This window comes from Patagioenas fasciata, chromosome 16 (genome assembly GCF_037038585.1).
Source record: "Patagioenas fasciata isolate bPatFas1 chromosome 16, bPatFas1.hap1, whole genome shotgun sequence".
Lineage (NCBI taxonomy): Eukaryota > Metazoa > Chordata > Aves > Columbiformes > Columbidae > Patagioenas > Patagioenas fasciata.
Genome location: NC_092535.1, coordinates 11,222,052 through 11,366,230, shown reverse-complemented (window position 1 = coordinate 11,366,230; position 144,179 = coordinate 11,222,052). Strand labels below are relative to the sequence as shown.

The 144,179-nt window shown below is 42.4% G+C and overlaps 2 protein-coding genes and 1 long non-coding RNA gene across 6 annotated transcripts; all 3 read left to right on the top strand.

Moving 5' to 3' along the window:
• Positions 1-31,637: 31,637 nt before the first annotated feature.
• LOC139829182 (uncharacterized) lies at positions 31,638-35,960 on the top strand. Its single transcript, XR_011741540.1, has 4 exons — positions 31,638-31,733; positions 32,595-32,696; positions 33,935-34,024; positions 35,805-35,960. It is a non-coding gene; the product is annotated as an uncharacterized lncRNA (long non-coding RNA).
• Positions 35,961-54,573: 18,613 nt separating this feature from the next.
• Positions 54,574-69,590, top strand: SALL4 (spalt like transcription factor 4). Of its 4 annotated transcripts, none has more exons than XM_065850215.2 (4): positions 54,574-54,891; positions 62,856-65,390; positions 66,024-66,331; positions 67,440-69,590. In XM_065850215.2, the coding sequence occupies exons 1-4, from the start codon at positions 54,822-54,824 to the stop codon at positions 67,860-67,862; spliced, it is 3,336 nt and encodes a 1,111-aa protein (XP_065706287.1). In that variant the 5' UTR covers positions 54,574-54,821; the 3' UTR covers positions 67,863-69,590. The 4 variants fall into 4 exon arrangements, with proteins under 4 accessions (XP_065706287.1, XP_065706289.1, XP_071671701.1 ...); XM_065850217.2 differs by lacking the exon at positions 54,574-54,891 and adding an exon at positions 55,452-55,627; XM_071815600.1 differs by lacking the exon at positions 54,574-54,891 and adding an exon at positions 57,892-57,985.
• An 11,533-nt stretch (positions 69,591-81,123) lies between these two features.
• ATP9A (ATPase phospholipid transporting 9A (putative)) lies at positions 81,124-140,803 on the top strand. The gene is made up of 28 exons (XM_065849620.2): positions 81,124-81,309; positions 90,222-90,366; positions 90,610-90,723; positions 93,191-93,299; positions 99,860-99,918; positions 100,814-100,865; positions 101,431-101,525; positions 102,727-102,807; positions 103,667-103,742; positions 106,588-106,664; positions 107,250-107,410; positions 108,172-108,314; positions 109,034-109,146; positions 111,816-112,028; positions 117,421-117,582; positions 122,599-122,691; positions 123,531-123,614; positions 124,790-124,960; positions 126,855-126,953; positions 127,237-127,326; positions 127,453-127,597; positions 128,090-128,154; positions 128,932-129,087; positions 130,490-130,554; positions 131,360-131,468; positions 132,736-132,793; positions 134,839-135,042; positions 136,198-140,803. Exons 1-28 carry the CDS (start codon positions 81,242-81,244, stop codon positions 136,332-136,334), a joined length of 3,144 nt encoding a protein of 1,047 aa, XP_065705692.1. The 5' UTR covers positions 81,124-81,241; the 3' UTR covers positions 136,335-140,803.
• Positions 140,804-144,179: the final 3,376 nt, after the last annotated feature.

Sequence of the window (144,179 nt, the reverse complement as noted above, 5' to 3'; positions counted from 1 at the left end):
TTGTACGTGGCAAATTGGGAGCAAAACATGGTCTTATTTGAGCTATATAAGACTTTTCAAATACATCATAGATCATCACGCTTGTAATACCTTCCATTCCTATATTTCAGCCTTTCAGCTGCTTTCTTTATTCTGTTTTTTTTGGTTTGGTTTGTTTGTTTAGATACAACAACAGGCCAAAGAATTGAGGAGAGAGTTTTCCCTTTTTCTCCTCACTGTTAATTTTTTTTAAAGAAATTTGAAGGTATTTGGGGCTTTTTTTTGGTTATTTGCAGTTGTTCTTTTATCATTATCTTCAGGAAGCAGCATTACCATGTTGCAGATAAGAGGCACATCCAGATGTGCATATCAAAGGATGAACAACTACTTATTAAGAAAAACTTCTTTTACGCCAAGCAAGGTTCAAAGGAATAGTAAAGTCTATGGCATAAGCGACAAAACTGTCTGGCAATTCTGTGCATTGTCAGCCTAATGTGCAGAACTGGGGAAGAAAACACTTTAATCAAAAAGAAATGGTGACAAAATGCATGTAGAAAAATGAAAAGGTGAAGAGGCATTCGGCTTAAATGGCAAACACCCTTCTAAGCAGTGACAATGGCAACCATTCTTTAATTCTTGTCCAATAATTTATTTTTTTTTAAGTTGTTGAAATATGCTGCTTTTTTTTTTTTTTTTTGTAACCTATTTTTAAGAAAAAGTTCCCAAAGTATTTGAATTTTGTTGTGGATATATCAAAAGATTTGTGTTGCACCCACATTGGCTCTTTAGAATACATATTTATTTGGGCAGACTCATGTGTTCAGATTTGTGTAACGCCAGGAAATATATGAGCTTGCAATTAATGTATAACAATATCTTTATGTATCACTTGTCATCTTCATAACAAATCCTGCTTTCCCTTTAACATTGGAGGAAAAGTTCAGTTGGCTGTATAACTGTGCCGTTCTGTAATCGTGGCATTATTCAGAGTTTGGATCTGGACTTGAGAGTGATCTTAAGCAGGGTGATTCCTTCTTTAGCTGTGGGTGTGAGCAATGTCTCAGACATCCCCAGCTCTGTCTTGCTAAGCAAGCCTAACAAAAAGACAAGCTCATGTTAAACAGTTTTACTGGTAAAATGGCTGCAAATACATTTTGTCCCTTTTCTGCCTTCTTGTATAAAGCCACAAACAGCGCACCCTCCTCTCTTTGTGGATGTCTGTCATAGAACGTCGGGGGGGCAGGAGAAAATTTAATGCAGTAAGTTCTGTTCCTTCCTTTTCAGTTCCAGGATTTGACCGGTGACATGGTACTTTCTTTAGAACACTCCAAGCTAACCTGGAGCAAAAGTACCAAATTCCTCCCCATTGCATGTTTGGTGGTAAAGCTGTGGGTTTAGATCTGCTGAAGTGGGTGAAAATCAGCTTTTTTCCCTCTCTTTCACTGTACGCTGCCACCAGAGGTTGGGAAGATGTCTGCAAGGAGGGGTTGTATTCTTTTTGGTGGAATCACTGCTTTCTGATAGTCCTATGTCGGTGGAATAGCTGGACTCTGACTGTCTGAAATTATATATAATATCTAGGATTTGATGCATATAAAAATGCTGCTGAGGTTCAGAATTCCAAGGTTCACTTTTGTGGAAATGTCAGTTGGGGTGCACAGGGTGTATTTGGGACTCCTCTTGCAAAATGTTGGGTGAAATTCAGTTGCAAGCAGCAACTTTTTTCATAGTTATTTGAAAGGCCTTTTGATAGCTGGATTGTTCGCAACCAGCCTTTCGCTGTGAGCAAACTGAAATAAAATCATATTCAGGTTCACATCCTGGCAACAACACAAACTATGATAGTTTAGAAGCTGGATCATGCCGAGTGACCAAGCTTTTTTCATTTTTAGCTCTGTTGTAAATACGAGATTGCATAATGCTCTACAGTTTATATAACAGCCTCACATGGCTTCACGTTATAATTTCACATCAGTTTTACCTCAGAGTTTCTAACAGGTCAAGTAACCTTCTGATTTCATTTAAAGTTTCCATTATTCTCTCCTGAAAGGGAAAATCTAGCTCTTGTTTGGACAGCTTTGGTAACTCCAAAGGAAAAATTGGGCATTATAGTGAATACAAAAGATTCACTTTCCATGCATTAGGCTTTTCAATTGCTTTCTTAATGCAAAGTTGGACAGGAGAGTATAGGCAAGAAAAAAAGATCATTTTGTGTCCATGGTCAGATGTCAATATTGACAAAAATAAATGGAATGTAACAATAGATCCTTGCAAAGATGAAGGTCATATGACTAAAATGTCTAACTAGACCTTGCTCTATAGCTGTAGTTTATTGCTGTTTGTGATAAATTGTGGAGTTTTTTTTCTCCTGATTTAAAATGTGCAAAAAGAGAGCAAATCTGGAATTTTAAAGCTAGCCCATTTTAGGCAATAATCTTGAAGGGGAATCAGAAGTGAAGCATTTAGAGAATTAAAACCCAAAAAAAAAAGGGGAGGGAAGAAGAAAAAAAAGGGAGGGGGGGCAAGAAAAAAGCCTAAGGAGGTCAGGAGTGTCGGTCTCACTGAGGTCTGTGTGCATCGCTCCCTACTGTATTTTTCAAGATATCTTTCTTCAAAACCTAGATGATGCAAACTGCTCCCTCTGCCCAGGGCACTGGGCTGAATTCCTGTTGGTAAATTGGGTTAATTAGTGATAGTCTGTAAACTCATTGTGTCTTAAACTGAGAGTTTTCTTCACTTTGGATTTTCTTGCCCAAGTCAATCCTTTTATGAAAATAGCCTTTGAGACTCTTTTGTTGTTTCGTCGTTCACATCACTGTTTTAAATGTAAAAAGGAAAGAAATAATTTTGATGCTGTTCGGCATTTAAGCTTTTTCCCCTAGAGATATTTCCCAATTTGTGGCAGCAAAACACAGCCCTGCACAGCACCATCGGGCCACCTCACATGCGTGTCTGTGCAGATAACTCCTGACCACATCACTTGTATCACTGAGTGACCAAACACTAAATGTCAAGCAAAACCTGCTTGGCTTCACAGAAGAAATACAAAACTTCATTTGTATTGGAGACCTTTGGCTCACAAACTTGAGAATTTTGAAGTGCCATCATTTAAATAGTCTCCAGGCACGGTTTCTTTGCTTCTTGCAGCATCTCAGATTGCTGATATTTCTACCTCTTTCTGTCTTATTATATGAAGGTTTATAATACAGGCATTACTGATTATCTCAATGCCTGGATATCTTCTGTGAGATTAAAAATAACCTCTTAGATAAACTCATTGTTCCCTGTTCAGAGATACGGACAGATGCCCACTGTAAGACAATCAGGAAAAAACCAAACCTCAATTTGCAGCTGATTTATCAATATGATGAAAGCTATGTTCTGGACATAAAATATTTTTTAAGCAAATGAGTCTTTTTTTTTATTATCACTACAGTCTGAAAAGTTCCTTGTGTCTTGTCTTGTATGTGGAAAAATTGACCGTTAACTCCAGAAAACAGAGCAGTAGACAAAGGTTTCCTAACCACGGCATTGTCTTTCCACCGTGCTGAACAGCCTCTCCAAGTTTGTTTCAATTACGCTGCCGTTTCCTAACTGAATCCAAAATATTTCTTCAAAAGGCTCATCTGGTTTAGGGTCATGATCATAGGTGGAAGGTCAGTTAGTCATTTGCTGAGACATTCACTTCTCACTCAAATAATCTTTCATAAATCTTAAAGGAATGCAATGGTTTATGCCAGAAGAACCAGGAGAAGTAGATGGCAGGAGAGGGTAAAAAATATTTGTACAGAATGCATTTCTTCAAATACAATGTACGTATTCATTATTCCTCTTTGTACTTGTGAAAAGCGAGATTGTTTTCCCTACTCCAAATTAAAGGAGCTACATTGCCCCCAAGCACAAGAGGCTTCTAGCCAACCTCGGTGCAGGGTCTGCCAGGAGACTTAAGTCAACGTGCCCACATTTGTGGGCTGGTGCCACATGATAACGCTGGTTTTAGCCACTCTTGCTTCTCTATATGGCCACACTGCTGTTGTGGGGACATGCAGAAAAAAGACTTGAAATTTCAACAAAATGCCCTACAACAGGGTGCCCCAAACTGCCATCTCCTCTTCCACCAGCAACTGGACCCCAGATGCTACTTTTGCAGTGCTGCAAATAACTCAAATAACCCAATACTGGCTAGAACAGGCTGCCTTGTCTCATCCCTGATGGGAAACTTCCAAGTACAGCCAGATTTAGTGCAATACCAACAGGTTTCTGTAGAGATTAGACAGATTCATTTCTCTGATCCTGAATATGAATAGCAACACTATGGGAAATTCCTATTCTAAATGCGATCAGTCTGGCTCCTGGACTGCATTAAGTGAGCCTGGGGCTTATCTGATCCTGGTGTAAATACAATGTGCCTGTCCCAGAAAGCCATCAGTGCTGCCACTGAATGGCAAAAGAAAAGTACATTAGGTAGATAGTAAAATAAACTATTTATCAGATGCAAAGAGTAGAATTCCCAGTGTACTGTAAGTTGTGCTCAAAAATGTACAGAAATTTTCTCAGTGCTTCAGTTTTCTCATACAATTACGTTTAATTATACTCGTTCCACAAAAGTGTTTCTCCTCACAGTGGTTTGTTGTGTTAGATGAAAACTGTTAGAACAGATGTCAAATATTAGTAGTTATATATTAGTATTGGTGCTGTTTCTTTAAAAGTTACAGACTTCCTAAGTCTGTACTATAGATTTACCCAGTGAACTCAGAATTTTTAGTGCCTCTAATAAAAAATATATGGGCTGATTCTCCCCTCGTGATTATTGGTAGAGCATAACAAAAGAGTTCTCCCCAGTGTTTCTGAACATGGGTTTGATGATGAGGTGTGAAATGTTTCAGTGATTTGTTTTGTGTTTGTTCCTTTCATTTCTGGATCACTCATGACAAACTGCAATGTATCAGCAGGATGAGACAATTTACCACTGCATGAGCTAAAAGGTGAAAAAAGTTCCATACATTTTATACCCCTTTTGTAGTCACTATACTGCACTAAAGATGACCGTGGGTCACGGTGCTTGTACTCAGCATAGTTCATGTGTTAATAACTTCTTTGGATGATCTCACCCTATTTATTTTAGGGTCCTTAGATAAAGATGACTGTTGCCTGGGCTTTCTTCCATAACAACCCCTTTCCTCACACAAATCAAATAATTACTTTCTTATTAAAAAAAACAAAAACAAAAACCAAACCCCTCAGCTGAAGCTTATCCCCCTTCTCAACTGAATGGATTTTTCCTTTGTTTGTACATGACAATTTGGAGGGGGAGAATTTTGTGCTTAAACTACTCATGTGACTGAGTCACATGCATGTCAGCTACAAAAGGAGCTTTGGCATATTATGTATAAATTCCATTAAGAGAGAAAATAGGAAAGTTTTACGTGACTGGTATCTCATTCACAATAATTAACTCATTAGCCATCTCAAACTAGTTGTACAATCAAGGTCAAAACAACCAGGCAAGAGAAACATTTCGGTCACGTTGTGGTACCTAAAGGAATAGTCAGTATTAGCATTCTCAGTCTCTGGTTCGCATGCTATAAAGTAAGCCTTTATAAATTTAAAGCCTTTTGTCCTGATTTATGCAGGAAAGGCGACCCATGTGATAATGCGATGTCTGTCTCTTTCTGTAGACATTTCTCCTCAAGCTTGTCTCAGATTTCTCGCCTCGTCTGACCTAAACTTGATAGGGAGGCAGAAGTCTCAAAGATTATGGTGCATGAAAACAACTGGATATCAGAGAACAACATCTATATTTCCAGACTGCAGAAAGGGCTGTAGCATTTTCAGTCTTTATTGGGTTGTGGAGTATCCAACTGCGTGATATGCAGGAAACCTGCATTGATTTAATTGCTTATGCAACAGAAAAGACTGGAAAGAGAAAAAGTTGAATGGAATGTCCTGTTCCAGTTTTGGGGTTACTAATGAGGCTCATGGAGCTCCCTGCTAATCCTACTTTGTCCAGTGCTCACCTAGCTGCGAGTACTGACACAACATCACGCTGCTTATTCCTAAGAGTGAGGAGGATTCTTCATACATAGAGAACTTGTGCAAATCACCCCAGCCATGAGTGTGACCGAGGACAGCATGGGTGCTTGGTGCCTGCAGAGCAGCACGGACACATGGACATGGCCCCGCAGCAGCACCCCGGCCTTTTTAATTCTGGAATATGCAGGGCCAGTTGGATTTTAACCTATTAGTTGACGACCCCAGCCCTTAGCATACCTTTAGTTAGGTGTTCACTCACGGGTTCTAATCCCTGGGCAGAAAGGCCCTGGTGCTTCATCTTTCTTGACATCATTGTATTTTCCTTGGGTAATGGGCAGCAGGAACTGCGCTGCGGTGGAACCCCGGAGGAGACAGCACTGCTTTAGCACCTCCTCGCCGCAAATACCAAAGCGCCTTCCCTCCACTTAGATATCTCACTGTGAAATCCCCACCGTGTGCTCATGGGCCGGTTGTAAAAACACCTTTGTGTCGGTGAAGACAAAGCCTCAAAGGTTCTGGTTCAGAAAAGCTTTGAAACATGCACAGGTCCAGAGATGTGTAAATCTCCTGATGTCAGAGATTAATGTTCTTATCAAATTAGATTATAATCATGTTTCCAATGTAAATTATAAAAGTTGCTTTCCCTAAACATTCTCTTTTGTATCAACAGCTGCTCTTTCTGTAAGATTTCCACCAGCAAGCAAATCTCTTACAGGGGGCAAAAACATGAGGACAAAAGGACAAGCAAGTGAAATTACTATGATATTTGTTCTTGTTCTTAGTTTGAACCAAATATTGAGATTTGTTCCCAGCCCTCCATCTGCCAAAGATACACAAGCCCTCTCATGTCCTGCCACATAAAACCAAAAAGCAGCAAGTTACTGCAACAACCTGGCAATGCTTGTTTCATCCATTGGCATTTTACATTAGTTTTGAGTGAAAACGCTGCTCCACGCTCTGAGAGAGCACACCCACCTTCCTGACAGCATACAGGTAACCCCTTTTTGGTAACCCAGTAACTCCGCTGGACGACATTGATTACTAGGGTAAGATTCCTGCTTAAATATAGGAACTCTCTGAAATTGTCTGTGCTCAGTCAGGGCTGAAGTAGTGCTCTGGCATTTTAGATTTATCAGGTTCATTCTCTCTGCTTCAGCCAAGCATTTGCACCTGCCTATGCTTGTGTTTGGAGGAGGTGGAGAGAGGTCTGAGAGATGCTACTTTTGCGGATGAAGAGAGAAGAAGGATGGTCTCAGCCAGGTACCCCAATTTGTTTTCCTTTCCCTTTGCAGCAGAGATGCTGGAGCGAAGCGGTTGTTGTCATTAAGCTGTAAAAGCAGGAGTCTGCGTGAGAAGGAAATGGGCACATAAAGCCATCCCCTACAAAAGGCAACATCCCTGAGATTATTCTGGTTTTAAGAGGCTTTTTAATTTGTCAATTGCTGAAAGGAAACGTGGCTTTTGTGCGAAGGTTCTGATAAATCTTTTTATGACAAGCGGCACTGAGCATGTGGTGGGGGTAGGTTCTCTGCAGGTGTGAAAAGGGTCTGCGGCCAACGGAGCCGTGCTGAGCTGTCAGCTGAGGATGCGATCTCCACCGGAGAGATGAGCAAAGCGCAGCTTGGCCTCCAAATAACTTGGACAAAACAAGGGTTGTTTTGGGGTTTTTTCCAATATCATGGACTATCTGAGAGATAAGCTTATTTTTTCATTACCTGTTTATAATGTTGGAGCAAGGTGGAATCAGGAGGTGAAAGTGAAAAATAGCAAGTAGGTGTTATCCCAAGAAGCCTGTGTCAGTGTCTGCACAATTTCCACTTGCGATGAGTTTGGTCCAACGCTTACAGCTGTAATTCATTGCCAGCGATATGACACAGGCTGGTCATGCATCATCCTCGGTGGGAACTGTAGGATACAGCACACCCTTTGGGAACTGTAATGCTTCCTAAAAACCTGGGGTACCGTGTTCACCCTTCTAGTCTTTGAAAGTGGAGCTAAAGCATGCTGGTTTTGGGAGGAACAGAATCTAACAGGAGAGTACAGGCTGTGCATAACCCCCCCTTTCTGCATTCCTACACATTGCCAAGCACCAGCGAGCCTTGAATTTACAAGGTCAGTCTGAGTTGCAAATTGATCTAGACCTGCTTATACATCTTTTGAATCTTAAGTCATCACAATTTTGGTCCTTAGGCTTCATTACATGGAATCCTTTTTTTTGGGGACAGTAGGAAACTCTGGTTGACATTTAGTGCATCAGCAAGAAGCAGCTTGACTTTGTGTTCTGTGCAGTTCATAAAGGAAGTCTCAGTGAAATTGTTGTTTATAGCCATAATTGAAAGGCACTTCCTTTCATGCCTCATTTTAAATGCAGCTCTGATGCTTGCTAATCATAATATACAAACTGGTCTCCGCAGTTGAAAAAGCTAGTAATGCACATAAGCAATTCTCGGATTTTCTTGTTTCCATTAAAAATGCCCGATGTCCTGTATTTGCATGGTTGCTAACATGATTTAGGTCTGGCCTGCTAAGCTCTTTTCAGCCTACTGTAGATCTAATTATACGATTTTTCCAAAAAAGAACATGGGTTTTTTCCCTTTCTATGGCACAGAAATGCTCCTGCTGTGGACGTGCAGCGGGGCTCAGTATCTCAGCAGGGCACGGGGGGCACTTCCAGCCCCATTTCCTTCCCCAGGCAGGGCGCGGGGGTCCTGGGGTTCCCCACTCACCCCGGGCGCTGCCTCTCCGGTGTTCACCAGCTTGCAGCCACACCTGCTCAAGGCCACTAAACTCTTTTATGAGAAAAACCTCTTAACACCTTCCAGTAAAAATCATGGCCGAGACTCCCACCCCCTGCGCCTCCCTTTCCGTTCCCCTCTGCGTCGCCGCTCCAAACCCAGTTCTCCACTAGCGTGAGCAATCCCATCTCTGCCTTCTATACATTTGGTATAAACATTTCCTGAAGCCCATAAACACCTTCGTCATTTATCAGTGCAGTGAAAGATGTTTATTGCCTAAATACAAAAACTATGATGGGATTAGTGCTTCGGGAGGAGCGCTGCCTGATCCCGTGTAGTGATGTTGCCCAAAGGAGGGCCAAATCTGGGGCCAGGTTTTCATTTTGAATACAGCGGCCCCCGCTTTTTAATTACTCATAGTGATGATTGCAACTTCCAGCATTAAACGGGGAGCACTGTCTGACCAAAGCTCGTTTTACAGCAGCTCTGGTATGTACCAAATTGAAGGAGGTAAAAGAAAAAGGGTCGGGGCGGTGGGGGAGGAAGAGGAGATCTATAACTGGCATGTTAATAAAACTCCAGTTTGTCACTTCAGCAGCACACCCTGAGTGTAATAACTAAGCTTCCTTTCTATACCCCCTATGAGTTCCTTTGTATTGACAGATGCCATTTGTTCATTTACGACGTGATAATAAAAACCTTCAGTTTTACTGAATGTTGTTCTTTTCCTCCCCTGACACTGGGGCACCAAATGGTTTGTACTGCACTCAGCAGGCACTTTTCATTAAAGATCATGGAATGAAAATGAACTGTATTTGAAAACCGTTTAGTAGCAAAAGTTCTAGTGTTGAATAGGCTGCATATAAACCTTCCCTAGGTAGGAACTGGCTTCCCGGGTGCCTCCACACACCCCAGCACACATTTACACATTTACACGTGCCTGTGGGAATAAGGGCTGTCTTTACGTTCATTTGAAAGTCCAAGCGCTCAGGTTTCCGTAGCAATGATTGTATGTTGGTATCAGTTTTCTGTGGTTTTTTGGTTTTAATCTCTACTCAGCTTTAAATAGCTCAAAAACCGTTCTTTTGGCTTATCTGTACTACTTTAAACTGGCGATTTAAAATGTTTCCAGAAGTTTTCACACACACGCAAATTAAGCCAGGACTGTAAATTTGGATATCTGAAAACTAGTATTTGAATTGATAATTAAGCCGTTATTCAGGAATGCTTGTAAACATCAGCGCAAACTGTATTTTTAAGTACTAATCAAAATTCAGGCTTACAGCACTTAAAAGTGTTGCAAAGACACCGAATGCTTAGAATTCCCATTGACCTGATAAAAATATAAATGCATAGCTTTGGGTTAGGCTCACCTTTGAAAATTATGCCCCTGAGTTTGCAATGCTTTTCCCAAAGCTTAACACTATAAAATGAGTAAAAAAATACAACAGATAAGCAAAGGAATGAACGTCATTTGTTCAACACATTTTATTTAGTTAGTTTTACCCTGGGGGATAAATAGTATTTATTTTGCTCACTCTGTAGAGGAGGCAGTGATAAATTTATAAGCTACCTGTATGTTTTGCTGTATTAAAATTAAGTTTATGACAACTAGTAATACATAGCAATAATATGTATTATTTATGAATAATTAAGCCCAAAAAAGTTAGTATTAAAGCAAAAATAATTTAGCCAAACTGGAAACAGCCACATACCAACAATCTGCAATCTTCCTAACGCAAAACTCTAGAAGTGCATTGCAAGCTTCTGCAATGCTCTAATATGACAATGTTTGTCTCTTTTTAATTATTATTTATTTTAATCCCTCATATTTAATTGTATTTGGCAAAATATCTGTAGAAGAAGTGTTTACTCTCCCCCCAAAAAAAGGTAATAATAATTGTTATCGTCCAGGAGAGACTTTTATCACTGACATTATCACTTGTTGCCAAACAAGTAGAGAGATGTTAGCCTGGAGGATGAAATAGTTTAATCATAGGGAAACAATTTGCAGTGCACAGATCTCAGCTGGTTCCCCTTTCATCTCCTCGCAGTTACTAAGTGACTTCTGAAAATCTGGTTTGTAGCTGTAATAAAATTCATTCTATGGTCTCGCATGCACGCACCAAATGGTTTGCCTAATTCAGAAGTGTTACAGTCATCTGGAAAAAAGAGAGAATCCATGAGTTTTGAGGGGGGGTATTTTGGTTTTTTTTAAATCACAGAAACATAATATTTGTCCTCTAAAAATTAAGAAAAAAAGGCGGTGCTTCTTGCTTCTGATTCCTTCTGGGAAAATAAAACAAAGCAACAACAAAACCCCACCACACCATGGTCAAGTTGGACAAATTGGTGCAGAGAGAAACCGACTTCAAATTTAAAGTGGCATTAAAATCTCAATATTCAAAACTCATGAACTGTCATAGTAAACCAACATTTTTTAAGTATGTGTCTGCACATGCCTCCTGGAGTGTATTCTCCATATTAAATAAATACAATTTTTAATCTACAGAAGTTTTGAATAGTCACGTTCCTAGAGCTCCAGGAAGAGAGGGAATTTCTAGTATCACCACAGGTAAAAGCCTCTGAAATCTCTTCCCACACATTTCTTCACAATTATTTTGAGTCTGTATTTTTGTCCTTGTGTTCTTGGAGCAAATCCAGTGCCAAGATGTCTTCTGTTTCAAAGGGACAATATATCCTATTATAACTTTGGACTTTGTTCTTTCTTTGAAGCGTGTAAGTAACTTCTTTGCTTAAGGACCCTTCTGAATTACTAATAACCCGAGAACATTACACTGATTTCCAATGACCAGAAACTGCTTCTGTTGCGTTGGAAATGAAGCTTCCCTTGGACTTCACGTGTTTGCTATCCTGAAGTAAACACAATTATATCCATTTAACATGCAGCATTGAAATGTATTTCCCTGACTTAGGTGATATTGAGAGAAAAATACCACAAAATTATCTTTTTATTAATTTTTTCTTCTATGTTATGTTAATTTTTCTTCTATGTTATGCATCATTCAGATCTCAGCTTGAAACCTGACAGCCTGTAGATGAACTTCAGGCCTGGTATATAGCTTGCAATCCATGGAGCTTTGTTAAATGCACTGTGAGTGTAAGCAAAAGTATAGATAAAATGAGGGAATTGAGGACGTGCTCATGTTAGCAAGGAGGATTCTGTTACTAACACTCATGGACTGAGTATCAGCAGGTACATTTGGATTTAGTTTCATTTTTCAAAATGGTCTTACTGAAAGTCATGAGCCCTCATTAGCTGCACTGAAGCAGCCGCATGGTGGGTTCCGATACCCTTACATCAAACACAACTCAATGTCAGAAGCAACCCTGTTGAACTAAAAGCCATTTTTGTTTGTTTATTTACAGAGAGAGTAAATTGGGGTGACTTTTCTTTTTTTAGGAAAGTGTATGAAACCTGTGTTTGGGTGGTTACCATCAGCTTCCAGACTTGAGCAGGAGATTACAGATGCAGGGTCCAGACTTATTTCAAGATTTACAAAGCCATGTGATCATATAATCCATTTACATTTGTTCTTCTCTGTGCAGTTATGGTTTTGACTATTAGAAGATGACAGATATGTTTATTCAAAAGTTCTTTTTTTTGTAGTATGTCCACAAAACCCACTTATCAGCATGTTTTTGCTAGAATATAAATAATTTGAACTTAGATGAAATCGTCTACAACTTCTAATTTGTTGCATGAGCATGCCTGTTTCTTAGACATTGATTAGACCAGCAATATATAAAAATGTCTTTCGTAACACATCTCAAGAAAGTGCTCTATAATGCTCTTGAAACCCCAGTACATCCAAATATAAGAAAAGGAAATAAATGTCTAATGTTTTTCATATAATCTTATCTCTTCCTTTGCACAAAAATGACTTTTGCTGAGTGACAGATAACATCTCTGTCGAAGCACAAAGCGCTGGGCTTAATTCAAAGAGCTCCTCGCTCTTCTCAGGCTCAACTGCTCCTCGGTGTAACGTGGGCCGTTATTGTGGTCATGCAATAACCAAAAAGAGAAAGTGCTTGGTTCACCCTGTAAAAGGAACTAGTAGAAGCCTATCTACAACAAATCACAGATACAGCAATGCAGGTAGGGTTGATGTACAAGAGCAAGCAAAGGGAACCTTCTGATTCTTGCGAGCAAAATCAAGGAAGTTCAGTTAGGTTTGGATGTCTCTCCATCATCAGCATCTCAGCTTGTGTCAGTGAGTTACATCAGTCCCTGAGAGATTTGTTGTTTCCTTCTCAACAAAGGAGACACATAAGATTCAAATGCTCAACTTCCATCCTGTGAGCATATAGAAGTTGGTCCCGATGCATGGGGCGAGCTAAGCCAGGACAGAAGGTTGGACTGGTGACCATCAATGGCTGGTTGCTTTTTCACAGAATCACAGAATGTCAGGGATTGGAAGGAACCTTGAAAGATCATCCAGTCCAATCCCCCCTGCTGGAGCAGGAACACCCAGATGAGGTCCAGGTGGGTTTTGAATGTCTCCAGAGTAGGAGACTCCACAACCCCCCCCCGGGCAGCCTGGTCCAGTGTCTGTCACCTTTACTGAGAAGAAGTTTCTTCTCAAATTTAGGTGTAACCTTTTGTCTTCCAGTTTGAACCCGTTACCCCTTGTTCTATCAGCTAAAGCAGTACGTCTGCCTTTACCCTCCGCCCCATGGCTCTAGTCTCTTTACTCGCTCTGCTTACACTCCTGTGGGAATGTTCCTGCCACTGTGAACCTCCTGGTGTGGTGACTTGGACAGTTTACAGTATGACACAGGGCATCTCCAGTCCATTATTGCAGCTGGATTAAACACGAACAGCTGAGCACTGACAGCTGAGCAGGAAGGGAGAGTCCAGCTACCAGCCTACATGAGCTGCCATTAAAATCCACGATTCCCCGTGGCATGGGAGCAGCCGGCACAGGTTCTGCATGGGGCACACATGGGGTGCGAAAGGCACAATGGGAGCCCCTTAAGAACTTCTGCCAGCAAGCAGTCTGCACACCAGATATAGCATTTCCATGTAGTTTACACAGCTCACTAGACACCATTGTTAATTAAAATCTCGCAAAAACTGATTTAGGCAGGCAGAGCTGCACAGGGGCTGCGTTGCTGAGGACTCTGCAGCCCGTGTTCAGGTCCCCCCTCATCTGCAAACTTCCTGGGCAACCTTGAGCAACCCAGCTGCTCTTGCTTGCATCCGTTTCACCCTTTATACAGGGAAATGTGCAGATTAAAATGTTTCCCAATGTCAGCATGATGTTGTGACATATCATATTCGGATACTTTGTAATAGGGACCATATAAATTCCATAGCTACTTTATCTGATCCAGCAGTCATGAGTCTGCCTGTCTGAAAGTTGCTGCTCTTGATAAGAAAACATTCCTGCTCTTGAAATTCCTTTTTGAGAAAAGAGTGAGGAAGGTCTCCGACATGTTCTGGTGAGCAGGTGCCTGGGCTGTAGCAGATTAATGGTCGCACCCCATGTCCTGGCCTGGTGCTGGCACCTGTTTGGGTGAGAGTGTCTGTAACTGTGCATCACGGACCCTTGTGAGGGGGCAGTGGTTGGGCAGGCACCTTCTGCCCCCTCCCTGCAATGCTGAGCTGGCCCTGCAGCCCAGACCCTCCTGGCTTCTGTTTTCAACAAACTATGCAGGAATTTTAAGTTACTGTTCTTGCGGGTTTTGTTTGTTGTATTTTTTTTAATGGCAGATTAATGGAAATTTAACTATTATCATCCCATTTGAAAATTAAATTTTTAATGCATTTAAACATGCATAGAAGTTCTTGATTTTACCTGTTTATGAATGAAGCCAGTTTGATTACATTTTATCTGTCTGTAGCAGTTTTGTACCAAGTTTTACCCTACCACAATACCCTCTGAATATCTTTCTTTGTTATGAAGTGACAGCTGACTCTTAATTCTCATATGGGGCTCTATTATTTATCTTCTGGTGTCAAACCAGCCAAAAGAACTCCAGAACACACACATATATTACTCCACGTGCAAACAAAAAGAGGTTTCCAGGTTACAGATACCAATGGCAACACGGGAAGCGTCTCAACCAGGCAGACATCATGACAGTGTCCATGCAAATCCCTGGAGAAATGCCATTAGTGCTACTTCTGTGAGCTCAAAGACTCAGCAGCTCTAATGCTGTCTGTACATGTGAGCTTCTGATCCCATGGCAGCAAAGACAGGGACTTGTAATTTGGGTGTGTTTGTTACCAAAATCTCACTTTTCCTTGCTACCTTTTCATTTAATTTGATCCTCATACAGTCAGTCCTATGGGGTTAATTTAAATAGTGCATTTATTACTTCAGCAGTTCACAAGAAACATGACTTGTCTAGTTCTGTTTATAGAGCATGTAATCATTAGAATAAAATAACAACAAAGATCAAAACAGTTAAATCACCATCTGTATTTAAAACTGACCTCAAGTCTTTCCTGTAACAGAAATACTACTGTGAACACTTTTGAAGCTTTTGGGACCTAAACGACAGTATTTTCCACTTTTAACAATATACATCATTATCTTTTATGGTGGTTTTTGCTGTGTACATTTATTTATATTTTGTTGCTATGGTAGTTGCTTCTGGTTTTGAAAGGTAGGGATGTATTATCAGTCAACTGAAATCAGATTAATTGAGCTCCTCCTGATATAAAAATCTCAAATCAATAGTGTTCACCTTGTAAAATGCACATTTTTTTGTTTTTCTTCATGCCTCCTGAGATCAGATGCATTAAAATCCACATGGAACTAACTTTTCTTTCTTTTCTCACCCCCACACTTCCCCATATGTGATTCTGATTTTCCCCTCAGGGTACCTATGGGAGGTCTGGAAAACCCTTGGGAGCTTTCAAAGAATGTTAATATGTATAACGCTGCATTTTTAGTTTTAAATAAAACATGTAAAGATTTTTTTTCTTTTTGAGGATAAACAAGTAAAGCTACCAGTTAAAAACTATTTATAAGAAAAAGTTCCTTCTTTCCATAAAAAAGCTTAATAACATTTAATTGTGTTTCATACTGTTTGGCACCCATAGCATTAAGCATTTACAGTCCCTTGTAAAACGTCTGGGCAACAGTGACTTTTAATTCTCCTGAGTTGTTTTGCTGGGGTTTTCTTCCCTCTTGATAAGAAATTTCTACCTAATTGTCCAGTATAGCATTTGCTATTCAATCCTTAAGCATTTTGTTTGCCTAAGAGCCGAATCTGGTCCCCGGTATCTCTGCTGATCTTTACAAACCTCGTCTCTCTGCTGTGATCCTTACTGTGAGTGCTGGGATTGCAAACACAACTGGGAGCAGAGCTTTCTGCTATAAGTAATTCTACAGATAACAAGAATAAGCATTTATAAGATCAAACTCTCCAGCTCAAGCTCACGTACCAGCACAAACACAAGCGCCTTTGGATAGATGGCAATTTTGTGGCAGCGCTCAACACGCATTAAGTTATTGGTTATTGTTGCACTCCTTCATTTTACCCTCACTTGAAAACTTAGCTAGTCAGTGCTTCAGATAAAGACTGTGAAATTTGATCACTGGAACTAAAATGGATGGCTTAGCTGCCTAATCTCCTCCATCCCGTTATCATCAGCTCCCAATCCCCTCCCCGTACCATCTTCAAAATTGGGAAATAGCTCCAGATTTATGGGAATATTCTGCTGAGTTAAAGTAAACAGTTCCCTGAGATTGTGGGCTCAACCAGCAGCCACAGGTGGACCTGGGGATGAGACCCAAACAGGGAAAATTAACTTTTGGAGAGATTATAGCACATTTGTCGGTCTGATCAGCTTGTTAAAGTTGATAACTGGTTGTGTTACTAGTAATAGTATCTGAAAATATCTGATAATATATTACTAACTTGTATAAGCTCTCTTTATTCCAGCAAACTACCTCTGAACACTAAATCCTCACAGACAAGGTATGCCATTTAGAGTACTGAGCTTAGCACGTGCCAGGGGATCAGATCTCTCTCATAGACACAGGGTAAGAAGATGGGTTTAAAGCAGCATTTTGAATGAACTCCTGCAAAGGAGACCAGTTTTGTTTAGTTTTGTTTTTCCCCAAAAGAGACTATTTTTCCATAAGTGCAAATTATGTTCATTTTCCTGCACCGTGTCGCAGGGTTGTTTACTGCTCCTTTCCCTGCGGATACACAGAGAAGTCAGAATTGAGGTGAGGAAATAATCCCAGCCATGTTTCCTTTGTGCTGGTTTTCTGAACTTCCCTGGGAGGGATCATGTGCTGGCTCCCATTACCCGGTACACTTGTGTTTTTTTCCAAAGCAAACTCTTCACAGCTTTGCTAAGTGCACATGGGCCTGTTGTCTTGTCAGGGCACATGTTTCATTAATGGAAGTTCCTTTACCAGAATCACTTAACGAGAAGAAAAAATAATAAGATTACTACTAGCATCACACATCCCTTTTACATCCACAGACCTTACTGAGTTTTACAAAGGGGAAAAAGAGTTACCTACATTGTCTTGATAGCAATAGTAAAGTACAACTAAGATCCTAGTTTAGTATGAGGTGTTTATTCCATACTGTAGAAGCACATAGACACATAACATCACAGATTTCAACTGTATTAGGTGCTGGAAATAATTCTAGCAAAAAAAGATGCTTCCTTTTCCAAATTGCCACAATCTCTATGTGAGAAAAGATAACAAAGTGAGACAGAAAGCAAATGGATTGGGTTAATAGTCTGAAAGTTTCAGCAATATATGTTTATTATTAGGTTTTAACTGAACACCTTCTTGGGTATGTTGATAAAGTATCTACAGTCTATACTAATGCATTTCCAAAAGATAGGAGCTGCTGCTAATTAGGCCAGTTGTGATTATCTGAAGTGTTTTACAGGAATGTCAGTTTTGCCACTTTGCCACCGGTCTGTCGGATGTGGGATCCCATTTCTGGCTGGGATCAATGTCTGTGCTCTGGGCAACAGTGAAAATCTCCCAGGTAAATGTGTAATGTTGTACATGGGACTGTGGACTTGGCTTTAGTCTTCGCCATAGGACATAAGGATTGCTGTGAGAGTAAGTAGTTGATGGTCTATTTTAATCTATTCTTATTTTACATTATGTATTTGTTCTATTTAATTTAAAATCAAGTATCTTCTATCCAAAAAGAGAGGCATTTCTGACCTTGCACTCCCCATCCCCCTTACACAACCAAGGACATATTTAAAACTTAAGGGCAAATGTTCCATAAAACACTGCCCAACCCTTTGCAAATTCCCTGCATAACTCTCACATGCATCCTCTAACTTTAGTCCATCCCTACTCCAAAGTTGTAATTTGCCCTCCAGTCCTTTTTTCTCTTCTCTCTTTTTTTACAATCTTTGAGATGGCAATTAGCTCAAGAGATGCACTCAGAGCTTTGCTTCAATTACAGATCCCTCCATCTCAAGGTATATGCTCTGCTGTTTTATGCTAATCTGAATGTCCTTTTGCATGAAACATCACTCTGAATTCTCTAATTGTTCCTTCCTTATCTGAGGTTTGTCTCATGCTTCCCACCCCTGGGTGTGGTGATCTACATCCCACATAGTCCCAAAGGCTAAATCTTTCGCCTGGGACCAGGTTTTGTTAAAGAAAATCCCTTAAGGCAGAATCACTAAAGATAAAGAAAAAATAGCAGTATTGGTGCTGACCATTAATACAGTGTTTTTCTTTCTGTAGATCTCACAAAGCTTCACGAAGAGGAGTAAATGTTGTCATTTGCATTTTACAGGTACATAAACTGAGGCAAACAGCAGAAAGTTACATCTGAGAGACCTGGACAAAGACAGATCTGAAATGGAGTCATAGAGGTTTGAAGTGTTTGATAGTTTTGAGGATATCATGCCCCATTTTTCCTTAAATTATGATATGAAAGGGTGATATAACTGAACTAAACGGGTTATCACGATTTTCCTTTCTCCTGCATGTCCTTCAGTTTTGTGGATTTTGTCTTAAATCTATGCAGGTGATAATTTACAGTAAATGTTCTCCTGCTGTGAACCTGAACGCTTCTGTCTTCAGTTTAACTCTATCAGTGCTTCCCTGCCATGCCTCCAAAGCTATTCCTTCCTTCTTTCGATGAAAACACATTGGTGCAGAACACATTTAAGTGTATTGGGAGCAAAATATTAGCTTGAGGTACCAGATACCGGGGTACGAAATGCCTTGAAGCAGTCACTGGAAGAAGTGACACAAGATGCCCTTGAGAATTTCAAGGAAGCGAAGTCTGCCTTCATGCCAGCAGTCCTGGCTGAAAAAAGGACTCTGGACTTAATCGCTGCAAAGACACAAAATTGTATATGATACTTTCATTCTTGGTCCTACTCCTCACCCCCCAAATTTCTGCTGCTGTATATTAAGCGTCCCCCTTGTGAAGTTAAAGCAGCTCATAAAAGCATTAAGTAAAAAGTCAAAACTTACATGGGAACTGTTACATTTTCTCTGTGTGGCCATAATGAGGTTATTTATGGTACATGTAGGAAAGATTAAAGGTTTTCATAATAAAGGAAAGCAAGAGCTCAAGAATTGGGTGCCTCCTAACAGCACTGACTCTCAAGATGGGATAAATCACCCAAGCAACCATTAAAACTTCAAGAAGATTGCTTGTAAACCTCCGAGCAATGCCAATAAAGCATATTCCTTGCCATATAGCAGTCCATATGGTGGAGCTCAGCAGTTTTTCAAAACCAAGGGCTACTCACAATTTAACCCTACTGTCTTTTTCCTTAGAGGGCAGAGCGCCAATGCACCACTATCAAATCAATGCAATCTTTAGATGTGGGAGGGCAGGGAACATGGAGAGCAGACTCAGGAGAAGTTAACTTGCCAGACAGCGAGGTTCTCAAGAGCACAGAGATGGGCCGGATTCCTGCACCATTTTTCATTACGCTGCTTCTTGGGGGTCTCCCGTCATAACACAATGTTAAAGACACATTTTTATGGGCTCTCAGGAAGTTAGGAAAATATTCCAAGGCCCCTCAAGGTTCTGGTTCATTTGCATTTTAAAAAGTCAAGTCTTCCACTCTAAAAGGCCAAGGTAGTGAAAACTGCAATAAATCACAATGTAAGCTCGCGTGTGGCATAACATCAGCAAATGTATGGGACAAAACCAGAAATCCCTCCTTGAGCTTTACACCAGAGAAAAGCCCGAAATCAATGATATTGTTTCTTTGTTTGTTTGTTTGGGGGTTTTGTGTGTGTTTATTTGTTTGGGGTGGCATGGGTTGGTTGGTTGATTCTTGGTTTGGTGGATTTTTTTACCCCCCAGTTGTTTTTCAGGAAAATCAAACCTAGACATAGAGATGTGACTCTCCTGGCTCAGGTAAGCACTGAGGAAAGGGACGTGGGAGTAAATATGGTCCAGCGCTGGCCCAAGGGTAATTTCCAGAGATCGGTCCTCTCTGGGCCAAGTTCTGCAGCCTTACCCAGTGGATTTCTCTTTTGTTTCATTTATTTTTCAAGCCTTATGCAAGATAAGTCACCAACTCTGATCCTCATGTTAATTCTTAAGCTTGATTTAAGAGAGTCAAACAAATTAATGAAGAGTCCTAATTCCGCAGATTGCGGGCTCCCCATGGCAGCATTCAGTGAGCTGCTGGGGAATTCTGGTAATGGAATCACTTCCCACAATGACAGCTTGAGTCTCACTGGGGGATTACTAGTGTTATTACATAATAAATAACAATGATTATCATAAAGATGAGGAAAACCTACCAGTATTCAAATAATGCAGATTTAACCAAATGCTCACCTTTCAGAAAGCTTTTTTTTTTTCAACCAATACTAAAAGAAAATATTTCTGTGAGGGAAAGGAAGTAAATCTAAATCTCCTATAAATACATTAACATTGGTCACTTGTGCAAATCAATTGTACTGGTACATCAACTGAGATAAATCGTCATACTATTAGTTCCATAGAGTTATTTTAAAGCTGTACTGGAGTAAAAGTCTTACTCGGTTGAAATCAGTGGCCATCTTTGTCCAATGACTTCAGTGAATATGTGGACTGGGATTTAACAACAGAGGTAAATAGATCCAAAATTTCTGTCTGTATAAACTAAACTATCACAGTCTTCAATGCAATCTTCAGGTATTTTAGTGATTGTTACCACAGACTACCTGCAGACCTATCTTTAAAAAGTGATGAGAGTTCAGGTCTCCTGGTAAAACCAAGGAAACCTTTAGATGTTTAACACCTCTGAAAATTAGGTGATGGCATCATAGGTTGATCAAGCTGGAATCCTGCATCTTCCTGGGGAGCAAAAAAAGAAATATCAGTGCTAAAACTCTTAGCCCTCAGCACGTGTTTCTCTCCCAGGCAACCTGGGTAGCAGTACCGACAGGCAGACACGAGTGCTGGGGTGTGTGCAGGCTGGTGATGCCGAGGACTTTGGTAGGTTACCTGGAATAGGCCTCCCATGCAATGGCAGTCAAGCAGGAGCACAGAGCTGATGAGGCGGGAGGGAGCAAAGGCCGTGAAACTCCAGGAAATGCTCAGACATGGTGCTCCTGCCATTGCTTGCACTCATCTAGGAAATTCTAGTCCAACACTTAGCATACAAATGGGGAGAGAGTTTCCTGTCTGGGAACACCAAATTGTGTTTTATGCAGAGCCAAAGTGTATTTTCTTTGTCTGTGGGAAGGTCAAAAGCACTAAAGAGTCAGATCTAGTCAGACCAAAGCAGGGAAAGGTGAAGTGGGAACCAATATTAAAAATTGTGGTGAATGTGATGCAAGTCCACTAAAATCTCATTCCTACTTATTTCTGCTCCCTTACTCCTCAAAAACCTGTCTGATGCCAGCACAGTGTCTATATCTGATTTTTCTTAAGTTCCTTTCAGAATAAACTGTCATATTTACAGAGCAGAATCACTCAGCAATCCACCCAGAAATGCCCATGAGATTTGAAGTTAGCCTGGATATCTTTCAAAGGACACCGAAGATAACTGCACTGGGTCTTCTATTGCATTTCCATTTTATGGCATCTTTTTATATTCTGTAGTAGGCTTTTCTGAATAAAAATGAGACAGCCTCTTAAGAGGCCTTTTTATTATTTGCATTTGGCAAAAACAGCCTTAATGAGCTGTTAAGAGTCATTCCCCAGTCCTATTGTTGGCAATGCATGGGAGCCTGTAAAGTGTTGAAAAGCCAAAAGACAATTTATGATCCCTGATGCTATCCCTTCCTGAGACAATTCTTCCGAAAGGAAGATATCTGGGGAGTAGGAAGTCCCATTATTTAAATGCCTGAGTAACTTTTACTGAAGTCATAACTGTGGAATTTGCTATTTTCATTTCAGAACTGTTGACACTCTCTGTGTTCCCCTTAAAAGCAGCAATGTCACGTCTGTGCTGCACGCTCATTCCTATCTGCAGCACTAGAGAATAGGAAGATGACTCAAGGAAAATTCCCCATTCATTCCCGAGCTTGAATAAATAGCACCAAATTCCAAGCAGGCACTAATCAACTTACAAAACTCTTTATGTTTTTCTTTCCAAGCAGCACTCATGCTTAATATCTAGGGGCAGTGGTCTCTTTGTCAGCACCAGTCGCATCAGCCTGGCCCACACCGATCTGGAAAGTGCAAAGGAACTCAGATTTACTGGCACAGGGAACAAGAGGGTTATTCAGCACAGTGGGGAAAAATGAAACAAAGAGTTTCACAAGTTTCTGCAGCGGAGCCATGTGTGGTTGGTTCTTGGCATTGTTTTCACTTGGAAAATGGGAGGCAGCCAGTAAATGTCGGAGGTGTTTGTTAGTGACTGAGGGTGCTGAAGAGACAATCAAATATTTGTGACAAAGGCCAAGACCTTGGATGTTATCGTTGACATCCAGACATCTCGAGAAAAGAGCAAATATTGCATTAATTGTGTTGTCTCTTACTGTAAATGATGAAATGACATCTTTTACCCACCTCATGTATATTAATCGGCTTCAGCCCTTACAAAGTTAAATACTGTAAATGGATGAGGGATAGCTTTGTCTGTTTGACAGTAATTAAGTGATACTCTCAGTCTGAACAAAGGGATGACCCAATGAGGCCTCACACTAGTGTGATTTTTCCTCTTTGGAGAGAGTTATAATCACTTCTATTAATGAAAACAAGGAAGGCATTAAAATAGTGAAAGACTAAAAATTCTCTTTAAGAAGTCAGGTTTTATTTGGGAGCTATTCTCTTTTAATAAAACCAAACCATATTCTTCGTTGTGGTGTTTCCATTGCATTACTTGCTGTATAATCTTAGCACAAATCAGGTGTACAGCGAACATCCCATCCAGTCACCCAACACCTGGAATTGAAGCATGATATTGAAGGGGAGGGAAAATTCATTTAAATGGGTAATTAAAGCACCTTGGGAAGCTTGATATAGTGACTGGCCAAAAAAAAAAAACAACAACACTACAACCCAATGAACAAATTACTCCAAATGTTGTTGTGCCTCTGATAAGAAAATCTCTGCTACAATCCATCATTCCAAGATACTTGCCTGTCACCCCAAAGATGCTGAGTGGGCACCAGTTAAAAAGAGAGCAGAATAAACCCAAAGCTGCAACAAAAGAGGATTTGTAGCCAACTCCAACCCCCCCCAATCCAAACAGGCAGTAGGGGGCAAATTCTGATTTGGGGTACCACCAAATTAAGGCACAAATAGACCCGGGCAGTGAGGATTCAGGCCACAGTTATATTCGTCTTTTCATCTGGTTTCAAAGGGCACAGCATGGGCTTTATTTGGATTTAGATGGATGATTTCAAAGCTAATTTTTTACTAAATAATCAAACATGTGATTCAATTGCCTTCCTTTTATTGGTACATGTAATAGTCACTTCTGTTCTACTCGAACAGAAAAAAGTGTCCAAAAATAAAGCAGCTTGTTCTTACTAAAAATTCCAGTGCAGGTGCTACTTTTTAGCCCTGTCTCCAAAGACGCATGATAAAGTATCAGATCCTGCAGTGAATTTTTCAGATCAAATTTCCATCGATTCTATCCTATGCCAGATATCTAACTTTTCTTCAGACACAACCATATTTTTCTGTTTGAGTTTGATTTTTTAAATCCTCTGAAACATCAGGGTCTGATTCTGCCCTTGCATCCTGAAACGAGTAAAGTGACTTTTAAGACTTACTCCGTCTTACATTACTAGCAGTATAACTGCTGTATGATTGTCTTCCATCGGGGAAATATTGCCTTGCTGTTTTGTTCAAGCCTGAGTCCTTTGTCTGAAATGCAATCATCAGCAATTACCCATGTGCGGAGCATTTTGTCACAGTTACTTACTGCTCACAAGCGAGCCCTACATAGTAAACAGTCAGATGTGGGGCCAACCTCTCGGCTGTGAGGAGTGGGACGATAAAGCGATGCAAATCCACAACAGCTGGATTCTTGGCTCCTCACTTGGCTTCTGATTATTTAAAAATGTTCTTTCCTTCTGTAATTTTATTTGCATAAAAACATGACACAATAATTTGACGGCTGCTCACCCCCATGCTGTGCACAAAGGCGAAACAGCTTAATACTGAACTGAGCAATCTTTATTTATGTTTTTTCTGAAATCACTCATCTTTCACTTTCTATCCTGCGCTGTGACTTAAAAAAGTGACTTACAGTGCAGCTGGGTTATACAGTAAAATGAGTAATTCGTAGCTGTTAAAAGGATTATTCTCCTGTTAACTCATGGAACAAAGCTTCCCAATAAATGTCGTATTCTGCTCTGCACTGAGTGCTTTTGTCCAGTTCATAGCACAAATCATACTGTTCCCGAGTGCTCATCCACAGCAGTATTCTTTAATGCTTAACTCAGTGACCTCACAAAAATAATTGGTGTGAAGCAAATTTACTTAGCCCTCCGCCTTTATTTGCAGTCTGAATGGCTCAGAGAATTGTGCATATTGTTTATGGAAATGAAGAGGGAGAAAAGAAAACAGAACATTACCCTCCAGATAAAGATGGGCCCATGCACAGGAGAAACATAGGGGCTTAGCATGATGTCCCTGCTTGCATTATAGACACCTAATGAGAGATGCTGATCGACTAATACAACTGCAAATCAGCTCAGCGACTGTGAAAATCCGTTCCAGCTGCTGCGATTTAAAACAGTTAACATTTTTTACCTTATTCTTCAGTTGAAATTTCAGGTTTAACTGTGAGCTTTGCCTAATAATTATCCCCCAGATGCAAATAGCAATGATTTATTACCAGATTTCTGTGGATTTACAAGGGAAAGAATAAGCCTGATTCTCATTTCTCTGCATAAATCTGTATTTCAAAAGTCCTATTTGAAACTTTGGGGATTTTCAGCATAATCTGGGTTCCAAACCCAGGGCCTTGTTTCCAAGTCTGTTGCTGATACCGTCAGCAACCCCAGTTCTGGCAGCTCCTTTCATACTGGGATGAAGGGGGATGGGAAGGGCGCCGTGAACAGATCCAAACACCGCTTATTTGTCTGCGTATGTATTTATATGTATATGTATGTAAATCTACCCTCTACGAAGAAAAAATCCGCAATCCAAGTCTCAAACAGGGTGATAGACATAACAGAATAGTTTTGCTTGATGTGCATGTGATATAACCACGCCACAAAAGCAGCTTACCAAACAGCTTGCACAGATTAGCTAACAAGAACTGAGCTATTCTTTTCAGGAGGTGTTATTAGCATATTTTTCATCAATACTATACTTAACAGCTACTACATAGCAGGAAGTGGTATTTAACCTCTTGTTACAATGTAACAAGATTACTTTGTATGGTTATGTTACATTCCATTCATAAAGGCCCTCCTGTGTCCAGTTAATTAGATTCACTGTTTGGCAGCATTAACGGGAAGAAAATGCAACAAAATGTATTTGGAATATTGAAATGTTAAGCTTGGTTTGGTTTGTCTTTAAGGCCATATTGAGAGCTACATAAATCTTGATGTTGAGAGAGAAATGGCGTTTATTAGAATATTCTGCCGGGTTCTGATGGACGCGGGGTTTTAACCACTTAAATCCTCAAAGTTTGAAGGAAAGCTAATTCTCAAAGTTATAGTCATCTAAAATATAATAGATGAACAGCACCTGATTTTCTGAGTCAAAACCAAGTGAAACTATTTTTCCTTGATTTGACTGTAAAACCCTGAACTACATGGGACTCTCTCACCCATAAGACTTTTCAGTGAATTCGGGCTTGGTTTGGAAAAGGACAGGAGCAATTTGAAGAAATGATACTGGATTTAGAGTTTGGACTAAAGCTATACAGCAGGTGAGCCTTGTGCGATGTTGTAGTTTTGTTTTGAACGACTTTTGTGGTCTTAATAATTTGGTGTTTTGTTCTGTTTTCCCTGAAGATTTTCTGGGTCGCAAGATGGGTGCCAGGAGTACTATTTATTATTTGAAAGATCCAATGTTAATTAATGAAACATAATATGAAAGAAAAAATAAGCTCGGAACAGCAGCATATAGTTTGGAAGACAGTTACAGCAGAAGCTGCTCTGAGTTTCTACAAAACATCTTGAAAAACAGTCAAATGAGCCTGGTTTTTCACCTTCTATAAGAACATGGGTTTACCTCCGTGTAAAGAAAAAAAGGAGGAAAAAAACCAGAAAAATAAACTAATGAAAATCAGTAATGCAGTTTAGCAATGCTACTGTTTTGCTGTTGGGCTATCACGTTACAGGCAACAGTTTCTGTGCAGCAGCACAAAAGACACATCAGAATCAGATATTTTTTGCCTTCCACCCACCTTTCTAAGACTCATCAACACAGCCCTTATCATCTGGGGGTGGAGGGTTAAGTCAAAGGAAATATCTACAAGTGAACAGGGAAAATGTGTTTTCATGTGCAAGATGAAAATTGAAAAAGAAATTAGGAAAAATTTGTGCTGGGTTTTTTTCTTTTCTTGCATGAAAACGTTAAAAATGGATTTAAGTTATATTGAACTGCCTTTTAAAAATATTCTGAAAGTGCCAATGCGCTGTCATGGATTTTACAGGGCGCTTGGTTGGTGGAGGAGTTAGATGGGCTAAAATCCTGAGGACAGCCAGAGAACGAAGTGTGATTTACGTTTTAAGAGCATGTTGGCGTGGATTAAATCCGCAAGGGCAATCATACCCTCAGAAAGGAGGGCGGTGAGCGGTGATCTGGCTGTGCCTCTGGTCTTCCCTGCCTTGGGCTGGGCTTTGCTGCTGGGGTCTCGGGGGCTTCGCCCATCTCCCTGCCCTCACCTCCTCCTGGACAAGCTCCTTATCCTCATGTGTCACAGCAAAGCAGCGACCACCCAGCTCCCCAGCCAGGGATGCAGGTGGGGACACCTGGGGCGGCCCCTTCCCACCCGCTGGGTGCACCGAGCCCTCCAGATTTCACCCTCCAGACCTTGGCCCAGACAAGCGGTGCAGCAGCCCCGGCCTTGCTGCTGCTTCTTGCTCAGATCAATTCTTTAAAACGTTTTGTTTGTGTGTTTTGAGGCTGCAAAGTTAATTTCAAGGGACACTGTCAAGGTGAACGAGCTCAGAATTTGATTTGACTCACTGTGCGTGTTTCCTAATAACTGTTTGAAGAGTGCATAGATCTATTTTTTTTTTCTTTTCTCAAGACAAATATATTTCTCTAGGGAAAATATATCAAAGCTGCACATTTGACTTCACGGGCAACCCTGCTAAATGTGCCCAGTGTTCATACATAATAGAGGAGAGGCAAATTAGAATGAAAACAAGCTTCCTTTTCAAGCTTTCCAAAGGAATGAGTTTATTAAAAAAAAAAAAAAATAGAACTTGAAGCAAGAGGAGGATTTAAAAATGCTGTACAACTCTTTAAGCAAAAGCCTTTGAAATTTAAAAACCAAACAAACAGAGCAAGTATTTGTCAGTGGATTATGGGGCACTTATTGACTCCTGCAGTGGTTCCCACACTTCCCAGGGTCACATTTAACCAGTGTTCCCTCACATCTGCCCCAGACTCTCCAGATACAGCTGACAAATCCTGACATCCAGACTTGCCTGAAATTACTGTGTGCTGGCCTTATCAATTACTCGATCAATAACCTATAAGATGTGCATCTATCCTCCTATATTTGCCAAATCTTCCTTTTTCCCCGGTTACCGAGACCTTGCTCAATGAAACAGAACCTGGTGAAGCTTCTGGGTTCTTTGCAATGAGGACGCTTGCTCATGTTTCAAGGGCAGCTAAGCCTCTTCCTTGTTCACATTCTTAAGTTGTAGAGAGAAACCATGTAAATATAATGTGAACCCTGAAACTCACTCCTGATTTCAAGACTGTGCTTATTTTTTGCAAATATTCTCAGGAAAGCAAAGGAAGCTGAAATACTCTTTGAAATCTTTGCAATGCTAGGGTCACCATCAACAGATAAATGAATAACTGAGGCGCTTGGAGTCTTTAGCACATGAACATCAAACTTATATAGTTCCTCTGCAAAACACTGTGAATGAAAACCGTGAAATTAATTGAAAAAGCTCCATTTCAATTAATTTGTGCTTTTTCCACTTGGGTGGATAAGCAAACTAGATTTGTTGCAGTTTTTCCCTTTCTTTTCTGTCCATCTTTGGGGTTTGGTTTGGTTTTTGTTGGTGGTGGTTTTAGTTTTGTGTTGTGTTTGGGGATTTTTTGTGTGTTTTGTTTTGTTTTCTCCATTCCCCCTTCTACTGCCACAATAGGGAATGAGAGAACACACTCTAAAATAAATAAATAAACGAACAATCACACTTTTTCTTTAAAGAAGGATTATTATTCAAATAACTTCTGGCAGTCAGCTTCAAATTGAATTTCTTATTTTTGCTTTTGAGATATCACATATCCATTTATTAACTTAGAATTACAGCCAAATCCCATGGCGTTATTTCTGCGAATTAAAGCAAGCGGTGCACCCTCTCTGAATTTCCCGTATGTTTCTTACAGCTGCTGCTGGACCTTTATCTGCAACTCTGCTGCCTGGAGATGCGAGCTCCCTTCAGCAGAACTTACCACGCTGCTTCTCCTTGTGTACGTGTGCAGGTGAGCTCCGGGCACCGCCCCCCGGGCCCGTCCCGGGTTCCGTCCCAGTCCTGCCTGTGGTCCCGCCCCTGGTCCCATCCCCGGTCCCATTCCGGTCCCATCCCGGTCCCGTCCCATCCCCGGTCCCTGTTCCGGGAGCTGTCCAGCAAGGGCCGATGCAGCGGCCGCGGGGCTGCGCGGTGCCTCTCGGCACGGAGCGGCCCCTCCAGCAGCAGGGACAGGACAGCCAGGGATGCCCTGGAAATCAGCGAAACGCCGCTTGGCTGTTTTACACCAGGCAAAAATCCCGGGGCTGTTCGTTTGCATCTCCTGTAAATTTTATAGAGTTGCATCAGCCTCCCAAAGCAAGGAGGGGAATGTTGTGTGATGAGCCCCTCTCTGCTATAGGAGCATAAATACACACACAGGCATGTACATTGACAGCCTCGGTGTTTGTGCTGAACAAACGCCTTGCACCCCACGACACCCCTGCTTCAGCTACAGAGTGGGTGCCTCCTGCACCTTAAATCATTTCCAAAGAGTTCACCCGCACAGGCCACCACGGGAAATACGTTTCTGTTCACCTTTCTGTAAACCCCCATGTAACAACATTATAGGTTTTCAAAGGCTTCGTTGTATCCCACATGTTAAACAACAATCTGAAGAAACTATTCCAATCTCTTTAAGCAGGTTTTTCTCAAGTATCTTTTTTCCTGTAGAAGCTGCCCCAGGTTTTAGGATCCCTTCTCTCTCACCTCCCGCTGGTAAGCCGTTAAGCTTAAAACCAAAACGTGACACATCTACAGCTCTTACTGTGTGAAAAGATAAGGGATAACTATATATGAGGGATCAGTTATTTGGCTGTAGTTCGGGAAAATACAGAGTAAGGCACCAAATTGCAAACTCGTGTGTTCTCATGGGATTACTTATATGCCTAAAGTTGGGCACATGCATACACAATTTCTTGAATCAGGGCCTAAAATGGCATGCTATTGCTTAGTATAAATTATACTTCAAAACTCATTCTAGAGCACCATGGTAAAATAAATCTTTATCTTAGCTACTTAGTACTAATGAAAAACAATATTATCGGTACTTTTCCTATAGCAATTCACTTAAAGAGAAATGTTGTACAATTACAGAGAATGGCTAACTATGCTTCTTGATCAACCTGATAATTAATAGGAATAGAGAAAAAGCCCTGTATTTCTGAGTGCTGATCAGGCAGCAAAGGCACTCCAAACATCTAAAGAAAAAACAGTTTGTTAATTGCTGTCTAGACAGTTTATTGCTGCAATAAGATCAAAACACAGAATACCGAGGTTTGTGGTATGAATCATGCAGACTAAACAATTGTTTTATTGCATTTACAGAGCACTAGATTTACAACACAGTCAGCTTGGTAATAAAATTCCTCCATTGTATATCTTGAATAATTTCACCGCTTTTCACATCTCTCTGTTTTAATTCTATATCAAGATGTTTTAAAAAAGTTTGGATGGAGTGGGGATTACCGTCATGTATATATGAAGTTGCTTATCTTGGGTCTCGGTCATATCATCACTAAGCATCCAGTGTTCAGCTGAGCCTTGATCAGCGCATGGTATTGTGGATACGCTGAGGAACAGATTTATTGGGCCACAGTCAACAGTGAGTGCACCAAAGGAAAAGTAAGACTGTCTGATTGCGAGAGGTTTCATCCCACTTCACATTCGGCCGAAAGGGAATAATCGGGCAAGCGACTTTAAAAAAAAAACCCAACGCTTTATTACTCTACAAAACTTGTTTTTTTTTTTTTTCACGGAGAAGAAAGATTCATCTGTCCATTTCTGTGGTTATCTCTGAGGTTTAAGAGGAGTTTTTCTGGGAAGAAATAGATTTTTGGGATGATGGAAATTCTGTTGTCTTTACTGAGTGCTGAGCTGGGCTAAGGGAATAGTTGCATAAAATCTGAGTCTGTGCAAAGTGCCAACTTTCCCTGGGAGCATAAAGCGCTGTTGCCTGTGTTGTTGTACAAAACAACCTTGTATATTTTTTTCATTTCCTAGTTTTGACCGTTCGTGATCACCCCAATATCCATGAAAAGCAAAGAGGTAATAGATCAGATTGTAGTTCTGGAGCAAAACAAAACCAGAGGTCTAAAGCCTGAGAATTCTAATCTTACAGACTGCAATCCCGGTCCTGTTGAGTACAGTGGAAATGTTGCCACTGGCTTACTGGGTCACCATTGAATCTACAGATTTATTGAATCTGACAGTGCTGAGGTAAATCAGGGTGATATTTCTCACTTTATAAACACCTGTTTGCTTAAGATTTTGAAGTAGAAGCTGTTTGGGTAAGTTTAGATAAGTATCTTTGGCTCAGTACTGGGGAAAAAAAATCCTTCTGCAGGGTAATCTGATTAAGGTGATCTGTGCTGACTCATTGTAATAACATGAACACCATCACTGTAGCCACATTTCCAGTTAAGCTTTTAAAAAGGGCAGGCCTGCCAGGCCCGGTTCATAAAATATGTCTGAAGTGGAGGTATCTTTGCATATGTCCACACTCAATTTCACCAGTAAAAGTTGGTATTCTTGATGGTCACATAAAATTATTTCTAAAACTAGGTCTGTATCAAGACTGTTCCACAAAGCTGCTGTGTGGACTCTTCATTAGCTCCTGGTACCAACTGCACTCCAGAGAAATGACATCAAATACCCTGGTACAGAATTTTACTTCTGCTGCTCAGCTTCATGGTGTGTGGAAGCTGGTCCTGGCTCTCAAAAATCTCCCAGTATTAGGTTGCCTGTCTGCCTTGTAATTGCTTTTGCAGCTTTGCAGGAAGAACAGAGTGGCTCCGCTTCAAGCTGCATCTGAACCTCCAGCACCCATCCAGGGCAGAACCAACTTCCTGAGTGGCCACAGCACATGAAGAGCCAAATTTGCAGGGGACAGATGGTCCCCGAGAAGTGCAGAGGAAAAGCACTGAAGGAAGGAGCCAACGTGAGTAAAGGTGGGACTCTAGGTACTGTCTTTGATGCACTTTCAAAAGAGACCCACAAGGTCATGGAGAGCCGGACCAACTCAGACATGCAACCCAGTGAAGAAGGGAGAGACATTCAGGTAGATACTATGTTCCCCAGAATACCACAGTCCCCTATTCTTTCATCTCTAAATGACAGAGAAACAAACACAAGCAGAGAACAAGAAAGTGCCTTTCAAAATAGCTGGTTTATTTAAAAAAAAAAAAAAAAAAGAAAAAAAAAAAGAAAAATTATAGTCTTAGACAAAAGCAAAAACTAAAAGCCACCATGAAAGGGCAGGACAAGACAGGTAAACAGGCTTCTAGTAGTATAAGTCAATGCCTTGTGAACAGAGAGATGCTGGAAAGAATATCTGAGATGTAAATAGAATTTAGTAACTTTGCAAGCAATCCAGGAACTGAGCATTTAGACCTAGAGATTTTAATTAATAAAACTGTAAATCTATAACACTGATGTCAATAATGTAGAACTATTGTTTTCCAGGTTTGGAAGTCCAGATAAATTATTTGGTTACTTTCTAACAAAAGAGAGAATCTGTTGCTGCCTGACAGGATGTGGCACTAAATTAGTGGGTGGAAACAGCAGCAAAAGCTCTTTTCAGAGTCCGGCTTCTATGCAGATGTTTCTTAAAGCTGAATAAATATCTCCAGAAAGGGTGCCTTGGTTTTGTGTGTTAGGACACCGGCCCACACCACTCAAGCTACTAGATCTTTTTGATACCAATTCTGGCAGTTTTCTCTTCTGGATCTCCAGTGTTTCACGTGTAACACAATGTCAGTCACCAGCAAACTAAGGGAAATTTATGGTACTGTTCCTTCAGGTGTTGCCCAAGATGTGGTAGAATCCATCACCTATTGCAGAGGACCTACCAGGCAGCTCTTACCCCACTACGAATGGCCAAAATGAACTGACAGGAGTCCAGGTATTATATCCTTATGAAGAACTTTTAAAGAAAATTATGAAATTGGTTTTGCCCAATTTTCAGGCTAATTTTGGCTTACTGATCCCCGATGGCCTTGAGTGTGTCCCTCTAGAGAACAACTTCCCCCATCTGCTCACAGCGTGAAACCAGGCAGGAGGGCAGCACAGGTGATGTGTCCTCCAGTCCAAAATGGTTCTCAAGACAAAAAAGCAGAGGAATTTATGGTGAGGAAAGGCAGAAAGAGAGGAGGATTATGTCTAGGCAAAGGCATCATAATATTGTAAATACTGTGAGCAGCAAATGTAGCTGCTAAAAGGCATTATGGACAAAAGACCTGGGGAATTACAGCATATAACAACCAGTGCTCCTCCAGCAAAGCACCTTCTCTCCCATCAGTGCAACACAAGCTGTTACAAGCACGTGTACTCGGAGGCAATCAGCCCTTCGTGCTTTCTTTTACACAGCTTTAAATGCTGTTAGAAGTATTTCTGTCGTTTACTGCTACTCAATAAAGTTTTATCTTGTGAAAGTCATGATTTATTTACTCCATCTCACAGAACAGACATGTGCACTCTCCCACATCAGCCCCCCTTTACCAGATTCATAAAATGTGTTAACAATTCATTTAAAATTCATATACAAGCCTAGTACAGTTCCTTCACAAAGCTGCACCAAGTAATATAAAGCAGCACGTGCCCTGCCATATGGCACACTGTCAGTGTACGCTCTTAAGGTCTCCCTCAGCTGTACACACTTCAGTGTGCTTTTGTAATTGCTCTCGTGTCCAAGCAGCCAAACAGCATCTTTCCATTTTCTAGTTATCACCCAGCTTTTGCTAATTTTCCTTCCCAACTATCAGAAGAACACAGGTTGTGAGGTTTAGAGAGGAGCTGCTCAAGAGTTTATCTCCAGCCTTCTAGTTTATCAACTGCCTGTTTAACAGGGGGCTTTCACCTGCTCAAAGGAGATGTAGCTTTTTGCTGGTCTGTGTGAGTTATGCAAGCAAAAAAGTAAGGTGAGAATCAAAATGAGGGTTTCTATCCCTGTGTGCCCTGCTGGGGAAATCATCTTTGCCTGTAGTTCTTCTAACAGTCCTCCTTCTGAAAGGTGCAATCATAGTGTGGCTTCAGTGACCTTTCACTAATGGCTGTGAAATATCTCTGGTTATTCCCTTTCCCCAGTATATTCAGTTTTACTGCAGCGTACCTGCTCACACCACTGCTCTTTTCCTTTTCCAGCATCAAGGGACCCTGGCTCTGAAGCTGAACAAGGAACATCTCACCTCCAGGCTCCTCACAGCAAGATGCACCACTTTCAACCTCATCCAGGTAAAGAAGACTTATGAGAACACAACACCAGACTTTGTCATCCTCTGGTATCTCTTAATTTTTGCATAATTTCCAAGCCAGCAAGAAGTGAGGGATCTGCAATGTCCCTGCAGTGTGCTTTTTCCTTCTCGTCCTATTTTAAGAAGGCCGTACACTGGGAAAAACAGCCTAATGTTTGTGAATTCCAGAGGGAAAACCATTGGCAATTTTGTGCCCATCTAAACAGTAATTATACAATTTCGGGGTGTCAATTTTAGGTCCCAAGTGTGTGTTTCAGGCCCTAACTGTCCTTCAAAAGAGCCACCAGCTGGGCAGCTCTGCTCTGTGTGGAGTTAGGAAGAGTCCTTGCTGCATTCCTCATGATGTTGCTACACACATTTGTGCAATATTTGGCTTATTTGTGCAACATAATTAATGAAACATGTCTCATTGGCACCAGCATCCCTAGGGACCCTAAAGCAAATGGGAGCCTTTGTAGCCTTAGAGGGTCTTAAAAGCAGAAAATATTTACCACAAGTTTATTAAACCAAGCTTTACTGGTAATAAATTAGCAGCCTGTAGACATGTCTGTTTCTTGAGGATCTGACATTAATCTTTTAGAAAAATACAGTAACGATTTACAATTTTCATAGCGCCTTTCAATCTTTCCATTCACAAGCTGCTGATAAACTTTGCTGCCAAAACTTTTAAGTTTGGTAAGGTGTCCATTCCTAAGGCAGGGACTCCTGTCCATATGTAATTCTCAGGAAGTCCATCAAATTCATCAAGTCTGATATAGTGCTTACAGGCACATGTGAGCAAAACCCCACACGTAACACCATCACGTTACTCCTTTTCCCATAGCCACTGGTGTGTGACACTGGACGTATTTTAAAGACATTGACTCAGAGCGTCAGTAATTGTGCTGGGGCTGGCTGATGGGTCCATTCTGTCCCTACATCTGCAGTTTAGGTTATGTGACCCTACCGTGCTGTTTCAAAACCACAAAACACTGTGGCAGGGGGGATGTGTTTACAGATTTGCACACCCCTTACACTGCACCATTGTATGGTAAATTATATTGGAGGCTCTCCTGAGCTCATTAACAAAAGCCCATTGTTTGAGGGTGTTATATATCCCACGTGCTCTGCCTGGGAGTTATATTTGTGTCATGAAAGTGTTGGCGAGTTCACGAGAACTGTTTTCTAGTATTTCTGTTTGGATTTTTAACGACATTTGTGCAGGTGCACAGCTTAAAAAAAAAAGGGGGGGGGGTGCTCTTTCCTCAATCTACAGAGTTGTTCCAAAATTCAGCTGTAACAACAGCTATTCCCAGTGATAATTTTTAGCAGTGATCTTAAAATTTTGCGTCGCATCATCTAGTATTATTCAGTTTTATTTATTAGGGGTGTGTTTGAATATCTTTCCATTAAATAGCATATATAGGTAGGAGATAGCTTGTACAGTTCAGTGACAGTTAAATCAAGTCCAAGGCAATTGCACTTAAGGATGTGTTTAGATATTGATATGCTCATCTTTTCAGTGTAAATGCTCTCTTAATAAATGATTAAGTTTTATTGCAAGATCAAGCCTTATGTGCCAGGCAGTGTATTCCTCCCTGTATTTGACACAACCTGATAACTACTCAAAAGGTCTAAAATCTGTGAACTGAACCGTGGCATCAGTGACTGCGGCATCATGGCAGAAAGGGCTTAGAGTGTTCTTGCCCCGTTACACCTTTCCCAGTTCCTATCCCAAGCTGGCTCTCCATCCTTTGGTTTTTGTGGATGTGTGTTTTAAGGCTGGATCAGATCCCTGAACTGGATGACAGACGGATTTCACAACTAGATGGGCCAGCACAGGAAGGACTGTGGTGCATGGAACAAGCAATGTGGAAGGAGTCCTGGATTGCCAGAAACCACAATTGCCTCAAAACTCGCCGTACCATGAATCCACAGATAAGGTTAGTCATAGACCGAGACGTGCAGCTGATGACCAGCCCCATGGGAGAATGGCTTCCCAGCAGCGTTGTGCAAGGGGCTGATACTCTGTCTTCCTAAATCCTGCAGGGCTGAAGCTTATTTGGACAACAAACAAGGCCTGGTTGGAGTTCACCATACAGGATTGTCCCTCTGATATAATTCAGCTGTGTATGTATTTCGTTGCAAAGAAAATATATCTATGACTTCTATGAGGTTCCTTCATCAGTGCCCATTACATTAGTGCTAAATGTTTGTTTGACTTGTACGTGTTAAAAGAAGTGCATTGGGCAGGATTCTGAATAAATGCAAATCAGAGGTGGATCGTCTAAAATATTTGGAGTTATAGGCACAAGCAGGATTCAAGCCAAGCCACTTGTCCTAGTTTCTGTCACAAACACTAAGTCTTTATAAATCATTAATTTCCCAGACTGTTTATTATCCAGGGGAAGTAACAAAACAGTAGTATCACATAACACATCCTAAGAATGCCTTGTTCATTTTAAGAGCAAATAAAACTAAATAGCACCAAGTTGTTAGCGATGCAGCCTAAGAGATCAAGTAGTAACACAAAAAGGGGACCTTGAACAGGCTAAGGCTGCAAAATAAATGGAGAAAATTATTAAAAAAAAAAAAAAAGAGGTTGGAGAAGAGTGACTTCACATAGACTATCTTCATGTAGATATTCTTTGTTCACTATCACGTGGAAATGGTTCTTGTGTATTACATGGCGGGGCTTTCATGAGGACACCACTGCAGTGCTATTAGAGTGCGAATGGTTTCCACAGCTGCTCTCTCAGCCGCCTTTCTCACAGGAATAATCTAACACCTATTCTCAGGCAGAGAACAGAGCAGAGCCACCCTTTCAAAAAATAATCATCAAAATTAATTACACCGTCGAGAAAGCAAACTTTTTGTTGTTTTTTAGCACAGCCCCTCCTCTAATGTGTTTGTCATATGTCACCCAGGAGCCTCTTGTGATGAAGGAACAACGTTAATTCCCATCTGAAGATGAGGCAGAGTGAGAGTGATGTTTCTCTTTGCTGTGACTTCACGGCAGTTCACCTTCCCGCACAGCACCCGCTCCAGATCCTGCACTGGGGAGAGGATGCTACAGCCAAGGCACGAAAATTCAATCGTGCACCTTGTTCCAAAATATCATGGCAGGGTTGCAAGCAGGAAGAGGAGAGTTAGATAAAATAGGTGGAAATTCTAATTTATTTGGTAAGCTTTCAATGGATAGTGGTGACAGCTGAGAAGTGTGCAGTTATTTATTCCTTGCAGGTTTGCCAATGCAACAGTGCCAGAAACCGGGCTGGTTTGGTACTGTTGAACCTCACCAGCACAAAACATATTGGCTTTTTGTCAATTTAGCTTCAATCAATTTGCAGTTTTGCTAGTAAAAAGTCCTTTTCTGGCCAGCATTACTGAGTTTATATTGAGCTGGCATTTTTGCTGGCCTTATTTATCAGTAAAGTATCATACTTCTAAAAGTGATGTTAGCAAAACCGTAATCCAGGCCTCACACGTTATTTTGGTCCAGATGTTATTTATTTTCTTCTCTTAAGGTTCCAAAATACCATATATTTACAGTTGCCTTTAAAGTTATTGTTAGTTACAAAATATTAGAAACATAGTTTCATCTATAAAATGCATAATTAAATTAATCTTTACCATGCTTACTTTACATTACACAGGAAACATTTTCATCTGATGAATACCATGGACACATAATTAGTACTTTATACCATAAACTAGATTATAACTTACACTGTCCACCCTGACTCCAAAACTCCTTGCAGATTTTAATTAAAATGCTGTGCATTATTTGATGAAAGCATTTGAATTCAATTATTATTATTCAGTATGGATTTGTGCCTTTATATAGGTTAGATGTGGTAGTAGTTTTAAACCAGAAGTTTAGTGGAAGTCTCAAATTAGGCATTTGCTTTTATATTTAGGCATCTACCACATTTAAAATGCTGAACATCTGAGTTTTCTAGCTGAGGTTTGCCCAAGGTAGGGTTTAGTGGGAATCAAGACTGGAATATAAAAGGAAAGGGAAACTAAATCTGAGGTATTTCTGAATTTCAATGGCAATTGGGCATCTGACCCGCTCAGACTCTTTTGAAGGCCTTTTTACATGTCTGTCTGTACCTTTCGATGCCTAAATACCTTTCAAATCTGGCAGGACACTTTGAATAAATGTTTAACAGTAAACCCAATAAAATCCCCTTGTTCTCTTTGATTTGTTCTTTCCACTGCCTGAGAAAGTTGTAGATATTTTTCGCACGACACATCCCTTGAAGCAGATCCGCCCTTTTTAATTTTGGCTGAAGATAAGTTAGACGTGGTTACAATTTAAAGACGTTTTATAAACGGGACCCTGGAATTAGCCACGTGGTTCTATATTTAGGCATCTCCCAGATTCAAACAGGGGACGCGTGGCCGGGGATGGATCTCGCGCGGCTCCTCGCTCGGGCCAGGCGCAGGGGCAGGCCATTCATCCTCCTATTACAGGCCATTCCTGTGTTTATACCATCTTGTTTAGCTTACTCCTAATGCACATCCTAAGACGTACCTCTAATACACATCCTAAGACATGTTTATGAAAATTCTTTATAAGCAAAATATTTTACTTCCATTGAGTAAGTTCAGATACAGAACAGCCTCAGCACTACAGGCTGGGTCCACTGCTCTCTTGCTCTCTCCCTGTGCATCTTTTATTTAAAAATTCAGCCTTCAGCCCACCCACCTTACCACAGCAAGACCCAATAAATTGTAACATATGGATTCCCGGCCAATCTTGTGCTGTTCTTGCTAACATGTTTGCAAGCAGTAATTATTCTTCAGAAGATTAAATACTACTTAGAGCTGCAGAAGGTAAGTTGTTAGCTGGAGAACGAGCAACTGGGCTTTGGACTTATTTGGGGTTTAATTCTTTAAATGCTTCTTCAGAGCAGATGCTGTAGCCTTTTATGAAGCACATATTCCCAAGGTGTGATCTTCCACTGTCCGCTAATTGGGAAATCTGTTACATCGAATGGGCTCCAATCAATGGCATAATTGAACTGGCTGAACATCGAAACCATGCCTCAGTCTTTAAAAGATTTTGAACATTTACAGAGCCCCCTGATTCAGTTTGTGGGTGCTCAGCACTTCTGGAAATCAGGCAATAAGCTTTTAAAGATTAAACAATAGCTGGACTCCAGCAGGAAGTAAAATCATTTAAAATTTGAAGAGACACACATAAAAAGGGGACATGACATTCAAGATATATTTTATTATGTTAGACAGCAGATTCATAGGAAATGCTTTTTCAGTGCAGTGATTTATTGTACTGTGGGACTCATGGCCACCGACACAAGGATTTTAAAAGTTTCATGCATAGACTGGATGACAGAACTATCTTTGTTTAACTGTTATTGCTAATGGCATTTCTGGAAGGGTTGCTTAACGTCAGGTTCAGGGTCTAATCTATACTCTGATTTTCAGGTTAAGACAAAACCTAATGCAGTGGCTGATTATCTTGCACAGTCTTTTACACCATCTTCCCTGAGCATCAGATGATATCCAGTATCAAAAGTGGTTATTGAATGAGACGGGCATCTCCTCCTCCCCCTAGTTTACTCCCACATAGTAATTTCCACCCTCCTAAAATCAAGTTTTGGTGTTCGGACCCTGCAGGAAGGGTACTGTGCAAATGCCTTGCAGAGTCTGTTTCTAGAAGATAGAGGTGATGAGCTCTATAAGCACAGCAATAACCAGCTACTTAGATAAACATTTTCTTCCCTGGACGTTATGGTTTGTCCCTAGAGTCTTATTCCACCCAAGTCTGATCTCACATGCCCTATCTCAGATTTATCAGGATTCAGGTGGGTGCTACTTCCACACCACTGAACTCAGCCTTCTCCTGCATTATTTATGTTTATTCTTTCCTGGGAAAAAACAAACAAACAAACAAACAAACAAACAAAAAACCCATGCTTTTTAAACTCATAAATATAATGAATCAAAGGCAATTTGGCAAATCTCTTTTATGGCTAGAGGCCCACTGTGGATCTGCCCACTTAGTTAAAGTCAATCTTGCTGAGGAATCTTTCTACCTCTGAAGAATCTGTCACTTGGAGCCAATCGATCATGGAGACATCCCATATTTCCCCAACACCAGAATACAGGTTTCTTTCTATTTGATCGTTACTTCACTTCCCGCCATCTATCTCCCTTGAGAATTCTTTTCCTTATTTCTAAGACCTCTTCCAAACTGTATCTCCACAATATATTTATCTGTTGTGATCATCGGACTAAAACCAGAAAGAGACTGAAGCTCTTATTCCCAGCAGGCTGAAATCTTATTTCCCATGCCTGTTTTATTCACATATCATTGACAGTATGTGGAAAACTGAATATGCACTGGGTTTGGATTAATAAATTTAATATAAGAGTGAGATAAGCACAGCATTATGCTTCCTAGGTATTTGGAGAAAAAAAAATAGCTTAAATTACTCCAAAAGCTCCAAAATAATCTGAAAGTCCTCTGAGATTTATATATATATATATATATATATATATAGGTATGTATATACACATACACACTGGAGATATATATATATACTGGAGATACATATATATACTGGAAATGTCCTGTTTACTTTCTAGGGGCTTGTGACCTTAGGGCGAACCCCCCAGAGACCCTACGTTTTCAAGCTTTTCTTTATTATTACATGTTTTAAGATTACTTTACAGATCTGCAGAAGAAAGGCTTCTCTTACAACCATTTGTTTCTCTAGGAACTTCAGTTCTAAATGAAACATCGGATTTCGTGGGAGTTAGTAACCTGAAGCTGAACAGTTCATATCAAGAAAACGCTTGATGTGAACATTGAGTGCTCTGAATAGTAGTCATTCATTTTCAGAAGGGCCATCAGCTGGCTATGTAATAGTAGATTCCCAGAATTATGGAAGTTTGCATAAATATCTCCTCAAACAGGCACTAGTGAATTAAAACTTCTCTTTTCTTGCGTATGCATGGATGGAGCTTCTGTAATATTTAACAGATATAATTACTTGTAGAGCTTGGTTAAATAAAATCAGTTTTTCTTGGTTAAATGTTGGAGGTAGGGAAAGTGTAGCTGATGGGGCACCAGGGGCAGAGCCTCAGCTCTGACTTGTTACCCTGCAGCTGTGGGTGCCCATTGAGACCGTGCCCATTGCCACCCACCCCATTGCCACCCACCCCATTGCCACCCACCCCATTGCACCCAAGGAACAAGCCAGAGGCTGGAGGATACAGGTGGGAGAAGATGCTGTTCTCTGGCGATGGAGTCACAGCTCAAAGGAAGAGTTGGATATCCTTAGGATTTATGAAGACTGAACAGGCAAATTTATAGATTGTTTTTGTCCTTCCCCTCTTGTATTACAGTAGTGTGCTTTGGCTAGGCTGGGTGCTTGCGGGCTAGTAAATCAGCACCTTCAGGATTTTTCATTAGCATGAATTCATTGCAGAGCTATGGCAGAAACTGGAGAGAGGCTGCAACACCCCCCTCCCGGGACAAGCAACCCTGGTGTTTGTGCTGTGACATGACCAAGCTTTTCCTTGTTCCATGAAGTTTCACGTCCTTCTTAAGTCTTTATCTGTATGAAGGCTTATTTTGGAGTCACTGCTCCTGATTAATTCTCTGTAAATACCTAAATATTTGAAAAGCTGCTTAACCTTGGGGAAAACCCCCAGTGATTCATTGCAAAGTGGGGGACAGCGTATTTTGAAAGGAAAAGAAGTTATGCCTGTACTATACAAATCCACGACTCGAGCTAAATCCACTCTATCCCAGGAAACTCTATCCTGAGTTACTCATTCAGAGCATTTATTCCAAGAGGCTGTTTGTTTGTGTACGGCTGCCCCAGGCTATTGCAGCAAAATTCCTCGTGCTGAAGCAACTCCATTCATAGAGGTAGGGCCTGAAATAATACACAGCGAGGCAACATGTGGTTCATCAGTATTAGCCAGTAACTGCAGATGTAAACCCCAATCTGAATTCAGTTATCTTTACACATCACCCTAGTTATGCAATTAAAAAAAGAGAGAAACAAAGCTGGAGGGAGAAATTCCCATCGTTTATATACACTGTGCATTCAACAGACCTCCTGTTTTTCTGGAAGAGCTACAGAACACATTAATTGAGCTTCAGGGTGGCTGATAATTACATAATTGCAGACTAATTTCCACTTTCCTAGAGGTGAAGATACATAGGTGGAAAAAACAAAACTAAACCAACCCTGTACAGCCTTCTCAAAAGTAGAAATCACTCCTGCATACACAAGCCCTGATCCTGTGCTAGTAAGAACCCGACAAAAGGGAGAGACCTGGCTGGTGCAGGTGTTGCGGATGGCCCATGGCTGTGTGGTCCAGCCCCACACATTTCCCCTTCTCGCTGGATGGACCCACAAGCATTTTTTGTGGTTGTGGTCCGAGAAAATTATCCAGCTGAGCTAGCAACTTTTTTTTTGCTGGATTATTTTTCAGCCAGCGCAGCATAAAAAGAACAAAAGAGAGGTGGGAGCAGAGGCCGTTTTAGCCATGATGTTTTTTAGTACAGATGCTCAAATGTCATAAAACTAAACTGGGAGGCTTTGGCTCTGTGAAGATTAAAACCCTATCTAAAGACAGGCTGCCACCATCCTGCCTCTTCCCATTCCTGGCTGGAAATAGGGATGGCAGAAGTAGGCTCATCCCAAACTGTAACTTCACTCTGAGAGAAAACACCAGGTCTCCTGATTGTAAACCACTTGGTCTTTGTCATCTTCTGTTTAAACAGTCCTGAGCATACTGACTGCCCAAAATCAATAGCAAGGGGGGAAATGAGGGTGACACACTGCTTGTGGTCATTGTAGGTGGCAATACCACTTCTGAGAGAAGCATCAGCATTCAAAATACAAGCTATTCAGCCTTGATTTCACCATTGCTCACGCTGAGGTCAGACAACCACTCTCTCATGAAGCCATCTGGAGAACCAGCATTCAGTGGGTGAGGTTGTGCCACCTCAGCACCAGGTTCTTCTGTCACTGCGTCATACGGAGGTAACACCCCGCACCTTGATGATCAGGTCTTTCAACCCCCAGGCAAAGACTTCATACTTTCCTTGGCATGGTTGTAGGGAGGATAAATATACGTGTGTTTCTTAAGACTGAGATGGTCTCTGAAGGCCTGAGTTCTTCCTAACCTTTTGCTTTCCCCAAAATAATAACAAAATATTTCTCAGCCATCTTAAAACCTATTGGCAAGCCTATAGCTTCAGACTCAAATGGCAACTTGAAAAGGTTTGTAGCAAACAAGTCTGCAAGTGTATTTAGTGTATGAAAAATGATTTTCTAAAAAACATACAAGATGTTCTATTTCACCTAATTTTCTGTATTGATTTGTGGCATCATCTTCTTCCTTCTCCTTTTCTTCTTTTAATGCATTTCTATTTCTTCCACACACACAAAAACCCTGTTTCTTTTACAAAACAGAACAAAGAAGTTTTCCTTCCCAATCAGTAATTTTGTTTTCTTTTGTAATTGTAAAAAGAAACTCCTGAAAAATCAATATATTGTTGCCAAGTCATACACAATCGGGAATGGAGCAAGCTTAGTAAATAAAGGAAATTGCGATTTTTTTCCTCTCTTTGGTCACCTTTAGTACACACGAGGTGACTGCCAATCTCTCCAGTGCTTCTGGTCTGCTCCCCTGCCCATTCTATCCTCCCTTCTCCCTGAAAATTTAACAGTTAATCTCAGGGATGAAAAGAGAAGTTTGAAAAGAATTGTTCTTGGAGTCCAAATTCCTGATGTCCTAAATTACAACAACCCCCACCCCACCCCTTGAAGTAATCTGACCCCTCTCAATTAACTAGCCCAGAGATAAAGATTGCTCATGCTCAAGTTGTCACATAACACCAGGCTTAGAAATTGGAAAATCTCAAGTAAGAGACAGATACCTTTTCGGCTGTATCAATACTTTCAACATACATCAATATTTAGATACAATTTACTCCCTTGATGTGCAAAATTGAGTGAATTTATGCACCTAAACCTAACAAGAAGGGCTTCTTGTCGAATAACCACTTTAATTAAAATGTATAAGAGAGCATTTACTAGCTGAAGCTTTGAGAGAGCTAGGAGCTGCTTTTTTGAAGGCACAACTGTCATCTGCAAAATATACACACAGAGTTTTGAAGCTCAGATGTGAGCTGCTTACAAATCCAAGAGAGGCAGAAAAAGATGTTTTACCAACTTGATTTGCACCTGCAATTAAACAGACACACAAGCCAGGCTAATTTACACTGAAACTTAATTGCAAGCATAAATCTTATGTATACAAATGACATATAAATAAAACCTCTCCTAGATATCCGTGATCTGCTACACAAAGGAGCCAAGAGTCCCATATCTCTCCTTTTTTTTCATAGTTCTAGCTCTCACTTTGGGACACAGAATTACTTTGACGCATTTGTCTTCTTCCCTGAAAATACCTTACTGTGGGATGTCAAAAAAATAAATCAGGATCAAATTTGTCCTGGAGTACCTTTAAACAGAGATGCTGTTAACAATTAATCAGCAAAAAGAGTGTGTGGAAACACAAGCACACGGGCTACAATTTATTAACTGTAATTCCAGCTTGTTTGAACAGCCTGTAAAGGTGCTTTGCTGCTCTTGAGGTTTTGTGGAGGGAGCCAGGATGGAGTGTTATAAGGAATGGATCTAGGGATTATAGATTTGCTGAGGCCATCTTTATCATCTAGACAATGTTTCATGTGTGGAAGGCACTTGAGACCTCAGTGGACCTGCATTTTTGATGTGAGTGGCAAGTTTTTGATGAAGCACAAAAGAGAAGGTGAAAAAAAAAGAACAAACCCAACCCAAATTGGCTGTTTCCCCTGAAAATATCTCTCACGTAGCAACTTATTTCCATATAAACTTGAATGTTTGGGGGCTTTTGAGACGCCTGGATAAGGAGATCAAATGAAGCTAAGATGTAGAAGGGTCAAAAGAGCTAAAGTCACTTTATACCTGGACCAGAACAGAGCACCCTCTCAATAACGTTGCTGTCTTCATGGAGGCAAATGTTGAAACACGACCGGGGATTTTGAGGGGTGAATTTTAATTTTCGTTTTGTCACATGGCTGGTCACTGAAGAGGCTGCTGGATTTTATTTTTCTCTTCCACAAAATGTATTCTCTAGGTTTTTCCTACTTGAGTTATGAGTCTGCTGTTATTCTGATAAGCCTGTTTATGGTGTGACCTACTTAATCAGGGCTCGGGTGGCTGGAGGCTCACAGTGGTGCAAAGACTAAAGGCCACAAACAGGAAAAGATATCATATGAAAAAAAAAGTTTTCAGGCTTTTGTCCTTTATATACTGCAAGGTGTCAAGCACTGAACCAGCGCCGAGACCATTGTTCAACCAACTGCTCTTTTCAAATGGAAATGTCTGCAAAAGCCATGTCAGCAAAAGGAATTCTTTGCTTAAACTGCGGCTCCTAGCTTATGTCCTACAATAAAACCTGAGGCCTGTTAGTCCATACTTAGGACTTGTTACTAGGTTTTAAAGCTCCTTTCAGGCACAGTTTTAGCCTAATCTGGCTGTATTGCTACCACGTGCAAGATTATGAAGCTGCAAGGTTATATTGCCTTTGACTTGTGAATGTGTGTCAGAAGTCTGGTTTATACTTTCCACCAGTGCAATTGTCCTTTAAAAAATATCTTTCTACAGAAGGCACTGGAGGGATACAGGACTATCTACATCCCCACAGGAAACAGGACCAAGGGTTTCCAAAGGTCTGTTGATTTTTTCAGCTTTCTTGCTCTGAAGATTTATTTCCTTTGAAGTGTCTCAAATAGGGTAGTATCCAATTATATTTGTAATCCCAATCTAATTTAATCAGGGACTCCAATTATAGCTGATCTGTTTCTTAATCTAGTTAAAGTCTGCAGAGTAGACTGCACCTTAGCTAACATAACTAAATTAACATTAAAGTTGTTGAACACTTGTAATCAGGGATAACTAAGTTACAGCCAGAACTAGCTGAAAAGTGGGAGGTTTGCAAGGGAAAGGGGCTGATCTGCATTTAGTGTCCAGACCTTGCATCAGTTCCACTTGCAGCTAACTCTCTGCCAAGCTTCTAATTATAAGGGGTCTTTAAAAGTACTTTTGGGCTGAGCCAGATACAACAACTATTTTAGCTTTATCTAGTTGTTTTCTTCCTCTCAAATGCTTCATCCAAGCTCCTCCAGCAGCGGGCTCAGGACCACTAATGCTGTACCACTTACACAAGTGCATCATCTTGAAACTTTGGAGCAAGTGGCCCAGAAGCTGCTGGGCATCTTACCTGCTTATCACGTGGCCGTGGCACATCTGGAACAACCATACACCCAGGTCTTGCACAAATCCATCCTCACTTGCGCACCTCTATCAAAAAGCCTTCCCCAAAGAGCTTCCATGCAGTCATGGCACACATGGGTGATCCACCGTGGTTATGATGCATTGTTTATACTGCTACAGGAAATAATCAGACAGTGTTAAGGGTCTTGTAGGTATAAAAGCAGACAGATTGGAAAAGAGCTGTAAGGAGAACTGTACAGTGATAGCTCTGCTGGTCAGTTTTGCTGCATCACAGGGCGCTTTAGAAAAGACCTCACTCTAGTTAACTAATCAATGTTAAAACCAAGAGGTCTTAAAACATTTTGATCAGTCAGTGTGGATGAAACAACTGAGCTTTGCAGGTGGGTTGTGGGTTTTCCTTTTGGTGGTTTGGGCTTTTTATTAAATTACAGCAGAATGGGCTGGCTGGAGAGACCTTGGCCAAAAAAAACAGCAAAGGTGTCCTGTTGTGTTTAATCATACTTGGGTGAAGCTGTTAAATTTAATTAGTTCTATCGCAAGTGAGAGTTGCTCAGTTTCAATATATTTACCCACCAATTCCAGGCTCTCTCTTTCAGTTTCTAGGGCTGACTTAAGCTGCCTTGACTAAAGTCTGTTTTAACTACTTTGGGAGACAATGTATGAACTAACACTCAACAATCATTTCCTTTGTTTGAAGAGAAAATTGAGTAGCAACAACGTCTCCTGCTGAAAGTGGTGTCTGACAGCAGGAGCGCCTTGTAGAAAATGTCAGTCTACCCTGGTTTGGCCTAAATTTTCTAATCTGACTTAGGACTTCTTTAGAAAGGCATACACATTCTCTTAAATACACTTACATGGCTACATGGCTATACAGCATCCAAACTGAATAAACACCCCGGGTTTTATAGTATTATAACAGTAGATTGATTTTTTGGTTATGAATCTTGTTGTGTAAAGAAATGAAAATGCAATTTTTTAGTTGTCCAATCTAAGTAGAGGTACTGAATAATATCAAAGTGTAGCCTTAACTTCAGTGGGCTCATTCTGTGGTGGCCCTTCAGCATCTGTATGAAAAGCCAGACAAAATCCCTTTAATCATTAATTCAAAAGAATGGTATGGGAGATTTCATCAAAACTGGAGATACGCGTTTAAATCAAAGAATTCCTTTAAAGAATAATACTTACGGCAGACAGAACATGCTACTATCTTTGAGTCTTGGTCAAGAATTGATCTGTGGGACAGTTTGAATGAGGAGAAGGAAGGGATCACTTTCTTCCAAACTTTACTTTTAGTACAAGATTCACAAATTATGAAAATAGGATACTACTCAGAGTAAATTGTATAGATGTTCAAGAGTGATCATATCATTATATCCTCTCCATTTCCTTCCTAATTCCTGGCATAAAGAGTAGAGTACTAAAATGGGTCATTTAAAATATTTCAGTCATCATTCTGTAATCAGGCTTAGATTAAAAAAAAAAAAAAAAAATTATAGGTTTCTGTCCTTTTTTATTTCAGATTCTCACTGGGATAATTTTGTGCTGATTTCACTCTATTCGAGTTTGAAGTGTTAATGTTTTGGTTTGATTTTTCCCTCTTGCCTTCCAACCATAACAGCTGAAGATGAGGGGGTTGGGGATTTTCCATTTGTTAATTTTTGTTATTTTTTTAACTAAAAGCTGAGCTATCAAAGACCAGATGACACCTCCAAAACCTGCTAATGCTCTGGATCTCCACTAACAATTGGTTGTCAGTCCTTCATTAGGTATGGCATGAACCAAATCCACCCACGTGGAAACTAGCCAAGTTTAGGATGGGGATAAAACTGATAATAGTAATTGGAAAAACTGCTGTAGCAAAAGAAAGTTAATTAGGTCTACAATGTAAAGAAAAAAAAGAAAATCTTATTAATCATAGTCATGAAAGCAGAAAACGAGAGCTAATTTTGCTAAGTAAAAGACCCCTGCTAAGTGGTATTTTGACATCTGAAAATAATTCAATTTCGATCTTGGTTCTTCACTGACATGAACAAGGAAATTCATAACTCTCCCTCGGAGCTGCTGTTTCAAGCCGTCTCTGCACAGACTCTTGCAGACCGCCCGAGCCCAGCGAGCAGTTCTTTCGTGCAACCACCATGACCTGGGAAGAGACCTTTTGGAACCAAGCTCAGTCCTTTGCTAGGACAGGCAACGTTTCAGGTGTCTTTCATGAGCTGCTTTTTAGGAAAACGTAATGGCACACTGTATTGACAAATTGATTATGAAGCAATACTACATGCAATTAAATGGTGGTTATCTGAGATGATAAGGATACAGGGGAGGTTGTCCTAACTTGTTACCTACTAAGCGGTATGTAGTATTGCCATCTGATTAAATATTTCACCATCACCTTCAGATATGGTTTGGTATTAACTTAAAAAATTATACCTCATAATCAAAACCCATTAGACTAGTTCCTAAATATGAAGGAGATTTCCCATCAGCAAATGTCAGCCCTGACACTTTGGAGATGGGCTGAGGCTCACAGCAGTGACCCTGAGACTCCCTCACACCACTGCTGGCTCTATGTCTCCCTTGTAAAAAGGGACAATAATCAGACATCTCCAAAGGCTCCATTACAGCTTAGTGCTAAAAAAAAGGTTTGTGTACCTTGTCTGGAAGGAAACGATCTCACAGGATTCCTGTTACTATCTGTGATGTATCATTTGGTCATGAAATTCAGTAAAGACACCGCAATGACAAGTGACACCTCTAGTCTTATGTTTATTCAGAAGCAAGTAAGTGTTTGAACATGAACAAATACTACAGAGCAGGGGAATGCTATTCACTTAACACACAATTAATCCATTCCTTAACATACTTGGTTTGTATTCTTGGGCAAAGCCGGATCTCTCATTCTCCAGACTGCATCTGCTGTCTAATACCAGATATTACATGAGGACACTTTTCATGCTGGGAGAAATAGAACTGAATAGTGTTTACTCTTGACTAGATGAAACACTTGGGCATTTTAACAAACCAGAGATTTGTTTGTTTACCTGCCTAGCCCACATGCCTCTCATTCCTCCTGGCTGGGGAGCTAGTTGGTGGTTCTTTCAAAAAGTTACAATTCCTAGGTTATTCCTTCGCACACTTGGGAGAGCTAAGGCTTGAAATTAAGTCACTTCCTGCATCTTCCGTCAGATGCATCTTTGGTAAAACACAGCTCAGAACTCATGGGAATCAGAGGTCCACCAGTTGCACTAGCAGTACCATTATGAAAGTGGTACTTCCATAGCATTTATAAACCCCTAGAATTGGCAGCATTGTCAGCCTCAGTACAAGAGGTTGCATTTACAAGACAGAGGCTAAATATGACTTTTTACTTGTTACACACTCATACTGTAATGGAGTTGTGAGGATCTTGCCACCCCAAAACTCCTCTTCCATGCTTCAGTCCCATCATCAATGGCTAAATATTGTTCTTAAAACATAATAATGCAAAATCATGTGTTCTCTTCACAGCAATCCCTGCTAACAGAGCTGGAGAGAACAGTGAGCGTGGGGCAACCAGATGACAAAGCAGAGTCACAACCACTAAGGCAACAGGGCTTGCTCCCGTCAGAAAGATTCAAAACAATAAAAGTGGCTGCTCACACTTAACAGCTAGTTAGTAATTAATAACAGTTCTTTGATGTTGTTACATCGACATTGTTTGTTTAGTGATGGGAGGAAAATATGAAGCTCTGTTAATACCTTTGTTGCAACTCATTACTGTTTTGCTTGATATTTTGGCTCTTAAACATTTAGGTCTGAGTGTTCAAGGGAGATCAGTGTCTAAATCCCTTTAGGATGTTAAAAAAAATTAGCGTCAAGTATATAAAACCTAGAAGGAAATTCAGGAGAGTTTCTAAATGTAACCTAAAGCTTATTCATGGACAGGTGTGCCCCTTTATTATATTGGCCAGCAAACACATATGAAGTAGGACCACTGCTCTAGTGAGGGTGGATGTGTTTGTATTAACAATTCCCACACGGAAGGTACTTAAGCTATATTGTGGCTCTATTAACTGCAGCTGTACTAAAAGCATCGCTAGGTCAAGATGCAAGTTGTTCCCTGAGCAGTGGGCTGAGGAAGCCTGTTTTAAACATCTGTGCTCCATCGTTCTCTCACTCCTTGGCGTTTTCCCTGCTTGGTCCAATGTCCCCAGCCTGTTTGGGTGGCTGCTGTCAGCATGTGTGTGCAGATCTGAAGCGACAATTTGGCTGATGGGTCACCAGTGTGAATGTTCTACATCGCTTGCTGGCTGCCATGTGAATGAGATCTGAAGCACAATTCTTTCTTTCAATGAGAACATGAATTTAGATCTTTATTCCTTACTCAGATGCTGATTTTCACACAATTTGCACTAGCTCAAGTATGTGAAACTGTTCTGCTACTATCAGGTTTGACTGAAATGGGTAGTGGGTTCGAAAGTCATTTGGAAGATGGATGGATGGATGGATGGATAGATGGACCATGTAACCCTTAATTTCTTATAAAGTTGGAAAAAAATACGTCCCTTATCTACCATAGTTGTAAAGGAATAAGAAAACTGTGTCCTGATACTGGATTTAGTTAGCGTCTAGTCTGGAGGAGTCATAAGTACTTATCGACATGAAATTTAACGTACTTTTTAATCACTTCTGAATTTTAATGTATGTGTCTTTGCATTCACTCTTGATTAACTGGCCCAACAATTAATGTTAATTACCCTGATTTACATTGCCTACAGAGCTATGGTCCACCTCATATCAACAAACATGAGGCTTCCTACACATGTTCTAACAGAGTAACATTCAAGTCACCCTCCATGTTGCGGAGATAAGCCCTGAGCGCTGACACTGGGAGATTTATCTTGTGACGAACTGCAGTAAGGTACAGGGGGAAGAACACGGAAAGTGAACTGGTGTGCCTCAAAGTTTATTAAGGCTTCTCTTCCCCTCTCCAAGCTATAAAGTTGTATGTAGCGCAGTACAACTTGCGAAAGGTATTTTTATTCACATTTAAATTCTGAATTTTGAAAAGGGATGAACTAAGTTTTAAATTTGTGTGTTTTTTCCAGCAATAAACTGAGTTGGTCAAAGTAGGACAGCACAGAATATAAGATAATGCTCTTTACCTTGGTGAGGTTAAGTGTGCATAGGAGATGCGTATACAAACATGTGTATATACATATTATATATCTCCCCACAAACATACTTATCAGATTTTCCATAGTCATGATAGCTTTGCAATGACATTCCTGCAGACAGGAATCTCCCAGCCTGGGCAGCGCTGCGGTTCCTGCCGCCGTGTCTCGCGGCAACGAGCTCCACGTGCTCCCAACGCGCCGCGTTAGCGACGTTCCCTTTGCTCAGCGTGGCGGGTGGGGCTGGGCCGCTGTTGGCAGGATGCCTATCCAGAGCGATGCCTCGGCTCTGCTGCTGGCAGAAGGTCGTCCTCTGGACTTTTCTTAAAAAAATAAATCAATGTCAAGCCCGAAAAGGAAGCCTGCTATTCTTCAAATCCAGAAGCTGTAATCACGCTAATCCGTATGATTGTGCTGAAGCCAAGTAGCGTGCCTTTTGCATATGATGTAATCATTCAGGGTTAGCCTATTTATATCCACCACGGGCTGGGAACACCTTCCCAGAAAAATAGAATCAGGACAGTTTTCCCTTGGTCACATTCCTCCTCTTCCTCTCTGTATTTTTTGGTCAGTTGTGTTCTTTCTCCTACTTTTGCTGTCTTTACAGCCTTAAATACAGCAATGTCCTTTGCTCTTTTTTTTTCATTTTAAACTAACACTTTTGACGCATTCTATTCTTTCAGTGTGCTAGAGCCATAGGGAGTGAAATCCCAGTCCTCTGAAATCAATACAAAAACTTCCATTGATTTCATATAATATATTCTTTTAAATTCAGTACAAATGCTCCACATGAGTTGTCCATTCGAAATATGGATCTACTGTACCGGGATGTCTGTCTCTCAGCTTGATACATAAAACAGCATGTTTAATAAATTCGCTGGTGTGGGTTGGTAGCATTATGTGTAATAAATGAAAATCTCTTGGTTATACTGAGCATATCAAGTGTAAAAGGAGAGAATTCATCAATGTAAATATCTATCTGTGGATCAATTGGTATCAATCTTATTTAACAGTCTATTTCCTCAGGACACACTTTGGAAACAAAGAGCATTTCAAACTGCTGGTTAAACAAACAAAAATATAGAAGCTCTTTGGGCAACATGGGGGTGGAATAATCGCCAGATAAAATGGTCAGAGTTATTTTAAATACCTGTTAATCTCTTCTATTTAATATTAGTAAACAGAGTTGCTCTTGATGTAACATGTCCATTAAAGTGTATCAAGTGTGAGGTCTGTAAAGCCTTTATTTGCTTGCAGAGGAAAGGGCAAGGAAAGCGGTCTGAAAAACAAAATTTGTCCCACCTTCCATGTTCAATAATTGTCCAAGGAGGAGGGTGATAGATTCTGCTTGGCAAGTTTTTTTTTTTTCTAAGATTTTTCTTATCCTTAGCTAAATAAAACACCTTAAGAGACACTATAAAAACAAAACCAAACCCAAAGAGGATATATAACTAATTAGATCATGATGCGCTGTTTACTTTGGTCTACAATGTTCAGATCTTTCCATGGCTGTCCCATGCAAACTACAGCTCCCCCATCTTCAAGCACCACACACACATACACAAAAAGATGATTCTGGGTAATTCCATGGACACTTGGCATAACTGTGTTCACAGGCACAAACTTTAGAATATGAATGTTGTACAAACCCCGGGGTTTTTGCAAAGTAAAAATGTTAGTAAAGTAACTGATAAAATGTGTAAAAAGTGTGTTGTGCAATGCTCTGTGGCAATTGCGTGGCCCCATTAGGCACCATTGCTTCCTCCCTCCACCTTCCTGCTGTCTAGTAAGATTTGGGTTTTCCACGCTACATCACCCTTCCGACACCCCTCCACAATCTCGGCTGGATGTTTATCTTCACAGCAGCTCTGCAGCGAGGGCAATGGCATCCTCAGGTTACAAGTGGGAAACTGAGGCACAAACCCGGGTAAATTGTTTACTGACGAATGCAATGGTTAAGTGTGTATTGAGGCTGACTTTGGCTGAACCTACATCTTCTAAATCCTTACTCAGTGCTTTGCTCCTCCAAATCAACAAAATCATCTCTTCACCTTATCAACCTCTCCAATGTCTTCTAGCAACCCATTTCATTTTTCATAGATAGATCTAGGAGCAGAGGTGTGTCCTACATGAAAACAAAAAGCATTCATGTCTCCCTGAAAGATTTTGCAATCTGCACCTCTATATATGCAAGAAGCCTCACATTTTTGCTTAGGCAATGTCCAGCTGGCTTCCGTAGGGATGGGAGGAGGAGAAGTGACTGCTCTGTAACACTCGGGGGGTTTACAGCAACGTAAATCCAAGCCTAAGCTGGGCTGGGTCATGCGACCCCATCCAGCCACATGGACTCTACCTCCAGTGTGGCACCAAACCCTATGGGCCACCCAGCTGGGGCTTCTGGAGGAGGCTTTAAATGTGGTGCGTTATCACATGGAACCCGACAGCAGAAGAGGGGACTACAAATGAAAATGATTCCACTATATAGTTACAGTCAACTTAGTACAGGAAAACACTTTCAAAGTGGTGTTTCTTCACTTGCTTCAAGTTTTTCACATGAACCTTTAATGTCTAACGTTTTTATTTGCTGTTAAAAATACCATTGGCTCAATTTTGTCGGCTTCCCAGAAAGTGAGACTTAAAAGCAGCCTTTAAACAAATGAACCAACACCAAACATAATTACGCGCCGTCTGGATCCGCTTTTAAAGCCCCTTAACTTGCCCACACCACCAGGAGACCCCGGGCTCGTCCATTCAGACAATCAGTGCTCTTTCCTTTTCCACCTTATCTAATGACAGAGGGAAGAATTAGCATTGTCCCCGGTTTCTGCTTGCTCTAAGGGAGGGAGGGGGAAAAAAAAAAAGTCTTTAAAGCACAATATAAAAAGCGCAGGTGAGATAACAAAGGTATTGTCCCTCGTCAGCCGGGCAAGCCGGGCTGCTGGCTTGTTTGTTTACTCTCCACACTGATCCTGCCCCCCCGCTGCCCCGGGAGCGCTGCCCGGGGCGGCCCCACTCCCCGGCGGGGCTCTCGCCTTTGTCGCCCGCCCGGGCGGGCCGGGCCGGGCAGGGACTACATCGCCCAGCGTGCCCCGCTGCGCCCGGATCAATGGACCTTATTTGAATAATCTGTGAGCCCTTGGACTCAGGCCAATCAGCTGTCAGGGACCCATGATAAATCGCAATGCATTATTGATAATCATAATTACTCTGACATGCGCATTCCGCCCAATGGGGGTAATTTCCCAACTCTAGGAATTTGTTGTGAAGAGGAAAATAATTGCTACTATTTTGCTCCCGATGCTGGTGCACCATGTCGCGACGGAAGCAGGCGAAGCCCCAGCACATCAACTCGGAGGAGCAGCCCCCAGATGCTGCAAGTGGTAAGGCACAAGGGAAGGCGCGGAGCCGTGGCGGGTCCCAACTTTCCTGATGCGCGGAGGAGGCGGCCGGGGTGGCGAGGGGCGCTTGCCGGGGGGCTTTTTGCACCCTCGTGCTTCACCCCCCCCGCTCCTTTCCTACCCCAGAGCCCGACCTCCAGCTCCTCTCACTCTTTTGGGGGCGTTTAAATCCCCGCGCCTCTGCGGAGCCCCAGCGCGGTGTTGTTCCGCGGGGTAGTGCGGAGCACCGGCCCCTCGTTGTTTCTCGGGGGGGGTAGAGGGGTCTCGGCGCGAAGCTGCCCGAGGGGTCCCTCGCCCTGCCCGGCTGGCGGCCCCCAACGCCCCGCACCGCCCCTCCTGCCCTGGTCGCGCGGAACCTGCGCCGGTTCCCGCGTGGGGGGCGCAGGGCTGCGCGGGCCCCGCTGCGCTCGAGGTGCAGCCTCATGGGAGGTGAACCCCAAAGCCTCCCTAGGGCGGAAGGGATGGGGGGTGGGGGGGCAAACAGAGAGGGGGGGCGAAGAGAGGAAGGAATTGCGAATAGTCTTCGCAGGGGTAAGAAGTGGCTCGAGTTTGGTTTTCCCGATCTATTTAGTACTTTCTCGGTAGTTATATGAGGATTTTTGTGGAGCTTTAAAAAAAAGGCGCTCGGACTATTTTCGTTGGAGATCACAATCGCCCTGGACCTTTTGTAGCTTGACCTCCAGCCATCTTTGATTTCCGACTTCCTAAAATAACTCCGGTGAGCTAATGTGGGGTGTGCGTGAGCGCTTTGTATTTGGGCGATGTGGGAGATTTCGCTACCGCAAATCAGTGTTCCTCCTTTTAGGGAAGCTCGCAGCCCTTTGCCTTGCTTAAGGGACGAGGAAAGTATCCCTTTGCGCTCAAATTAGCCCTGAGCTCCCGGTGGGGGTGGGTGTGCAGGGAAAGGGGTGGAGGGGACACTCGCTTGCCGGTGTCCGCCACGGGAGCGAGGAAGGGTCGGGGCTGCCGGGCCGTGTCCGGTTTTCCTCCACGGAGCAGCATCTTCCCGCGGGGGCTCCCCGGAGCTGGGCTGCGGGGGGGCTGGCGGCCCCTGGGCTGAGGTGCGGGGCTTTGCCCCGCTCTTTGCGCTCTCGGTGCTCGTCCTGCTCCGAAACGAAAGTGGAGGCAGGAGGGGCGCGTCCCGGGTGAGGAATAGGAGGCTGGTGGGGAGCCGACCTGGGCTGCGTTTCTTAGGAGTTGTGGTCCTTGTGTCCAAACGCTTCTATACGGCCCCAAGAACTTTTTTTGGGGGTTCTCTGCCTTCGTAAGGGACTGATTTTGTGTGGGGTTTTTCCACCCCTAGACCTGATCAATACCAATGCGCATTACAGGAGCTGCTTATTCCCAGCCCGCAAGAGGTTCGGGTTCTTAATTTTTTCCTCCTCCCCCCTCTCTTCTTTCAGTCGAAATGTGCAATTGTTGGGTCCGGTTAATGGTGACTTAAGAAACAGCAAGCTGGCCAGAAGGCAATAAATCCCATGTTTAATGCATGACTGTTTTCCTTTGTGCATATGGTTAGGTTGGGGGATGGAGGTGATGTTTCCACATGTAAATCTCTGCCCACTGCTGGAAAGCCACCTCCGGCTCTGCCCTGAAACGAAAGGGTTAATAACTCCTGATGCGGCCTGCTTGGGGCGGGGGAGGTGTGCAGGGAGGGGAGGATCGCTACACACCGTGCTCTCTGGGGCAATGGGCAGCTGCTTTTTTGTTGTTGCTGTTGGGGCTTCCCCCCCGCTTCTAACAAAACCCTGGATGAAATTCCCTCCAGGAGCCGGGGCAGCGATTGCACTGCCCTGAGAACCTGGCGAAGCTCTGGCCCCGCCGGGGATTTTGGGGCTTCTCCTGCCGCCTTGGATGGGGGGCATCTCTTGTGGGTCGGGGCGGGGGGGCGGTGCTGCCGTGCGCCGCCCCGCGGCCGCGCTCGCCGGGACCCTTCGCTGGGGTGCGGGGACAACGGGAGGTCCGCTCGGAGGCGGGGGCCGGTGCGGGTCCCTGCGCTGAAACGCCTTCCTGCGGGATCTGCGTTTCCGTTTTCAGAAGTAAAAATCGCGGCTGCGGCTCCGGTGCCTCTTATCGCCCTCAAATCTCCAAAATAGTCTCGATATTCACCACTCCAGGTGTGCCCGTAAATAACAAGTGATGAAGCTGCATTACAAAGTCGAAATACCGCAGGGATTTGTCTGGGACATTATCGAGTATATACATAACCGTAATAATAAAATCAAGCTCTTATCTCCTCTTTTGCAAGTGTTTCTTTTTTTGGCAAAGCGATTTGTGACCCACCTCTGTGAACAATGCGGCGCGTTAAGAAACGGTTTTGCTAACCTGGTGATCAATTAACAGGTCAAAAAATCAGCAGGTGGTCACTGGAGAATAATACTACATACTGAAAATTAGCATTTTCACAAAGGGGTTGAAAATGCCCATTGTGCTGGATTGCTGCCATTAAATATCTGATTCATTCCTAAAAAATACAGTATCAAACCGCAACTTTTTCTCAGGGTAAAATTAGAGATTTCCTTTATTTAAATCCCTGGTTCGTGCTTTCAGCTCTGCAGAAGTGGAGAGGGGGGTGTTTAACGAGGAGAGATAAGGGGGTTTTGGTGGTTTTCTTTATTTTATTTTATTTTAGGTTTCCCGAAGCTCCCGTCGGCGGGGAAGGCGGGTGGGGCAGCATCTCCCCGGCCGTGCCCTGGGTTGCGCAGCCGGGGTGATGCAGCGGTGTGCAGGGTGAGGGTGCCTGGGAGCTGGAGGGGGGTGCGATGCCCGGCTAATTTTTCCTTTTACGTAAGTGAAACATTATATTGGTTGTAGTGATGAAGCCCTTTTTCTGGGCTCGGCGGCATGTGACGTTTTGACAGAGCTGCTGCTCTAACCTTTGCCTCCTCCTGCTTGCTGTGGGTGGTAAGTTGATGTCAGGCTTACAATTAGGACTCTCATGCAATTGACCTTGGCAGCGGGGTTTGTGCCGTTTAGCTCGGTCTTAAACACTGTACTAGTGTTAAGTGTGGTCCGGGGCCGCCGCCTTTACAGCTGTGGGAGGACCGGCCGCCGCGGAGGCAGCGCTGCCGCGCAGGTAGGGCGGCGGGCGGGTGGCCCCTGCTGCCGCTTATTGGGGCAACCTCTGCTCTTTGGGCGTTATTTCTTCAACCAAGTTCGGGTTTTGCTTTAAAAAATAATGATGGGTGGTGTGTGGGTTGCTGTTTGCGCTCAGGTGGATGCTGGTCGGGGGGAGGCCGCGCTCCGGGGGTGGCCCCGCCTGGCAGCACCGCCCGGGGGCGGCCGGTTCCCCGCAAAGCCGGGCGGGCAGCAGTGCCCTCCACCGACCGGCGCCGGGACGCGGCCGTGCTGGAGCCTCCGGGGGTGTGTGTGTGTGCGCCTGGGCAGGTAACTCGCAGACATTTTATAAAAGGGGTTTGTCACGGCTGCTTCAACTTCGGGGGGGTTTGGAGCGCTTTGGAACGCCTTGAGGTTGGTAGAGTGGGGAGGGGGCGCCTGCAGTGCCAGCGCCGTGCCCTCCATCTTAACCTTGCCTCCGTGTTTTAACACTTTTTGCTCTTCAGATGCTTTTTTTTCCATAATATTCTGCCCGTTCTCTTTGGTAGGTGGATAATCAAAATGGTGACTCGGAGGCATAATAATAAAAAAATCAAATAAAGCCTTGAGAAGCAACCTGAAAGCACATGAAACATTGTTAGGTGTAACACGTTTCTGACTCATCTTGGGTAGAAAAATGCTGCTGATAAATACGGTGTAGAAAACACCAAGGGTCTGGCATATTTCCATCAGTAGTTTTGTATTTTGCTTACCACAAGGTGATTTTTCATGGTTAAAGAAAATGTTTTAATCAGTGTTTTATAGTGAAAGAAGGAAAAAATTGGCCAGTTTTAAGTCCTAGCTTTTCAACTGGAAACAGAAAAAAATCGGGCAGTCACAATGCCTGAGAGCAACAGGGAGCTGATGGCAGAAGTTTTCATGACCAAAACTGGAGTAGATACTTGCTAATCCTTCATGAGTTAATTTTGACTGGGGAAGTTCACGGTTATGTTAATTTTAAAGTTGAAATAGTTGATCAAATGTCTGTGGAAAAAGTAAGCTCACCAAATGTATTAAACTTTTGGGAAAAAAGAAAAGGGGGCTGGGGGGACACAAACTTGAGCTCTGACCACTTCCTCCCAACTCAAGTGAAATATAATTTTCTCACAGCTGAAAAAAGTCACTAATTGCTCAGCTGAGTGGTCGATCAGCAGCACCCTTTTTGAAACCACATCAAACCAGACAAGATTTATTTCACTCCTCTTCTAGTGGTTCCCTCAAAAAAAAAAAATTAATTGGAGCTGTGTGGATTTTATCAGCCTTCCTTGTCGATGACCGACTTGTCCTACACAATAGTGGATTTTTTCCATCCATTTGCCAGTGATTCAATCTAACCCCCCTGCTGGGTTTACTGCATTCTTCTAACTTATTGGATAACTAGATGCTGAGAGATAACATTCCTGAAATTCGGGGGTGGGGAGATAAAAAAAAAAGTAGAAGCCCTTTCCCTAGGAAGCCTTTGGAGAGGGGTAAGTGAAGTGCACCAGCAATGGTTGTGGTGGGGCCCTGTGTTTCTCAGTAAATCCTCGTACAGTATGGCCAGAGCTGGCTGCACAGGGAGGCTCCTTTGCTGAGAAAACCCCACGTTTTCAGACCGTTAAGTTCATGTCAGTGATAACTGCTGGGGGGGAGGGCAGCACAGGGGTTTGAGTGAATGAGGTGCTCTGATTGCACGGGCTCTGTTCCCCTTCGAGGCTGGAGAGAGGATGTAGCTAGAAATCAAGATGAAGAGTTTCAGAGAAGCTGTTGGGTTTCTCTTTTTAAAGAAACAACAAATTGCTCCTGTGTTATTCCAGCTGCTACACAATAGTCAAGCATCCTGCTTCTGCTGAATGTATCTTAAAAACATGCTTTTTGGGGTAGGGAAAGTTATTATACTATTTTCTAAGGTCAAAGGGAAAATAAAGCATGACTCTTCTCTACTTGTCATGCAGGGACTTGAATTTATTTGGAGTCCTGAGCTAGTGCCGTACAGACAGGGGAATTGGAGACAGAACTGTGAGTGTGCAGGGCTGCTAACCTGCTGCTGCTGAGCATAGGTGCCTTCAATTTACTGCCGTTTCTTTCTTTGAGGTGACAACTGGTCCATAGGACCAGGAATGTTACTTCTGGAGCTCCTCAGACTTGCGAATATTAGGAGTGTGGAGCCTGCTGGAGTTTGGAGACGGGAGCTTTGAATTTAGTGTATTATCAGTGGAAAAGTGGGAAAATAAGAAAGTACTATCAAGCGAAGTGGAGATAAGTGATCAGAGGCTTTGAAGCAGTTTAAGTTGGAGGACTTGTCTAGGGGTAGGTATCGTGGAGTATCATCTTGGGGGCTGGGGAACAGTCTTTTCATGCAGACATTTCTATTCCAATTGAAACATTTTGCATGACCACCCCGGAGGTGCAAACTACCGCATGAAACACATCTGCTTATGGAGGAGAGATGGTGGAAGGAAGAGCTTTGTGCTACCTAAAGCAAAACCTAAGGTTATTTTGCAACATGAGGAAACTGTATAGTGGAGCCTGGAGTGCTGAAGCCCTAAAGGCTAAAGGATTTGGGAAAAAGGTTTTGATGCTTCAGCCTGTTCTGTGAGATAACTGTTGGATGGATGGAAGTAGTTAGGAAAGTAGTTAAGGAAATACCTTTCAACTCAGTGTACAGTGTAGTTATGGAAGCTTCTTGTCTTTTTTTTACAAGGGGAAAGAAAGCACTAGTGTTGAATCTCCTCAGACTCTTGCAAAGATGAGTTTAAAAACATCCATTCTTGACCTCAGATGACCCAATTATTGACCAAGTTCTGAATAATGTACTTCTTGTCTGCAGACTAGATTGCTCTGTATATTTTTCTATAGAGTTAAATCAACTTTAGAGGCATCAATTTCATTATAGTTGGGGTGGGAAATGTATGCTAAAACTATGTTTTTACTATTGTTTCCTTTACTTGTGGAAGTTGTTTGGGCTGAAGGAGGGGGAAAAAAGTTTAATTCTCTCCATTTAGATATGAGGGATTGAAACAGTTTTGATCAAATCTGTGCTGAGAAAACCTTTCCTCCCTGTTCAAGGACTTGTAACCCTGAAATGTACGCGATTAACAGAATTGCATAAATATAGATTTGGATTTATGGCTCTGTGGACCATAGCATAACAGGCATCCAATTCTTAGATTTTTAGTTGCTCAGGTTTTGTCTTTTTAAAAAGTTAACTTTCACACGCACTCTCCATCACTCAATAGTTAACAGTTAAAGTTTGATTTGTTGAATATATATACAATACCTGTGTTAACCTAACAAACGTCAACATTTGCAATATGCTCCCTTTCAGAGCTTTTACGCTACCCCGAAACAGTAAGTCAACATGCTTGAGCTGTTGCTTGGACATGCTTCCCCTCCACCCTGCCATGTACAGGATATACACATGTATCAGATGTGTGGTTCAGTTACACCTTTAAAATGAAAGCCACAAGTAGCTCCTGTGCTTGCACAGTCTTTGGTTCCCCTTGTAAAATGGTGTGGGCTGTTAATGTGGAACCGGAGCTGAGCCCCAAGTGAATTACTGGACATGCAAGACCCGAATAGAAGAGATCTCGTAACACAAGTTCTCAGTTGAGGTCTGCAGTGTGTCCTGCTGGGTGTGCGGGATGTGACGCACTTGGTTACTGCACCCTTGGCACCCATCAAAATTGGACCAATTAATGTGAGTTCCAAGACATTTCGGCTGGTGGGGGCTGTGATACAGCCACAGTCCTTCCCGCTTCCGCTCAGCCACATGAGTTTTACCCCCTGAGCCCTCCCTGCTCCTGCGCCCCGAATGCTTGCCTGCCTCAAGCTGGGGGCGAGTTTGTTGTTTAAAGATGGCAAGACTGAGCAAAAACATCCTGTTTTGGTTTAGAATTTCTCGTAACCTCTCTTCCCGTTCTGATATATCCCCAACTTTTTTTTTTTTTCTTTCTGTCCGTGTGGAAATCATGCTCAGTCTGTTCTGTGGGGCACAGGTGGAGGAAGAGCAGGAGTGGACCTGTAGACCAGCTTTGCTTTCCCTCCCCCTCCCTAAAAGCGGGCGAGTTGTGGATGCAGCTAAACCGGGTGTGCTGAACCCATCTAAAACAACTTAGTGTGTTCTGCAAGCAGGACTTGTTGCTTTGCTCTCTAGTAATCATCAGTATCAGCGTAGGCTCATACCTACCTGTGGGGTTCTGAAAGTTAATTGTCTTTTCTTTACTACTGTGGCTTTTTAGAGGTTGCTTTTTTACGTGAGTGTGCTTTTGAAGTATTTAGAAGCTAATATTGGACTTACTTTTGCTTTTATCAGCCCTCTTCGGTAGGAATTACTTCCGTAATGGTGGAGTGAAAGTTAAAAAACTCAGTGTAGATCAGTGTACAATTAAAAACTGCTCTGGAGTTCTGTATTAACAATCTTATATGAATTTATGAGAGATGGGTAACAAAGAATTATAACCGGAAGTACAAACACAAAATAAGTTTACGCGATGCTTTGCTTAGCGTTACGATGCTTTCTCTGTCTTCCTTGGGCTGTGTTCTTTTTAAGGGCTTTTGCAGGTGCCTTGCTGTACTGTTCTGTTTTTACTTGTACAAAGGGATTTGCGATAAACCTCTTTCCATTGAGTCTTGTTGAGATTCCTTTTCCTTATTGTCTTCATTGAAAACAGAACTGAGATGCAGATTTCTTTGGGGCTAAAAATGACTTGGCAGCTAAACAAAGAACAAGACTTCAGATTGATCTGTAAACTTGATTCCAATGCCTTGTATCTTTAACTCGCAACATAAGTGAAGTTGGTGATCTTAAGAATAGGAAATACTCAAGTCTAAATCTAGCTATTAATAATGTGACTTTCTTTTATTTTAAGGGAGTCCACAAGACGTCCCAGGTGACAGAGATGGTGAAATGAGTTCCAAAAGGTGCCGCATGGAGGAGACTAAAATCTGTGAGAAATGCTGTGCAGAATTCTTTGATCTCACTGAATTCCTTGAGCATAAGAAAAATTGCACTAAAAATCCACCTGTTCTAATCATGAATGACAGTGAGGGAACAGTACCCCCTGAAGGCTTCTCTGAAGCTTCTCTAGGGAGCTTTTCAAGTGATCGAATGGATAGCAGGACACGCAAGGACATTCAGGCAAAGAGCTGCACTGGTTCTATGGAAAAGAGAGAAGGAAAAATGGATGCTGAATCAGTAGGAGGGATGTACCTTAAAATAGAACCCCCCATCACGCCTGCAGCTCCTGGGCTAAGCTATCTACCAAAATCCAAAGTACCAAACACTAATGTGACTTTGCAGACGATACGCGGCACTAAAGTGGCTGTGAACCAGCGGACCTCCGATGCCATCTCCTCTTCGGCAACCAGTTTCAATGCTATCCCCATGATCCTGGAGCAGCTGGTGTGTTTGCAGCAGCAGCAACTTCAGCAAATTCAGTTGACAGAGCAAATTCGCATTCAGATTGCCATGATGGCTCCCCACGCCCTGCATCCTTCCATAGCAGCTGCTACTGATCCGCTGAAAGCTCTGGGCGCTCACATGTCTCAGCAGCTCTCGGCTGCTGTTGCTTTAATCGGACAAAAAGCTGGAAGCCAGAGCCTATCACTGGAATCCTTGAAGCAAGGAAAACTACCTCATTCTAACACTGGCGTTGCGGCGGCCGGCTCGCTGGCTGCCGGCCTTTCCTCCTCCTTCCCCTTGAAGCCGGAGGCGAGCAGAAGCCTCCCCAGCTCCATTTCTCGGTTCCCAAATCCTTTGCTACCTCAGTCATCCAACTCCGTCATCTTCCAAAATCCGCTTTCTGCTGTTTCTTCTGTGATCGATTCCTCAAAGAAGGGGAAGGGAAAACCTCCCAACATTAGCGTGTCTGAAAGCAAACCGAATGCAGAAGAGCCGTTCTTCAAACACAAGTGTAAATTCTGCGGCAAGGTCTTTGGCAATGACAGCGCACTGCAGATTCACCTCCGTTCCCACACTGGTGAAAGACCCTACAAGTGTAACATTTGTGGTAACCGCTTCACAACCAAAGGAAACCTTAAAGTGCATTTTCAGCGCCACAAAGACAAATACCCCCATATAAAGATGAATCCTTACCCAGTTCCTGAGCACCTGGACAATGTTCCCACTAGCACTGGAATCCCGTATGGGATGTCTGTGCCACTGGATGAGTCTAACCTAATTGTGGATAGCAAACCTGTCCTAACAACTCTGCCTACCTCTGCAGCCACCAGTGCACCTCAGGCCATCTCCAGCCTTGCGGGCATTAAGGAGTCTCTGCCTGGTACGTTCTCAAGTGACCTGCAGTCCAGGCCTTCTCCAGAAAGCGAGGGTGGCTCATCCTCATCGGGGATGGTTGGTCATGAATCGGGAACAGAGCAGAGCTTGAGTTCACCACAAGCTGCCTGCAGTGTGAGCATCTTCCATGTCAGCGGGTCAAACGAGCAAGGCTCAGAAACATCGAAGCTCCAGCAGCTGGTTGAAAATATTGAAAAATCCACTGCTGACCCTAACGAGTGCCTCATCTGCCACAGAGTGCTGAGCTGCCAGAGTTCACTCAAAATGCATTATCGTACTCACACTGGAGAGAGGCCATTCAAGTGTAAAATCTGTGGCCGTGCCTTCTCCACTAAAGGGAACCTTAAAACTCATTATGGTGTCCACCGGGCCAATACTCCTTTGAAGATGCAACATTCATGTCCCATTTGTCAGAAGAAGTTTACAAATGCAGTTGTGTTGCAGCAGCATATCCGCATGCATATGGGGGGACAAATACCCAATACACCAATCCCGGAAAGCACCTGTGACAGTACTGATGTGGACCCTACTGTGGCTGAGAAGAATGGAGATGTTAGTCGCCCAGATGAGACCGTGGAAAGCATAGAGATGGAAGAAGACCTGGACTCTCAGGATGGCCCTAGGAGTTCTTCAAAACCTCCTACTCCATACGATGCACAATCAGAATCTCCAGCCACAGCAGCTGGCTTCTCTGGTATTGCAGCGCTGGAGAATCAAATGAAGATCGTCAGCTCCGCTTTGAACTTGCAGCGACAAAGCAGCTTGAAGTCTAGTGACAATGGCTCGGCAGAAAGTGATGGCACGACAAACGATTCGTCTTCTGTGGCAGGAGATCCAGATTACCAGAACGGCAGGAGTCCTGCTGCCTCCGAGTCTGCATCGCTCCAGGCTCTGTCCCCAGCCAACAGCCAAGCTGAGAGCGTAAGGTCGAAGTCACCTAGCTTCAACAATCAAGAAGACACAGGCATGGGAAATAAATCAGAGGGTCCTGAGAATGCACCTGCAGAAATGGAAGGGGTCGTTGGTGCTTTGGATTTAACTTACGGCAATATTGGTCGAAAGGTCATTAAAGAAGAACCCGGGTTACACTTTGCAAATGGAGAATATGGTGAGTAACACAAAATGCTGGCACTAACTTTGGGTGAGGTAGCAGAATTGAAGGAAATCCATCTCTAAAAGGATGAACAGGGGTCCAAACCTCCTCAGCTTTCCCCTCTTCCTCCTCCTACAGTAGGAGAGGGAACATGGCCTGGAAAGTTTCCCTGACTGTCAGACTCCTGTTGTCTGACTGCTGTCATCTCCTGCAAGGGGGAGCGTACAAGGTCCTTAATATAAAAAAAACCTATACGTGCTTACTGTCTTTCATGGCCTTACTTGATGGATCCGTGCTTGTGTTTCATGGAAAGCTGCTTAACCCAAGAATGTGGCATTACAACTGTGGGATCTTTTGTGGGATTTTTGAGCTCTTCAGCGCTGAGGGTGATGTTGATCTAAATTTGACATCAAAGTGAGACTTCCTGACTCTGCAGCTCACCAGCAAAAGTAGGGATGAACTGATTTCTTTCAGAGTATCTTACCTAGCAAGTGAAATAGCAGCCCTACCACCTGGCTTTGGTGGGCTTGGCAGGAATGTTCTTCAGGCAGGTGCAGCTCCAAAGGCAGGGCCTCTGGTGTCTTAGCCAGATTTAAGCTTGGAAGCAGGAGGAGGTTGGGATAAATGTTATCTTTGCCTTCTTTCCAGGTCGAAGTAGTATTCCAGCTGCTTTTGTTAGAGCCCCACCAGCCCTCATAAAGATGGAGATGCCCAGCGAGCGTCCCATCAGCACTAGCCATTTCATTGGCCCACCAGCTCTCTCTCCTGGTGTCGCCCCTCTCCTTGTGCCACGACCGAAATTCTGCCGTCCCGCCAAACAGCACATCTGCACTACGTGTGGGAAGAACTTCTCCTCCGCCAGCGCCCTTCAGATTCATGAACGGACCCATACAGGTGAAAAGCCATTTGCCTGCACCATCTGTGGGAGAGCATTCACAACAAAAGGAAACCTGAAGGTAAGTTGTCTCTTAAGTTGTGATCTCTTTTGTCAGGGGAAGTCACAGCAGAGAGGGAAAGACTATTGCCGGTCTTCGTCCTGCCTTTGGGGACAAATTTGATTTTCTTTAAGTTCCTCAGATGGTTATCTTTGACTTTTGTCTCTCCTTCCTGAGTTTCTTCACGCAACTGGATAAACAGTGTGCCAAGATTACCCACAGAAGTCTTTGCTACTGTCCTTTCCTTTTTGTATGGTAAGAAAGGCTTAGCCCTTACTAAGGAGATTGCTTTATTTTTGTGTGGACTTGGATGTGTCAAGACATAAACATTTCATTGACCGAATTCTACAAAATGATGCCTACAGAATGCATGTATTACACTGCACTGCTTGAAACACCATGCAGGACAAGGAGGGATAAAACTGAGAGGATAATCCTGAGACAGCACAAAGTACTTGGGGATTTTTGCATCTAAGCACTTGCTGAAGAAGTCCTCCAAGTCTTTCCTTATTGTAAGATTAATCCGTCTGCCCTGTAAGGGGCTTTCAGCTCCCACACTCACACAGGGGCTTCTCTCTTCCCATGAGAACCTCTTCAGGCTCTTCAGTCCTCTTGCATAAATGCTGATGGGGAGGGAAAATACTCTGCAGTTGGTGGACAGTCACTTGTAGGAACCATTATGTTACCCAGTATGTTTGTGCTGTGGAAGATTTTTAGCTCAGGTGTAACATCTCCTTCCAAATTCCTTGGTGAATTGTATTTTTTTCTTGTGTTAACTAAATTTTTTCCAATGTAGTCTGTTCCCAGCAAATAATGTGGCTTTTATTTTTTGGAGGGTAGGGAGGCAGCTCTGCCAACATCACTGACAATAAGTGTAAAAACACACTCCTACAAGCGCCTCAGTGGCAAACTCTAGAGAGCCATGGTGATGTTGCGCAGTAGAATGACTGTATCTTACACGTGCCAGGAAGAGAACAAAGACAAGAATTAGCAAGATTAAATACTTACCTGAATGCAAGTGGTGTATGTGTGACTTCTTTTGAGCAACTTGGCTGTAAGCGGAGTAGAACTTCGGTATACCATGTAACTGCAGTATTAACGATTCCCTACTTTTTTTCCCCTCTGGAAGGTCCATGTAGGAACTCACATGTGGAATAACTCTGCCAGGCGGGGAAGAAGGCTTTCGATTGATAACCCCATGGCCCTGCTGGGGAATGATCCCAAGAAGGTATCTGAAATGTTTCCGAAGGATATAATGCCTCCTTCAGTGAGCATTGACCCCACTGTGTGGAATCAGTACGCAGCGGTACTCAGCAATGGCATAGCAATGAAGACTAACGAGATCTCGGTGATCCAGAGCGGTGGCTTACCAACCCTTCCAGTCACCATTGGGGGCAGTTCGTCAATAAATACTGCTACGGTCTCCAAAACAGATGGAACCCAGTCTGGGACTGGTTCTGATACGGAGAAGGCCAGTGGTGCTGCTGCAGACAATGTGCCAAAACACCAGTTCCCTCACTTCATGGAGGAGAACAAAATTGCTGTTAGTTAAAAACTCTAGTGAAGTTGACGTACAGAAAGAACAAATATATATATACACAAACATATATTTTTAAGAGATTCCACTTCAGCCTCCTATTTTCCTATTGACGTGCAAATGATTTTATGGTTGTCTTTGTAAGAGTTGCCCAGAGTACAATCATGATATTGCTTTGCAAATAGTAAATAATAAATAATAGGATTTCCTTCTATTTGGAAAGATGCGGGTCTTGCAAAGTAGTTCTTACGTGTGACTTTAATGTGTACAGCCTTACAAAAGTTTCTACAACTTGAAATTCCAAAGGTTAGAATATTTACCTCTTTGTTTAGAGTGGAATACTTGGGGGTTTTGAATAGAGTGGAAGTAACCTACTGTTGATGGAAAAGCTTCTATTTACTGATGAGAAATAAAAACTATTAATGCGGGTAAATATCCTAGAATGTCTGCCACCCTCTTAGAAATAGTTTTTCTGTTTGGATTTTTGGCTCTATGGTTTCTGAATGTACTTTTTAGTATAATGGCTATGAAAACTACCAAAAAAATATATTTTTCAATTCCTTTTTTGCCTCAGAAGTTCTGCGGAAAGAAAGTTGCTGTTTTTCTTTAATCACTGCTGGTGAGGAATTAATTCTCTGTTTTGTTGACTGCTGCTTATTTAATACTACTACTAGGACAGTCCTTCAAGTATAGTGCCAAAACTCCTACTTCCAAAGATGTGCAGTTTTTCCTAGATGTTTTATTTCCATACCAAGAGCCCCAAACAAGCATGGGTGGGTATGTATATACTTTTTTTTTTTCCTCCTCTCTTGAAAGGGAAGACTTGCCTTGGGAAGTCAGGTCTAAAAGCTCTGCAAGGAATCTCAGGTGACTGTTGCAATTGGGCATGGGAACTGGTTTCCTTAGCAAGAGACTTTTTTTATTTTTATTTTTTTCATTTGAGTAATTTAGATCAGTCTGTGTAAACCTGTATTTAAATATGAAGTATTAATGCTTAGGTTAAATGTTTTGTGGGTTTTTGGATGTCATTCCTACTCTGGTCATTAAGTTTCTTGGTGGTTTGTGAAATTGCATTCTACCAAAATGGTAATTAATGATCCATGTGTATTGTATGAAGGTTGCTGGATGGTCATCTGGATTCTAAGTTATCTACCTCATTTTTTCCTTTTGTAGTTGTAGTGTCTATTTTTCTATTAATGACCACTGTAATGAACTGAGATTCAAGCAGATGCTTCCATGCACTATCTGAAACCAAAACCTGATGTATTAGTGGAAGCACCTGAAGACTTACTGGACTGCCCTTTCACTATTCCTCTAACGTCTGCTGGAGCTGTGTGTGTAATGGGATCAAAACCAGACTGGAAAGTGAGCGTTTGGTGTGGAAGGACTGAACGATGGGAAGAAGTCTAGTTGTTGACTGCAGGAAATCTTCAAGTCCAGTCTCCGTTGTGGAAGGCCCCAAAAATGCAGATTACCAAAAGTTTGTGTAATATTGTTGCACCTAATTCTTGCTTATGATCTCTGTATGCCGAGTTGTGCCTTTCCTGCTGGACTTGTAAGAACATACCAGTACCTGTTTACACTGTAAAATGGATATTGTTACATAGACCATGCAAAAGGCATCCCAATTGTCAAGTTTCTGAGTTGTGAATGTATGACTTTTAAGAACTCTGTAGTTTTGAGTATCTACTGATGCGTTTCTGTTGACATTTTGAGAATAAATTTTGGGATGACTTTTTCACACTTAGTGCTTACATTTTTGTGGCAAAGCATTTCTCTTCTGAAGAGCAAGCTCAATGGAGGCAGCACCCTGTCTCATTCCAGTGACTTTTTAAATCCATGAATCCAGGGTTAAGCTTTAGTTTGTTACTTAAAACAACAGCAAGTAGGTAGCTGTGGAGGAGTCTCTTGATGAGTTTATTGAGAATGGTGGGCGTTTGGTATAGGGATTGGTACTTGCCAGGGATGTTGATCCCCGCACTAAAATAGAATTGCAGCAAAAGGTGCAGTAATTCCTGTACTGCAATCACCCTAGAAAGAGAAAGGAATAAATACTAAGTTATCTAATTGTTGACTGTGTAGATAAATGACTTCCCCTGAAGAGCAAAAGAAAAGAGAGTTCTGAAAACAGCTCTGATACAGTGGAAAAGTGTTCAGATTCTGATAAAACTGAAACTAGCAAATAGATTCTGTGCATGGGCAGTAACAGTGGAGGAAAATGGTGGAGAACTGGAGCACCCTTAAGGTGCCTCTGTCTGATATCAGTGTTGCCTGCTTATGGTGCCCCTTGCACAAGGCTCTTGAGAGTGGGAAAAAGGCAGGAAGGAAACACTCTCTAGGCTCTACCACAAGCTCAGGAGGAATGAAAAAGGAGGAAAGAGAAAAGGGGTGGGGAGGGCAGGACCAGATACGAAGTGGTCCAGGAAGGTGGGCAAAATAGACATAGGAGCAGAAGGAAAGGTACTAATAAATGGTGGGTGTGCAGGAAGGTACAAAGCTTACAATACTATGTAGAGCATGCAGTTGTTCAAAAGCACTAGTTCCTGGAAGCAAAATATTTGGTGCAAAAGAAGATGACCCATCTCTGCTTTGGAAAACCAAGGGATAATAGTCTCAACCACAATGAAGAGTACAGCAACAGGTCTCTCAGTGGTGATAAATACAAATAAACTACATGTTCATGCTCATGTGGATACTGTTCCCAGCCACTGAGTTTATAACCTGCTATGAGGTTGCTCTGGGTACCTGGATGGACTTGCTGCCAGAGCTGCTGCTTTGTCTCTGCAAACTTCAGGTTGGACTCCTGGCTGGTTCCTTACACGGGTGGTGCTGGGCATCCCATGAAGGATGTGCTGCCCATGCAGGACCAACTGCAGCAACACCAGAAACGGTGTGGTGTGAAAGAGGAGCTGTTGGGTTTACAGGAGAGGTGGACCACATCTGCTCATACTGGGAAATCTGCATTCCAGCATGGGCCAACTGTGGGTATTGTGAAAAAGTGGCCTGGCTTCAAAACCTGTGATAACAAACCTGCTCTCCACTGATAGTTTGATACCAAGTGTTATCGTGATGCCACGAAAATGTGTCAGCAGCAGGAGGAAAGGAGCAGTTTTACAAGCTGGAAGCCAACAAATCCTGCTGTCCTGGGGCTTTGCACCTTGGTGGTATCTGTTGATGTCTCCTCATCCAAAAAGCTCCTAAGGTTTGGGGTGACTTTCTCTTTTAAATGTAAACCAAGCCTGTCCCACAAGGGCTGAGCTCACATTACAGCTTTACCTCAAAATGCCAAACTGTAGGGCTCTGGCTGCCTTTTCATGACCACCCCTAAGAATGTAATTACGTATTTAGATCTCTGCCTTCTTTAACTGTACTAGTCAACAGGTTGGAAATCGAGAGGGGATGAGGAGGTAGGAGGAGTTTATTAAAGCATGAGCTCTGGTCTAGAAATCAGGTGTCAAAAATCTGCTGGGAAACCAGGTCAACGAGGGGTTTTGGCAAATAGTTGTACAAGATCCTGCAGCATAGGGTGGTTGGGGGAATCAGGTGGGTGCAGCTGGGTCCTGCCTTGGCCAGGGGGACAGCAGCGAAAACGAAATGACATGCTTGGCACAGGGTCAGTGCGAGGCTTTACTCGCCAGGCCACGGTGACAAGCTCTTGCTGTGCCCAGAGCTGTATCCCACAGCTCAGGGACAAGGCAGCTCCAGGCTGGAGCGCAGCAGGATCCCCAGCTAATCATGGATCTTACCACAAAACTTGAATAATGGGTAGGACCCATCTGACCGCTGTCCCCACAGCTGTGCCATAGGGATATTTCTGCTGGAGGCAGCTGGGGGGACACTGTGTTTCTGAAGCGAGCAGGGCTGGGAACCAGCTGCTCTCCTGTGTGTGGGAGCTGAGCCAAAACCTTCTGAAACTCAGCATGCTGGAACTCAGCACACTGGCAAGTGTGTACAGTTTACAGTAACGTTGCATGTTAACAATGAAAAGAGACAGCTGATTCTCTTCTTCCCTATGCCGATGTAAATTAAGACCAAGTTTACTGAAGCTAATATAGCTGCACTGGTGTGAGAGCAGAAGTGAGCATGGTATGTGCGCTGTCTCTGCTCATTAGCTTCTCTTCTTGCCTAAAGGACTCTCCTGTTCTTATTTGTTACTGCTTACTTTTCTCATTGCATAGAGGATTTGCCTAGGCTGTTGCTTTTGTCTAAGTAGCATATTTACTTGTATGAGCTAAGGTAAAGGCTGGGTTACTTAAAATGTTAAATTTGAACTTAAAAGCTGCACTGATAAAAAAAAAAAAAAAAAAAAAAAGTACATTACCTCTACCTTAATGTATTAGCTCTGTTCCTCTAAAGAAGTCTTTCTCTTGACCTACCCATTCTGTTAAAAACTTTCCAAAAAGTCAATGGGAACTTTGAGGAGTGAGTTTGTCTGAAAATCATGTGGATAATGAGGTATCTGGGCTGAGCTCAGTGAGGCTGATTGCCTTTCCAACACCTGCAGCGAGGCGGTGGGAGCCGTCCTGAGGCTGCTGATCAATACAACCTGGAGCAAAGCATAAATGACCATTGAGCTTGGATCTACAGAGGGGAAAGGACCTGGCTGAGGTGCTTGAGCTGATGATGCGGCAGAGAGAGGCTGAAACAAAGGAAAAGGGATGAGTATTGCATTATTTTTTTTATATTTTTGTATTGAAAGCTATTAAGGTTACCGCAGAGTTTGCGCTATATTTGGAGTCAGGAGAGATGATGTCTTCTGTTTGAAAAATAACAGTTTAGGCAGAAAAGCCACCTTAGTGACTGTGTGATCCTACAAAGTTATTGATACAGTGCTGGGGCTTTCTTGGTCTCTTTTTGTTTGGTGTGCTCAGATGAGAGGGCTCTGCTGTGCTGTGCTGCGCCTCCCATGACGAGTGCTCTGCCTTAGTGCTGGGTGGGTGAGCACTGGATCCGCACGTTTGACTTCAGTTCACATTCGTCACTGACCTAGAAAAGCGTCTGTCATTGCACAGCCCCAGCAGGGCAGGAAACGGAACTCAGACAGAGAGAAGAGCTGGCAATTACACACTCCCACCTATTATATATTTCATTATTGTATCTTCTGTTTTCTGCACTTTGAGTTAATTGCTTATAAAGGGCAGGGGTTTTAGCCATGTTTTGATTGCTGTTAATACCACTGATACTTGAAGCTGTGTGATTTATTGGAAAGCATGCTTTTTAACGCCTCTTATGACTGAATCATGTGCTGGACATGCCAGCCAATCTAAAGCAGCATCACTTGCCTTTCAAAATCCTTTATTAGCCTCTCTGGTTGTCACATCTTGGAATCCAGAGATTAACTTCTCTGATTCAATTACTGCATGTAGAAAACGTCTTCTTTCAGAATGAGAACAGGTGGATCTCATTGCGTGCCTTATTTTCTAATACTTGGTTTAGATAAAATCCAGGCACTAATAAGGTTTTGTGTAGAAGTGTCTCTGTAAAGAAAACTAAAAAGAAATTTCAAATTTAATTCATAGTACCTAATGCTATTTTATATATATGTATTTAGTCAGATATAGAATCTAGATATATGGAGGAAAAGCAGAGGTACTGCCCATAATGTCAGCACAATACCTAGAAGTACAAGAGCAAAAGGGACGAACAGGGTGAAATGTGAAGACCACAGCCTTGAGCAGCAAAAGGCATCAGTGCGGGGTCAGGAATACAAACGTGCTCTTGCAGCGTTTGCATCTCTTTAACCGTGGAGTGTGGTCACAGCTTCTGTACACTTCTTGTCTGTACTTCAATCAGCTCATTTAAGCTTTCAAATAATAATTTTTAGAAAAATCCAACAAAACCAAAGCAAACTGTAATCTGAGCAAAAGTCAAAGCTCTTTGTTTATGAAACCATGAGAATGCAAGGACCAAACTGTGATGTATTACGAGCAGAAAGGTGATGCAGGAGGAATATGTGGGGAAAATCACTGACAAATAATCTGTGTTCTTACTGTAGTAGTATAGAATCTGTCCTGAAACCTTTTATGCAGTATTATGTTCCTAGATCCTCAACGGCTTTGCAGTCGTATGCACAGGATGGCAGAGATGCTTTTAAATCCAGTTAGCTGAATTGGCTTAACAGCCCTTTACAGTCCTGTAGATCCACTTCACGAAGTTTGTTCTAGAAAAATTTGTCTCCACTCAGTCTGGATGTTCAGAATACCAAACTTACACACCTGTTGTTTTTGCGAAACCAGTTTGATTAGTTAGGTCCTTCAAGTTGAGCACATATTCAGATAACTTACTGCTTTGGGGTACCTGAATCTCTGTAAGTATTAAAATTACTCCAAGCATCTCAACTCCTGATGTTCAGATTTTGAAAAAATCAAATTTCTTCATTATCTGTTTTTCTGTTCCCCAATGAATTCTTCCAGTCTTAACTGACAAAATAAGCACTCTATGGGTTTGTTTTTTTTTTTTCAACAAAATTTGCAAATATAAGATGTGTAACAAATACAAATTCGCCCTCAGTTTGTAGCTTCACACTTTAATCACGCAGGATATGTAACGTGGAAATAAAAATCAGCATGGCAAGGATTCATAAAACAGCTGCAGCTACTAGCAAAACAATTTCAAGAGATAACCGAATGAAAATGTGAGTTTGTCTAGAAAGCTGTAACTCTTTCTTTCTTCATTTCTTATGTTTAGCAGCTGCCCTAGATGAATGACGGTTTGGCTGTTACTGTTTTGAAAACTAGGGACTGAAGGGTTGTTTTCTTTCTGATCTGCAACATATAATTGTGCAAGGACGAAAAAGATCCTATACAAATAGCACACTTCCTCAGATCAACATGAGAAGTATCTGCTGTGAAACTTCATTATGAGAATGCCAAATGTTCTCTCGATAACAGAGCCCATGGCAGTACGAGCTTTATTGTAGTTTCCCTTAGCAAGTGTTGATGGATTTATGGAGGGCTTCATTAAATATAGGCTTAAAGGATATCCGCTATCGCCCACTTGTCAAAAGAAAAAATAATATCAAAGCCATCCGTGCAGATCAGAGATGCAGGTGTTAACAGTGCATTATAATCTGGTAGTGTTTAACTTGCCAATTAATTGCGGTAGTCTTGTCTGAGCTCCGCCGCTTAAAAGATAAATTTAAAAGATGAATGTGTCTCGTGTAGGCTTAGGGCGCACGTACAATGATACCATATTGCTGATGATTCTTGCTTCGGCATCCCAGCTCACGTTTGTATTTCTCTCGCTAAAACGCTCCTTCCTGGCAATGACTCTGTGTGCAAGCAGCCGCTAAGCCCCAGGAATGGGCAGCTTTGGTACGTTTGCTTTTATTCTGAGGGGTGGAATGCCACAATGCGAGCCTCTTCCAGTACTGCCTTGAGAAATGGTGGTGTTCCACCGCCCCAAGCCCACCTCTTTCTTTGTCGTTTGTGGGAGTGAGTCGGTACCATGGAGAAATAATGCAGTTTACAGGGCTGCCTGCTGCACGGTTACTGCATGACTGCGAGTTTTCAAGCCCTTAGCAACCAAATCCCTACTCCTGCACGCTCGTCTGCCTTACAGATGGTGCAGCTGCAAACACAGCTCTGAAACGAGCCTGGAAATACCATGTGCAATGGGCTACATTGTCAGAAAAAGAAGGTGCATCCTGGTATTTGTAAAACATGCACTTATGAAATCAGATAATAATAGGTACAAGGAATAACATCACAACTTTACTTGCCTGTGGAATCACAAACATTTTGTGTGAGCAGTTACATACCTGCAGTCTGAGCTATGTCCTTAGATGTCAGAATTACCTATAATTTGATACTTGTGTTTAAGGGGGCGAAAAAATAAACAAGGTAAGCAAAACTAAATGTATTTCTAAAATTCATGTATTCTTCCAACGTATAAAAACTCAGAATATTGTTATTATGACCTTCTACATTGTTCATCGGGCAAAACCACTGGAGTCTCATGTATAAAAAACTCGGTCATTTATTTAGTAGCACAACTAATACGGAAGAAAATTTATAGCATATTGTGCTAAATAGGTAATGAGTACAATTTGCAAGTTCATTGTCAAAACCACCATCCATTGTTTAAGTGGGAAACTGGCACTAGGACTTGCACCTTGGAGGAACATAGGCACACCCCTAAAATGCAGTTTATTTACGTGTTCTTTAGTCATTGGAGCTTAGAGACCTGGATGCATTTGGGGGTCAGTGAAACACACTGGAAGGCATCACCTGTGGGCGGGAAGCTGGTGTCATGGGCAGAGAGGGGGAGGCAGAGCCGCCAGGACAGGAGGTGATGCTGCTCTGTGACCTGGAGCTGCTGTGGAGAAGTGAAGGAGAAAGGCAAAATAATTAGACAGGAAGGATCGCTCCCACAGCACTGGGAACCCTGACAGTAAAGGCTCATAGATGCAGAAGTTTCTGTTTGGATTTAGGCGTGTCGTGCCCATAGGCCGGGCTTTGCTAGACTGAACTTTTGCTTGTCTTTGCAGACTTGACTGGCAGAACACAAGAGACTTGGGACTACTCTGTGCATAAAACATAATCCTACTTGCAAAACAAGTGTGCTTGTGCTATCTGCGCTGGGAAAAAGATACGAAATCATTCCAATCAACAACCTGGTAGTTTTGTACAACCATTCGCATGAAAAAGTGGAGCTCCACCTTGGACTTGCCAATAAACAATTTCCAGTTTTGAAATGGGATCTATAATGTGCAGTGATGAAAACACTGACAGCTTTTCTCCCTGCAAGGCAGCCTCAGGGGAGGCCAAGTGCTCCAGAACTGCTTCTATGACAAATCACTTTTTGGGAGGGAACAGGCAGGGAAATAAAACTCTGTTTGCTGTTAATTTAATCATCTGAGCAAAAAAAAAAGTCCTGGGAGAAAAAAAAACAAACATAGATAATGATTTAAAATTATGGAAAATAATTCGGCTCCTTTTAATTAGCAGTTGTACACTATGAATTCTGCAGCTCCTTTGTGAGCTTCAAGTTCTGTGCTTGCAAAAATGGAGCATCAGAAGAACCAAAAAAGGTTTTACTTCACTTTATTTAGGAAATCTAATCTCTCAGTCTGAGGCTAGAGGTGCTCCTCTGGGCATTTCTTCTCAATAGGCAAATGAAAATCAAAGGCTTGGAAATGAGGAGAGTGCACACCTGCTGTGAACAGTGAGATCACATGTAAAATCTTCATAACAAATCTAATGCTATGCAAGAAACACGTCAAGGAGTGGGTTTAGCGCATTGGGCTACAGCCTAGTCTGGATCTTTCACAGTGATTTTCCAGCTAAAAATCAAAAGCGTTACAATATAAGGCAGAAAATTAGGGTGCAGGTATGAGAGGCTTTGAATGTTTTTTTTTTTTGAATCCTCAGGTGCTGTGGCATGAAGTCACAGTATCACAGTATGCTTGGGATTGGAAGGGACCTCAAAAGATCATCCAGTCCAATCCCCCTGCTGGAGCAGGATCACCTAGGTGAGGTCGCACAGGAAGGTGTCCAGGCGGGTTTGAATGTCTCCAGGGAAGGAGACTCCACAACCTCCCTGGGCAGCCTGTTCCAGTGCTCTGTTACCCTCACTGAGAAGAAGTTCTTTCTCAAATTTAAGTGGAACCTCTTGTGTTCCAGCTTGATCCCATTGCCCCTTGTCCTATCATTGTTTGCCACTGAGAAGAGCCTGACTCCATCCTCGTGGCACTCACTTGATTTCTATGACTGTTTGCTAAACTTGGTACCCCTGATGATGCAGATGCATGTCAAGCTGGCTGTGCATCCCTCTGCTCCTCTTTTAGGATTGCTCGAACTGAAGGTCACTTTGCGACAGTCAGTTGTTTCTCCACCCATGTTCTTGGATGGTGCAGTTGGGCAACGTGCAGAAATGACGTTTAGCTGGTCTATATAAAGGAGTGCTCTCACCTGGTTCTGTCTGAAACACAAAGAGCCAAAAGAGAATGTTGGCTATTTTAAAATCCACTGCCACTTCTACCTCAAAGCAAATAACAGTGATGTTTGATAAGTTTTATTTTAATTACAGATTGAGCCTCAATGCTGGAGGCTAGGATTATCATTTCAGCCAGTTACAGCATGAGGCCAGTGGTTTTGTGGCAATGGTGTTATGACTTATGACAGTTTTGGCCAAGTACAACATCCTGTTAAGGTTCTTCAGTTGCTCATTTTATTACATTATCATTTGAAGTTAATTATCTCATCACATCTCTTCTCTCATTAAAAAAAAAATCTGCAGTTGAATGTGAGAAAAAATGGAGTAAATATATTTCATGAGTTGAAATGTTTGTGTATTTCTACTTCAGTTCTCCCCATAAGTGGATAAGAACAGTAGATTGAGAAGTAAGAAATTAAAACACAGTATTACCAAATTGAAATACGGTCTAAAAGTCAGTTCTACAAAGAGTTTTTGTATTAAGACTGGCCTAGCTGGAATGGCATTGAAAACAGCTGCCTAAACATTCTCAGTGCTGGTGCCTGACACTGGTGTAACTATTAATTACGTTGCTGAAACGTCCTCATTACAAAATGTCAGGATGACTCTGCTTCAACTGTAAGGAAAAAAAAATGACAATTGCAGTTTTTGTGCTGGTGTAATCCATAGAGTAACCTGAGCTATAGCACAGTGAGGGCAGGAAAGAAAAGAGTGCTACCCACAAACTCTGCTGTGACTTGCTCCTGTTTGCCCCTTTATTTTATTTTTAACATATATTCTCTGTTTTTTTTTAAATGGTCTTCATTTTTCACTGGGAAGTATAATACTAACTATTATTTAAGATTGTCTTGAACTCATGTAAAGAAGACCTCATCATACTGAAAAGTAGCATATACTGAACTGACTTTTTTTTATGTTAAAACTAAAGGTGATTTTGAACTTACACTCAGGCTTACCCACTCATTCTCTTCTCTTGGTCACTGTGATCACAGTATTTTAGTTCTGCAGAACTGTAGAGCAGTTTAGATTGACTATGCAGGCAGATGAGATCTGACAGCCCAGGGCTGCAGGCAGCTGTAGGGAGCAGTTACAACAACTAAACAAGATACGCGCTGTAAGTGGTCTGAGTACGGCCGCATGTGTAAGTACGTACACAGTCTTTGTTTAGTGACCAGTCCAAGCAGATTATTGATGTGAAGGGTTTTGCAAACTGTTTGCAAAGGGATAGGACATAAGCTGGCCATGCACTGCAAAGAGGTTCAAAGTTTGTGGTGACTGGGACTGCAGTGTAAGGGATGTGTAGACCCAACTATTTTGTATGATCTTTATCTGCACTGGGCATTTCCTCCAACTCTATAGGTGCACCAGTGTAAGTCGTGGTGGTTTCAAACAGAAAGAAGCTCCACTGGCACAAATGACAGCCTGTATGGCAGGTCTGCTGTCCTCACTGCTGTGGCTGGGTGGGTGGTGGGAGCAAATTTAGCCAAGCAATGCCACACAAAGGCTGGAGCGCTCTGACCAAAGCAGCAACCTTGTCAGCACCCGTGGGCACCTGTCTGCGCCAGCCATGGGCACAGTGCTGTGCAGCACAGACGTGACATCGCTTACAGAAAATGTGTAATGCCCACATTATGATTCTTCATGATGCAAATCTGGGTGAAGAAGCCGCTGGTCCAAGCCTGTGCACTTCCAAGGCTCTGGTGCTCTCACTGGTGCTGCTTGGCTGCTCACAGGCTGCGCTCAGCATCCAGCTCCTGATGGGATTTGACTGAAATAAATGAATAAAGGAACTCTCCCAGACAGATGGTTTCTGTAAAAGCAGTCCCTTTGCAGAGCCGATGGAGAGCGCAGCCACACAGAAAGTGTCCAAGGGGAACAGCAAAGCAGGAGGAAGTGATTTGAGAGGGGTGGGGACTGGATCCTCAGTGACCAGCTGTGACACTGTGACACGGGGCCACCGCCTAACTAGTTACACAGCGGAAGCAATTTTTAGTTTGTTACTATTACTGACATTTTCTCAGTTGCTTGTTGGTTTTCTTCAGTGACTTCAACCAAGCTCCCAACAGGCGATCAGCGCAGTTTCTGGTGGCTGACCAGATACCATTACCCGTGTTAGACTTCCCTATTTGTGGTTTTCTAGCTGTAATTTAACATTCCACATTTTAAGAAGGATGTGTGACATGAATATTTGTGTTGACCAGTTTTTCTCATGATACTATCTCTAGGAAAGTGTACTTCATTTGAATGGCATCATTGCAGTATCAGTTTCTAATTCTCCTTATGAAATACATCTTTGCCACTGGGGATTTTGTTTTTCATGTTTGAATGTCAAATAAGTTTGAGCATGAAAGGTGCATGGGCTGGATGTGAGCAGGGTGTGCAGTTTTTGAAAGATTCCCTTGCTTTTTTGTTTATGGCAAGGAAGAACATGAAGATATGGAGACACCAGGAGGAAAATGCAATAGAGATAGAACAGCTGGAAAGAAGCAAGATGATGATGAAGACAGAATGGCTGTCAAAGACACATTGGGCAGAGTTTAGCTGGGATGGGAATATGAAGCAGCTCGTGGGAAAGACTCTGGTGGCATCCAGGAACCCTATCTGATAAAACACCAAGGTTATCAAGCCAAGCGACTTCCGTAGCCCAGCGCTTTATTGGAATCTGATTTGTATACTTAGTTTTAATGAAAATTTAGTCATGGTTATTGTAAAGAAAAGCTTGAAGTCATAAACAGAAGAAAAATGCCGGAGCAATTTGTGCCTAGATTTGCAGAGGAAATATGGATCAGGATCCAGAAAAGAGCATTGCCAGGAGTAAGTGAAGGTCACCAAGCAAGAAGAGTGTCAACAGCAGCACTGAAAAGCACAGGTCTGTGACGTGCATGGTGGGATGGTATAAAGAGGGAGAGATACAACCTGCACCTTTGCACTGGCTGCAAAAGGCTGAGGACACAGGGGATGTGGTGTGGTCCTTTCACCTGAGGTGAAACAGAGGAGGCCACGGGTGTGGAGGTGGTGGGGGTAGGAGCCCAATGGTGTGGCATGGCACTGTTGAGCCTCCGGCCCGGCTGGGGGATGGCTGGCGGGGTGCAAGGGGCACCGAGGGGAAGGGCAGCCCGGCAGGACTCAGCCCGGCGCCCCAGGTGCGGGATTAAGGCAGAGCAGGTGCCAGCCGCCGGGGATGCAGGAGCGGGGCCGAACCGGGCCGGGCGCCACGGGAGGACAGGCGGAGCAGAGAGATGCGGAGCGGGGCGGGAGGCGAGAAGCGAACCGGGCCGGGGGGGCGGAGCGGAGCGCACCGGGGCGGGAGGAGCGGGTGCGGCACCTGCGTGCTGGGAGCCCGGCAGAGCCCAGCCCGGCCCCCTCGGCGCCGCCAGACGGTGGCGGGCCGGGCCGAGCCGAGCCGAGGCGCTGCTGGGAAGCGCATCCCGCCCCGCTCCGCCCCGGCAGCCGCGGCCATGACCGACAACATCCCGCTGCAGCCGGTCCGGCAGAAGAAGCGGATGGACAGCAAGCACCGCAGCGGGTGAGCTGCTCCGCGGAGCTCGTGGGTCCAGGGCCCCGCTGCTCGCCTGGCCGCTGCCTGTGTTATGGGGGGCGGTCGGGTGACGCGACCCCCGGTGCCTTCGTCTCGGGGAGGCGGTGGGGTCCCCGCCCGGTGCCTTTGCGGGATGCTCGGGGAGCCGCGTCGCCGTAGGCTGCGCGGCCGCGGTCCGGGCGCGGCAGGAGGAGGAGGAGCAGGGGGAGGCAGGCAGGCAGGCTGACAGGTTGTTCCTGACGCCATTGCCGTGGCACGCCCGGGCGGGGGGCAGGACCCTGCCGGGCGGTGCTGCGTTGCGGTCGGGGGCGCCGGGGCTGCGGGAGATCGGGGTCAGCCATGAGCTGCCGGCTGGTAGCCCCTTGCGTGGGGAAAAGGCAGCCTGGGCGGCCCTTATCCTCATCGTCTTCTTCATTAGAGCCCTTCAGACAAAGCCTGAGCAGCAGCGAGCGCGGCGGGGGGTGGGGGTGGCCGAGCCCGGCCCGCGGGTGCAGGGCAGCGGGAACGGCCGGGGTGGCACCGGCCGCCTGGCACCAGCCCTGCCCCGGGTCCTGTTTGTCATCTCGCTGTTGCGCTTGGCGTGGGGCCGGAGAATTACCGGCTGGTTCCTGAGAGAGCGCTCGGCCTGTGCTTGGGAATAGCGTTGGGCCGGAGATGGTGTTTGTAGGTCCGTAACAAAGGTTTCTGTCTAAATGCAGGAGGCTGGGTTTAACTGTATCAATCAAGGCAATACAGTATCTTTAATGTGGGATGTTGCAAAATCCTGAGTGTGGGATCCGTTCCTAAAGGAGATATACGTATATATTTATCCTGATAGCCATTCCCATGCAGGAAGTTAAATAAGAAAGATGATCCTGTAATACTATTTTGGTAGGAAATTGCACCATTATCCAGACAGGTTGGTTTGTACATAGTGGTTTGTACAGGTTATCCAAGTTACCTGGCTGTCAGTTATTGCGATGCTTCTTTTGTCCCTGGATGTTTTTCTTTTTTAACGTGGTGAGTTATATAGCAAAATAAACTAAAATATCAAAGGAAGTCCTGACTGATAAAACAAGAGGAAATTGATACTTTTTTCATTGTTTGTTATGGTTTTGGTTAATAGTTTTGATTGTATTTCTCTAGCTGAAATTGACCTACATAGTTTATTCATTATTGGAATTATGCTTTATTATGAACATTGTTTGTAGCAATATCCATGCCAGTGGATACTCGACTGGGAGGTGTGTGTGATGCAGCAAGTAATTCCCCAGCGCCTGGGTAATGTGCATCACTCGGCAGGTTCCACAAGGTGCAGCCACCATGGCATTAAATTTGGTCATGTGGACTGAAAGAGATCAGGGAGAAGTGGATGCCTGAGAAATTTCTTAAAGCTTCTTGAATGATTTATTTTCCTAAAATTCTCTAATATCCATTAAGACCCTCTTGGGTATTAGGATATGGTTAGTATGTCTAACAGAAATTGCCCTCATCTAATCTAAATTGTGGTTTGCTGGTTGTGGACTCTACCTGATTAGCAGTCACAGAGATGATGTTTCCAGTGTTGGCAAGAAATTTTGGCAGCAAGAAGTTGTGAGGGAAGATTGCTTAGGATTTTTCTCTATAGCAGTCTAAATAACTTGGCTTTGGGGTTTTTGTTTGGTGCGGTAACTTCGGGGATGTGACTTATAATATATTGGGAACTCTTGTTTTACTGAAAAGTAGCCTGTGATATATTAGTAATTTGATTAATGATAGTGTGGATAACAAAGCATTAAAGTCCAGCAAATCCAAAACAATGTTATAAACCAAAGGAGAAATCAGCCAACAAGTCAGGGAGGGTCCCTGGTGTCACATCCAGGATGGAGTCCCGAGGATCCTAAGCCATAATGAAGACCAAGTCATCTTCCTTAATACATGTGAAAACCCAGGGATAAGCAAGTTTTGAAAGACTTCACCTTAGCGTAGCCCTAACTGAAACTTCTGCTGTGGCGGTTCCCCCTTAGCAGTGGGGGCGAGTTCTCAACAGAGATTTTTGCCAGTGTGGTGTTCTGGAGCAGGGAACAGATTTCGGTTTGTGAAGTGAATGACTTCACAGAAATCTTCGTGTATGCTAAAAAAAAAAAAAAAAAAAAAGAAAAAGGAGAAATGCCTAATTCACATCTAGGCAGCAAAGGGCAGGTGTCATCCGAGCAAGGCTTTCGTTACAGCCTCAGCCTGGATCAGACATTGAAGAGAAGCCAGGAAGGAACTCATGCAGTAGCCTTGCGGAGATGAATGATGACACAGACAGCTGAGATCTGTGTCAAAGAGAAACCATGTGTTTAATGAACTGGTGGGAGCAGTGCTGTTCCTGAGCATAACTTTAGCGTGGATCTTCCTTGCTGCAATCCAAGGCTAAGTTCTGAATTCTGTAGCTGTATGCCTTCAATTCAGCCATATTTTTTCCAATGTGTTGCAGCACTCTGAAAAAAACACGGTGAGACACATGCCAATGAGAAGGGGGGGGGATAGCGTTAACTGCAGCGGGACTGGTAGTGGGATGGGGTGGGCTCTGAGCTTCCCAGGGGCTGAGCTCTGTTGGGAAGGGTGCTGCAGGTTTCTGAAGTATCCCAGGTGTTCGGTGCCTGACACAAGTTTTCCCTATATAGCTTATGGTCTCAGTCCACAATCCTGCAAGGCATTTTTTTTAAGCTGTCAAACTGCTGTGCTCACGCTGCCTCCACAATGTAGAAAGGCCTCGATCGAGAAACGTGGCGGGGGGGGGTGGAAATGGGGAATGAGCTGGGAAAGGAGGAGCTTTACAGTAACATTTCATTCGGCCATTCCATTGTATGTGTGTAGGTACCCTGGCTCTGTTTAAAATGGCAGATTCCATTTCAAAGTCAACAGAGAGAGATGGGAGCTGCTGCCCTCCGTCTGCCCGTGCGTGGGTGTGCCGGTGCGTGCCCAGTGGGGCTGCTTTCCCGCAGGGATGGAGGGCAGGAGGGGGCTGCGGGAACAGCAGCACTCCTGGCCCCTTCCTGAGCCACCCAGCTGCCGTCTGAAATGAAATGGGAACGTTTGAATCATGGGCAGGTGCATTAGAAGGCTAGGGGGCTGCGCGTGGCTCTGGTTGGTTGGTTGGTTTTTTTAATCAACACAAAATTCTTTATATGCTTTTAAAATAATAAAATGTGGATGTTGGTTTGTATATTAAAGGTGCCAAGGACTTAACAGCACAGCCCGTGAGAAACATAGAAACATCATCTGAGAAATATGCTGGTTGTAGAAGTGATTTAATATGTTGATTAACTTTAACACTAATTACAAATACTACCCCAGTATTGGACAAATGCGAAACTTTTATTCCATTAGGTTTTACATGAAAAATGCTTATGAAAGCACTTCTCATTTTCTTTCTCAAATGCTTTTCCATGAAACATGCTGCATTTATAAAGCAAAACTGCTTCTTGGTAATGACTGTTCATCTGGCATCTGACAGTCAATCTGTCATATTACTGCTTCTTACATCATCACTAATAATGGGCTTTTGTAAACAAATATCATCCCACGTGAAGTACACAGTCGACCTTTGTGCTCTTCACCATCTCCCCAGCCCTGTAGATCCCTGTGCAGACCAAGGGCCACGTCATTTACAGGACTCAAAGTTTTAGACACAGCCACATTGGAAGAGATGCTTTTGAGTGGTTGTGATTTTATTTGGGGATTTGTGAGTTTGTTTATTATTATTATTTTTTTGCCAAGTTGTGATTTCAAATGTGAATAACAGTGCTGTATAAGCTTTCCCATATAGGCTGTATTCATATATTTTTCATGTTCTTTTTGTAAGATAATAATTTTTAAAAGTTCATGCTGTACAGTGGCTTTCTAGTTTACTGTACTTCAGGGGCTATTGCAGTACTGTTCTTCAGTGCTTCGATTGCAAAATGGAGAAGGAGAAATGTTTAGCAATGTGTATCCCTAAACTTTTATAGAAAATTGCTCACACTTCTTTAGCCTTGTGATTCCCATTCCTGGAAAGTGCACGCTAATTTTATCAGCATCTCTAAGCAGCAGTGTAAACTTGGAGCTGTTTTTCCAATCTTTCTTTCCCTTTCAAGGATGTAGCCTTCTGATTTCCTACTAACGCCAGTAGTTCTCTCCTGCCAGAAACAGCCAATTGCTTCCAGTGACGCTGACCTTGCCCTGAGCAGAGCACTTTGGAGTGATGTGATGGGCTGAGAAACCCCTTCCCTCATCATCCAGGTCTTCAAGCTTGATACTCAAAAGCAAGGATGGTATCCAAAGAAACAGTAGATCACAGAACTATTCAATACCTGTGGAAGTTTTTAACGGAGGAATAAGTTAATTGGAAAAAGCTGATAGCCCCTGTCAAAAGGACTTATTTAATGAGCACCAGGATAATCTGAAAACACGTTTGTGCACTTGTTTGTGCTCAGACTACTTTGTTTCTGGTACCCAACTGCATGGATTTGCCAGAATGTTTTTTTTCAAGGTCAAGATTATTCAGTTTCCAGAGGAGAAGAAAGGGAAAAGGAGACTGTCTGAAATGTTCCTTGTTAGGTTCACCCCCCATTTTCCTGCGTCTTCTTTTTGCTCTCATTACAAGTTGTGTTTTGTCATCCAGAATGCGAGTGTCCCAAGTTGGCTATTTAGGGGTGCAGCCCAGGACTTTGCACCCTAAGCATGGCTGTCTCTGCTCACAGTACAAGTCCTTGGAAGCTTTCGAAGGCTTTTGCTTTGGCTCCTGTGCGTGTTCATGAGCCATCCAGTGCGGGCACATTCTGGGCTTTCACTGGTGGCGCACCATGTGTTGTGCCAATACCACCTGTTGCAATAATAAAAGCGGCTGTGGTATTTAATGACATTGCAACACTGGCCCGTGTAAGACGGAAAGGGCTCGGGTAGTGAAGCTGTTGTGTCTGCACGTGACCCTGGGTAGGTGAATGAAACCTGCCGTTGGTCTGTTAAAACACGATATGGCATTACAGCCACTCCTGCTTGTGTAAAGCACTTTGTAAGGATCACAGATATCATATGCAGGATTTTAAAGCAGAACTTATGAGCTTAGTCATGTATTCTTCCTTAATGAAGTTTGAGATATCATTGAAAAGGTAAAATTGAAAAAAAAATGACAATGGAATGTTGGGGGGGGGGTGGTGGTGATAAACATCTGCCTATAAGAATGAGCACATGGTTCTGTGCTTGAGAAATGTCAGTGTTTTTACCAAAAGCTCCCTTTCTAACTTATTTCAAGAAGCCGTGGGCTGGCACTTGTGTAATTAGCGTGCGGAGATAACCGTCACCACTTCACGCTCCTGCCAGCCCAGGGCTTGGACTGTGCCGTCTGCTCTGAGCCTGCCCAGCACAGCACAGGCGGCTGCTGCCTGGTTTGTGGGAAAAACAAGGTCGCAGAGTAGGTGCGAGTTAAATACCAGCACTGGGGCTCACTGGGTGCCTTCGTAACAAAAACTCTTTGGAGATCTTTGAATGTATATGAGCTAAGGATCAGCATTTGCTGTTTGCTCGTATGCGAGTTCCTTGCTCAGCGCTGCACGTTCCGGGGCAGGATTTGAGACGATGACGTAACGGGATTCCTGAGCGCTGATAAAACCTTCCCAGTTAAAGTCTTGCAACATGCAGCTCTGGTTGTAGTATTGCGTTCGTTGTTTGGACTTTTTTTTTTTTTTACAAATTCCTTGAAGTTTCATAGAAACCTCATGCTACAAGGCTATGTAGCAGACTGGGTAGAAATGCTGGATATTCTTTACTTGAGCATTGATACTACTGATAATCACCTTCAAAACCTTGCCAGGCAGGAAGTTTTTCCTTTGTTTGCCTAATTAGGTTTTTGGTTTGCTTTTCCTGTAATTCAGGGGGTTGTGAAATTGCTGTGACTCCAGCCAGGCAGGAATTTCATCAAGCTGTTGTTTTTACACAGCAGATTCTTCTGTGCCCTTTCTTGCTTATACTTGGAACTGCATTATTTTTGATTGATTCTCAAACCTTATAGTAATACACAGTGTGTCTTTGTGATGGGAATGCTATGAGAGGTCGTGGCTTTGATTGCAGAACATGCGCTACATTTTGGGTAATTTCACTTTTGTGCAATTGCCTTCTACTTCCCAGCCTTTGCAGATGCTGCCTCATTTAGAACCACACAAGTTAAGCAATTTTGCAATGCTAGGTGTTGGGATTCACAGACTGGAGGATTCATAGGCATTTGGAAAAGACTAAAAGCAATATAATTGTATGCAAACAGCTGGGCAGAGCATACTCTTCTTAAGATGAAAAGTTGTGAATAGTTTGTGGGCTTCATTTGCCATTTTCTTCTGTATTCATGAAGAAAAAATGGTGATAAGTCATTGAACTTATTAAAATAGCTGTAAGTCTGCTTTGGAGATTTAGGTATCAGTTTGAAGATCTGCCCAGATATTTGGAAAGATCTTTGGAGCATATAGGTGAATTTTACTTTGTAAAAACAATTCCCAGCACAATTAAAAAATATATTAAATCATAGTATAACAGCTATGAGCCTTATCCTGTTGTAAATATTATGATATATGTGTGTAGGTACTTTTGCTGTTGAGTACAATCCCCAGAACAGGCCCAGCCTAAAAAACAAACAAAGGTAACTGGTTTCAGATGTCTAATTACAAGGACCGACTGACTTTCTTTGTAACTGGGAAACATGTTGTGATGAAACGGGGTGTGTGGACACCAGGTTTGCTCCCTTGGGCAAAGCTTCTGATGTGTAGCCTTATCACAAAGGTCATTCTGAATTCAGAGTCATTAAAACATGAAATCAAGGCTAATCTTGTGTGCTTTGCTTCATTGTGAAAGAAGGAAAACCACCTTTTTTTTTTTTTTTTAAATTCCATAGTGCATATATATTTTCTATTGCAATCCCGATACTACCATTTTCACTATTCTCCATGTATTTGGGATAAACGTGACTATTTGTCTTAGGTCTTCATCTGCAAATACAAAAGGAAGCTGCAATCCAAAGGCATCAAGCTAATAAACAAGTACTTCTGAAATAGAGTTTATTAATGAGCGTTTAACAGCAGCTTTACCGTTTGTCTCATGTTGGTAACTGCCTTTCTGATATGTGTATTATACACAAGCACATGGGGAAGAAAGATCCACTGGTTAGTTTCTCCTAAGAAAGAAAAAAGTTCGTAAACTTGACAAAAATTGATAGTTTCAGAGGCAAGTGTAACTTCGAAGTGAGTTATGTTTAGGGTACTTATGTTAATTATGGTTTTATGGTACTACCTAGGGAATAGCCAAAGGTGGAAGTCCACTGTCTTAGCAATGTTACAAATGCAGAATCACTTTATTCCAGTCATTTGATCTAGGTGTGCACTGCTGTCAGGGTTTTGAACTATTTGCATTACCCACCGTGTCTCTGTCAGATTTTCCTACATTCTCCTAATTTTCTTCAGCAAATGAACAGTTTGCAAGGCCATGTTGACAATACAGCAGCTTTGATAAAGCTGACCTCTATGCGGGCAGTGGTAAACGTGTGCGGGTGAAAGCAGAGGGGTTGTTACTGCGACTGGAGGACTTAGGAGTGCTCTGGTTTTGGAACTGGGAGTTTGACTTGCGTTTGGCATCATCCAGAAGTTGTGATTTCACGTTCCTTCAGCACCGATGCATGGGCGCTATGTAGTGCTCTGCTGTCTTGTCAGCATTTTGGTCTGAAAGCTGCGCTGAGCGAGAAAACCCCTCCTGTCTTTGGACAGCACCTGTACGCTTATGGTTCTGGTTGTTCTTGAGTGCAGACGAGAGAAAAATCCACCTTTTCTGGGCTCATCTGCCACTCTTAATGAAATATAACAACGTCAGTCTTTTTGTCTAGTTCTAAAAGCTTGTGATGAATTATCTTGCAAGGCAGCCTTGTGAAGTTAATGTCTGTGTGCTCATGGAGCACTGAATCCCATGGTGACGGCTTTAGTTCTGGAAGCAAAGTTGATTTTTATATTGTATTTTCCTCCCCTCTTATCTACTGAAGGAACTGACTTAACTGATAACTTTTCTTTCTGTTTATTTGCAACCAGCAGGGCATAAAACATTAAAAAAAAATTGTATCTTTGTAGGAAACCACCTTCTGTGTGGTGAGTTGTTAACTCGGTTCATCATGCGGTGTGTATCTTCTGACAAGACAGTGAGTTTAAGAGCTGAATGCTTTGTGTACTTCCTTAAATAGTTCTTTCTTTCAGTTAGGTACATATTTAACGGAACTTTCGTGGCAGAATGCTGTGATTTAAGAGCAGATCTTAGCGGTGGTTTCTGGAAAGGTGGTTTGTAAGAGCTCTGAAGCTTTTGGTTGTCAGTCTAGCTGACGCTGGCTTTCCTAAATGTCAATGAAATTCAATAGGGCTGATTTTAAAGGAACAAGGGGGATTGGGAAGAGATTGGCTTTCAGTAAGAAGCAGTGACAACAGGAAAACAACCCTTTTGGGGTTTGGGAGGGTACAATGCAGCAATTTTGGACAGAGGGGCTTTTTCAAGGTACAGGAGGTATTGCTGATAAGCCCTTGCATCTCCCACGGAGTAACTGACGGTGTTTGATTCATTGCCTCAAGTCATAAGGATTCATAACATTGAGCAGTGCAGTTCTATTTGCTAAAATTCCTGTGAGAGCTGAGTTTTCGCTGGCAGCCTCGAGTGGGCTGCGAGGCAGGGCTGCAGCAGCTGCAGCAGAAGGAACATCTGTATTTGGTAGCAAGTCAAGCTCCGGGTTTTAAGATGCTCACAATATAGCAGATAACTGAGAAATGAGAGGTGATGAGTGACAGATGAAGAAGTGACGCTCAGTTGTTCGCCTGGCTGGCAGAGAGGGTCTGGGGGGGGTGTGAGTCAAAGAAATTTATTAAAAATTAACTTGTAATTAATTAATTTTCCTTCTATAGGTGTTGTGAGTGCCTAAGATGCTGTGGGAGGAGAGACCCGAGGCCTCGTACAGTTTGGCTTGGCCATCCAGAGAAGAGGGAGCAGAGATACCCTCGCAATGTGATCAACAATCAGAAATACAACTTTTTTACGTTTCTCCCTGGGGTAAGTGCGGAGAGTCACTTCTCATCATCTTGCCCCAGTGCGTTCCCTGATTTCAGTGGTTTTACAATAGACAGGAGCAGAACCTAGAGCTAGAGATCTGTCCCGAGTGTCCAGGGCTACTCTAAGACAGCCCTAAGTTAGCACTCAGACACCGGAGGAGCATGCAAAAGTCTTTCTGGTGGTTAGCTCAATATGTGTAACGTCTGAACTCTGTTCATCTCCTTCATCTTTTTTTTCTTTTAGGTGTTGTTTAACCAGTTCAAATACTTCTTCAACCTTTATTTCTTGCTTTTGGCCTGCTCACAATTCGTCGTTGAAATGAGGCTTGGTGCACTTTACACATACTGGGTTCCTCTGGTAGGTCATTTAAGGTTTATTTATTCAAGAAAGTTTCAGTGTTTGACCAAATTTGTTGTGCTGCCTTTTCTGTGGGGTTTTAGTTTGCGCCTTCAGTCATTTTGTTAGCTCACTTCTTCAGGCATGAGCCATACGTGTTGTAGCATATATGCTGGCTCTGGCCTTAAGCTTCATTTTGTAGAGGTTTGATGGGGATGTGAGGGGACTCTGCCCACAACGTGTTCATTGTTACAGGCACAGAGCTCCCGCCACTGCCCGCAGTGACTATGAGAAAACAAATGGAGACTCCTTCATGGTTAACCACATTCAAAAAAGCAAATTAAAAAACTGACAACCACCCCCCTCTACAAAACTCTCACACATAAAAATAAATATATAGGGACATATTCAGACTTGGTTCAGAGTGCAGATACTCTTTCCTTCCTGTGAACTATTTGCCGTTTTCTTTTGATAGCCATGTGTGTCACCTGCGATCCAGGGAAATTTATCATAATCAGTTTTGAAGCAGAAACTCCAGTGGTGTCAAAGGACAGAAGGAGGAATAGTGGCATAGAATGGGCTTCTTAAATCTCTAAAATGCACTGCATGAGCCAGTTACAACCGCTTAAATGCATAAATATAGGTACACGTATTTTTTTCTTTTACCCTGGTAAAACTATTATTTCTCTTTCTATGTGAATAACTTTTTTTTGCTGCATTTCAGCTCATAGTGTTGTAGAATAATTTTGGTTCAGAGTGACATGCGGTCCAACTGCTCAAAGCAGGGCCGTCTTTAAACTTAGGTGGGCTTAACTCAGCTACCGGAGTTTTGAAAATCTGCGAGGATAGACATACTTTTTACTTTAAAGAAGTGACACAAAACTAATGGAAAATTGATTTTTAAAAGCACACAGGGCTCTTTCTAAGACAGTACTCGTGCACTGATTTGAGAAATGGTGGTGGTAAAAATACGTGACCCTATTGAGATCGCTGAGGAAGAGCAAAGGAAAATTTTCCCACCTTTTAGAATTGCAGTACTGTGAAATCCCTGGCAAAATCCCGAAAGAAGTGAAGGGGCAGCTTTGAGACATTGCTGCTGAAATTCTGTTTATATTAAAGCCTGGATCTCACTGGGTTCTCTCTTCAGTGTGTGCTGTGTTGCATTTACTGTGTGAACTTAATGCTAGTTTCATAAGATCCTGTTGTATAAATGAAATATACAAGCACATAGGGGATCTCTCTGGGTTCTGTGTAGGCAGTTGTGACTTGTCTGTGCCAGGTGAGCAATTAGGATTTGGCATATGAGCTGCCAGAAAGCAGGAAAGGTCTTTGTTCATTGCTAGTGGCTAATACGAGTGTTTGGGATGGAATGACAGATGAGATGACACAGTGAGTCAGCACATGTGGGGATATTTTGGGCAGTTATTTGAAGACATAAGTTGAAAATAACGGATGCTTTTTAAAATTTAGTTTGGAAAAGCAGATAGGAATTTCTAGCTAAACATACAAATGCAACTTGTACATGGAAATGTTCATTCTGTTAGTTACCAAAATGGGAGCTCTTCCACCATGGTGCAAAACAGATGATTGTGGTCCTGAACGTGTGGGGGTGAAACACTTCTCTGAAAATACAGTGTTAATAGCTTGTTACTTTCAATGTTTGTAAATAAAGGATCGAATACAGAAAATTAAACAAAACCCATCCTTGTGTCTCTTCACGTGTCTGCATTTTTAAATACTGAAGAAACATACTACATTGTTTTGCATTAATTTAATTATTTTTTATATAGTGAAGGATGCGGTGTGGGCCTTTTCCTCATGACAAGAGGAAAAGAAATAATGGCTCATATCCACAGAAAAGCAGCACCGAAACCCTAATCAGACAAATGTGTAATTATACTATGAGTACTTCACATTAATATGTTTAGAGTGCTTATTTGTGTAGGCTGTGTGTATGCATACACATGAATACACATTACGTAAGTGTATCTCTATATGTGTATATATAAAAAGGGGGCTATATAAAATTTTCATATAGATTTCTATAATAAAATCTTCCAGAGTAAGCGAGCTGATTGATGGCTCTGTGGTGGAGGGAGTGCTGAGATTTGAGGGATCCTTTCTTACACTTGACTTGTGTGTAGCCCCTCTCAGTCCTTGTTACTCACCTGTGAAGTGAGGTGAAATATATTATTTACACTCTTCAGATAAACTTTAAAAATATTTCCTTTGGAGGTACTAACAGAGCATCACAATAAAGCTGAGAAACAACCTTTTTTTCTTTTAAGCAAGAAGTCTGTTGTCAGTTTGCTGTTGGGAGTTCTGGACAGCAGCAATATCACTATAATGTTTTAGTGAGAGAAGACAGAATGCAGAAATGCAGATTGTTGGCATTGATACTGATAAATATTGCTCTTATTAGAGGCAGATGTGATTTTTCCCTGACGTGTCCATCCATTCTGTTTCCCCCCACCACGCTGCTTTTTAGGGATTTGTGCTTGCCGTTACCGTCATCCGAGAGGCCGCGGAGGAGATCAGATGTTACATGCGCGACAAGGAAGTGAACTCGCAGATCTACAGCAAGCTCACAGCGAGAGGTCGGCTCGGCGGCTCCATCGCCGCGTCCCGGCACGGCCGCGGCAGCGCCGGGGGTTGCAACTCAATCACGGGCTGCTGACAGTTGGGGAAGCAGAGTTCAAGGAGCGGGGAGGGGGTTATGGGCTCGTGGGCACGTGGCCACGCTGCCGAGGCCTTGGGGGTCCGGCGGGGTTCTGGTGGACGGCTCCTCGCTGGGCTGCACTGGGGGTTTCCCAGGGAGATGCACAGCTAATGCAGGGGAAGGTGGGAGGAGGATGGATGCCTCAAATAACTTCAGAGCATCATCTCGGCGACCTGAGGTGTGGGGAGTGGGCGGTCAGTGTGTTTTCACACGTGGGAGCCTGTGGGGTGTGCTGGGGGTCACTGCAGCCACCACCAGGCAGGGGTTGACTTCCAGGCAACCGATGTGATGTTTTTAAACCCTCGTTGCTCCTAAGCCCCAGCGTAGGCTGTACCTTCTTTCCCAGTTATTGTCCCTTCTTGGTGGATTGGAGTCACCAAACTGGATCTGAGTTTCTCTGGGTTGTGGAGGTGGACGTTTCCAGAAGGGAAATGTGTTTTCCTTCCTGCAAAGCTCTGATGTGAGAGGAGGTCTCTGTAATGCTGCACGGATGAAGGGAGGGAGAGGCAAATACAGCAAACAGCACAGCAGGAAGAAAACAAGAGTGGAACTATAGTAGATGTGATAGGTTGTCTGGGTTTTTTTTTTTTTGTTTTTCTTCCAGTTTTGGTCATGGTGTATCTGTCTTCCTCCTGCATGTGTGTTTGGCTTGTTCACCCTGTCAGTAAGAGAGATGGATGTAAGAAGGATTCCTATAAGCTACCCATTTAAATTCTTTAATGGAAACAACAAATGTGTGCTTAAAACAGGGAGGAGGATCCACATAGGTCATTTGCAAAAGCGCCTTTATAGAAGAATTAAACGTAGGTCTGTGAAATTGTCAGAAGATGGTTCTGCAGAGGTAGATTCAGGCAGCAAGGTGAAGGTGAGCTGTGTGCCTCAGGCCGCGGAGCCTTCCAGCACAGGAACCACAAACCGGAGCTCAAACAAGTGCTCTGTGGACTGAAGGAGCTTGTGAGTGCATGTGTTAAATTAAAGATGACTTGCTTGAAGTACCAATGCGTTCCACCACTTATTGGACGTGCAATACTGGTTGAGTTTCATGGGTTTTTTGTGGCCTGTAACAGGGACTTCGGTCATCGAAGTCCTTCGCTAAAAGAGACTGTGTGATATGTTATCACACCTGTTGTGTGTTTCTGTTTGCAGCGACTGTAGTTCCTCAACATGGGCGATATCTTCTCTTGTGATTTTTTGTGTACATTGTTTTTAGCCCCGTCAACTGTGAGGAATTTGGAGGCCCCGTTTGTAAACGAGCGCAGCCTGCAGCTCAGCTGTGCCTGATCCCTGGCCATTGTTTACAGCTGTGCCCTACCTAACAAAGACATTTAAATTCCTGTTTGAAAAATCAAATGCTGCCTCACTGTGGAGTTACTCTTAATACCATCACAATGACAGTGAGGCCAGGTTTGGCTTTTAAAAAGGGAATGAACTGAATTTAAGCAACTTCTTTTTTTTCAGTTCCAGTTTCTTTGTTATAAAAGTTTATACCCCTGAATTAAGATGCAGTGAACTAGGTGTAGTAGAAAATATGCGGCTTTCAACACTTGTACTTTTAAGAATAAGGCTGCTTTTTGAACATAATTGCTTAGGGCTGTATATATTTGCCGAGAATTATGAAGCAACTCTGAACTAGGGAATTTGAGTTTCTGAATATTAAATCCCCTTTTAATAACGTGTTCTTACTACAACACTTAAAATGCTTGGCAACCAACAAAAGCCTCATCCAAGAGGGGTGTACTACATCTGTTTAAAGATATAAAAGAGTTGCTTTCTGGATTCTATTCAGTGATCTATAAGGGGCCTGACCTCTCCTTTAGTTCTTTTCATATTGCTATTACGTTTCCCATGAATGACTTCCCTCCCCCCAGTCCTTTAACTTTTCTAATTTTGTGAAAGAAAATCTTCAGCTGCTTTATTCAACATGAATTTGGTGCAGAAACAGGAATGAGACTTCCTAGCAGTATAGTTTGGAGTAGGAAAAACACAGAAAATTATTTATGGTGGTCTTGTGGTTTGGGGAGAAAAGTCATTTTCTGTCTCTCCGCAAATCTCAATACTCGAGCTTTTCACATCTATTATACTTCTCCATTGATTAAAACCTTAGCACCTCTGAGAATCACTTGGGAGCAGGAAAGTACCTCATGAGGCCCCTATAGATGCAGGATGGAAGACTGCTGGGTTGTTTTTTTGTATCTATTTGTACAGTTAGAAAAAGCAGACAAGCTTTCAGTGAAGCTCTTCGTCAGGTTACAAGTAAGAAGCAGCAAATATCGAAATCAGCTGCAAACAGCTGATCTTAACCATTAATTTTCAGCGTAGCTGACAAAACTCCAGGTGGGACTTGCCTTGGACTGTTTACAGGCTGGGTTTTGTTTTTTGATTGAATAGCACCAGTTCATGCTTCAGGATATTGGCACAGCCCTGTATTGGAAATAGGCAGTTCTGAGGGATACAAAAAAGCCCTCTGAAGCGTTCCCGTGTCATTTTTTTAGCAGTTTTGCCTCTAATGCCAGTGTTTTGGGGGTGGGGGGATTAGGTGAGGCTCGACACTGAGCACCGCTGTTCTTGAAGATTTGCTATAATGGATCTAATGGAGTGCTGCAGCTTTCTCCAAGCTATTTTGATTTCCCCTGAGTATTTGCGCTAAGCCACTGTTAAGGTGGCCACAGAACAGTTTTTCCCATCTCCAACCTTGGCCTCTCCAGCCCAAGCCCACGCATGTAAATACGTTCTCAGGTCTGAGTGAAGTCAGGGAGACTCCAGCACATGCTTAGAGGAAGCTCTGAGTAGGAACAGAAGTAAGCGGGGGTTTAAGGGCTTTCCCGGGTTGGGGTCCCTGTGCCCTCTGGGCTCCAGCCTGGCCCCCACCCCAGGGGGGTGTTTCCAATTTGCAGCTTTGCTGCTGTACGAGAAACTTTTCTTTCGTGCACTGTTCTTGTGTTAAGCTTTTTAAGATTTTGTAGAGGAAAAGGGAGGATCCTCTTTGGATCACATTTTATTTTGAATATGGTTGCTGAATTCCAGGGACTAATCTTTTTGCAGGGCAGCATAGACAGTAGTATAGATTGTATGTTCCTTTGTTTGACATAACATAAAAAAGTCCCTCCAACCTGAAGCTGGATGTGATCCATTTATGTTCCAAAATGATGAAACCAGAAGACTTCTGGAAAGCATTTTTTTTCGCCTCTATTTAAAGGACAGTTGTTTGGATTGTAATAAAAAATAATCAGATTTCAATCCCCTATTCATAAACCTACAAGCCTCCTTGTGTTCAGGGGTCTGTGTGCTGACTTTCTGCTTGATAGAAAGGTAGAACTGTGCTTGCAGATTCTTGGTTTGTTTTTCTTCTCTCGCGGCCGCCCTCCCCGGTAACACTGCATAACAGAGGGAAACTTCCCCGAATGGAATGGGAAGAGACCTCCTACCGAGGGGTGCTGCTTGAGATACAGATCATTGGCATTTACCAGCCATATAAAAACAATATTTTCCCAAACCCTCTGAGTCCTTCTCCACAGTTTATATAGTGTAAGGCTGCAAAAGTTTGCTGCAGCACATGCAAACAAGTTGGGTTTTTTATTGGATGCATTTGACTTGTTTTAATCGATCTCTGGCTTCATCTTTAATTCCAAATGAAGTGTTTTGATCTTAATGCAGCTCTGCAGATCTGTTGTGAAATCTTGATGTAAGTGCTCACATGCTAGCAAAAGGCATCTCTTCTGGCTAATGTATTTCATACTCTTAAGTAATCTGCTTTATGGTACATCCATCAGGTTTGGTGATAATTCCAAAGGCCATAGCTGAAGTGGGAAGAAACGGCATTTTGTGTCTACTTTTTGATCTTTAAAAAAATTAAAATAAGGATATGGCAAAGAATGAAACAAGTATCAATCAAATATTAAGATTTTTTTAAAAAAATAAGATATCGAGACTAATTGGTTTAAAAATTGTGCTGATCACTCACTTTTGTTCTGATTAACTTCAGAAAATATGAACTGACAGCATAGTGAATGCTAAATAAACCTATGTGTATTTAGAGAAAGCACTTTTAGATGCACTTCTAAAAGCAAGAATTTATTAGTACAAAATACTTTAACAGTAGAGCAATAGTTGTAAATGAAGCAGTTGTGTTATTAGCTTATTAGTTCTTAAACATGCGTGAGAAAACATCTCACGGTTAGGAGGTAGTTTCCCCACAGAAAGAAAAAGGAATTACAGAATTCCCAAGATCAAAATAAAACTAATTCAAGTAAGTTTCTTTATGGGAGTCCTGAGTCAAAGGAAACATCTGGTCCCGCGCCTTCTTAGCAGGACATATGGTACATACTGCAGAGATGTCATCCGTGAGAGGCCAGGAGTACGCCTGGAAACGCCGAATTAGCTTTTCTACCTAAAAAGGGCATCTCATTTATACAGGAGTTATAAAAATGTGTATTGGTTAGAAAGGTCCTCTCTTTCTTGTACCTTAAACCAGCCGGGGCTGGGAGGGTTATTGAACAAGACAAATCTGCTCCAGCTGCTTTGATTTTTCTTGTATTGAAAGAAATTTAAAAGCAGATATTGTTTTCTGAATAATGATCCAAAAAACCTTTTATGTGCATAAGGGTAGGAAATCATCACATTGTAGCTTTGTCCAGGCCTTAGTTTTTCTTTTCCAGTGTGGATTTACATCATTAAGGAAAGCGCTAGAAAAATAAGCTTTCGTTCTTGAACCTTGCAGGTAGTGCTTCCTCCACTGATAGTCACCAAATAAATCCTTGTGATCTTTAAGAGAAATACATAAAATATCCTTAAACATATCCGCCTCTTCTTCCAGGAGCTTTTTTGCACAGCGGCTGCGGAGTTGCTGTCCCCATGTGGGGAGAGCACACAGGGTTGGGTGGTTTTTTTTTCCTCCTTTACACAGGAGAATATTCAAAAGCACTTTTTGTTGTTTTGTGAATAACCGTATTAAAAGGGGAGGAAGAGATGTTATCTGTCAGACCCTTTTAGTGTCATAGTACCTAACTTTGTATAGCCCATACAGAAGACTGCCAGGGATGCTTTTTTGGATCCTCTTGGAGTGCGGCTTTTCTTTTCAAGCCTCTGCGTAATGGACTCTTAATCCCTGGTATGCTTCCTGCCTCGCCAGAGATGTCTTTTGCCCAGCATTTGTGTTGTTTACCCTTTTTCTTAAAAAAAAAATAAAAACCACCTAAAAATATGTAAGTCAAACCCCAGAATCCACAAAAGACCTATGAGATATTTGTGAAATGGGCCATGACTGCTTATAATTTGTAGGAATAATTACGGCATGTAAGGAAGTCTGCATTTATTAGCAGCAGTGATGAAGCATGTTGTTAAGCACACAGTGTGTCACCAAAGCAGCAGGCTGCCGGGAGCCCAGAATGGCTTTCATTGTTAATTTGGAGCAGAAACACTGAAGCATATCCTGAGAAGGATGCTAATGAAGGGACTGCCAGTAGTAAAATCCTAGTGACCTTTGTGCTTTGTGCTAATTTCTATTCCCCCTCCCTTCCCCCTTCTCATTTCCCTCTGAGCTGCTATCTGGCCAGTTAGCCCATGAATTTCGAGGTACAGTAGGAGTGTTGTCTGTGCTGGGGGGGCTCCACGTGCCTCCCCCACTTCCACTCAAATCACGGCAGATTAAAGAGGCTTTTGTTGAAAAATAACAGACAGACACATAGAGGCAGGGTTCAAATTAGCTGATTATAAATCACTAGTGAGTCTGAGAAGCCAAATCTAGAGCTGGCTAATGATTTGAAATTACTAGCCAATTGTTAAATTAATCCCCTGTTTTAAAGCAACTGGGAAATGTTTGACAGCTGTAAAGAAATAAATATTTATGCGTTTTCTGTAGCACTCACAATCTGCAGGGCTTGGTCAGGCTTTGCTGAGAGGCAAAGGAGGGCTGGTAGAGCTGGACCGGAGACAAGAGCTGCAGCACAGAAGGAAATGAGCCTTGTTTTTAACATGTGCCCATTTTACTCATGGATCCCAGGTCTCGGCTTGAGACTTGAGCGTTAAATTTTCAGCCGCCTAGGGAAGAGGAGTCAACAGATGGTGATTTTCCTGTTCTTGCTCTGTTGTCTGCCTGATGCCAAAAGTATTTTCGAACTCCTGGGTTAAACTGTGTGGGAAAACAGAAGTTCAAGGGCTTGTTTCGGAGCTATCGCCAGGGACTGACCAGTGGGTTTCTGCAGCCAGGGCTGAGGTATGGAGCTGTCAGATGAGAGGCTGTCAGCCCCTTTCACAGATCCAGAACCACTGTGTGACCAGTGGGCTTGGAGGGTCTTTACAGGGCAGCATTGACTCATTCTTGTGATAGAAATGTTACCCGTTTTCTCCAGAACCGCGAAGAGGGAGGGAGGGAGGGAGGTGAGGAGCACCGCCCAGCACCCACAGACCCTGTTCTGATGCACCGATATCTTTCCTTTGCAGGGACTGTGAAGGTGAAGAGCTCCAACATACAAGTAGGCGACCTCATCATTGTCGAGAAGGTTAGCTGTTGTGTGTATCTCTTCTGCATGAAGTACTTTTTTTTGCAAGACCATAGAAAATTACATATTTTTGAAGTCACATTTGTTTTACAATAGGCTTAGAATGTCAAGTGTTGAACACTAGTTATAATATTTAATCACTTTTCAGGGTTCCCCCGCCCCACCGAGATAGCATCAGCAGCTTTACAAATGGGAGCAACTCTCTAGATAGGCACCTATAACTTATTTTTTCCAGTTATACTATAGTAAGGTTAAAAGCCTCCCTGGTCCTATCTCTGACAGTTGGACACAGGTTAAATACCTGATAGAAATGCAACATCCAAATGTTGCTTTGGGTGTAAACAACACAAGTATTGGGAGACAGTGATCCATTTGCTGGCATTGGTATGTGCAGGTTTATTTCCCCCTTTGTACAAGTTTGTGTGTATTTTTTACCCACTGATACTGATTTTCAGTTGTCATATAGTCTCTGTGCAAACAGCTTTGTCCTCTAAAACTATTAGTCTGAAAATATTCAGCACCGAAAAAAAAAAAGAGAAATGGTAGCTGTAGGCTCCAGATACATATTTTCTTCTAGCATGGGACTCCTTGAAAGGAAACGAACGTTAGTTTAAAATTTCTTCCTACTTCTAGAGTTACTCACTAGCTCTTTTGTAAAACTATCCGTTGGTTGATCTGGTCAGTGGGAGCTGGCACCAGTTATTATTCTTGCACTTGGAATTCTGCAGGGAAGTGAGTTTAAGATTCAAAACAGAATGAATACCAAGCTTCAGATTGACAAAGAAATCCCCTTTCTCCTCCGTAGCCCCTTTGCTGGTCTCAGTGGGGCTGTGGAAGGCGGCTGCACGCGCGCGCAGGGGTGTATGCACAATAATGGCCTTTCTTCTCCTAACAGAACCAGCGGGTCCCTGCTGACATGATCTTCCTGAGGACGTCGGAGAAGAATGGTAAACATCTGGAACCAATTGTCAAAATAGCCATTAACCTTTCGCTGGTTGTTTAGAGAAAATTATCTTTTGGAAATGTGAAAGAAATAGATAGTAGTAAAATTTTAGAGAGATAGAATTCAAATGCTTTTATGGGCTGCCACTTCTCGGGTTGTTATACTCTGCTAATCAAAGAATGTAGGTGGTTGAATCCAGGGTGAATGAATCTTGTTGTACAACAGTTTGTTTTGTAGATGTAAATAATTTTACTTGCCCTTCAGATTTGTTTCGTTAAGTGTAGGATAAGGAAATGTTTAATCAGAAGGATTAGAAAACATAAAGACTAGCGAGAACATTTCAAATGTCTTAAAGATACTGTGCAGAGTCTCACTGTATTCGAGACTAGAGGAAGGAAATGAATGTGCGATGCAAGAATATAGTTCTTTTGACTCTTACATTATTGAGAAATGTTAGTTTAAACGAGATACTGTTTCCAAAGAAAGCAGGATGCCCGAGATATGAAGCTGTTCCATGTGCTCTAAGTGTACCCGAGGACAGGGCACTGACTGGTGTTGGAAATCCACAGGGTCTTGTTTCCTTCGCACTGACCAGCTGGATGGTGAGACAGACTGGAAACTGCGGCTGCCTGTGACCTGTACTCAGAGACTGCCAACCGCTTCTGTAAGCTGCCTTCGTACTGAATATTCTCCTTGCTAAACACGAGTTATCTGTTCTACCTGAAAAACATTCAGGTGCTTCAGTTAATGGGCTGTTTTGACAAACAGGTTAATGCAGCGTTGTTCTCAGTGCATGCTGCAGGTTGGCTTTGGCAACAATGATTATAGGGGTGAGCCAGCTCTTCCTGAGCTCCAGGCAAGATTTCAGGTAAGGTCACGCAGGTCCGTGCCGCACGGCTGTCACCACGAAGCTGGGCAGTGGCCAGCGCGGTGGGCAGACAGGGGACGCCCCTGCAGCGGGAGGTGGCCGCTGGTAGGATGCTCCTGGCTGCTTTTTCCTCTCCAGAGACCACTGCAGTAACTTAGTGCAGGATAGCTCTTGTTGCAGGATACTTGGTGGTGGTACTTCTCAAGTGTTTCCTTTCATTCCTTGCAACTGCAGTGTGTTCACAGGCACAATTCAAGGATTTCCATGAACTGCCTCTGAAGCCATTTCAGTTTTCATTGCTTGCCTCTATGAAGGAGGAGTATCACCATGGAAGCTCCACTGTGTGATCTGAAATAAGCATATAACCCCCCTCAAACATACTGGGGTTTTTCCAGAATCTCTAGCTAAAGTAACTCATGCTTCTGTTGTTTGTTTATTTTTTAAAGAAAACAAGAAAAAGACGAGAGAACCGGAGTAGCTATTTTATTGATGTTCTCTCTGTGAAAAGTGCAAGAAGTTTATTGTATACAAAGGCTTTAAAGCAAGGCATTTTCTTCATGGCGTGAGTAGTTTGTGCATGTGTAGGAGCCAGCAGTGAAAACACTGTGCAGAACTGGCATATCCGTCCCTAGTGGCACTGGCATCTTGAGCAAAATATTGAGTTCCCTGCTTTGGAAGACTAGTCCAAACCTTCTTTGCTATGAAGTAAGAAGTGTCTTAAGCTGTCTTGATGATTCAAGCTGAAATCTCATTTATGGGGCACCGATGTCTAAGTGACTCCCAGGAGTCTCTCGGGTATCACTTCAAGAAAAACTCTTCAGTGAAGCTGGTACAATTGCATTTTCTCTTAGACAGTTGGTCTCCAGTAAGTAATATAATTTAGCAATTATCTTAACTTGATAAGTAACCCTTGCTCAAAGATTTTTGGTAGAAATATTTGTAAATTATTAAAATGTGGTTGTCTAACTTTCTGCCACAACCTCTTCCTGTTTTATAGGACCTACTGCAAATCCGATCCTATGTGTATGCAGAAGAACCCAATATTGATATACATAATTTTGTTGGGACCTTCACAAGGGTGAGTCTCGCTGATACACGCTTGAAATAATATATGTAGTATTTGCTGTGCAACCTATGTAAACTCAGTTATATCTGCCCCATATTTCAGAGAGCAGCAGCTCAGAACCACTGTGAAATATCATAATGAAAAAGAAAATAGTTATATATTTTGACTTACTGGGAAGATGCTTTGCCTGGTTGGGGCAAAAGTTTGAGCAGTTTACAGAAGACAAATGGGTTTGTAACAAATAGGAGACAGTTACAACTTTTTAGAAGTTGTTTACTGGTATTTTAGTTATAGGTTTTGCCCTTTTATGTTTATGTGGCAAAGTTTAATCTGGTCTAATAGTGCTGGCACAGAACAGGAGTTGGAGTGGCTTGGGGAGGTAGTTCTTGTAGAAACTCTGCACAGACTTCACTTTCTCATGCAAAGGTACAATTGTATAGAATTAATCTTTTGGTGCCTAAAAGGAATTGCACTTTCTTGTAGCTGTTTTCTGGTGCATATCAGACAATTTTCCAGGCATCACTGAGCAGTCCAAACAGGTTCTCAGTGAGATCTTACAGTAGCAGGAGCAATACTATTAATCCGCGTGAGCCCAGGGAGGAAACATTTTCCTGTAGTCCCTGGAGAGCTGCCGACAAATCCCTTTCTCATTTATGATTCCTGGGGGACTTCAGCAGGCAGAGGTATTTTAATAGACACAAATAGCAACAAAGCACTCGTGTTCTTAACCCAAAACCCAACCAGAGATTTACCTGGGTGTGTGAAAATCCTTCATCTTCTCTACAAGTGTCCCTTTCCAAACACCTCTCTGTAACTCTGCCATTCACTGGCCTTTTCCATTACTGACGTGTTTGGTTTTCCCCTGTTGTAGGAGGATAGTGACCCTCCAGTGAATGAAAGTTTAAGCATAGAAAACACCCTATGGGCCAGCACAGTGATTGCATCAGGTAAGATGGAGGCATGTGTGATTTTTTTTTTTTTAGGGAATATGTTAACAATTTTTAAAGGTCTTTTCATAATGGAATAATAATCTCTGTCAGTTGGAGAAATTAGCAGTTGGAATGAGGTTTCCCACTTGTCTTAACACCTCTGGGGAGCTGAGCTGACGTCTAATTGCCTCTTAGACATTCCTAGATGAGAAAGAATTGGAGTGGCCTTTGGGCACTTCTTTAGGATCTAGGACCAGAATAGCACTTAATTGCTCTCTGCTTTGACATCCTAATCTGTAACAGAAACGGTGTCCAATAGATTCTGGTAACAGAAGCTTAAGATGAAAGATTTCCAGGTAAGTGCTTCCACTGAGTTCATCTTACATACTTTCAAAAAGAAAAAAAAATAAATTCTTTGACAGATTTTGGTTTATATAGAAATGATAAACTCCCAAGGCCTGAGATTAATCAGTGCCTTCTTGTAGAGGCTTGTCAAAGTAAAAGCCTTGTTCCTCTCCTGTCCAGCGTGCTTGCACAGTTTGCAGGGTGGTAGCTGGAGAAGAGCGCAATTCTGTTCTGGAATTGAAGTTGTTGAATGGAGAGACTTCACAGTGCAGTACCTAAGTGTATGTGCAATTAATAATAGTGGGAAGGAACATGAACTTCAAAAGATTTTTTTCTGAAGCACTGAAAATATTTTGATTTGCTCTTTTCAAAGCAGCAACTTGAATAAATTTTATTCCTTTATGTTTCTATTTGATCCTACTCAGACAATTTCTTGAAATGTATTACAGTGTTGTCGCAGTGCTGCGACCGAGGGATTGTACAAAAACTAGTTGTCCAAATACAATTTAATAAAGTAAATTATGTTTATAGATTAGGAATTGTCATGCAGTAGGTAACTACCTTCCTCCCTTCTGAGTGCAGACAGAAATCATCAGCCTGGCCGCTTCAAATACCCACTAGGGGTATTTATGCATGAGTCTCAGCTCATCCCACTTTGGAGCAAAACACATGCAGAAATGGAACGCTATTTTTCTGGCGATTCTGACCTGTGTGGCTACTTTCCATGCAGCGCCCTTTCCCAGGGCAGTTTTCTTACCTCTTGTATCGAAGCTTCAATTTGTCCCAGCTCTTGAGCCGCTGCAGATCTCACGCTGCCGTGGCTGAGCCTGTTACGGTGAAGGCGCCTAACGAACTCTGCCCAAACGAGCTTACTGTTTGCATCCAGTCCTGCCTGCTGAGTATGAACAAAGTTATTTGTAGGGAGACATCTTTGAATTCAGTGAATAGGAATAACGTTTGCAAATATTTCCGTCATTTCAAATGGTTTATGCAGTTGAGTCTGTTTTGAATGGCCATAAAGCAACTGGAAACATTTGGTTTATATGTACCAGTGTGCCTTCACGCTGTTTGCTAGTCCTGGCAGGCTTTCCCCCTCATTTTGACTGACTTGATCAAGAATAATATTCATTTTTGCTTTCTCCTATGGCAACAAATAGCATGTTGTGGGTTATTTCTGATAGGAATAAAAATGGGGGTGTTATTTTTCTTCTGTAAGTGAAAGCTGTTGCGTCCCGGTGATGCCATCTCACTGGGGCAGCCTTGGCTCGTAAGGTGAAGCAGAGCTACGTGGCTTTCTCCATCTGCTGCAGTAGGAATGAGCCTGACTTTGACTGTTCGCAGTTGGTTTGGAGTAGCTGTGCCGTCTGCTGATCTGAATTGGGATGATCGTACCACCATCTGCCATCTGGCCCCGATTGATTTGTTGCTTTTGTTTGGTTGGTTTTGTGCTGTTTTTAAAGGAATGTTTCCCGGCATATTTTTAGAAAACACCTCTTTTGAATCAGTCTTATTTAAAAATAATTCACTTGCAGCTTGTTAAAACTTTGATCATTAATAGTAGTAGGGGAATAGCAGGTTATAAAGTGACAAAGTATTTCCCAAAAAGCAGTGATATTTTCTTTTTTTCCCATTTTCACAGACCCCTAAAATTTCCTAGTAGAAAAATTAGGCTTTTAAACGCTTGACGGTATATAGACATTTTCTTTATGGCTTTTCGCAAAGTCTTCAAGAGAAATCTGTAGAAACCCAGTAATTTATTATGTTAAACTGTATTATGTTTCTGTGAGAAGAAACAGGAAAACTTTACTCTCAGCTCTTTAGCAACTGTGGGACATAGAATCAAAATACACTGATAGAGTCCCGGCAGCTCCATCTGTTACAGTGAGGTAGGAGTTGGTATCATTCGCCTTTTGGTGGGAACAGCAATTAGACAAATACTGAAAGTAAATTGTAGATTTTAAAATAAGGTAATTCTGTCTTTAAAAGCTGTTGGAATTCATTGGTTTTACTCAGATTGAGGCAACCTTCACCAATAAAGAACCATAGCCCAGAGCACTGATTTAATTTTGGCACACAATGAAGGGCCGCTATCTGGTGTAACGCAAGCTTACCCACACCTAAGTGGGATTCAGAGAGGTAGAAAACCCAAGAAATCCTCTGTCCGTAGCAACTTTTATTTATAGTGAGGAGAGACAACTTGACATCAGAAAAGGGTCAGGGCAAGTTGACAGTGCAAAGTAGTTGATGACTTCTCATTCCATGCACATTTGCTGATGCAGTCCGTGACGTTGCATCCATTTACTGACTTTTTGTAGGATGTCTCCTGTTCAAAATCTGTGTTTCCACAGGTTTTGTATTTCTGGTACCGTCTTTTCTAATTTCTGCTTGCTGTTCCTGCTGATAGTAGCCTGCTAAAAAGCCTTTCCAGCTGTCAAGTCTTTGGATCCAACAAATCTTTTTATAGAGAAAACAAACAGAGGTTGTTTCTCCTCAGCTGATGCTGCTCTGTTTTGTGTAGGTACTGTTGTGGGAGTTGTCCTCTACACTGGAAGGGAACTGCGCAGCGTGATGAATACTTCAAACCCAAGAAGTAAGGTATGGTAAGGAAACAGTCTTATAATAAATAAAAAGGGACAGAAATTTATCATTTTTAAAGAAAATCCTTGCAAGTGCTATCGTACACACTATAGAGAGAACCTCATAGGAATAATGATACATATCTTCCAGCCTACGATTGAAGATAGCTACCATAGCAAAATCTATTTCTCCTTATTCTTTTGATCCTATAATATCTTCTCACTTTTTTTAAGATTGCTAAAATTATTGTTTTATACGCTTATAATGAGATAGTCCCAGTTAGAATAGGAAAGCTTATTTTACTGCATTCTTCTATTGTAGCAAAGCGAAAACAAGGTGCAGGGATGATTTATAGTCTGCAGTTTTGGCAGCATGAGTCCTCTCACACCTCTTCATGCATTGCTTGGCTTCCAAGGGGTAGAAGTCTTATTTTAGTAAGCTGGCAACAATATTGCTTGTAAATTTAATTATGTTTGTAGTGTTTTAAAAGAGGAGTAGACTAGTGGAGAATGGCTCGGTTGATATGGCAGTTTATTCCCTTTGTGAATATTACATTGAGTTAATGTCTTTTCTTGGGTGTTTGAATGTTTTTCTTTTCTTTAGATTGGTCTTTTTGACTTGGAAGTGAACTGTCTTACCAAGATCCTGTTTGGGGCTCTTGTGGTGGTCTCACTTGTCATGGTGGCCCTTCAGCACTTTGCTGGCCGTTGGTATCTTCAGATCATAAGATTTCTCCTTCTGTTCTCAAACATCATTCCCATTAGGTAAGGTGATTACTAGTTCTTCCCGGTAAAATACGGTTTCCTTTGCATCCTTCTCCATGCCTCTGGTATGAATAAGCACATAAACTCTTACCTATTCCTCATTTGACAAGTAAGCAAATCTAGAAATAAAGATCAAATTACTCTTCAAACAGAAGAATTGCTTAGTTATTTCTGCTGAATTTGTTCAGCATATTCACACATTCACTGACTAACTCGGACTGTGGATTAGTCATTCAAGGCCCTTTATCTCAGTGTTCCAGCTGAGAATCTTACTTGGATAAGAGCAGACCAAAAAACGGAAAAGGAGAGATATTTATACAGCATGTAGTGCAACAGGAGCCAGTTGCTTTTTAGAGTGGACTGAAACTTTGATATTTAATTACACTCTATTAATAAATAGATTATTACTTTCAGTGTAGGTTTGGGATTCATTTTGGCTCTATTTTTAACCTGCTGTCTGCATATCAGTCCCACTGTCCTTACTCATCTGTGTCCGTCTTCCCCTCAAATTATATCTGTTCGTCTCAACATAATTTTATCACCTATCTTTGAATTACAGTACCAGTGCAGAAATGCACAGTTCTTCTCCGCATTTGCAACCCAACCACTGGCTTTGAATATACTTCTCCCAAAACACCCTCTTTGGCAGCTCAGATTCTGTGTGGAAGACGTGTCCTTTTGTTGTACTGTAAGAGCTCACTACGATTTTTTCCAGAGTTTAACTGGAGATACGTTTTCTTTTTCCCATTCCTCCCGCATAGCTTACGGGTGAATCTGGACATGGGGAAAATTGTCTACAGCTGGGTGATCCGCAGAGATTCCAAAATCCCTGGGACTGTGGTTCGCTCCAGCACTATTCCTGAGCAGCTGGGGAGGATATCCTATTTGCTTACAGACAAAACAGGTATCTATGTAGAAAATACAGTTTTGAGTCACTGTATGTTGTTGTTTGGATTTTGCTACATTTTTGGCCAGCCAGAGAGTATAATGTAAGATTTCTTAGGACTAGAAGAAATATGTGTTTCCTGTCACATTGACAATATGATTTATTCAGTTTTTGAAAAAGAAAAAACTCTCCAATTTTTATTTCTGAATGCACTATAAGTAACATAGGACAGGAATATTATGCTACTTCAAAGAACACTTGAAGTGTTCTATTAAACCAAAATCTGAGCATAAAATTAAAAGCAATGTACCATTAGTCCGTCTGGTGCTGTCCTCACACTTCTAAAGTTGAGCTTGAATTTGGAAGACCTAAGCTTTAATGAAAAGCTTGGTCCAACATAAAATCCTGGTCCCATTGAAGCTGTTTCCAGAAGTTTTCTCTGGTTCCAGCAAGACCAGAATTATGCCTGCAGCTCTTGCTGGCATTGACTTTGGGGTAAATCTTGTTCTTATTTACTGGCACAGCGATGTGTACCACTGCTTCCCAGGAGAATCAGCCCTCAGGTTTGTTAATATTGTCTTTTTTGCTGGCCTCAGCCTGTGCTGAGAGCCCGGTGCAGTGGCTGACTCAGCTTCCAGCCCAATTTCTCTTGAATTTGGGGTATAGCAAGGATGAGAGTGTGTGCTGGGGAATAGATGTGTTGGCTCCTGCTCCATGTCTGGTGCTGCCTCTTACAGGAACTCTTACGCAGAATGAGATGGTCTTCAAGCGACTTCACCTGGGAACTGTAGCTTATGGCCTGGACTCCATGGATGAAGTGCAGAGCCACATATTCAGTATATACACACAGGTAGAATGAAATTGCATTTCTTCACTCTTTGTTCACAAAACAGTTTTCTGGGCCACTGGGCTAATGGTGAATTAATATGGCAGAGATCTGCCTATTGACTATTACTTTTTGGAAAAGTCTGAAGATCATTGGATGCTTAATACATAAATATTATCACAATTGCTTATTACATTTGTAGATTGTTTCACATCCACCAATCTTTAACTGCCACTGCACATTCATGGATCTGTAAGTCTAAGTGCCTGTGTCTTGCTACCAAGCTCTGATTGTAAAATAGCATAATTTTACTTAGATATTCTCTGCTTAAGCAACCACAGAAATTGTTTCATTGAAAAGTCATTTCTGGGTAATATTTAGTGGATTAAATTGCTGTTTGAAATACTGTGTACTGGGGCAATAATAAATAAGGAGGAACCATAGGTACTTAGTAAGCAGTAACAGAGAACAGTGTGCTCGTACTGCTGCTTTAGGCCTAATTGTTGAAAACTAAAATGTTAAAAGTGGGATTCTTTCACTAATGCACCAGTGATCTTATATGGTGTATAACTGACATCTGCTTTGAGAAATGTCTACAGCTAAAGAAGGCAGCAAGGTCAGCATGTAAAGTATAGAACAGGAAAATCCCGGTTTGGGGAGTCTCTCCCTCGCATTCCTCTTCCAGTGTTGCTGGGTGAGCCAGCATCTAAAAATCTTAGTCTCTGTTCATAGACTTCTATTTCAGTTTTGTATGATAACCAGGTAATACTATGGGGCTTGTCTGAGTCAGCAAACTGTATTCCTTAGTGTGTTACAGCAGATAAGTTGCTTTTCAATTGAAACTTTATCTAGATACACACACTTCTTTCTTAAAACAAGGGATGAGGTTTTACTTAAGAATATTACTACCTTTTTAAAGAAATCAGCTGTCAGTGGCTTATGTTCCAGCCACTAGTACTTAGGAAAGATTTAAGAATTGTCACTAATTATGTAATCATGGAAGCATTATTTTTCATTTTCTGTTGATAACTGTTCTTTCAACTACAGCTAGAAATAACTTTTTTTGTGGCTTAATGACAATTAGATTTTCTCCTTTCACAACATGTGATTCCACAGACACAATCTGCAGAGGTTAGTGATGAATTACTACTCCCATGTCATGTGTCGAGCGTTTTAATTTCTCAATAGTTGTGGAATTGCTTCATTCCTACAGAAACTGCAGAAGCAATTTTCAGAGTGCTCGCGCTTTTCCCTGAGCACGCACACCCAACGCAGTGCGTTAGGTTTCTCAACGTCGTGTTGGTTTTGCTTTGCTCTGGAGATTTTAGACTGAAGTGTGCTTTCTATACCCCTCACAAAGTGAACCATGAAGCCAGCGTTCTTGCCTGGAAAAAGGCTCCTTGTACTGTAAATAGGATTTTAATTTTGGGGTTTGGTTCATGGTGGTAAAAACACACAGCAGGTTTCCGTGACCTCAGTGATCCGTTTGGTGGCACAGACCGTCAGGCTGCAATGTGCTTTAAACTAAGCATATGACAGTTGATAAATACCTGGTATTTTGAGTAATTATCTTTTTCACTGGCATATGTCTGAGGTAACTTGTAACTCCTCTAGTCATTTCACTCGCTTTCCCTCCTCTGTTTTCATGGCCTTCTTAGCATCTGGTTCTTCTTTCGGTGTTCAGACCCTTAAATGACTGAACTGTACTTAAAAAAAAAAGGAAAAAACCCATCAGAGGTATTTGCTCTTATTTTATACTATATCTACTGGTTAATTATTTGCCAAAGTATTCAATATTTGCCAAGAACATTTGAGTGATTCTGAGTTTGCTGTTGTTTGATTTGGTTAAAGCCTGTTGCAACAGTGCTGATGAGCAGCAATATTAAATTTGAAGATCTTGTATGTTCTAATTGCCAGAGTGTGGAAAATAGCATGTGGAATTACACTGGTGAAACATGTGTCTCATAAAACGTGTATCATTACCAAGTGAGATTCCCCTATAATGAGAAGCATTTGCTGGCAATGATTCGTTTTGAACTGTAGTTCTTATTCTTTGCTCTTATTTTTACCATGTTGTGGCCTTTGACCTGGAAGTGAAACTTTTGTCCTCTTGACACTAAAGGTTAACGGAGCAGGAAACTAGATCACTGTGTGTCCCTTCTTCAACCAGGATCATTTAGTAATTGTGCAATTATCCGAAGACTCCCGTTCTGATACTAAAAATAGTATTAAAAATTACATTAATGTGATCAAGATTTTCTAGGTCCAAATGAGTCATCTGTTTTCTGGTTTTTGCAATTCTATTCTCTTGCACATGAAACCAAATTGACTCCAAATTTTCAGAGCCACTGGTCTTTTGTGGAGAAAAAAAGTGTTTTCACTGCATCTTCTGACCTGGGTCTTTCACCAGTTGGTGTTTGGTGGATCTGCAATGAAGGGTCTTTTTCTCAATATACTGTTCCAAAAACTTAGGTAAATCTTTTGGGGCACTTTACTCCACCAGTGACAATGATAAAGAAATTGCATTATGCTGGGGTATGTTCCCAGTGATGGTCTGAGTTAAGGTATATGAAGAGTGATGCTCGTTCTCGGGGACATAAGTGTGCACAATGCTGCATATGTGGTCTTCGCTGAAGTAGGAGCTAATTTTTTTCCACTGCAATAAGACTTTATTCTACTTTTCTTTTTATAAGCAATCTCAGGACCCACCTGCAGTGAAGGGCCTGACCTTGGCCACCAAGGTGCGTAAAACCATGAGCAGCCGCGTGCACGAGGCGGTGAAGGCCATCGCGCTGTGCCACAACGTGACGCCCGTGTACGAGTCCAACGGGGTGACAGACCAGGCTGAAGCCGAGAGACACTACGAGGACTCGTGCAGGGTGTACCAGGCCTCCAGTCCTGATGAGGTCAGTGTCTGTTTGGGTGTATAAAAATGTAAATATGACCTTGCTTGCTGCTGAAAACAAACCAACCCCAAACCAAACAAAAAAACATAACCAAAACAAACAGACAAGATCCACACAAAAAAACCCACTACGATCTTTGGCGAAAATACTTCATTCCAGTGAAGGGGATAATATCTTAATGCATTTATGCACTGATAACCCACAAACAGACAGCAAGAGCCCTCTCAGCTGATGTACTTCAGCCAAATCTGCCTCTCTACCTGAAGCTATAGAGCTACTTGGTTGCTAATATCTGGCTGTTGTATCAACCTCTGCATCACAGAATTTTGCTCGTATTTCTGCACCTTTTGTCCAGGGTATATTTTACATTTCAACATCGTGAGTCCCTTTTCCCACGTTTTGTAAATTATAGGCAATCATATCTCGTTGGGCAGGAGGGTGACTTGTGGGAGGGGGTTAGAGCACTCCCAGAAGTCAGCTCGTTCCTGGTCTGCAGAGTGTTTGAACTTCCAGGCCAAGTGAAAAGCTGTAAATCATGCTGAGCAACACCGCTAACCCAAGACACGTCCCTTCCCATGCGGATGGGACCGAGCCGGAGCACGAATCAATTCTGCGAAGCAAAGCGCACAAGAGTTTGTGCCAGGGCAAAGCTGTGCCTGGCCAGTTCTCTGCCGGCACCCGGTCTATGCGGGCTGGTACAGTAGACACAAACTTCGCAGCTTTTTAGAGACTTGCTGGAGACTTTTACTGAACACTTGCGAGAGCAGGTTCAATACAGGACTTCCAGTTAAAGTGCTCTTTGCCACTGTCTGCAAAATTTGGAGAATCTAATTAGTGTTGTTTCCTTCTGTGCAAAGATGGGGAACGAAATATGGTTTTGTGTATTGGTTATGCTTCTTAGATGCATCATCTTTAGTGCAAGCAAGGTAAAACAATTTTTCTGTTAATTTGTACAAATACACTTGCTCTATGCCATTGCAAGAAACTGAAGTTTAAAGTTTCCCATAAGAATCCTACTGATGGTATGAGATCATATTGCCCATTTGACTGCACTCAAAGGGTTCTTCCCCTTACTGCCCCAAATAAAGCAGATTTGCCTCTGATAATAACCTTTTTGCCTTTGACATCAGAAGAAGAGCTGGCTTTCCTCATTGGTAGAGGTGAGAAATTGTTTGTATAGAAATGAATTTATTTGTTAGAAGCCAAGCTATGTGAGGATTTGGAAATTGTTGCATGCATTACTGAAAGTCTGGCACACAGAGTTAGTTTCCATATTTTGTGTACGTTCCAAATATTTCCTGTCACGTTTGTATTTCCAAGTAGGCAATTCATTCATTTCCTATAATGTGTCCTGGTATTATACCAAAGCTGCATGTTTGCTTTTTACCCCCTCATCTTCACTGATGCACCTATGGTGACAATAAGCCCCGCGTCCTCCCTGGCTCTGGGGCTGGTGAGCAGTGTGCACGTGTGTCCTCTCTCACCACATCAGCTGGGGCGGTGTTTTGCTTTTCTCTTCTAATGTATTGCTTTCCCTCATAAAGAGAGCTTCCAGAATTAAACTGCCTTTCGATTGAAACAAGTTCTGAATGGTTTCCAGATGGTAATTTTTGCCATCTACTTTTAAGTGGGTGTGGGGGTTTTTGTTGTTTGGTTGGTTGGTTTGTTATTTTCTAAAGCATTTACTGGTTAGTTTTGCACATACCTTCTCTTTATTTACATATATATAGTGGTATATAGTGAAGTCAGTGTTTTGTTTTGTTTTTCACTTTATACTATTCTGTCTTTAGTATATTTATGCAGCAATTTGTCTCGAATACCCAAGGGGTTATTGTTTGTTTGTTTTACTATAGCATGATAACTAATCCTTCCAAGATTATTGTTTAAATTCTTTTTTCCTTCCTTTGTTGTGGTGTCTTAAGTACAGAATTACAGCGGGTTCAGAAATCAGATACGCTTTGCTGCACTGAGGAAATCTTGTCTGTAGGTCTTAAATGTACAAATATTGTTTAGACATGCTCTGTGCGTGTCATACTACATGGTACAAACTGCAGGATCAGCACAAGTCGGGGCCTTGGGAAGAGAGCGATGCTGTTAAATAACATTCCCTGTAGGGGAATGGCTTTGGACTCCTGTTAAAGCCAGCCTTTGAAATCCTATATCAATAAAATATGGCCATGACAGGGAAGGTCAGTTTATGAAATGAGTACAAAAACTTGTATTCTCTTTACTTGAACAGCAAGGGTAATTTCTACCAGTTGGCACAGGATTCATTTCCTGTAACAGAAAGTAGGATTTCCTAAATTTGTTTCCTGTGCACGCTGCCGTTTAGAAGTCTTGAAGTATCTTTATTCAGATATCGGTTACAGCCTTGGGGCTCTGCAAGCGTGTCAGTTGTAGCCATACAGTAACTAACAGGGGAAATGAAATAGATATAATCTGATCAGAGATAAGAGTGCCTGGGATTCCTGGGCAAACAGTCTTTAACCCTGACAACCCACCGCAGCTGCCAGGACATGAAAGGGTGCACCGATCAATTGGTTTCTGCCTGTTGTCCGTCTGCCTAGGCAACCCTAAAGGGGACATTTGTAGAGCAACCCATGGCACAGAAGGATCAATTTCTCTCTTCAGAATGAAATTTATTAGTCGATAGCCACTTCAGTGGTAGCTTCGGTAATTTAATTGTGGGAAAGAGCAAAGTTTGGGGGATAGTGTGCTGCGCCGCTCTAGCTGCTCCGCTTTATAATGCTCAGATCTGTATCTGACTTGGCCTGGATGGGGCTGTGACTCCTGGAGTGTGGTCAGGGACTCTATTGATTTCCTCTCATCAGTGAGCATGGGCTCTCTTGAAGCTGTTGGAGGGATTTCAAGCCTGCTTTTAAATCTCCTCAGTTCAAGTTGTAAACATATTTTTGCATCTTGAATGTTTCTCATCTTCTCTGTGTGACTGAGAGCACCTTATCTGTTTGTTCAGCACAGAGTAAACCTCTTCTGTCTCGCACTGAGCTGGGAACGTGCTGCCCAGACCCCGCCAGAAGAGCCATTGGTGCTTTTGCTGCTGTTGGCATTGTCACCGGTGTGGTGGCGCTTCCCAGAGTCCAGACCCATTGTGTTGCCTGTTGAATGGGGACGGTAATTTCAATGTGTTTGGTACATCTGATAGGAATGCTTCAAAATTACATCACTTTCTCAGTAATTATTCATTAAGAACTATAGAGGCTGGGAAGTGGCGTGTTCAAAGGGGTCAGCCCCAAGTCCCCTCCGGTGCTGAATGCGGTTCACCTGGAGGGGCGCTGAGAGCTGACAGGACCCACGCCTGCTCCTGACCAGCATGGGGAAGGAGATTTCTATCATTATTCTTCCCCTTCCGTTGACGTACCTTTTTGTGGTCTTAGGGCCATCTGAGGTGGCCAGCTCTATGCAATGCAGTCAGTTTGAAGCGTGTCACGTGCGTGATGTAGCATCTGACGTGCTGTTCTTCCATTTGTTCCTCTGTGCGAGGGTTTTCTTTTGGGAGGTTTAAATGCTTCCTGGCGTAGGATTTAAATGAGACGTTGGCAGGGAAGAAAGGTGGACATGTCTGTGACAGAAAGTAGCAAAGGAGATGCTTTAATGGGCTGAGGTGCAAGCAGGGATTTCTATCTCCAGACATTTGCAGCTTACCAACATGGATATATCAATAACCAGTGCTGTGCACGCTGGACATCACGTAACATCATGCTGTGAAAATTTCTTGATAATTATTTATTAACCAGAGCATTAGAAACCCAAATTCCATCTCTGCTGTGGGAGACTGTTAGGAGGATTATCTAACCGCACACTTTAATGCACTAAGGAAGGCTTGAAGAAACTTCTGAAAAAGATAAGCTTGAAAGAGCCTTTGATTTGTTGTAATCTTTGTGAATAAGCCTGCAAAAACTTGCTAATATTAAAACAAATATTGATTCAAATTGATTTAAAGGTGTTTCAAGACAAAGCCAGCTCAATTTTTTTTTCTTTTTTTTTTTAATCTGGTGATTTAAGACTACTTTATTAAAGGAAAAGTTTATTTAAAGTTGTCTTTTAGGCCTAATTGTGGATGAAAGGGAGGTGAGTTCACAAGAGATTCTCTGATTAGACCCAACTGTATCAGTTCATCTAGTAAAATCTTGACTCAATGCAGTGATTTATGGATTCCATTTTTATCTGTGTCTCACATATGTGATTTCCAAAAATAAATTCTGCTTTTGCCTCAGGTATTTGTGGTCACTTAAGGCAATAAAAGCAGAACCTGAAAGGCACAAGGGATAATTAACCTTCCAAGTCAGCAGCAGCCCTGTGCCCAGCACTGTCATGCCTTTAAAAATGTCACTGTAAAATACTTCCAGTATTTTGTGTCTGTTTGGAGAAAGTATCCCTGGATCCTTTCTTGGAGGCCAGTGATATATGGGCTCATGTCAGCTGCTGCTCCCATCTGTTACTGCCAAGACAACTTCTAGAGTTAAACCCCCGTATCTTAGCAGGCTCAATCTTGGATGGATGTGTCAGCTGAGGTGGGGATTCTAGGGTGACCATCAGGGATGCAAAATAAAGGCTGTGGTCTCTATCATGATTCTGGTTGTAATCTGGTGAAAGCTTGTAAAGAATTTGATGTTGCAGGTCCTTGAATACTACAAGCTGCAATCAAAATGATAGCCGCGTAAGCTCGATTGAATGAGTTCTGGTGTGCACCTTGAAAAATCTGTTTGAGTTGGTTTGGGTTTTTGTTTGTTTTGTTTGGTTGTGGGTTTGTTTGTTTGTTGTTTTGTGTTTGGTTTTTATTATTATTTAATATTTGGGTAGAAGGGGTTCTCTGCTAAGAAGTGTCTGTGAGCCAGCCTTCAGCTGTCTTGCTGATCAGTACAGACGTTGAAAGCTGTTGACGAATTGTTACTACCAAACAAACAGAGTGTAACACAGCCCTCATTTTGCTCATTTGCTTTTTTAATATCAATTTTTAATGCACTCTGCATTAGTGTTTCTGGCTTTGATGCTGTAAATCCAGGGTGAATGTATCATTTTGATTTCTTGATTTCATACACAGCAAGCTGGGAAAAAGCACATTCAAAGAGTGTTTGTGAAGAGATGTACCTGATGTGCCCAAGCACAGCTTTGAGCAGCCCAAGCCTGGGTGAAGGGCTCCTGGGCCTGCCCGGGCTGAAGCGTTGGCCTTTGGGATGTGGCAATCCAAAATACTGTTAGTTAGCTACTGATTGCAGCAAAGAGCCATACATGGGAACACCTGTGTATATGAGCAGAGCCATTCTATAGCACCACTAAAGACTAATGAACTTCTTTGCAGCCTGCACCTGCTGTCCCATCAGGGGAGGTATGGTGTGGGTTGGCCAACCTCACCATGGCCTTCTCTTCCCAGGTGGCCCTGGTACAGTGGACGGAGAGCGTGGGGTTGACGCTGGTGGGCAGAGACCAGTCCTCTGTGCAGCTGAGGACACCGGGTGGCCACATCCTGAACTTCACCATCCTCCAGATCTTCCCCTTCACTTACGAGAGCAAGCGCATGGGGATAATCGTTCGGGTAAGTAGCTTTGGGTAAGCTCTTGTGTCTTTGTGAATCTCCTGCTAGCACATAAAACACTGTGCTGTTTTTCCTGGCTGAGTTTTGCAGTCTCTTCCACCTCAGCCTATAAGCCGGTTCTCTGTTTTGAGCCAATAGCATCTCACTTCTGGGTTTGTTTAGTGGTACATCCCTTTCCTTGGCCATTTTTGGCAATAAGTGCCGGGACATCTTTAGTTTATTGATCATTGGTCCCTTGCTCAAGGAAGGAAGGAGGGGACCCTGAACAGATGCCACAACAAGTAACTTTTATGATATTGTTAATGGGTTTGTAGAAGTGCTCCCTAGGTCTTTGTCAGGCATTGAAACTCATCTCAGACCCTGTGGAAGTTGAGCACTGCAGGAGGCTTGCAGGAGCACTTGTGGCTGCAGGGAACTGGGGAGTTTTTTTTTGAGCTATTTAACAGAGTCTGAAGCCGTGCTGAGGACACAGTGTTGGGAGCAGGGTTTGAAAATAGCTGAGTTTAGGCTAAAGGGTGCATTTGTGCAGGTACCTTTATCAGCAGCAGCAGGCACTGCGCACGCTACCGTGCCCAGCCCAAACTGTAGGCATAATCTGGTGGGTTTATAGACAAATACAATGCAAGACAGAACTCTTAAAAAAATAAATGCCTTAACAAGAAATTAGAAGAAAGTATGTGTGTGTGTGTGTGTGTGTTAAAAACAGTTGAGATCAGTTGTCGCCGTTATCACAATGAGTTTTCAAGATAGTGCTGGAAAATCAGTGTTAGTAAGATAAACAAACCCAGCTGTGGTAAGGCACTTCCATTTGCCTGCAAAGCAAACAAGGTGAAGCAGTTTGAATATTTCTTTTGGAGATAATTAAAACATCCTTGTTACTTTTCACTGAGAGTACAGACAGATAATTGGTACCAGGAATCTAAAACATGAATATGAAACGTGTAACCCAGGGAAAGATAGTATTTGTTGTATCATTTCATGGGATCTGCAGCTTTGTTATTTAGGGTGCGGAGAATAGGCAAGATCGGTGGGGTTTTTGTGTTGGGGTTTGGTGGTGGTTTTCTTCTTATCTTTCTTTTTTCTTTTTTCTCCCTTTTTTTTTTTCCTTCTTTCTTTCCCTCCCCTCTGTTTACTTGGTGGCAAAATGGGGTTGCTGCATGTTTATTTTGGGGTTTCTGGAAGCAGACTGTAAAGATATCTTTTGCCTGGTGTATTTTAAGTTACAAGAGTAGGAAGAGTAGCCTTTGTTCTTAGTTAGAAACAGTCAGGATCAGTATTGCACACGTGGGCCTCATTGACAGCAGATTAACTAGGTCTGGTTTATTGGATGCTGTTTGGTAGCTTCACAAATCTCCGCTTCTCTGGACTCCTGGACGAGCACAGCCCCTGTCAGAAGCAGCATCGTGACGGGATGATGTAAAATGGAGCAACACAGTGCTTGTATTCAACAACAACAAATATTATAGAGGACTTCAGTATTCCTGTTACCAAGAGATTTGGTGATAAAGGTGGAAATGTAATATGTGCCTATAATTATTTTTGCAAACCCATGAAGGACAAGCTGCGTTTTGTGCAGACTGAAAACCATTAAATCTCATGCAAATGGTTGTGCTTGTGTTATCCAACCTGAGGATTTTGGACCTGGATCTGCTGTTGCTCAAGGAACTGCTTTTTAGTTCTGGATCACACCTTACAGTACGGTGTAGGGAGGAAAAAATTGTATTTCAAGTTACTCCAGGCTTTGGAATATTAAAACATACCCAAGGGCAGGAATGTTAGTTGAAGTGGGCTAATAGGCTGAGCCTGTACAGAGTAATCAGTGTGTTAAATCTATGATCTAGAGTTCCGACTGAATGTGTTTGAACATACAGTCATCAGTGTTCCCACAAACGTTTCGTGCTGCATGGGATAGCTGCAACAAGTGTAGTGCATATCCACTTAAATACAGCGAGTGTAAATTCTTCAGATTAATTATTTTTATAGAGAAAATGATGTGAAGAATTCGGGCAACCTTTTCAAGATCTACAAGAAAAATATTAGCAATAAAAGCAGGAGAACCCTCCTCATTGCTCACCTTTGGTGAGGTGCTGCTTTATCCAAGATGTAGGAAAGTGGACTAACCATCAAAGGCAGAGTATGCTTCATTAAATTGTGTTTATCTGCTCAGCAGAGAAGTGGATGCTCTTAATTTTTCTCATCTAAGAGGAAAGGAGTCTTTTCCTCTTTGATTTGAGGCTCATTCCTTTTATATTATCTATGATCTATATTCTCCCCATTTAGGAAGAAAAAGGTTTCTGGTTTGCATTTCTGTATTTAGAATATTACTGCTGCCAGAACCAGCAAAGCTCCTCATTGTGGTCAGTGGGAGCAAGATCAGGCCCAGATCCTGATGGTGAATACTGTTCATACAAGCGTTGGCCCCTCTCTCTAGTGTTTGTTAATGGGGTGTCTTTATTTTGTAGCTATTGAGCTGCTGCTAAGCCACTAAAATCAGCTCCCTGTGCACCCTATGCAGGAGCAGGTTTTGAGTAGCTGATGCTGGCTGCCTGGGTATCACTTTGCCATGTTCCTTTATACTTCAAAATAGTATTTTCAAGCAGCGTTTTCATTTTCATTTGGAAAAAAAAAGGTGTGTGGGGGGGTATAAATAGGTAGTTGTCAAGCACATTTTTCTTTTATTAAACATGCATGTATGCATGTGTTTGGTTTTGATCCACAACTTGCAAGGGGTTTACCTCTCGTATCTTCTAGAGCTATGCTGTTTAAAAAACATAAATAAGGGGAGGGAAAGTAGCGTGAAGGATCCAGAAGACAACAGACACAGCAAGCAGCCAGGAGGGGAGGGAGAAGCTGCGAAATGAAACTGCACTTGGGATTGTAGTAAGCAGAATTCAAACGGTAATATTTTTTGCTCAACTATACAGATATTGCCCGTTTTTATAAACTGCAGTTTTGGGGGCTAGCGGCAGCCATTGCGATGGCCTTGCCAGGCTTGCTGTGCAGTCTGGGTGTAGAGTTTCAGGCAGCGATTCACACGTCCAGCCCGGTAAGGCTGTTACTGGAATCCTTGGCAGAGGTGTCTGTCTCCCCTGCTGCTCCTGCCCGCTCTGGCTCCTATAAAAAGATTTCCTTCAACACATAACTTAGTAAATAACGTAGTAGTTAATACTGAAAACAAGTAGCAGATGGTACCTCGTTTGGGATATTTCTGCAATATCTGCTTGTGTACATGTGACCAGCTGTCATTTCTGTAGCTGATTATTTCAGTTCTAAGAAGTCTTGTTCTACCAAAGCAGCCGCTCTTCGCCATACTGTGTACAGATTTATCTTCTTCTTGAAAGAAGCCCTGTTTGTTTGACCACAATATTTTCCATTCTTCTTTTTCTTTGCGTTATTTTTCCCCTTACCCGTGTGGAATGATCTTTGTTGTAAAGCAAAGATAGTGCTATTGTCATATCTGGAATTGAAAGAAGCCTTTGAACTGTGGCCAGAGTCAGACCACGGTGGAAAAAGATGCCTCTCCAAAACAATATAACTGGCAAATCTCTGTGTAGATTTATAGTGTGATCTTACCATAATATGAGAACGCACTAACCTCCTATTGAACTCAGTGAGAGGAAATGACTAATGCAAGGAGATAGCTGATACAGTATTTATATTGGACAAAAAAGTCTAAACTATCTTCAGCCAGTTCTGCAGCACGGGAAGTGGAGTCTTTATTCGGTTTCCTGCAGAGATGTTGTTAGACACTTTTTAATCAAATAATTTAATAGATAAACCTTTACCTTTGGCTACTGCCAAAAGCATTGTCTTTTATTTAAGCAGATTCTCGTTGTTTTGGTATGGTGACACGCATTTTGCTTTGGGCATGTGGGATGTGTGGATATCAGTATTTGAAGGCTGGATGTTTCAGGACATTGCAGACCATGCTTAAGCTTAATTATGGTCATCTTCCTTGTGAATATCCCTATGAGCCTGGCGAAAATGCTCAGTACAGGAGCTTTGTTATCCTTGACTACTTCTTAATTTCACTAGCAAAGATACTTGGGTACTTCTTTGCACTTTTAGTATCCACATCAGGTAGATGTAAACTCTATTTTGCCAGTGCCACAGGATGTTTGGCTATTACCAATCTCTTCACATGCGAGAACCTTCACCTCTAGTTTCTGTAATGGTGGGACAGACTGATACGTATGTTAAATAGTGTGAGAAGGAAAAAGTGTCCGCTGTGCTTTTCTTTCATTTCTTTTTTTCCTAAAGTGCTTTCCCCCGTTGTTCACAGCTGCCTATTTCCAGATTTTCCTGGGCTTTCTGGTTTTGCGTGTTAAGTTTATTTTCTTCCTATCCCTGGTGGCTATCTTGGTTTACAGAGCAGTTTGTTCCTTACTCATTGTTTTGTCTCCTTTGAGGAAATTGCCAGGGTTTCCATTAGCTTGTAATACTAATAGCTGTGACCTCCTTAGGTATCTGCCTGGTTAGAAGGGATTTTTTAATTTGTGGTAATGTAAATATACTTTGCTTGCAGCCTACAAATTACTCGGATCAGATAAGGCAGGCAGCAATCTAACCTTTCTTCGGCAAGCATAAACTTTAATTATGTTCGTGCCATATAATGTAACAGGCTAAATTAGAGTAAAATTTACCCTGTTAAGCTTCATGCATCTGTTTTATTGCTTCAGGTAAGTATGAAATAAATTTTCAAGGTGAGGACTAGAATTTATTCCAAAGGCACATGCAGTCAGGACTGAACGGTATCTGCATGGAAGTCATGTGTTGGTGATTAAAAGCAGATCATCCTTGTCTAAAGCATTAATTCCTTCTGCAAGTAACCAAGTTGCAATTGAATAGGCAACTCGTTTTGGCCTCGAGATGAGATGCTGAGCCAGATGGACCTTCAGCCTGACCCTGTGCAGATTTTGTGACTGATGTGCAGAACACTCGTCACTTAGCTTGCTGAGGCCACTCCAAATAGGCTGATATTGGCCCAGCTTAGACTCTTCTGTTTCTTATCTGCAGGATGAATCAACAGGGGAGATCACCTTCTACATGAAGGGGGCTGATGTGGTGATGGCTGGGATTGTGCAGTACAATGACTGGCTGGAAGAGGAGGTATGGGGCCGTCTCTCCAACGTATGGAGTTTCTCGTGCAAGTGCTTTTCTCCTCTCAGGGCAACCCAGGACAAAGCTTGTCAGTGTAGTAGAGTGGACATAACCACTAAAACATCTGCGAGCCAGAAGGCCACTGATCTTGGCAATTCATTGGGTTAGTCTTCCGCCAAATACATATGCAGTGGCAAGGAAGTCAGGCGGCGAGCTCAACATATTTCGTGCAGAATAAGTCCTGTAAATACAATGGATTTTGCTCAAAACTGGTTGCCACTCAAGATCACCAGGTTTGTCCTGGGCTTGATCCTGTGTTTAGATTTACTTTAGACTGAAAGGTCTAATTTCAAAACTATATTTGGCAGCTTTGTATTGGGACATGTTTGTCAGGTTAGTAGTAATGTTGACACAGAGTTCATAGCAGTAACTTCAGTTACGGGTTCTCCGCACCCCCAAAACCTGGTGTTCAAAGATGTAATAATACTGTGGTCTTATTTTAAGAGCTCGTAGACAAAGATGTGAAGTCGAAAAATCAAAGAGTTGTGTCGTTTTCCTTAGAGACAGTGAAAATGAAATCAGTGGGCTTGTTTCTGCCACACTGGTGTAGCAGAGAGGATATTTTTTGTTTCTGATCACTGGGATAGATTACAAACCATTGCAGATCTCTTTTTTTCCTCTCAGGTTTATCATGCACTTTATCAGATGTTGCAGACTCACTGGGGTTGCTCAAATGGGATGGTTATTGTCTTAACCTGCTATCTTATACTGCCATCTCTGCACTGCTGTGCATAAGTCATCTTACTTGAGATGTATTTTATGGTTTACAATGTGTTACTACTTTCCAGTGTGGTAACATGGCTCGGGAAGGCCTGAGGGTTCTTGTCGTAGCCAAGAAGTCTCTGACGGAAGAGCAGTATCAAGACTTTGAAGTAAGTTTTTATTTGTGTTTTTTTTCTTTGTTTTTAAACAAACAATCACTGAAGTAATTCTGACAGACCTCTCCTGATAATCCCACCTCTCATCTCCTTAGGCTTTCAGCTAGAATTGTCATTCTGCAATGTCTTGCTGTTCTTTTAATCAGAGTGGCTTTAAGTGACGTGTATTTAAACTGGATCCCAGCCAGGACCCTCCAAAACAGTTCCTGAATCCTGCCTTACAATACTTTGTGTTCGTTTGTTCAACAGGTTTTGTTTGTATGAGGAAATGTGTTGGCTTTTAATTTTCATTGATGCGTTGTGACATCCAGGAAAACTACAACCAACCAGAATATAACGCAGCCGGGCTGCATGGGAACACAGGCTTCACACGTAGGGTTTTGTTAGATGGGTCTCTATGCACAGGGCTCATTTGCTTGCCCCAGGCAGGCAAAACATGAAGGACTGTTCAGTTAAATGAAGAGATGAGATGGTGGAAATGTTTCGGATTCTCTCTTGCCCTTGTTTGCCCATTGCAGAGGCCGTGGTTAGAGCTGTGGTGTGAGGGTTTCTGCGGGTGTCACTCGAGCAGCTGCTCTGCGTCAGTGTGCCCGAGGACCCGCTGTGCACCGCGCTGCCGGCCCGGCCCGGGGCAGGAATGTCGCGGTTGAGACGGACAAACGACATAGACCAAGTTCTTCAAGGATGAAAGTAGTAGATGCCATTTATTGCCACAAGTGCATTTTTGTACAGTTTTCCCAATTCACGTGTCCCTTCACTGTTGGTTACGAGTTACAGCAGTAACATCTCATTGGCTAATTTTGCTATCGTCAGTGTTGCTCTTCTACTCCCTTCTCTCTCACAGGTACACCTTATTATCTCCGGATACTCCTTTACTCCCATCTTTCTCACGGGTAGGCCTTAATATCTTCAAGGCTAATTTCTGTTCCCATGCCCTCCGTCAGGGAATCCACGGACGCACCGTAGTCCCCCACACAGGCACAAAATGACAAAAACTTTCTGAAATGTTTTCCGCCTTACTCTGTAACGTGTTCGCAAGCCATTACATGCGGCATCCCTGAATGACAACAGAGGGAGGTGAACTGGTTAATCCTCGTGCTGGCTAAGTCTGTATTCCACAAAAACGCGGGCTGGCCGTGAGTGACCGTGGCTGTCTGCTCTGTCCTCAGGCACGCTATGTCCAGGCCAAGCTGAGCGTGCATGACCGCTCCCTGAAGGTGGCCACCGTCATCGAGAGCCTGGAAATGGAGATGGAGCTGCTGTGTCTCACCGGCGTGGAAGATCAGCTGCAGACAGACGTCAGACCCACTCTGGAGACGCTGAGAAATGCTGGCATTAAGGTCTGCCTAACCTAGTGCTACTTCTAGCAGGGACACTTAAACCTCTGGAGTATGTGGCACTGTCCTGCTGACAGTAAATTTAGACAGTTTGGGGGATCCTGTCAATGTGAACGTTTCACCAGATACCCTTTGTGAATGGGAAGAGTGAGGCTGGCTGATTTGTTTTAGCCATCACGTTGGGAACGTGCTAGAAATAGTAAATATTAACTGAACACGTGAAAGCACATCACCTTTTGTGCTTTTCTTCCCCTCACATGCCCTAGCTCCTTCTGCAGAGAACCGGGTGCGTAGGCAGGAGGGCGGCTACAGGAGACTTTTGGGCAGTTGTTTCTTTCAGGTGGCTGGATGAAGCAAGGCCGGTTGGGATGTGTTTGGTGCACCAGCTCCCGTGTTGGGGTTGAAGCCCTGAGTTGTGTCTGTGCATGTTTTCAGTAGCCACTAGAGGGGGTCTGAGCCAAGAGAATCAGGGACTGGGTTCTCTTCTCCAGCTTTTTGGACTCTGGCACCTAAGAGTCGGTACGGCCTGAGCTGTGCTCAGCGGTGATGGAGCCAGTGTGATGCCTGCTTAGTTTTTCTCTCTGAAAACTTGTCAGTAAGATACTGGATCTGCAAAACAAACAAACAAAAAAAGATGGACTAAACACTCAGATTTGGGCAAGAAAAGTAGATGAAAGATTCTGGTTTTGGCTTCTCTGCTTTAAGTAACAAAGTGACCAAAATGTTGAGCCATGCCATGAATCCAAAGCAGCGCTGTGTGTTTGAGATTTAGGTAGGAAGTGGGATTCAAGGCTTGGGCCAGACTTCCAAAAGCGCTTTCTGTTTTGGAGCCATCCCTGTAAACAGCAGGGACTTGAGTAGAGAAGCGAGATGTGCAGATTCAAAGCTCCTTAGCAGCACTCTGGCTTTTTCCCCCTGTGACATAGACCAGGGCAGTTATTCCGAAGCAGTTTAAGTATTTTTTCGCTTCACCTTGGCTGGAGTTGGTGTCAGGGTGTGGAGTGTGTCATCGCACAGCGAACGCAGCACTTTCGAGCACTCCTTGCAATGGTATGTTCGTTACAGTATTGCATGCAAGAAGTAAATCAAGAGTGAAGGCAGTCTCGTAATTCATTACAGACACCATCTTGTTAAGATCAAGTCTTTTTCCAGCCCCAGATTATTAAACAAATAAATGAGTCTTTGTGTGTTTGGTTTTGTTTTTGTTTTTTGGTGGATTTTTCTGGAGGTTTTTTTTAAAGTTTTGTTAAATATTCTTGGGTGGTGTCTTGAAAGCAGAAAAAAAAAAGTGGAAAAAAACCAACAACCAAAAAAACGCTGTTGAGGGAATTCCCTGCCAGATTATAACAGGGTATTGCTGCTGACGTTGCTTTCTAATGTTCCCCTCTCACCAGCACAAAATAAAAGGAGCAGTGTGTATTTAAAAAAAAACCCCTCCAAGCAGCTTAGTCTGTTCCAGACGCACACATCAGCAGTGAGCTAACCCCAGTTGCATCATCCACATTTCAGGCAGGGCCGTGAGGGATCTTTCTGCAGCAAAGTCCGCTTATTTCAGCATACGAGCAATAGCTGGGGTGGGACACATTAACACACGCATATACATTCTTTAGCTTGCATTTTGTGGGTTTATCAGCAGAATCTTGAAATATTGCAGGTGGGAAAAATGTTATACGTAGCTTGTAACTTCTTTTGTGTTTCAGCCTCCGTAAAAGTGTTGTTTTTGTTCAGCTCTGAGAATTTTCTTGTATGTTTTAAAATAGGGCTTTTTTAGCAAAATAATTATGTCTATATTTTAACAGCCCTTTTCTATGCCTGAACTGGCAGATGGTACTTGTAGGTGTCCTGCAGACGTGGTTGTTAAGTTTTGTATTTAATACATTAAATATTTGGATTTTAGGTGTGGATGCTGACAGGGGATAAGTTAGAGACAGCCACGTGTACAGCCAAGAACGCACATTTGGTGACGCGAACACAGGACATCCATATATTCAGATTAGTGAGTAACACCCACCTTCCCCTCTCTGAAGACTTGTTTGGGACCCCGAATTCTGGGACAGGAGGGGTGCTGAGATCACAACTGTTTTCCAGCAGTAGCCCCAGAATATTTTTATTCTTTTGACCCAGCTTTCTGTCACCTGAGCTTTTGTTTATCCGCCTGTGTGTGCTCTGAATAACTCCACGTGCTGCCTGTCTATAGTAGTTTTGCTCCCTCTGAGACTTGTTGGTTTTTTTCACCCCAATGAAGAAAACCCCTCCTCAGTTGCCACCTCTTTCCCCAGGTGACTAACCGTGGAGAAGCCCATCTAGAGCTGAACGCCTTCCGTCGGAAACACGACTGTGCTCTGGTTATTTCTGGCGACTCGCTGGAGGTGGGTTCCAAATGCCTGGGGCTGGTCAGCGACAGCCCCAAATCACTGTGGCTGAACTGGGATTTTTATTTTCAAGATTCTTTCGTAGCACAAACATCAGTGATGCTTCTGATCTCTGTAAATTAGGTGTGTCTGAAATACTACGAGTACGAGTTCATGGAGCTGGCTTGCCAGTGCCCTGCCGTCGTGTGCTGCAGATGCGCCCCAACACAGAAGGCCCAGATCGTGCGGTTGCTCCAGGAAAGGACCGGCAAACTCACCTGTGCAGTAGGTAAGGGACTAGTTAGGGGGGAATTACCATGCAGGATGGTGTCTTTATTGTTTCTTCTTTTGAGTAAATGGTCCTGTGTCATAAGACCTGGAAATGCTGAGCTAGGGAGCAGTAGTTCTGTGAGGTGATTGATGAGATGAAGTTTTGCATATGGGAACTTCAGTGATGAACTACTCGTAAATATTTAAGGTGGTATCTTTGCAAAACAGAGCTTGAACATGACCAAAGTGCCATTGTTGATCTGTGAGCTTTATTCCTGCATTGTAGGTATAATAGTACACCATAAAGTGATCTGTGGCCTGAATTCGTGTGCATCTATAAAAAAAACTTCTTAAAAAAAATCTAAATTTCCAATTTCTGTTCGAAATCCTGCTTTTGTTGATAGGGTTAAATGTTTCTTCTAATATTACAGACTGTTGCAGATGCCTTTGGTGGGGTTACAAGTTGCCTCTGTTGCTTAACTCCCAACATCATTTGTGCTCTGACCTGCAGGTGATGGAGGGAATGACGTTAGCATGATTCAGGAGGCTGACTGTGGTGTTGGAGTTGAAGGAAAGGTGAGATTGCCACGTGTTAACAACACTTCCAGTGGTAATTCAGGAGCTAGTTCACAAGCGATTCTTAAATGGATCCTCAGAAATTTGTGCAAGAAGGGGAAAAGCTTCCACACAAATAATCATCAGACCAATAGCTGTATCATGAGAAGTAAATTGGCTGTATAGGAGGCTGCTCTTTTCCAGAGTTCAAGTTCATTATTTTGCTCTTGGCAGATTGCCTGAATTTGGACCATTGTGGTTGGTTTTGGGGTTTTTAATCACACATAGATGCTCCAAATGCTGGAGTTATAATTACTCTGATAACATATACCCTGCCTATACAGTTTAAACCTGTTTATTTTAGTTTAGAAGGCACACTCTGGGTTAGAGCTCTGGTTCCTGCTTGCAGAGCTGCTTGGAGTGACAAGACTGGATTTGGCGGCAGTGTAAAGACTCCACTTGCAGCCAGTGCATTAACATTGCGCGAACTTTTGAGACTGAAAATTTATGTTTAAAGCTGACTTGATATGAGTGTCACGTTAACATGCGTGTAGTGAATCATAATCCAGAGAGCTGCTTAGACTTGGAGGCCAAGGTTCAAATGGGAATTCTCCTCATATTTTTGCTCTTTGCTTAAAAGCCACAGTGAAAGGCAGAAGTCCTGAGGTAATATTCTCCTCCACTTAATGTATTGGAAATTTTCTTGGACATTCTATCGGTGATAACTAAATAATAATATGATAGTTCTTTTCAATAATGAAATAACCTCACTATGCTTTTACTTGGTGTTGTACACAGGAAGGAAAACAGGCATCGCTTGCAGCCGATTTCTCTATCACTCAGTTTAAACACCTGGGTCGTTTGCTAATGGTGCATGGAAGGAACAGTTACAAACGGTCTGCAGCTCTCAGTCAGTTTGTCATCCACAGGAGCTTGTGCATCAGTACAATGCAGGTAAGTGGACTGTCACAAGGGCTTTTCCAATGGAGAGGTGAAAAAGGAAAATCAAAAAGTAAAGTTCTGCACTTCATTTTGGATGCATATATTTCTTCTTCTGAGATTTTTCCTGGGTTGGAGATCGAGGTTGTTACTTGGGTGTGAAAACACATAAGAAAGTTCCTGGTATTGAACAAACATCAGCAACTTCTCCAAAATTAGACAAACAGTAATCTGCTTTACAAAGCACTGCTGTGATGCAGCGTGTCTTTGCTATCATTTAGTAATTCTAGGAAATACTGGGAATCTGAAGCAGGGCAATGCTCTTTAGGTCTCCGCTGAGTAAGTGCACTTCTTTTCAGGTGTGTTTTAAGTAAGGCCATAAAATAGTGCAGCCAAAGTTAAGCAACTGAGGAGGACGTGGCTCAGGCCCTGAGGAGGTTACCGAAAGCTCGGCCAGATGTGCTGCGAGTGTGTGCAGGAGCCGTGCCAGAGCCTGCTGAAGCACGTATTGACCTTCCTCACTGCTCGGCAGCTTGCTGCGGGACCAGAGAGCTGTCTGTTCCTCTTAATTTCAATGGGAACCTTAGAAACGTATTTGGTATTCACGAGATGTACGTTGTTCATGTGTGCTGAGCCTCAGTGTAACAAAAATGCAATTGCCAATTGACAGAGAGAGTTGAAAGAGTTCATGAGCCAAATTCCATTCTTAGCTCTGGTGACTTGAGTGAGAGTCACAGTTAAGGGCAGAGATTACTCTTTGGGAGTTGTATTTCCGTGCCATAGTGTGTTGATGTATTCTTTAAAAGTACTAAGCTTTTCTTTGAGTAGAATACTTGATATTTTTGAGAGGGCTGGGTCTGCCCTCTCCACTTTTTAGAATAAACACAATGGAGAAGGATGCATAGAGACAAAAGGCTAAAACTCGTGTGGCAGTCTAGCTTACTCTGCAGCTGAAAACCAGAACACGAAACAAACCCATAATTTCTGACCCAAAAAACTAAAGTAAGCTTGAACTCTTTGGAGTTTGCATTAGTGAATGCTAACACGCTAACTCTTTTTATGTTGTGAAAGCATCATCTAGGCATAAATCAAATATGCACCTGTCCTTCACAACATCTGGAGATCTTTGATCAAACCAGCAGGCTTTGGAGGAAACTCTTTATGTTCTTCTGTGTGGAATTACATTACAGAAAGTTTTCCAAGTCCAGCTCTCTGGTGTTTGCTATTAAACATAGCTGTCATCCAAGTATTGCATAGGAATAAAAAGGGTTGATATTACATTCTTCTGTCTTCGTTTCAGGAATTTGGAGAACCCCCTGCAAGTACATTCCAGTTTGAACAGTCTATTTTTAAGCTGTTACGTTTACTTCAGTATCTTAACACTTGAAAAGCTTATTTCTTTTATTTTCTTTTCTAGGCTGTTTTCTCATCAGTATTTTACTTTGCTTCAGTTCCTCTCTACCAAGGCTTTCTCATAATTGGGTAAGAGCTCACTTTTTACTAGTAGTATGTAAAACCTGTGCACAATGAGTAGATTTGGGTTAATGCAAGGCCTGCACATCTCCACCCTGTGTCTTCCACAGCACTGCTCCAGAAGATGGATGTGCTCCTTATCCCTTTCAGCTCCCCTGTGCTGAGCAAAGCCACTGAGGCAGTGCAGGCGCTTCTAGAAATCTTTCCAGAAGGACAGTTTGTCACATGTGGAATGTGAGAAGCGAGCAGTCCTCCAGAAGTGCTCCTTTGAGCCCAATAAAAAGCAGAGGAATGGTTGTTTATCATCTGGTGCCTGCGGAGCAGAGAGAGCCAGTGCCCAGCTCCTGACGGGTCAGAATGGGGACATAACCCAACCTCCAACAGGAGGAATCAGTTCCTGTCTAGAACATGATGAGATTACACTTGTAATCCCTTGACTTTATAGACTTCCAAGTACAATTTTAAAATGAAGAGCAAATTCATCTCCACTGTCTTCTGATGCAAACAGAATCAAGGCAGAACTGTAGAGCAAACTTTGGAGTGGGCACAGGTCTGTCCTTGGCTCCATTAACGGCAGTTGCAATACTTGAACCAGTCAGCTGTGTATGAGTGTTTCTAATCAAAAGCCATTCAAAAAGCAAAGCCTGCAGGTTTTTCCTACATGCAAAACTCTGCTGTGTTCCATTTGCAAGTTTTCATAATATGTACATCATTTGGCACTTCAAGAACGCTGTATTTCCTTTCTGAAGACTGGCATTTCTGTTTGCTTATCTGCACCTTAGAGAATTTACTAATTTTTCTACCTTCTTCCCAGGTACTCCACAATTTACACCATGTTTCCAGTGTTTTCTCTAGTCCTGGACAAAGATGTTAAATCTGAAGTTGCAATGTTGTACCCAGAGCTCTACAAAGATCTTCTCAAGGTGCGAGAGACCCTTGTTTGTCTGATTTGGTTTAAGGCAATAAGCCTGTCTTGATTTGAAACTCTCTGAAAGTGTAAAGTCAAATATGTTATCAGCAGACACAGAATTTTATCATGAGTTTTCAAGCAAAAATGTTTTAAAGGCAAATTTGAATTAACAGATACAACCAGATTTCCTGGCAGTTTGTTATTGAATGCTACATAAAATGCAATTTATTAAAAACGGCTGGGGAAATTTAAGTTCCATTCTGTGGGAAATTCTAAGGATTTAGTATTACTGGTTTGTTCCAAAATAAAGGGGAAAGATAAATTGTTGGGGATTTGGCACTATCCTGAAGCCAGAAAAGGGGATGGGGGAAGGGATGTGCTCATTTGATGGAGGGAGGAGGTTATCACATAGTTTCTTGAATAGAAGTTTGCCTTCAGGATGATGTAAAGGGACCTAAAGGTTTGGTTGCTGTGCCATTTTTGTAGCTTTAGCATGAAAGTCAGGTCCTTCTCTTTAGACAAAGGAAACTTTATTTGATATTTACCGTAGAAATATCAGGAAGGTAAATCTTGTATTGAGTTTCTTTTTTTTTCTCGTGGAGAATTTTTTGAATAACTGGAGTATGCAAACTGGGAACATCTTTCTTAATTGAAGGAAAGGGTGGACTGAGTCTTCAACAGATCCTTTCCCTCAAGGATTTCTGTTAAACAGATACTCTTAGAAGCAAAGCCTGTTTTTCCAACAGCCTGAATAAGTCTCCATCTGGTTTCACTTGTATGTTGTCTCTTATGTCATAAACCACTAATTCTCCAACCATCCTTAGGCCTGGTCTAAACATAGGGGGTTTTGTGCTGGTGTAGCTGTGTTGGCTGGAGATGCTTTTTTAAAAACTATCTGCCTTCAATATGATGGTGATTTGTGTGTGTATGTGTGTCTAGAAATATAATATTAATGTATTCGTATATATGTGTACACACATCTTATATTTCACTGTACAATGACTAAACTCATGAGACCTCTTTGCGTTGAATTAATCATGTGTGCGGTAAGGAAGAGGTTGTACTGTACTGTGCAAGCAGCGAGCTTCCACAGTCCCAGGCATCGTGAAAAATGAGAATAGAGACACAGTAACTCAGGGTTGGTGGATTTGTTTTGTTTTCATTCCAAATCACCTTCAAATTCTCTTTTATTAATTTCTGGCCTGATCTGTAAGTGAATGTTCATGAAAGAAAACCTAACAGAGCTTTGTCTTTTTTTTCCTGCCTCCCCCCCCACCCAGGGACGACCATTATCCTACAAAACGTTTTTAATTTGGGTCTTAATAAGCATCTATCAAGGTAAGAAACTGACTTCTGCTTGTGCCTTTAGATGTTTTAATGAGTACACTATATCTAATTGTTTGTACTGCAGGAAGTTGAGTAAGATGTGAATTTAGCAGTGCATCCTTGGGATAATGAATAAATATGGGTTTTTTTTGTCTCAGAGAATGTTGGCAGCATTACCAAAGGAAGAAATTATCTAAAACTAAGTATTGGCAGCAACTGGTCAACCCTGTTGTAGGCAATGATGTAGGAGTTCAAAGTGTTATGGCTCCTCTAACTGGGCCCATCCTTTCTAGTTTTGTGCAAGTTCATTTTAGTGCTTTAATTGTTCTATCTGTAAAGTAGAGCTTGTGGCTCTCACCTTCTTTTGAAAAAGGTTTTCAAACCTATAGATTATACAGGTTACTGAGTCAGCATGCTAAATAGCTTTGTGTGTTTTATCTAAACCCTGTCTATTAGAAGTGGCAATAGTTCTGGTTATTTCATGGCCATCTGCATTGAAGAAGTAGAGTAGAGCTCAGGTTCTTGATCATATCTCATACACTCTAATTAGGCTGCTAAAACAGTTAAGCAAATGCCTTAATTACAATGCATTTGTTTTCTAAAAGTGGATGTAGTAATTGGCATATATGACTAAGAAGACCTTTTCTTTTAGTTTGTCTTTTTTTATAAAGTAACCTCGAACTCAAATACTTTCTCTAAGTGTCAATCAGAGGAGCATGGAAAGCATGTAAATAACATGGAGCTACAAAGCTCAATGGCCATATGATTCTGTGAGAAAATGTCTTGTTTTCCAAAGGTCCTTCACCAACAGGAATCAGAATACATGTGCCAAAATAAGCAGCTAATTCTCACTGGTTTAATTAATATTACCATCATGTTACTGTAAATAACATGGAGCTACAAAGCTCAATGGCCATATGATTCTGTGAGAAAATTTCTTGTTTTCCAAAGGTCCTTCACCAACAAGAATCAGAATACATGTGCCAAAATAAGCAGCTAATTCTCACTGGTTTAACTGATATTACCATCATCAGGAGGGAGTGAAACCAAGAATACAAAAGTTCTCTTACTGTTATCTTCCAAAACCTAGTATGGTAGAACCCTACAACAGGGATGGTCTTCTGATGCTGTACAAATATGATGGCAAAGCCAAGGCATTTATAGAAATCTCATGAGTGATGAAAAGCTAAAGCCAGAGGGTGATGCACTGAGGGAAAGATTTCTTCTTGAGCTAAGACCACTATCTGGTTACAGTAATTGGTTAAAGTGACTTCACCTCTGATGTGCTGAACGACTAGAAGACAGCAGGCCAAACAATGGGGCTAGTTGCTAGCAGAGATGAGCCTGACCAAAAACTTGAACTTGGAAGTTCACAGCTGGGTTTGAACTTTGTGGCTCCAGCTCCAGTCACTCGCAGGTTTTCCCTTCCGAAGCTGGCCTGGTGTGATGGATGTCGGTGCGGATTACTCATGCTGCTAACATGAGTTATTTGTGCAGGTGGCTGTGCGGGGCGTTGTGAGCATTCCCAGCCAGAATAGCAGCACAAAACAATGCATCCTTACCAGTGCTTTAACATGTACTCCCTTGTCGGGGGAAGTGTAAAGAGGAGAAATCTTGGCCAAAGTAGTGCAAGGAGAGGTTAACTTTTCAACACCTCGCTTCTGTCTGGGCACTGAGGCAATGCAGGAGGTTTTCGAAGTATTTGATATCTTTTAGCTTCTGAGTAGTGACCAGCTGCTTTTCTGGGAGGATAGAGTTTCGTGATGTTAGAAATCTCTGGTTGCCAAAATAGCATGTATTAATTTCCTATCTCCGTGTGTCTATGAATATGATAGACTGTTACAGAAGTCTAGCCACCTCTGCTGTAACTTTTCCCTGTCTTCTCATCAGTTCTGTCTCCTAAATAGCAACTGTTTCATTGTCATTACATTCATCAGGTTTCATGAAAAACAGTCTCAAGACATAACTATGTTTCAGCCTTTCCAAGACCTGGCAGTGGGTTTTAGAGCTTAGACTGGTGTTTGAATAAAATACCCACGTGCTCCATTCTCTTGCAGGTAGCATCATCATGTATGGAGCGCTCCTCCTCTTTGAATCTGAATTTGTGCACATTGTCGCCATTTCCTTCACATCCTTGATTCTCACCGAGTTGCTGATGGTGGCGTTGACGATCCAGACCTGGCACTGGCTCATGATAGTGGCTGAGCTGCTTAGCCTCTCCTGCTACATAGCTTCTCTGGTCTTCTTACATGAGTTTATTGGTAAGGTTAAATGCCTTTTCTCCAATCAGTTGGTTTATGACCTGAACGGTAACAAGACTGTAAGGCCATGAATTGAATTTAAAGGCTGTTGGTGAAGCCAAGGTAATTACAATGTCAGTGGTTCTGACCAAAGTAAACTGTTTGATTTGAAAGCACCTGAAAGACATTTTATGGTTTCTTCTCATAGTGAAATGGTAAAGGAGATAAAGGTGGTCGGTAAACTGTGTGCTGCACAGAGAGTCTCATCGCTGCTTTCAGAGCTCTACCATGCATCAACTGTCATGTAATAGTGTTTTTTATTTCCTGAACTGAACTTGAGAAATTTGAGTCTCTGTTGTTGGATAGAAAGATTTAGTGTTTTAATTGGGTGAAGTAGCTGCCTCCTAAAACTTAACTTATTTTAGCTGCTTCGCTGGGGCATTGGGGCCCTTTTCTTGTGCATTTGGCATTTTTTTTGTTGGTTTTGGAGGGGTTGTTGCTGGTTTTTTTTTTTCTTTCCTTGCAAGAGAGCTAATCTTTTCCCTGGCTAAAGGAAAAAGGTAAGGAACTCCAGATTCCCCCAGTAGCTATATAGTTGCAAATTTCAGTTCCGTAAGGTTTCTTCCAGTGTTTGTTCAGGAACCACAAGATGTCACTACTTCTTCCGTAAAGCTCTTTGCTAACTCTGAAGGCAATGAGGATAACTTCCCAATGGGTCACATCTGTATCTCTTGCATATGGGTATACCGGCTCCATTTGGAACGATGCTTCAGCTATTTTTGCAATGATTCTGAGGTTTTGTAACTGGGTCAAGAGATGCATTTGCTGGACGACCAGCAAAATAGCAGCGGGCAGTTCCGGAGTCAGAAGACGAGTGGCCCATTTAAAGGAAGCTTAGTGTTGCCAGGAGATGGAACCCCCTGTTTTGGATGGGGTATATTTGGGCACTTGTCTGTGGAGAGTTGCATGTCTTACTGAGCTGTGCTGTGCACTAAGCTGTGTCTTTTGTGGAAGAGAAGGGCAGGCGAGTGAGGAACCAGGGATCCTATGAGGTTTGAACTTGCATATGGAGAAGGTGAGGCTGTTTAAGTATTGGTAGATTGCATTGCTTTTCTGCACCTCTTCCCAGAGCGTACTTCCCATCTTCATGGACTCTGTGCTCTTTTCTTTTTACAGATGTCTACTTCATTGCAACTTTGTCGTTCTTGTGGAAAGTCACCGTCATCACTCTGGTGAGCTGCCTTCCCCTCTACGTCCTGAAGTACCTGAGACGAAGGTTTTCTCCCCCGAGCTATTCGAAGCTCACATCCTAGGGCTGCTCTCCTTGCACACCAGAGACAAATATTGCACATGGCTGAGAGACAAAATCATGTAGTTGTTACTATAACGAATGCGTCTGATATTTGCATAAGGATCATGTGGTAATCTTTATTACATGCTGCTTTATTGAAAAAAAGACTTCACAGCTGCCGTGAACAGAAACCTGACGATAAAAGGGAATTTTTTTGAGGACGGAGGCACTGGTTAGTTCATCCAGTTTTTGTCTGTCATTTTTGTTCAACTTAACTGGGGTCAAATGCACGTAACTGCAGTGATGATGGGTTTCTCGTGCATGGTTAAAAGCTGCTAACTGACCTTGCAATTTATATTTGACAAACTTAAGTTCCTTTTTTAAGTATCTGTGCTGTCCCTTGCATTGTGTTATGTTGTTTTGTATTATTTATCTTTTTTATTCAAGTAGTTATATTCTTTTTACATCGTGGAAATACCTTAAAGTAGGTGATGCACTATACTGCTGACAGCTGATTCCTGATTTATGGCATGCTGTTTCCATAACGGGGCTCCAGCATGTCGGATCTACACACACTTGCGCTTGTCTGAGATTTCCCTTCAGTTGAAACATGGTCACCTTAATGATTTTGGATGTATCCAGCCATTGATAAATACAGAGAAATGTAGTCCAAAGTGAAAAAAAACAATTTTGTTTAGCTTTAGTGCTTCCCGTTAAAAGGAGTTGCTGACGTGATAGCTTGCCTCTGTATTTATTTGTATAGGAGAAAATTATCTAAACTAAAGCAAATCCTCTTTGGAAAAGAAATTTGCAGTTGATCAGTCTTAAAATGTGTCGACAACGTGAGAAGAGACTCGTACTGTTCTGCAGACAATGTGGCAGACGTGTCTTGAATCCTTGGAGACTGAAAGGGAAGGTCACAGAGCTGCTGCTCCTCACAGCTACACGAAATCTGTTTCCTGTTAGGGCAAAGCTGTGAAGATGAGCTGCAAATGAGCTGAGGCACTCCTAGGTGGATGTTGTTCATGATCCGCTCCCTGCAGAGAGGCGGTTTTTGAGAACATTGCACTTGCTTTGCTCTAAAAGCCAAACTTGAATAGCAGAAGCAGGAGTGGGGTTTGTATGAAGGCGTTAGGCTCGTGTGCAGGGCAAATTTTCTTACTGTTTTTTAATTTTCAAAAATTAAACTCAGTGAGTTCTGGTTTTAAATAAGCATTGGCCCATGCCATAACACCATGAGGAGAGCAACACCTACATAGGCTGTGACAAGAGTTACGGGAACCTTTTGCTGTTGGGTCCACGCATCAGACATGGATGAGCTTTTAGTGGGAGCCATCCTCAACTAATGGCTGTTTAGTCTGTGCTAAATTTGTTGCTTACTGTCTCATTCCCACATCATAAAAACCACCGTTGGAGCTGGCACCACTTGGCTGCATGGAGGGACCAGGAGCAGCAGAGCCCAGAGTCTGAGCTCCTCTCCAAGGAACCTTCCAGGTCAGGACAACCACACTGGTGCAAGGAGCCGAAGCTCCCTGGTCGTCTCTGCATGATGCTGAAGCTCTTTAATGGACTGCCAGTTTCTGTTGCCATTGCTCCAGGCGTTCCACTGTCGCAAGGGGCACAATGCTGCGTTAAAAGGCCTGGTGTGAACTTCAGTGGAAAATGGGAGTGTTGTTTTAACAGGAGAGCTGGAGTCTGTGTTGACCCGCAGTGGTACTGAATTTTCAGATCTAAGACAGCCGTGGCTGATGTGTGCTGATTGCTCTGGGGAAGGTTTTGCACAACCTGACCTGCCTTTCTTGCTCTCAGTTCCTGTGAGTAAATATCAAAGAGGAGGGGAACCAAGTTCCAGAAGATTTAGAGAAAAATTGGATGTGCTTCATAATGCGTGTGGCTCAGGGTGAGAGGAAGGTGCAAGTGCATATGGCCTTGTTATTTCATGTGGGGGAAACTCTTAATTTAGAAAACTATGTTTCAAGATCCTTCAGGAATAAGAGCAGCACACACTCTTTAATCTAACTTGTTGTTTTTTCTTTTGTGTGAGTCTTCTGATTAGGCTCTTGTCTGAACTCTACTTAGAAGTCGCCTTCAGAAACAACCTCCTGGCTAAGAAAGGGTAATCCTTAGTATCCACCTTTCGTAATATTTTGAAAATTGGCCTTTTTTCCCCCCTTCTATTTTTTTCCCCCCCCCTAAAAATAATGCTATATGTTTCTACCTATTTGACATGCCTGTTCGTGTTGGGAAGGGCCCTAGAAGTCCAACACTTCTCAGTACTTTATCTCATGGAGGAAAAGCGGTGCCTGAACAGCCAGTCTATGGGGGAGTTGGACTAACAGCCTCTTGGAATTGTGCTGCTTTGCCAAAACGATGCTTAATGTTGTCTTTATTGTGACTTGCTACAGCTCCTGGACAGTGTTGGCCATGCAGGTGTTCTGGAGTCCCCGATCAGCATTTGATTTAAGTAGATTTAAATACAAGAATCGGTAATTTCTTTTTGCAACTTCTTATTATTGAGGAGTCCCTCTTGTCTGTTGGCAAACACATCACATTCTGCATCTTCCCTGTCCCTATCTAGTGTGAATTAGTAGTAAAATGTCCTGCAAGAATAACAGTGCCATGCTACTGTATGTAAATATTTGAGACGCGTATATGGTAGAATTCACTGTTTCCTGAAGTCAATACAGTTTACACTGAGTGGACCATATTTGCAAAATATTAGCTTACACCAAGAAAGGGAGTGATTTGTGATTTTGCTTATATTTATTGAATCATAACTTTAATAAGGAACACATATTTAGTGGAATTTATAGTAATCTGTAGCTGTGTTTTGGGGTGTGAATTATATTCCTTTGCAGCTAGTTTTTTTACACAAGGTTGTAAATCCAGGAAGTAATTTCTGTCTGGGTATACACTGCATTTCTTTAAAGCAATCAGAACATTAAAACTGCCATCTAACAAGCTGCAGGAGAGGGGAAGGATTGTTGTATTTTTCAAGTTTAGCACTTTATGTCTGCAATCTATTTCTCTTAAGTTATTTTTAAAAAAATGTTTTTAAAAGCAAAATTGAATACATACGTTCATACTTACTGTACATTTGAATAAATGGATTCTCTGCTGGAAATTTAATTTAATCTTCTTCCTCTAGTATGCTCATAATTTGTGCTTATTGGGAGTGAAGCATTGTTTTCTTCTTCTACGTAGTATCTTATTTGTAGCCTTACTTACTGTGCTTTCTATTCCCTTTTTTTTTGCTCTGGTTTATGTGCTGTATGATTCATATATTCATGTGCTTTGGGACTGTGCTCCCAGCGATGCGGCAGGGTCCGTGTGTCTCTGCGGCCGACGCTCCGTCCTGTGCTGCTGCCATGGTTCGTTAACGTGGGGTTTTGTGACATGCACTCTTCTCTTCTTGCACCTCTGCAGTAATTCCAGGTGTGTCGCAACCCTCTTCATTTTTTTCCTTTATATTTGTTTCCTCCACAGAGCTTGTCCTGTTTATCTTTGCGAACATTTCTTTTGCTCAGCTCATAGTGCAATTGAAATGCAACGTTCTTTGTTCGACAGCAGCAGCTTAAATCTGTGCAGGCTCGTATCAGAACTGGGCTGGGGAGTGATGAGTGACATCCCTGGTGTCCCCTCGCTGTTGAGAACTACGTGCTGAGAGCTACAGCTGTGGCCGGACCAGACTCAGCAGCACCAGAGGCGTTTTTCTGTGGTCTAGTGAACTATCGCAATTAAACGCCCTGCCGGCCTCTCTCGTCCTCTGCAACTGCTGAGGAAAGTTTTGTTACAGTTGAGCTGAGTTTGTCAGGGAGCCCCAGAGAGCGAGATGTGTGAGTCCCTAAAGCTTGTCTTTTGGCTTTATCTTTTGTTGAAAGCTGCTGCACCATCTGACGCGCCATTAAATCCTTGATTTGCAGAAGCCGCACTGCCCCAGGGCTGTGAACTCCCCTGGCACGCAGCTCACCATCGCGAGTTCTTTCCACGCAGCTGTTCGGATGGGCTTTGGCTCATCCCCACAGTTGCTGGGGCCAGTCCAGTGCCCACTAAAATCTTCAGTGTGAGCTGGATGGGCTCTTTTTTTATTTCTTGTTCATTATTTCATAATGAATAAACCCTTTAATTTGCATGAAATCCTGGGTTCTACAGCTTTGCCAATATGGTCCATTACTACTGCCGACTACAACTTGTGTACTTATATGCCTTTGAGAACATTTTTAATTGTTAAAATTGTTAAAAAAATAAATGTTAATTTACTTTTTAATTGGGGAGATGGATTCTGGTGTCAAAATGATATTTACTGTGATGCCGATGTTTTGTACCTGTCCTCTAGTTAAATAACGTGTAAATACTCTTGATTCAAGAGAAATATGAATGCCAATTATTTATTGTTCTGTGGAGTTACATGTTTCAGATGTGTAAAAACTTAAAAGGGAATGTTGTAAAACAAGGTGGAGAAAATAAATTTTATGCAACTTCTTTATTTCATCCATATGCACTGTGTGTGATACCCCTGAGTCAGTCCTGGCGTGATCAGTCCAAGATGTATTTTGACAGAATCTTAAGTATATAGGTTAAGATGCATTGTGGCCCTTTAACTTGTCTCCAAGGGAAATGCATATCCAAAAAATGATCCATGCGTTCTGCTTGTTAGCGTAGACCTGCTACGTTAAATTCTTTGCTATAAACAGCTTTCGAACTGTCTTAACAGGAAAGGCTTTTGGGAGTAGATTTTGCTTGGTGTTTTGTGGAGTTTTGCTGGATTTGGTTTTGGTTGGTTTGTTTTTTAATATTGGTATAAAACTTTTTCTGCCCTTCGCTTTATTAATGACCTCTTTCCGGGTTGCTTTCTGCGGCCGTCGTTGCAGTTTGATGGTGTGGAATAGGCCGGTGTGGAGCACAGAAGCTGCTGCTGGTCAAATCATCCTCACAATTTTCAGTGCAACCCAACCAAGGAGAAGACGGTCGTTCCTGCTGTTGCACACCGCTCTGCATTTTAGGAGCGAGTCTTCTGTTTAAAACATATATATGCCGCTTTTGGAAAAGCAATGATGCAATAGCGTTAGGAACAGCCTTTTTTGGAATGCTCTCATCACTTGAATGTTCTATTAAGAGCAGTCCCGGGGCTGGGGCTGCCTGTCCCACTTCTGGGTCAGAAACGGGAGGGAAAGGCAGGAGTTTTAACACTGAATATTCCCTACAGGGAAAACTCCAATAACACACTATGATGATTTTATTTTACTAAAAATGTAATAGAACTATAAACGCTATCTCAAAAAAAAAGAAAGTAAATCTATAACTTGGGAGACTATTCAGCTAAAGCAGCGATAAACTATCCCTATGATCATTAAGCATAATTGAAGTTTTTATTTTAGATTCTATAGGATGCAGACACCAGCATCTTAACCTTTATTAATTTTTTGTATAAAATAGTTAATGCAAATATGAAAAGGACACTTTTGTGGTGTTTGCACACATCAAATGGATGCTGTAGTCTCCAGAAATTATAGCAACAGCCTTCACTCCCAAGTGTTACCAATTTCCCGCTCCAAATGGGTTACATAAGCCCTAGTTGGTGGTTCTTTTAATTTATGGATGGTTTCTTTTTAATGGTGAAATGTGTAATTAAAAAAAGCTAGAAATAGTTTTTCTAAACTCACTCTGGAAAGGGAAGGAGAATTTCTGCAATGTTTTTTTTCACCCAAACATTGCATAATAGTAGAAATGTCAAAGATTTCCATGGGGTTTAATTTCATTCTTCATGTGGCTGCGGTCAAACAAGAAGTTTGAACACTGCAGGGGTTGGCAGATTTTTGGAGGATCACGCATCCTGGGATAAGTTTTCAGCCGAGGCTTTACCAAAGAATGCCAGTGGCCTTGTTTTTCAAATTGTGGTTGTATTACACATTTGTGTGTCTTTTTTCCTTTTTTTCTTCTTAAAAAAATAGGTGCCACCTGGTAATTGTGTATCTTACCGTGGCACTGGGTGTTGTGTGAAGATGTACAGAAGTTCCCTTTACCTTAATCCATTTGGAGAGAAGAAAACCTTGTCACTATGTCCTCTGTCTGTGCCTTGCAATGACTCAAGTCACAGCAGCTGTGCACCTACTCTGCCTCTTCTCCGTTGCATTCCCATGGCATTAGATACCATTGTCATCATAAATCTTCACTAGAGGAAGGTAACTGCTCATGTCACAGGTAGGAGATGAGGGCAGAGCATCCCTGATCTCTGGGCTGCACCCAAAGTCAGAGCGCAGAGTGCTCAGCAATATTCTTGTTTTGATTATTACACTTTCTCCCCACCTTAAACATTGGAGTCAATCCTATGGGAAAGTTACTTATTGCACAGAGCATTCAGATGTCTTTTCAAGCCTGCAATCATTCCTAATTTTAAAAAAAAACAAAAAAAAACAAAAAAAACAAAAAACCTGACTTTATTATATGGAGTATTGATAAAACCCCAATCCAAAAATTTTGAGGGTACTTCCATCTTAAAGCTGGAACTGCCAATCCAGGTTATATCTGTGCTAGATATTTTGCAACTGCATGTGAAAACGGCGAGTTTCAGAGCGCGTGAGCAGCAGTTGGCTGCAGAAATAGTATCGCTGCGACTGCAAAAGGTAACGCGAGGAGAGCTTTGCTAGCAGCTCTTAATCCTTGTCCAGCACCTATTTAAAGTCAGTATCAAAACCGATGCTGTGGTTTCCTTGGGCCAAGAGCTGGTATTTCCTGGCCCTAAAACTGTCTGGGTGGTGTGGGGCTCTCTAGGTTACATGGTGGATCTCTGAATTTTTGCTGCTTGTAATTAGAGATGATCAGCACCTTGCAGGATCTGGCCTTCAGAAGAACATCCTTCCTTCTGCTGTTCTTCCTCCCTTTGTGGTCTAATACCAAACTGTTATTGAGTGAGTGGGTTACAGAAAAGGGCTTTAGAATCATTGCATTCCCACTTTAAAGCCTCCCTCTCTTGGCTTGCTGTAATTATGCACGTAAGGAGGAATATTTTGTGCTGTTGAGATTCTTTCACAGAAAGAAGTAGTAACAAGAACAATCTGTGCAAAAGAATTTAGCGCATTAAAGATGGGGGTAATAGTCATTCTCATTTGTCCTTTTATGTGAAACAGATTTTATTTTAAATGTACACTCTGAGTAGCTTAACCATATCCAGAAACTTGTTTACCAGGGCAAAAGTAGAATTATCCACAATATAAATTAAGAGCGTAAGTGGAGGTGAAGTGGCTGTGCTGTGTGATTCTGCGCAGTCAGCTCAGAGCTCCTGGAGCGCACACCTTGGTGGGCACGTGGGCAGCGGGTATCTTCTCCGCTTGAGATTTCACCAGACAGCACATTTTTTACTCGTGTTTCACATCTGCTCCAAAAAAGCTGCATTGTAGCTCTGCTGTGGGCATTACATTTCCCTGCCGTTAGACACGGATCTGTCCTCTGCTGGCTCTTGTGTTTTTAAGACGTGTCCCTTCGGGTTCATTTTGTACAGTGGCAGGTTCCACCAACGTATGACTTGTCAAAAAGTGAAGCAGGCTGCTATTGATCAGGATTCCTATTTAAAATGAGAACAAACCGTTTGCCAGTGATGCCGTTATATAAAATGCCATGTAATGGTCTCAATGAACCGTGTTCCGGCAGCAATGGCGTTTCTTTCCATGGCAGTTACATCATTCGCACTGTCCCTATGGGGAAGACAGGGACACTGCCCGCAGAGGCGGAATTGCTCTGCACCCCTTGTAAATTTGAGATGAAGATTTTGAATCAAAGGCACGTCTATAAGGACTGGCCTTTCTGCTGTCAGCATCTCTGCTCCAACACGGTGGTTTCCAACGAAGCACTGTGTCCTGCGTCATTGCTG

Excerpts from the sequence above, each read along its gene's own strand:
- SALL4 (XM_065850215.2), top strand. The coding sequence starts at position 54,822 with ATGTCGCGACGGAAGCAGGCGAAGCCCCAGCACATCAACTCGGAGGAG. Across the intron at positions 54,892-62,855 it reads GCCCCCAGATGCTGCAAGTG|GGAGTCCACAAGACGTCCCA; the intron begins GTAAGGCACAAG and ends TTTTATTTTAAG. Across the intron at positions 65,391-66,023 it reads CTTTGCAAATGGAGAATATG|GTCGAAGTAGTATTCCAGCT; the intron begins GTGAGTAACACA and ends CCTTCTTTCCAG.
- ATP9A (XM_065849620.2), top strand. The coding sequence starts at position 81,242 with ATGACCGACAACATCCCGCTGCAGCCGGTCCGGCAGAAGAAGCGGATG. Across the intron at positions 101,526-102,726 it reads AGAGACTGCCAACCGCTTCT|GACCTACTGCAAATCCGATC; the intron begins GTAAGCTGCCTT and ends CCTGTTTTATAG. Across the intron at positions 107,411-108,171 it reads TCAAACATCATTCCCATTAG|CTTACGGGTGAATCTGGACA; the intron begins GTAAGGTGATTA and ends CCTCCCGCATAG.